The following is a 121,896-nucleotide window of genomic DNA, read 5'->3' as shown; positions in this document are numbered from 1 at the left end:
CACCTCATTTGACATGTTTCATCATTACTCTGAACATTAACATTATATTTTGTTACTTTGTAAAAACTCACTAGAACATGAAAATTCCCACAAAAAATGCAATATTTATTCATCCTATATTTATTTTTTACATTTTTTACATCTTTGACTGGGGCTGTGCTATAGATATGGAAAGGAAACTATTAAGTACAGACACGTTGCTGGTTTTGATTTATTGTTCATAGTAAGAAAACATACAATAGCTAGTCTTGTGCATTAAATAAAGAAGAGAAAATGTATACTAGACATGCAGGGGCTGCAGTGATGAGCCTGACACTCTTTCATTCTGCATACTCATGATGACGGGTTGTGCCTAAAAGCGCACATGTCACATGACTTTACAGAAAGCCCTGTAACATCCCATCAGTCACACAGATTCACAGAGGAATTAAAACCAAACCCACATTACCTGCGGCAGCACCACTGCACTCTGGGGAGGTTGTTAATTACTGGATATATGTGCAAACAATGTCACATGAAATTTGTGGATTTTGAGTTTAATTACCCACAGGTTATGTCCTTCCATGCAATTTCCAAGAACCAGTCATGCACATCACCAGTGGCTCATTACATGATCAGGGTTTCATACTACTGAGGCTCAGAGAATAAATTTAAGTTGTTTGGATAGCGTGTTTATTCTACGTGATTTTAAATAATGTTTTCCCTCAAGCCTTGGACACGTGAGCGTTCAGACTGTAGAACTGTTTTCTATGTTGTCTGCAGCTTCATTTCCAGCCTTTCCCTCCATTTAGGTCTTTGTGCCTCAAATTTCACCACTAAGCATTTGAGAAGCAATCACTGCTTGACATTTAATCACTCCGGTGTTGTGGCCACATCACATTGAGTTAATGTAAGCTAAATTCAGACTTGTCTCCGGTGATTGTGTGGCAAAATTGGATTTTCATCCAACCGTTTAGTGCCCCCCCCACCATTATCAGCCATTTTAAATATATCATAGTACTGTGAATGAGGGTAAGCCGCACAAATAAAGCTATCAAGCTTTCTATCACTCAGTCAGATGTGGTGATAACGCCATGCTAGAGCAGTGTCTGCCAAATGTATTGTGCACTGGATGTGCATTATTCACAGCATGAGAAATCTGAAAGGCTGTGATCCATGAGATAACTGACCTTTCTCTCTTAACTGGATGGCAATGCTTTCTTCCCTGCTGAACGCTGACCTGAAAACATTTACAAGCGCTGAAATATAAGTGCAGAATTTGAAATGGCAATGCTTATCCTTTTAATTAGAGGCTAATGCTTGACATTATAGCACTGTGACTGTTTCTGTGGTTTAATTTATACACTTTGCAAATGCACACAATTTTTCACTTGCAAAAGCATAAATATTAATACATAACAATAATATATGGAAACAGGAGTAATACATATTGAATTAAAAATCATGTGTATGCAGGGTTTTCTCTGAAAAAAATATTAGTGTTTCTATATTTACGTTGCCACAATTTGTAACAAAGCACAATGTTTTCTTTGTAATTTCTAATCCTCTTAATGTTCATCAAACCATAACCATTCAATATGGTGTCCACTGTTCATCCACCACCTGCAGGTATTACATAGGTGCTTTTATTTGTATTCGCTGAATATTTAATCACTCACAGAGCAGATGTAAACACACAACTCGCACTGTGAGGCTTCAAAGCTGGACAATGCACCAGAAGTGTCCGACTGAGACAAGGCTGACTGAGCAGATACAATGAAGGCTTGTCCTGCATTACATGACAGACTTGGAGATAGGCAAAGCGGTGCTAACATGGTGTAAATTCAAATGACCTGAGTGGCTGGTGGGAGAGCAAAGGGGGAGGGTTAAGAAGAATCTCTGTTAATTCAGATATTGCCAAAATGCTCATTTGTTCCTAAGTGAGATGAATGAGGCTCGTGGTTCAGTGGTTGGCTGATTGAACGGAGTAGATATGTGAGGAAATTGAGTTGCTTGACCCACCACTGGCCCGACAGGATGGGGCAGTGCACAGCAAGAAAAAAGCGTGGGTGTAACACCTGCCCTCTAGAAAGGACAGTGTGAATTGACAAAGCTTTAAACAAAGCAATCTCACAACGTGATCCATTCTGAAGGTGTTTCTGGCAAGAGCAGGCCCCACAATGCTTTTCTATAGGGGTGACAAGCTGAGATCACCACATATTTTGTGGTGGTACCAAAGGCTTATCATTTTACTCAAAGGAGTATAAAGACAATGACAATGTGTCTGCATGGCAACAACAGTAATAGAGCAATGGTTCTGCAAAAAACCTCTGTGGGAAAAATACAAGTAACTGGATGTAACTTTTGTAAGTTTGATGAGTTTAATCCCTCCAGCAGCACTTTATTCTGAGTGGTGGCCATATTTAGTCTTTTGTGGCACTAGCCACCCCTGGCCACCACTTAGCATTGCCTCATGTGTCCTGGAACTTTTACTCATACTAAATGGTTTCGGCCCTGTTCTCTGGAACTGTAGGTGATCGCTTGCAATGACCAATTTGCTCAAGTCTTCAGAAAAAAGCAACATTGAAAATGTACACATAATAATTAGTTTCTTCATATTTTTCTATCAAAGTAGAAAATATGTACAATGGTGTTGTGTGAAACATATGCAAACATAAATGGAAACATACCATATAGCATGACCACAACATAGCCTGAACTCTCTGAGGCAAGCCATCTTGTAATTTCTTTAAGTAGCCTTCAGGAATAGTTCTCCAGGCTACTTGTAGGACATGTAAAGCTCCTCTTTGGATGTTGGCTCCCTTTTGTTCCATTCATTATCAACATGATCCCACACTGCTTCAATAATGTTGACATTTGGGCTCTGGGGAGGCCAGTCTATGATGGATGGTGTTCCATTGTATCTTGATGCATGTTCAATCATCCAGGTAAGGAAATCCCAGAAAGTTGATTCTGCTCACAATAGATATGCCAAGTTGTCAGCTCTTTGGGCATTACCTTTTGGAGATTCAGTTAAAGAAACAGGAACATATTATATGTCGCGCTGACCTAGTAGGTGTGGCTATTATCCTTCTCTTCATCCTCCTGCCCACTACCTGCTCTGTGCTGCTGCTGATTAGACCTTGTGTGCAATCTACAACTAAGCGCGGCCTGGTGCGCGCCGGTCCGCCAGGTGAGCTGAATTAGAGCAATCAAGGGCTGGCGTGCCTAGTAGACCTTAAAATGCATGCAGCAGTCGTTTGACCCGTGTGCGACATACTGAGAGGACAGCAAACAAAGCACAATCCACTTTCCACTGTGAGGAAGATTTTGAGCTAGACGGGCTATCGGTAAGCTCTTGGACTCATATTTTCTGCTTGTATGTTTGGGAACTATGGAAACTCAATTGTGGAAATGTATTTATGCTTAACAAAAACAAACAAATCATATTGATATTAAAATGAATGTATATAGTGTTTCCCACATTTATGTTAATTAATACTAAAAACAGCTACCCCAAATCCTTGGTTAAAGTTTCTATTAAGATATTTGCAAACTTTAGAATGTATACTTTAAAAATGTAATTGTTTATAAAAGGTATAAAATGCAAGGTAGGCTTTACTGAAGTGTATATATTTTTATTTTATTTGTATTCTGTATAATGCATTTAATTTATCTGAATGATTAATGGAATGGCCTTTATTTTCTGTGTTTAAAGGTTTTTCACCTATCTAGCAAACGGCTATCTAACTGGCTAACTACCTGACTGACTGAATGAACCTGAAACTGGTCAAAGAAAATAGAGTGAAATTCAAAGTCTGGTCTTTTTCAAGTGTGGGCACCTCGCAGACAGAGAACACTTGACATTATGTGTTTTGTGACCGGCTGCTTGAAATAACGCAGCTAAAGATACTATTTAAAATGGTTTCTGTAATGAGTAGACCCAACACTTCATCCTTTGGGTTAGGTGCTTCTTATATGCTGGATTAATTAACAGGTCAGTGTTAAGTGGCTTAACAACCAAACAAAAGCATTCTTCTAAGAATGGTCACGTGCAAGGAATGGGTTAAAAATGAGCGAAAAAGCAACCAATGTCCAAAAGAAACTGGAGAACGATTGCTAAAGATCAGTTAAAAAAATTAAAACACACTCAGACTCCATGGAAGCAAAACATAAAGAGGTTGAATGGCCCAAAACTGTACTTTTTTTTGGGGGGGGGGGGAGCTGAAACATGTAATGTTGAATTAAAATCCTCTGTCACACTTGGATTTTTTTTTTTTTTTTTTTTTTTTCTGTGGCACAAACTCATAAAGCTTTATCAATGTGGAGACATCATTTTTATTTACACAGGTCTGTAGATAAGGATTTCAAAGCTTCAATAACAGATTATTAGAAAGAGAAAACGCACAGAGCAAGTATGTTCCGTGTCTTTGCACCTAGAGGTTGTGGGTGGCCAAGTTCATGATACGATATTTCAGGGGTGGATTACCGTGGTATGTTGATCTTATATATTGTCCCTCTCAAATGACAAGCGTTGGCAGGCAATCTCTCACATCCACAGTGCGACAATAACAACCAGGCTGCCAGTGGAGAGCTTGAAGGTTGTATAGTAAGTCATTTGCCAGCGCTAAAAGAATCTTTTACGCGGTTCAACACGTTTTAATTCTCGAGTCATCGACAGGCAACGTGTCGAAGATGGATCTTAGTTTGGATGCCTGAGTTTACTCGCAATAATGAATGTTGTGATTTTTATTTTTCATCTAGTCACCCTAACAGGTAAGAAATTGTTGTAAACTAAAGAAAGTGTGTGCTTGATCACTTTTGACATAGTGTACTTGCCTTTGAAGCATTTAATTAATGTAAAAAAAAAAACATCAGTACATAAATAAAATACAAATAAACTCTTAATTATATTTACAGAAACTTCTCTGAGGTCAGTGTAATCTGATCCAATTCACAGAACAGAACTAATGAGCAAATTTAAGCTTTGTACAAACTGGCTCTCTTGCAAGGCCAAGTACAGTGAGGCTTTTTCTTCTGGGTCTCAACCCTTCATCTGCCTGTCACCACATGAAGTCATCTGCATAATTATAGACAGGCAATTCCTTAGTTTACTGTGTTGAATGTCCCGAGAATCATTCAAGCATTCAAACCACATGTTGCTGTAAAATGGCCTTCATTTCAAGGTCAAGGGAAATGAAAGGAGGTCCTGCTTTGGCTTGTGACAGATGCGTAGTGGAAAATGGGAAAAATAATATCTCTGTTAACAACCCACACAGTGGAGCCATCGCATGTTTCAATGAAGTGTTGCCAAAATTAAACTCTCTGCACATACACTGTTTGTTGTGTTTACACTACAGGCAGTCCCTATGTCTCCAGGACACACATATATTGACAAAAACTAAGCCAAAATGCAGAAGCAGTGCGTAAAAAAATTAAGTAATATCCAAGATTCAGTGCCCGAGGTGTCCAGAGCCTGTCCTCACCTCCACACCACTCCACCATTGTATTTAACAGTTGGAGGATGTTTGTGCTGATATGCTGTGTTTAGTTTTCGCTCAGTGTGATGCCGTGCATTACTGCCAAACATCTCCACACTAGTCTTCTATGTTGTCCCAGAGGTCTTGTAGTTTGTTCAGATGCAACTCTGCAAACCTAGGCTCTGCTGTCATGTTCCTTTTTTTTCCCTCCTGGCAAACCTTCCAGACAAGCAACTGTTAATTTGTACTGTTGTGAACTTGAAAATGAAATTGAACGTGCACAGGCCAGTAGAGCTCTCTGTGCATTGCAAAGTCTAACTTGTGGATGAATTTGCTGGGACATCAACTCATGGGAAGATTGGTTTTCCACTTGTAAACAATCTTTCTCACTATTAAATGGTGGATGATTGTTTGGTAAAGGGCCTTATAACCTCTCCCAGATTGATGGGCAGCAACAATTCCTTCGCAATTCCTTAATCCACTGCTGATTTTTGCTCCTTAACATTCTATTAAAACACACTTGAATATCCCAGAACAGCAAAGTGCCCAAACTTCTGCTTTTATAAAGGTGCTCACACTTGCTGATGATTAGTTAACCAACTGCATTTCACTAGCAGCACCCGGCTGCTACCTACCCTCTTAATTCCTATGAAGCCAGTCACAGTATAATTAGTTTTTTTACTCACAAATTTTGCATTTTTACTCAATTTTTGTTATCTAAATATTACCTCAGATGTTATTTATTTAACTTTAAGACCTGCTAAGGAAAAAAAAATAATGTCCAGATACAAAAACCCTCAGAACTAAAAGGTATACTTTCTTTTTACAGTCAATGTATATATTTTATTTATATATCAAGTAAAAGTCTATTTTACATTGTAAAATTTTATGTCAGCACTTCAAGAGTTTGGCAGCACACATATTATAGACACTACACACCATGGAAACGAGTTTATTTTCACACTGCCGTGTACTAATTTTACAAACATGTTGCACCTACATTATCACGTCTGTTTTCCAGTCACCCTAAGTGTCAGGTGTTCTTAAAAAGCATCTGATTTTCCAGCACTCAAGGAGAGCTACCAAGAGTGGAGTCACTGTTTAAATGACTCCAAACATAACTCATCACAAAGCAACTATGTTGTCTGTTTCAGGCACGGCCTGGGGCTCCTTGGAAGAAACACTTCTATTTAAAACCCTTTTCACTGGTTACAATAAGGTTGTCCGTCCTGTCAGTCATTTCAAGGACAAAGTGAACGTTACTGTGGGTCTTCAGCTCATTCAGCTCATCAGTGTGGTGAGGTCTTACTTGGCAGTATATCACCTGTCATAAGATTCACTGTTGTCACACAATGCTAATCTCTGTATGAGTAACACAACACATTTTTTGGATCCACAGGATGAGGTTAACCAGATTGTCACCAGCAATGTGCGACTGAAACAGGTTTGTTAATTTTTTGTCGTGTTATCGTGTATGAAGGAGAAGGAAGGTATTCCTCTATAGTCACTTCTGCCATTGACAAAAATGCCAAACTGAGTCAAATATTAGGCTGCACTGACTTTGTTTTGATAAAAAGTCTTCCTTTAATTCATTGGTAGGTGATTTTTTGCCAAATAAACCCAGGATTTTATACTATTTTATATTTTATACTATTACTTCCACTAGTATTGTTCAAAAAAGACAGATTAACCAAAAAAATCTGAAAAAGACATGAGGTAAATAATTAATCAATACTTGCTAACCACGGGTTAAAGTTGGGGGGTCCAAACAGCTGCTGTAGCAGTGTGGAAGAGGAGGAAAAAAGAGACACGAATCTATTTAAAAAAATATTGTGACCTTTTAATTTTCTGAGGCTTATTGTTCTTTGTGGATTTAACTGAATGACAGTTCAGCTTAAACTGATGTCTATTACACTCAATGTAACCTTACAATAATTGACCATGAACACCACAGTCTTCTCTGTACCAGCTCAACATAGCATGATGGTAAACTTAACCACAATACTGCAAACTAAGCAGTTTTTTCATGCACTAAATTGCATTAGTATTTTCATGCAATCTGAATTTGAATTATTATATGCTGTCAGCTAGAACAAACAAACAATATTTTGACAGTATTACTCATTAACTGCCTATCAGACGTACTTACTTAGAATTACTCATTAACTGAAGATACCAGAACACCATTCAGGATGGTCCGGGTTCACTTTAGCTCATAGCTCCTGATGCAGGACCTTATCGAGATATCTCTTGATCATACTCAAGAGTTACTTGAGAGTTGCAACCATATCTGTTATTTTTATGTCTTCATTTTCTGTGTTAAGCACATTGAGTTTTCATGCAATGAAATGTGCTATATAATTGACATTGTTATTGTTATTGTCATATTGGGCAAGATACAATAACCACTTGTTAGGAAAAATTGTGGTTAGCAGTGGTTTCTTGAGGTTGCTGGCTGGGTGAAATTAGTTGCGAAGAAGGTACTACATTAAAAGCCTCTTCATGATAGAGTTGGCTGTAAGCAAATTGTCAGGGTTGCCTGTTGATTTTAACATTTGTCTGTAAATAATTGCAAACTATTAGCTAAACTATTAAAACTTTAAAGCATGTGTCACAAACTGGAAATAGAAAAGGTTCACCTTCATAATAAAAGTCGAACCCTTTGAAACATGTTGGCTTTTCACACTTTCACTACATCTCACAGAGTAGCTGGTACTCCTCTACAACACTGCAAATTTTGGTATCAATCTGACTCTTTTGAAGAGCTGGACTATAAATGTGCCTGTCTCTAAAACCCTTTGGGTCAGTTTCTGTTGTTTAAATTATAGTACTTGTTTGGGATACATTATATTTTTTGTTTCCAAAAAATAATTAATTAACCCAGTACAATGGGCTACATACTGACCTTAAAAGATAGGATCAATAATTTGTTTCTATCACACTAGTATCGATGCAACACCATAACCAGCATTGATATTAATACTATGGATATTTTGATAGACCCATCTACCTCTAGTAGCTGGAAAGGGTTAGGGCAAATCCATCACTTCCTTTCAAACCAGGGCTACAGCTATATTTTAGCAACCAAAGCAAATACAAGGAGGTTTTTCCCAGCTGGCTGGGATTTTTCCCTACCGACACATGGTCGCCACAGGGACACCGATGGCCTGTAGGCCTGCTGACCACTAACAACTGATTGGGGAATACAAATTTTTCCCTCAGGACAGGTTCCCTATAGCCTCACTGACCAGCCTATAGGCCTGTGCGACTAGAGCTTTATTCACCTGATCCTACAATGTTTGATTGTCACACATCCGAAAAGACTGGTTAACATCATATGGTTAGTGATCACATGTCTGCAAAACCTCAAAAGTAGACAGCAATCATTCCCACAAGAACTGCCTGAGAAATAACAAATCATCATCATGTTTGGTCTATAATTAACTCCCACTTTTCTAAGTAGTTTATGATAAACTATGATCCAAACACCAAAAATCACAGAACAGTAACTATTGATTCATTACTGATTACTTCAAGATAGTTTGTTGTCCTCCAAGCATTGTGCAAAATACTTTGTCCCTCATTACTTCAGGCTTGCTTCACCATCATCGTGTCCTCTTTCAGCATCATGATTATAATTTTGACTCATTAACAGCTTTTGTGATGTTTTCTGTTTTTCCACTAAATGAACCATTTATACTGGCTGCTATTTGTGAAGTATAAACTGCGGGTACAGACCTGACTGTCCCTCTCTGTGTTTCAGAAATGGAAAGATGTGAACTTGCAGTGGAACCCAGAGGATTATGGTGGCATCAAAAAGATCAGAGTACCTTCCAGGGACATTTGGCGTCCTGATCTCGTTCTTTACAACAAGTATGTATTCAAGCTATAACTGACCAATGCCATATATATATATATATCTATGCTTGACCTGAAAATTCTGACTGCAAGAAAACAATCAGCACACTCGTCAGTGATATTTTGGATCACACGTTTCTATACTGCAGCATGTAGTACGTGATAGCTCGGATTTCATTGTGCTAAATTTGGCCTCTGTATAGCAGACCCCCCCACCCCCGTGCCATATGCTGCATTGACACACTGCTGTTTTTTTCCCTTGACAACCAGCTCTGCTGCCACAACAACTTGTGCCAACCGCACCCTGTCCTCAGGCGCTGATGTCCCCCTGCGTGAACATTTAACTTATTATCTCCCGTGTTGATGCCGCCTGTGCTTGTCTGTGCCCGCAGTGCCGACGGTGACTTTGCCATCGTTCATGAGAGCAAAGTGCTGCTGGAGTACACTGGGATGATCACATGGAACCCACCCGCCATCTTCAAAAGCTACTGTGAAATTATTGTGTTGCATTTCCCCTTCGACCTCCAGAACTGCAGCATGAAGCTGGGTACCTGGACCTACGATGGAAACTTGGTCGTCATCAATCCCGTAATACATATTAACCCAGTCACAGTCTGTTTCTTACTTAAAGTTAATTGAGGAGATTTATGCCACTCTCAACTAGTCTGCCTAAGTCCCCCCCAAAAAGTGTACACAAAACTTACAAAATAATGACAAATGACAGCTTCTGTTTTGTATAAATTAAAGACAAAATTATTAATTGACACAAGAACTCAAGCTGTTATTTGTACATACACAAATGCGATGTTGCAACATGTAAATAATTTAGTTTCCTTTATTTACACTGGCAAGGGCTAGGCAAGAAGTTCCCCTTCTAGTCTTTCTGATAAGCTTGTAAACAACTACAATTTTAACCAACTAAATTTTAGGAAAAGTCATGAATTGCATGTAAAGGATCGACAGAGTGACTATGACATCAGCCATTCATTTATTAACTGCTGTTTTAAAGTCTCAGTTTCTGACTTTAACCATACTTTGCTTAAGAAACCAGATGTACTACTTGGACAAGAGTGTGGAGTTAATCAGCTAGCAATAGCTAACTAGCTTGGTTAGCAAAGTGCACATGATACAAATACAAGCTTAAATTAAAATGAACAAACTGAAACAATCAATCTGTTAGTTTTTTACTACAACAAAATACAGGCTAAAATGCAACAGACTGAGAAGGTGCTTACTCCGAATGCCCACATTATAGCCACTTGTCAATCACAGCCATGCCTTAAAATACGCTCTGTTAGCTATATCTAGCACCCATATTTTACAAATTCAATTGGAAATGGGTCGATATTTATATAATGCTTTTCTAGGCTTTATCAGCTTCTACTGACCCCTCAAAGCAATCAGTTAAATGTACTTAATCATGCATTCATAGGGTTCTTTATTTAACACCTCCCTAAAGAACCTCTTTTCCATGCCTAATTTAGAATCTCTGATTAACCAAGCATGCTTGTCATTGGATGGAGAACCTGGAAATAACCCATTCAGGTACAAGAAGAGCATGCAAACTCCACAGAGAGAGCACAAGTGAGAGTCTGAACCAGGAATTTTCTTGCTGTGAGGCAGCAGGGCTAACCACATCACTACCATTGAAAAAGACTTAAACCCAGCGAGCAGGATGATAAATTAATGAGATTATTTATCAAGTCAAACGCAGGATTATTTTCTCAAAAACACTGATACAATCTCACTTTCTTTGCAACCGGATGAAAAGAATGAAAGCAGATTTAAAGCTTACTGATTTTACTTTTTTTATAACTTTCTTTACATTTCTCTAGAAAATTTACATAATAAGAATATTTATCATCATATTCATATTTCCTGACAGGACAGTGACCGCCCAGATTTGAGCCACTTTATGGAAAGCGGAGAATGGGTGATGAAGGATTTCCGTGGCTGGAAGCACTGGGTGTACTACGCCTGCTGCCAAGACACCCCCTACCTGGACATCACCTACCATTTCCTCATGCTGCGGCTTCCTCTGTACTTCATTGTTAATGTCATCATCCCGTGCATGCTCTTTTCCTTCCTCACTGGCCTTGTCTTTTATCTTCCCACGGATTCTGGTATGTTTACACTGAAAAAAGTAAACCAAACAATAAAACATCTATCATAGATCATAATATACAGAAAGTTTTAAACACACCCTCTCACTAAAAAGGATATAAACCATAATTCTTATAAGTAATTAGATATACTAATATATATTAATATACTGGAGGAAGTTTCTCACAGTCTTGACAAATATAGTACTAGATTTATCTCGAGCTTTGCTTTTGTTGTATGCTTTTCAAATATTTTCAAAGGGAATCATTACCTGCAAGCCAATACTTCAGCCTCTTTGGAAAAATGGTATGTTGTTTCCTTTCAAGAGGTTGACAGAAAGATTTATGGCACTTTCATGTCTGGAAGGAACAGCCAGTTAGCTAGCTTAGAATAAAGTCTACAAGTGGGAGGAAGAGGCTAAGCTATTTATAACATGTCCAAAGGTAACAAACTCCATCTACTAGTACTTGTAAAACCTCAGTAACCTTAAAACCTTAAAATTGCATAGACATTTGCAATTTTCATCTAAAAAAATCTGTTTAGAAAAGGAAACATTTAACATGTTATTTAATCAAGTTTTACAAATCTGTTTAAGTACATTTGCTTGAGCTTCAGACAAAGACAGCTGTTTTACTGTTTCCTGTGTATGTGTACATATATGCAAATTATAAGGAACATGCAAACGATGCAAATTGTCAAAATTAGACTGTAGCCACTATTCGGCTTTCCTATTATGATATCAACTGACACCGTGTTGGAAAAATCCTTAAATGCTGCCTGTCAGTCCAAAGTGTCTCTACACTGGCTGTTTCAGGAACTGCACAGCTTATGTGCACATCTGGCCATGTTCCCAGTGTGTCGGTCTGCTTCATTACCCAGAGTCCCTCTGTGCTGTCATGTCTGAAAGCAGGCCTTTGCTTTAATGTATAATACATCACTTGATCCCTGTTTCTGATATGGCTGCTGACAGGAGAGTGTGCAGGAGATGCTAGTGCCAAAAAAGATGCCCTCCCTGGGATAAATGCTCTTACTGAGCAACAACAAAAACAACCCCCCAAAAAAGAACATGTCTCACATTTTACTCATGTGAAATGGTGTCAAAATCTCTTTATACTCCTGGCTTTATGAAAGAGGAAAAAAGTTGCCTATCACTGTTTGGATTTGATTTGCTTATTCGGGTGACCAGTGCAAATGTGCTGCTGTATAAATTCAAATTAAAGTTAGTTGATGGGATTCAGGAAACAGCCCTCCCTTGTGGCAGTTTAATAAGATTGCACGTTCATGCAGTTTAATCTGCACGACATTTGCACCTATACTTTCATATTTTTCAGGTCAAGTTATGGTCTAAACATGTTATCAGCCCTTCAGTGTATCGGGGATAAGTTACAGCATAAACATGGTGTCCCTACCTAAGAATGTAACTACATTATTTTCTTTCTTTTTTCTTTTTATTTGAATTATTTTTAGACTACTGAAGAGGTCAAGAATAGTAAACAAGAGAAAAAAAAGATCTGATGAACATCTACCTATCATGTGCTGATCAAAACTGCATACTACTATATGGAATTTGAACTGAAATAATTTAATAGGCAATTTTGTGTTCTTTGATTAATTAGTCCCTTTTGTCACATGACCAGAAATATTTACACAACAGCTGACTGTGTTTGAAATTCTATACCTCGTGCTGATTTCTATCCAAACTAAGAAAGAGTGAATGGTTATAATGGTGTCTTCCAGGTGAGAAGATGACCCTCAGCATCTCTGTCCTGTTGTCTCTGACCGTGTTCCTGCTGGTCATTGTGGAACTGATCCCGTCTACCTCTAGCGCTGTACCACTCATTGGGAAGTACATGCTCTTCACCATGGTGTTTGTCATTGCATCCATCATCATCACTGTCATTGTTATCAACACCCACCACCGTTCCCCGAGCACTCACACAATGCCAGACTGGGTTCGCAAGGTGAGCACAAGAAAGCAAAAGACTACATTTTGATAGTGAAGCTGAATAACTAAAGGAGTAGATTTGCTCAAGCGAGGCAAGCTTGAGTTTTTCTCCTGCATTATATTGCCATCTAGTGGTAACAGACTTAAAAAAAATTTTTGTTCTTTATCCATCTTTTCTGGTATTGTACACTCACTGACACATTTGTCGTCTCCTTCATGATAGGTTTTTATCGAAACCATTCCCAACATCATGTTCTTCTCAACAATGAAACGCCCGGGAAAGGAAAAGCAGATAAAAACCATCTATGGTGCTGATTTTGATATCTCAGATATCTCTGGAAACCAGGCCTCTGCTGTTCCCTACTACTCACCCATCACAAAGAATCCTGATGTGCGCAGTGCCATTGATGGGGTCAAATACATCGCAGAAACCATGAAATCAGATGAGGAATCCAGCAGTGTAACCATCCTTATAATAAAATATTTTGCTATCATGTTGCTAAAATCCAATCTAGAGTCCTGCAATTGATACATTTTCTCTATTGTTTTTTTTTTCCAGGCTGCTGAAGAGTGGAAGTTTGTGGCCATGGTGTTGGATCACATTCTGCTTTGTGTCTTTATGGCTGTGTGTCTAATTGGCACATTAGCGGTGTTCGCAGGCCGCCTCATTGAGCTGAGTATGCTTTAAAGACCCATCCTTTATGTTCTGCCAGCTACACTTCTCAGGTGATCACGTTCACCTTTGTTTTTTGAAGCTCCTGTACAGGCCTGACAGCATTTACAGCTTGATCTTCCTTTCTCTTGTTGTTTGTTTTTGGAGTGTGAACAATTGTATCCTGTAAGAACATGTAATTTGCAGTATTTTCATATTTGTATTCAACATATTTTAACAGAGTTACTTTTTCCGTTGTGTGTATGGACAGGAACATGTGTGCAACTGGACATAAATCTAATGTTGTGTAATATTGTGCAGCTTTGCTTGACATGTTTATACTGTACAGCTGAATAAAATTGTTTTGTCCTGTTACAAGGTGAGATATGACTGAAGGGTAGACTTTATAGCGCAATAAGAGGAAAACCAGATGAAAATTGATAGCCTCCATCCTGTAGCTCCTTGCTTTTTTCTGTTCTATTCTCCTGATACAAGAGCACTGGCACGTGCTTCATACCACTAAAAATATGAAAATTCTGACTTACACCTTCCCAGGTAAACATAGAGATTAGGAAAAAAGAATCCAGTTCTGGCTAATGTACGTAGCAGCACACAGCACACGGCAGACTGACAACTTCTGGAGCACATTTTAATGTCTTTAATATCAAATGGTACATGTTAGAATCATATAAGCTATAATCTAATTGTAGCTGGTAATTGTGTCAATTGTGCCTAAGTTTAAAGCACGAGGGTCTGATTGATAATCGTGTCACTATTATCAATCAGACCTATTTTTCTGAAGCACTCCTGCCTTTTGTTTCCCACAACACTGTGTACACTGTGCACCTTATGCAGGCTCTCTATTTGAAATTCAAATATTAATGCAGATTCTGTACCTGCCCACTTTTGCTTGTAATGTGCTTACTTAGCTCTTGGCTCCTCAGTTCACAGCAGTTATTTGACAGGTGCATGTGGCACAGCCATCAGCTAACTTTTTTACTTAACTCTGTGGGCACACAGGAGACTAAATTCATGGTATTTCTGGGTTTTATAGGTTGTATAAAATGTGCATTCCACAGTTAAGATACTTGGGAGAGTATATCAACATTTTAATTTCCCTGATATACTCCCACATCCCAGATAAATGATACTGCCATGCTTTGTGCTCATTTGAATGTTGTTCTCCCCTGTTCCTTGCTTTACAATTTGCTAGTACTGGGTCCACAGCAAGGTGCTGGAAACAATCCTAAGTGATTTTGGTTCATGTTGACATGACGGCATCACATAGTTGCTGCAGATTTTTCACCTGCACATTCATCATGTGAATCTCCCATTTCATTACATTCCAAAGGTACTGTGTTGGATTTAGATGTGGTCACTGTGGAGGCCATTTGAGTACAGCTAACTCAGTTTGAGATTATTTGAGCTTTGGCTAGAGGGACTGATGGCGCGATATGGCAGCCTCGCTTCTGTCAGCCTGCCCCAGGGCAGCTGTGGCTACAACTGTAGCTTGCCTCCACCAGTGTATGAATGTAAGCGCTTTGGGTGCCTTGAAAAGCGCTATATAAATCCACCAGACTGAACTGTTGATATAAGGAAGGATGGATCCATATTTTTAAGATGTTTACACACAATTCTGACTCTACCATCGAAGTACAGCAGAAGCTGATATTCAGTGGGCCAGACAATGTTTTTCAGTGTTGTAGCTGACAGGAATGGCTCTCATCTGCTTCAGTGTTCAATGTGTTGTGCATTCACAATGTGTTGTGCATTCACAGACGCTTTTCTACATACCTTGGTTGTTACAAGGAATAGTTTTAGTTATATCTGCCTTCCTGACAGCTTGAACCACACTCATCATTCTGACTAACATGCAACTGCAACAACAGTCTACATGGCTCTTGACTAAGAATAACAAAAAACACAGAAAGATTTATGATCACAGAAGACAGAACATTTCATGCAAAAGATAACTCGCACAGTTAAGTATATCTTGTATTAAAAGATTATATGGAGACAAAACAGGATCCTTCCATTCAGCACGTGAGAAGGGCTGACTGATAACATTTTCCATCACTGTCATCATTTTTATGATAACTGTGGTTCTCGTCATTTTTAGATTAAAGCCTTTTTAAAACTATAATTTGGCATAATATGGAGATACACCCTTTTCAAAAAACTTTTGCTTAATTGAAAATTAGCATTTTAAATGCTTTTCAGTCATTTACGACAGTCTTCAGTCTTTCGTAGCCATGATTGGTCATGTGACTAGTAGATTATACCATACTTGGCTGTTGTGAGGTGGTGGTTGAATTTCCCCGTACAGGGGCTTTCCAGACTTTAAATTTGTAACGCAGTTTAAATTTAGGTAGGCTTCTGGTAAACTAAACTTTTACTAAGTTTAGGTTTGGGTTAAAATGCACCCTTCAAGCCTGTCTGTCAACACTGCGGAAATAAGTGGTCATACTTATTATGCCATCTTTCTATACCGTCTCTGATACGTATTTACGTTGTTTTCGCAAAGGATAGAAAGTAGTTGCTAGGCCACGCCTCTTTTCACTATCTTGAAAAGTGATTGGTTGAGATGTGTTGACAAATCATGGCTAATGAAACTTGTGGGTTGGATATTGAGCAACGCGGTCATGTAATAGTAAGAAGAGCGCTAGTTCCAAGTTATTTTTAAGAAGTTAGTAAAGGTGGGAGGCGAAATTTGGATCTGTAAGAAGCTCTGATTAGTATCTCTGTCCCCAGCTTCACGTTAGCTCGCTGGCTAACTCTGACGGCTACCTAAATATGACTAGCGCATGGGGGCTCAACCGCTGTCAGACAGGTGAGACTGCATTATTAAAAAGATATATATAAGTTATATCGGTTGCAGTTCTTTTTAACTATGTGATAACAACTTTAAAACCTCTCTAAAAGCAGTCGTGTTAATTATACGATATTATTTCGGTTAACTGACGTAGTTAGCTCTACGTGTGTAATCAGATTACAGCTGAACCGGTGATTTTAAAGGTTATAAGTGAAAGTTTTCCTCGGTCTCCCTAGTGACTGACAGTGCCGACCGGTGAGGAGGAGGAGGGGATTAACGTTACCGCAAACCAGACATGACAGCTGGCGGCAGAGGGAGGGTCAACATAATGATGGAGGCACCGGAAAAAAGCCTCAGCTTCAACTTTTCATCTGAGGAGCTGGACTCCTCTGCCCTCTCCTCCGCCATGTCCATCGACAGGCTCTTCCCGGCTCTCCTGGAGTGCTTTGGGATAATTTTGTGCGGGTACGTCGCAGGGAGGGCAAACATTATCACCTCCACCCAGGCCAAAGGATTGGGGAGTTTTGTTTCCAAGTTTGCTCTCCCAGCACTGCTGTTCAAGAACATGGTGCTGCTGGACTTTGGTAATGTCATCTGGCCATTTCTCTGGAGCATCCTCATCGCCAAAGTGTGCGTGTTCTTCCTCGTCTGCATCCTCACATTGATAGTAGCCAGCCCCGTCAGTCGCTACTGTAAGGCTGGGCTCTTCTCAATTTTTGCTACCCAAAGCAATGATTTTGCTTTGGGATATCCTATAGGTAAGTAATTTCTAATCCTAGCAAACACAAAGCTTGTCATTCAGAGCTGTGATGTGTAAACATGCTGTCCTATTGTTCGCCCATCCATCATACTCAGAGTTCAGTTCCCCAGGATTTTATTATTTGTTAGCAAACAGATTTTGATATCACTGCTTGTGCGGCTTTTCTTTTATTCACATTAAGCTCATCCGTGAATAAATAAATAGAGTGGTAGATATAATGTGTACCAAAACTTCACCCAGTTGAAAAAGTCAATTAAAGTTCAAATTAACTGACTACCATTAACTATATATCTTTAATATTTAAGTATATAATGTTTACGTGGCCAGAGGTGCTTTTTGTTTTCTACTCACTTCACCAGTTAATGTTTCACTTCCATCCACTGTCTTCCTTCTGGGATGTTTCAGATTAAACCCGATCTTCTGCTTCTGCTCAGAAATAGAATCAAGCTATTGCAGTCATAGGAGTTATGATCACCTGTTCATGATGCAGGCACACTCACATTTCTTTATTTTACTACAAACTACTCTATAACATTTTGTAGGTATCCAGCTTGGTTTTGTTTTAAACCTTTTACACATTTCTTCATCATTTTTTTTTTTTTTTTTTTGCTTTATCTTCATCCACAGTTGAAGCCCTGTACCAGAGTACATATCCAGAGTACCTCCAGTATATCTACCTGGTGGCCCCTGTGTCCCTGATGTTTCTAAATCCCATCGGCTTTGCCCTCTGTGAGATCCAGAAGTGGAAGGATCAGGGGAACCATCAACAGAGCAAAGTAGTGATTGTGGGAGTTGTAGTTTTACAGGTCATAAAGAACCCCATAGTATTTATGGTTGTAATCGGCATCATCGCCCACTTTGTGCTGCACCAAACCGTTCCTGTCTTCATGGCTCAGTTTGTGGATGGCTTGGCTAACTCTTTTGGGGGAGCAGCTCTGTTCTACCTGGGCCTGTCCATGGTGGGCCAGTTGGGGAAATTAACCAAATCTACAGTGGTGACACTGATATTACTTACTACAGCAAAACTGTGAGTGGAAGCCATTTAGATTTTTATTGCACTTGATTTTCTAGAAGAGGGCGATATTAGTGTTATCAGACAACCTTGTCTTATTTATATGAGGTGTGCTATGGAAGTTTAGAGAGAGTCAGCATGTTCAGGCTTTTCAAAGTGCTCCCACCATGTTGTTTTGTGCTCATGCTTTAGATGAGTCAGACCTTTCTCTGACCAAAAGCTGTTATCAAATAGATGACATATTAAGTAGTCTCAGGCACAGCATGCTAGCCATTGCATGTAAAGTTTGTATAGTTACACTGCATTTCACATCAGTGTTAAATAAAGCCTCAGGTAATGGTACATGACTTGATTTGACTTTCAGGTTACTAATGCCCCTGATTTGTAAGGACATGGTGGATCTGTTGGACAAACGCAACACCAGCGATTTGAACCACTCCAGCCTCTCTGATTACGCCTTTCTTTATGGAGTGTTTCCCACTGCACCGAGTGTGGCCATCTATGCCGTTTATTATAACGCAGAGCTAGAAGTTGTGAGTTCTTTACAGCTACCTGCCAACATACCATCTACCTTATGCTTTCTCTCTGTAACTCACTGTCCATGCTTTCTTTGTTCTGATTCCTGACAGGTAACTGCTGGGATGGTGATCAGCACTTTCCTCTCAGCTCCAATAATGTATGTTTCTGCCTGGTTACTCACGATCCGTTGGACGGATCCTCAGCGTTTAATGAATTCACTGCAGAACGTCAGTTTCAACATAAGCATCGTGAGCTTAGTTGTACTGGTGAGTCACAGCTAGTTGACTAATCATCTGCTTTATCAGCTGATCACTGTTTAATTTATCTCAGTGGATGGGAACTAAGGTCATAGAGTTGCCTCCACTTAATAACTCACAGGGTGCTCACTGACTTTATTTTCTTTGTCAAGGTCAGCTTTATGTTTATCTGCTCTGATGTTCTACCATTCAGGACAAGTAAATTAGAGATGCAGGCAGTCTTTGTAGATGTTTAAACCATATTGTCAAACTAACCTTAAAAGTCTCTGCCACTAACAGGATATGCAAGTAGACAGATGTTTTACTGACTTGCAGACTTGCTTCCTCATTCTTTGCCTGTTGATATATCTTTTAAGGAACTTGAAACTTTTTGCCGCAATTATCTTTTTGCAATGATTAAACAACATTGTTTTTCTTTTTTATTGTTTCCCTTCAATGTTTCCTTTTTTTTAAACATCAACCAAGGAGATTACATTTTTGGAAGTGTTGTAGGAGTGTAGAGTGGGGTCACATGGTCAAAGTGTGCCACATTTGTGTGGAACAATCATTTGAAGATTTGAAAGTTTTTCGTGTAACCCATATACTCATCTCTGATCCTTAACCCCTATATGCCAATATGTTGTACTGACTACATATTGGCATATGGGGATTCTAAATACCATGTTATCTTGGACCTCTGATCACTTATCCAAGGTCAAATAAGGTCAAACTTTCAAAAAATGCCCTTTATCTTTAAAAGTATGCCTAAAAATCAGGAAATGATACTGGTATACGGGAATTCTGAATGTCACATTATAGTTTGCATTCAAATGTCACATTAGACCTCTGACCTCACTTTTTACGTGGGATCTGCCTTTTTTTCATAATGAAAGAAAAGTTTTAAAGATAAAACCTTTGTTGTATCTTTAAAGAAAAGAGAGTGCACTGCCTATTAAGTTAGAAATCTACTCTTGTATAATGTTATATAATAAGCTCAAGTTATTAATTACCTACTACCTAGTATCTATTACTTACTCTCACAAAAATGTTTTTATTCAGGATATAATACTATCTGCTTAAAAGTAGATACTGCCCAGAGAATAAACTGTCTTGACGGAAGTTTTCTCCCTCAGAGTGCTTGTTGTTTAGTCATGCGTTTCATACTTCTCAGTAATTTTCCGTTTACTTTCTTCAGAAAATGAACAACCAGTCACTACTAGTGTACTATTTCTGGTAAAGTCTTTGTTTTTGCAGTAATAGATAATTTACAATCCATGTTTTCTCTTACAGGTGTGGACTATTGCCGTCATGTTTTTAAGTAAAAAATTCAAAAGGCTGCCTCACTTGTTTACAGTTAACCTTTTCTTTGCACAGGTAAGCATGGTATTGCATTCATGAAAAACTAATAGCACCATTAATGTTGAATATGTCTAATGATTAAGTAAATTATATCTATATGAAGGAACTCACCTTTAGGCATTCAATGACTAAGTGCCTGTATTTGTTATGTTGTGCTCTGTAGATTCTGACTTGCATTGGGATGATCTTGTGGAACTTTGTAGTGAAGGAAAGTAACTTCATTGGTCAGGTCCTGACTTTCACCTTATTATGTACCTCACTCTACAGCACTTTTATATGGCCAGGTACGCACACTACCATCTACCCACAGTAAACCTACATTGAACTAATTCATATTGGTTCATACTGGTGAGATATATCTGTAGTGGGACTACAAATTTTGAAATTGATGCTTTGCTGTTTTAAGGTTTGATAGCACTCTCACTTGTGCTCTTGAAGTCTGAGGATCTGAAAGTTTCACCGGCCATGTTGGTCATTGCGGGCTGGGGGTAAGAGGAATGTGCACAGACTGGAAAACATGTCACTTTGGTTTAGACTGACATTCATGATGCGATCAACAATGTAAATGAATTAATATAGCATAATATAATGTGATTTAGCATGATACAACCTCACTTAAGATTAAATAGTCAAAAAATGTATATCTGCAACCAAGTGTCATGCACGTTGTTCAGGGTAATCCCATTGACCTGGTTTTTATATTTTAATACTGTGATTGAATTTGTTGTATCTATGGTTGCAGGATTCCAGCTTTAGTAACTGCAGTTTTGCTCATTTGTGGGGAAAAAATGTTTGGAGTCATTGATGCAGCTTTCTTCTATGGCAGAGCACAGGTAATAATACCAGGGGAAGTAATTTTCCTGTTTTCTGCCATGAAATTACAGATAATGAAATAAAACCTGTATACTATTTGGATGTTTTCTTTCAGATAATCTGCACCACATTCGTAGTTGCCTTCAGCATATTCCTGGGAGGAGGCTCTCTTGTGTGTCTCAGCAGAGGAAGCTGGGCCCAAAATGTCCAAACTGAAGAGGTGAACTCATTTGACTCTCCAGAAGATCCTTTGATTGAAAATGAACCAGAAAACCAGACCCTGTTTGAGACTGCCCCCCCACCAAGAGATCAAGGTGCGTTCTGTCAGGATTTGATCTGATTTTGATTTTGCCAGATGTCTGAGGCCAGATGTTATAATTTAAATCTCCTGATCAAGACTTGAGCGTGCATATAGAGACGTCAGTTGTTTACAGCCAAGTTGGACTGGAAATCCAAAGTTCAAATGAACCCTTATCTACTAGTTTTCTACAGTAAACTGCTGCACAGTGCAACCCCTTCTTCTCAGATAAGGTTTCAGTTAATCACGTAGAAAAAGTCTCTGCAGTTACCAAAAGACAAAGTACACGCAAAAAAAAAAATCATTTTCCCCAAGGACACATGATGGTTCCATACTGAAGACACAATTGTCCACAGCAAGGAAGCTGGTTAACGCTGAGAAAGGAGTGTCAGAAAGGAACAAGTTAGATGCAGTGCTTTTGTTTCGCTACATGCCACAACTGATTCATGGTCATAGTTCCAGTGTAAGCAAGACGCATTATTGCAAACTTGCAAACCAGTTCTTCAAGTAATGAAGAGAAACTGTTTGAATGATTCAGTAAAAGAGTTTGTTATGTTGTGTTGTAAGTACTTGTGTTGTATCAGCAAAAATATTTGTCACTAATATTTTTGGGGGGCTGTATTTTCATATGCATTATTCATAGTCAGTGAAAGTACTTTACTTATTTTCCTGGAACCTTGTATTTTATTGAATATCTGCATCCTGTGTAAAATGAGATAAGCTGAGAATTGATCCAAATATTTCTTTTTACTTTATCAGCATGCCTCATATGTGACTGTGCACCAACCCAACCCCTGCCTGACATGATCATCAGTGCAGATATGAGCAGCACACCAACCACACAAGCAGGTACTGCACTGATAAGAAACTGACATTAGTTTTTTTTTTTTTTTATTGTGAGACTTCAAAAAGCAGTAGGATTTAGTGCATTTTAGAGTATATGAGCATCAAACTGAATATTCTTGTAATTTATCAGGTTTTATTATTTCCTTATTTGTTTTGCTGCCCCCCCTCAGGTCAGTGTGAGAACAGGTGCGAGTCCACAGACTGCCTCCTTGTCCAAGTGGAGGAGCTCCAACAGGTTGCAGACAGACAAGTGGCCCGTCATGTGCTCATGTGTCTGCTTCTGATTGTCAGCCTGCTTGCTGTGAGTAAACAACCACCTTTCAGTTCTACAGTGACATGAAGTCAGCCTTCATCCGCCTGCATTATTATATTTAGTGCATCTCAAACCAAATCAGATACAAATGGCTGAGCTGTGTAATTTCCAACTCCTGTCACTGGAAGACTTTAAGAAACACTTTCAGAGACCCCATTAGAAGAGTCATGTGTCTGGCTCTATATTTACTGTTGCATTCAATGTTATGTATTTTTATTACTGTACGAAGAAATCTTAAAATAGTGTATTAGGGGCATCTAGATTTAAAAACTGAAAGTACAAGAAAAAGATACTAGGTATTGCTGGTAGATGCTTTGGTATACTTTCATGTGTCAGCTGCGATGTAGTTCCTTTTCGTATATTCTGATAAATTACTGATTCTGGGCTTAAATTAAAAGCCTTTCCTTATTGCTAAAGCCAGTTTTAAAATATATAATTTGATCTCACTTATTCACTGCAGGCATACAAGGGAGGGACTGTTTTTCTTTTAATGAATGCCCACTCAGCTGGTTCTACAAGCTGGTTCATTGAACATCATTAGCTACCATTTCTCGTTCAAAGGTCTTCTTACATCCTGTTTTCACAGAATTTGTCCAGCTGCGTGTGGCTGCTCTTTAACCACAATCCTGGTAGACTCTACTTGGAGCTGCTGTTCTTTTGTGCTGTGGTCAACTATGGACAGGTTTGTGTTAGAAATATCCTGTCACATATACAAGAGTGTACACTCACACCCACAGCACTAAAGTCATGCTTATCTTTTCCTGTTGACAGGGGCTTCTCTCCTTTGCTCTTTTTGGGCTGGACAAACATTTGATTTTACTGCCGTTTAAGAAGAGGTAAATGGCTTTTATATGAAACTGCACATTCAGACACTTTTAGACACTTACTTGCCACTTCATTAGGTACACCTTACTAGTAAAAGTTGGACTTCTTTTTTTCCTTCAGAACTGCTTTCATTCTTATGCAGGTAAATTAAATTTCCCTGCTGGTTTATATGCTTACTGGCCACTTTATTAGTTACACCTTACTAGCCTTGGGTTGGATTCACTTTTGTCCTCAGAACTGCCTTAATTTTTCATAGCATAGATTCAACAAGGTGGAAAAATTCCTCAGAGATATGATCCATACTGATATAATAGCATCACACAGTTGTTGCAGATTTGTTGCTGCGCGTCCATGATGCAAATCTCTCATTCCACCAGGTTCAGTGATGTTTTTAAACAATGCTCAGTTGGTAGTAAGGAGCCCAAAGACAAAAAATATCCCCCACACTATTATTCCAGCACGACCTTTGATACAAGGTGGGATTGATTCATACTTTCATGGTGGTTATGTCTAATTCTGACTCATCTGAATGTGGCAGCAAAAATTTTGACCCATCAGGCAACATTTTTCTAATCTGCAATTGTCCAATTTTGGTGAGTTTGTGTTTATTGTAGCCTCAGTTTCCTGTTCTTAGTTGACAAGATTGGTGCCTGTCTGCTTCAGGGTTCAGTGTGTTGGGCATTCAGTGATGCTTTTTCACAAATCTTGGTTGTTTTGAGTGGTTATTTGAGTAACTTTTGCCTTCCTATCAGCTTGAATCAGTCTAGCCATTCTCCTCTGACCTCTGACATCAGCAAGATGCCGCTTACTGGATATTTTTTCAGACTATTCTGACCTTAAAGATGATTGTGAAGGTAATCCCTGTAGGTCAGCAGTTTCTGAAATACTCTGACCAGTCTGTCAGACACCAACAAACATGCCACGTTCAAATTCACTTAAATCCCCTTTCTTTCCCCATCTTGATGTTCAGTTTGAACTTCAGCTTGTTGTCTTGACCATGTCTACATGCCTAAATGCACTAGGCTACAGCCATGTGATTGGCTGATTAGACATTTGTGTTAGTGAGCAGCTGAACAGGTGTACCTAACAAAGCAGCCAGTGAGTGTACAATGAATATAGCAAATGTACAATAGACTATGTTTACATTATATTACGGTGTCCGCTGATTTAATTTTGTTCTGTGTTTAGATTATACAGTCTGTGGTATGGAAAACAAGAAGAGCAGCCACAGAGTGATTTACCTGAGGAGATCAGGATGACCTGCACCCAGTTCACCAAATACCACAAGCAGCAGTGTTTTCATGACATTGTTAAAAAGAGAAGGTGAGAGCACATTGTCTTACTGACCGCTGCTCTGGTTAAAGACTGATGACAAGTACGTTTCCCAGTAATGTCTAGGCAAACCTTTGCTGATGCTCGGTGACTCACAAACCACAATATCATCAAAACAAAATAATTTCTCATTCTGTAATTTTTCTGTGTGTGGGGTCTGTCTGCTCCTCTGTTTCTTGTGGCTTCTTATACAGACAACTATCCTTTGGGTGATTTCTTCTTTTGACTTTCAGGTGTGGAAAGAAGACTATGGTGGACTGTTTTCTTGGCTGTGAACTTGTTGAGTGGCTTCTGCAGGTTGGTTTAGCTCAGGACCGTGGCGAGGCAGTACTCTACGGGACGCGATTACAACAGGGTGGCGTGCTCCAGCACATCAAGCAGGAATACAGCTTCCAAGATAGTCCGCTATATTATCGCTTCATGGCATAACATGCTTGCGTCAAAGAGAGCTTTTTTTTTTTTTTTGCCTAAAAGCAAGTTTCAGTGGAAACAGGAAATTCCTGTAAAGCAAAAGACTCGATGTACTGTTTCCTTTAATGCAAAAAAAAAAAATGGCAGCTGTGTGTAGTTTGTCTCAAAGGGAAGGAGAAGTGTATAATAACCACCTCAGTCTTTATATCCAATATTTCAAGTTTATTTCTGAGGTCTGGAGTCACAGCTACATTGCGAAAACTTGAACATGAGCCATACATAAATTCCTATTTATCCAAATCTATTGTTTGGAGGCGAAATCAAAAGGAGATACACCTTAAAAGCAGCTGAATAATTCCTGACTATGTGAAAAAGCTGTGACTCGCCTACTGTTTAATACAACACATTTCAGGAAAATCAGGTCAGGCTTCAGATTGTGATGGATGTTTACAGAGATGAGGTATTCTTTAAGGTGTGTTGGTGTATACTGTATGTGTCACACTGGAACTTCACTGGGATTGTGATTCAAGGGAAGAAGCTTTCAAAAGTAGATTTTTTTTTTTTTTTTTTTTTTTTTAGTCTTGTTTTGGAGTGCGGGACACTTTATTTGTGTGTTTTATGCCATTCTGTGAGTGATGAAGCACAAAGGGGTGTTCTCATTTTTTTTTAAAAAAGGGCGTGTGAGGGGAAAAAAAGTCTCCTCTGCTTAATCCAGTCATTGATCTACTAGGACACCTTTGTTTTTCCTCACTCTTATCAAAAATCACTTGCCAAATAAATAAAGGGAAAGGAGTCATATTTCACCAGTTAATTATTAATTTCGCATGAAGCAAAGGTATCGTTGCTTTAGAAACCTGTACTTGAAAAGGTCTTGACAGTGATGCTCACCATTATACAGCTTTAACAAACGGCAACCGCCCAGTTCGATCAACATTTTTACTTGCTTTTGTTTGTCCATTTAAGTAACCGCATAAAAAAAGTAAACATTAGCATGAAAATCTAAGTCTTCACTTGAAAATGGGTTTTGTTTAAAAATTTGATGCTGCAGTTATTTTTTTCCCTCTCTCAGGTAAACAAGCAAATTATTTAATTTTCTAACTCTGATGTTAATAGAATGTATGTAAATATCTACTTACTGTAATATAATGTGTATCATCACACATTGGCTAATAAAATAAAAGGTTTATTACCAAAGCTTGACTCATGTATTCATGAATTTGCTATTGAACAATTGAGCGAAAACTTAAACCTGCGTTTTATAATGTGGCATTTATGAATTGTTCACTCTGATCAATTATATGAACAACGGTTTTGAATATTATTCAGTTGTTTCATACTAGTTCATTGTACAAGAAGGTTTTGGGTGGTTTATTTTGTTTGTTTGTTTTTTAAATGCCTGATTTAAAAATTGGTCTAGAGTCAAACTGTGGAATTGTTTTGTGGTTGCATGTAGATGTGGGCCTCTGTTTTTACAGTAAACAGACATCTCCTTCTGAAAAGAACTTAAAAACAAGTTCACCAGAAAATCTGGATTGACGACGCCACGTAGAAGTTGTTTTTCCATGTTTCATAAGCTACCTTATACCTTTTGTGATCCAGATGCACACTTTCAGCAACTAGTGACCACAAAGGCCAAGTTACATATTTTGGTAAATTGTGGAAATTCATTGTGCAGTGGAAATGCTCCCAAAATTTTCGGATTGTGTTATGAAAAATAAGACTTTGAGCACTCATATACTTCAAAAGTTTTTACTGTGATTCTATTAGAAACATGGTTTGTCAGAAATGTCTGCGAAGTATAGTCATTGTTTTACATTAAGTTTATTACAAGGGGCACATCCATTAAAAGCACCACACCAAGTATTTAATTTAGTAAATTAGTAAAAGTGGATGTCTTGCCAAATCTAAAATAAAACTTGCTATAAAAGTGAGAAAGTTTTAGCCAAGTTATGCTTTTTCATTTTGGCAATTCTAAAAAAACACCAACTTAAATAGCCCCATTAATTTAAACCTTTTGAGCTTTCGTCATTTCCTTTCACAGGCTCACAACCACTGGAGATGAACAGTTTAAATACAGACCTGGAATACAAAGAAGAACCAAGCAGATCCCTGCTGGTAGCTGGAGTCAAAGAGTGCTTCAAGTGCTAGGATTGAGCTCAAGTTTACTGCATCTCTCAGTTAGATCGAAGTTGTGTGAGCACCACAGATGGCACACTTCCTGTGGTCATGAACAGGCCCTGATGCCATATCTGCATCCCTCCGGATATTAGTCATTGTCTCTGCAGTGATATGACCTTCTGTAAATAAAATCATAACATGCATAAACAGTGGCGGTGACCATAAAACCATTGTCCTGTTATCTTAGTTTCCCCTCGGTGCAGCTATTCATTAACCAGCACCCTTTTCCTCTCCCAGCTCCTGCAACCGTCCATTCTGGCTGCAGGTGAGAAGATGAAATGGGTCTTTGCATCCCACCAGCTCTTACTTCATGCATAGGCCCTCATTTTTGGATGTTCCCATCTTAATTGTGATGCCATACTGCTTTGAGATGTTGCGATATCCACCTATAGAAGAGGAAAATGTGAATAGCCATCAACCAAGTAGCACAGTGTCTTTGTTATAAAACTCATGATGATACACTGTGTTCATGGGATTCTCATTTAGTTCTGCACCACTTCAGCTACATTGAATAAATGAATGAGTTTATTGCCATTATATGTACAATGTAATTACAATGTCTCTCCTTTAAGAACCGCAAACAACCACATATACATTTGCATATTTACACGATTTAGACACTGAGAGTAAGGTTGTACTGAAGGCATTAACTTAACCAAAAAGGTTTAATAAACTCAGAAGAACAAATAAATACACTTTTAAAAAGAACCATCCCTTACATGTACTGTAAGCTGGACAGCCGGCGCTCTCTTGTGGCCAAAATGCCTAAGTGCTATATGACATGTTTCATTTATTCTTTGTCCAATTACTTTTGATCTTTCACACTGCAAAATGGCTACATATTGCGCAAAAACTCTGTCAGTCTTTGAATTTCCTTTGCTTATTCGGGTGAACAGTCCAGCTATTGTGTTGCAATACCAGCTGAATTCCTGGTGAGCTGATGGAATTTAGAAACAAGGTCTATGGAAATAGTTTTCCTTTGTGACAGTTTATCGACATTACATGTTGGTGCAGCTAATCTGCTCTGAATTTGCATTTCTGGTTTCAGGTTTCAGTCTTTCTGTGCTTGAATAACGCAGGATATGCTTTTTCATAGTGAGGTTTTTGTTATAGTAAAAAAAAAAGGATGTACCTCTACACTATCTTAGTCTGTACACATTTAATCAACTCAAGTTTTTTGAACACATTGTAAGTTGTGGTAAAAAGATATATGGCAACCTAACATTTATAAAGTATTTGATCGTTAACTGTTTTTCTTTTTTCATTTGACGGCTTTTAGAGTCTGTAAGAGGTCAAGAATAGTAAAAAATACAATTATTGATGGAGGATTGAATTATTTAAACTTCTTTTGTAATCTGTTGATTATATCATATAAGCAAAGCTCTTCTACTCTGTGCTACTTTGAATTGACTTTAAATTGAAATAGTTCATTATCAGTACTTTTGTGTCATCTCACAGCTTTTCAGGTTTTTATCATCCTTTAAACTGGTCTCTAACTTCTCCACTGGGAACTAACATTCTGTCGTATCATCACACATATTTACACAAAAGCTGCCTGTGTTTGAGTTTCTGTACCTTATGGTGAGTTTTATTCAAAACTAAGAGAGAAGGAGCAGGTATGGTGTCTTCCAGGTGAGAAGGATCTCTGTCTTGCTGGTCATTGTAGAGTTGATCTGTACCACTAATTGGGATTGGCACCATAGGGAATAAACCTGGTGCAAACCTAGTTATTTTTACAGTTTAGACACATGCAAGAAATCTAGATATGTTTTTTTTTTAAGTGGGTAAAGTGAGAGAGTGCAGTCACACAGATCTAAAACACCACAAATGACATTCATGTCCTGTCAGGTTTTTTTTCTTCTACTTATTCTTTCAGATATACATTTATGAGCCTATACAATAGTGAAAAGGAAGGGGAATATGTAAACTGTGTATATAAATTTGCCACTGTGGTATAATAGAAGTATTGCATGTGATCGATGCACTCAGCTACTTAAGCAAAAAGCAAAATAGCCTCTGAAAGTGAAAGTTCTCAGCTTTCTTTCTTGGTGTTTGACAATGACGAAGACTACACTAACTTCACTGCAAGTTAGACATGACAGCTGGCGGCAGAGGGAGGGTCAACATAATGATGGAGGCACCGGAAAGAAGCCTCAGCTTCAACTTTTCATCTGAGGAGCTGGACTCCTCTGTCCTCTCCTCCACCATGTCCATCGACAGGCTCTTCCCGGCTCTCCTGGAGTGCTTTGGGATAATTTTGTGCGGATACATCGCAGGGAGGGCAAACATTATCACCTCCACCCAGGCCAAAGGATTGGGGAGTTTTGTTTCCAAGTTTGCTCTCCCAGCACTGCTGTTCAAGAACATGGTGCTGCTGGACTTTGGTAATGTCATCTGGCCATTTCTCTGGAGCATCCTCATCGCCAAAGTGTGCGTGTTCTTCCTCGTCTGCATCCTCACATTGATAGTAGCCAGCCCCGTCAGTCGCTACAGTAAGGCTGGGCTCTTCTCAACTTTTGCTACCCAAAGCAATGATTTTGCTTTGGGTAGCACATTTTAATCCTAGCAAACACAAAGCTTGTCATTCAGAGCTGTGAGTGTAAACATGCTGTCCCATTATTTATGCAGAGATAGAATTATCCATAATTTTATTATTTGTTAGCAAATTTGATATAACCACTTCTGAGCCCTATATCCTTTAGAAATACTAAGAGCAGAGAAACGAGTTGGAGAAGCGGTGAAGGGTGAAGGCAACACTGGTGCCTGTGATAACCACACAAGGACACACAAGCATTTCAGATTAAACCCGATCTTCTGCTTCTGCTCAGAAATAGAATCAAGCTATTGCAGTCATAGGAGTTATGATCACCTGTTCATGATGCAGGCACACTCACATTTCTTTATTTTACTACAAACTACTCTATAACATTTTGTAGGTATCCAGCTTGGTTTTGTTTTAAACCTTTTACACATTTCTTCATCTTTTTTTTTCTTTTTTTTTTTTGCTTTATCTTCATCCACAGTTGAAGCCCTGTACCAGAGTACATATCCAGAGTACCTCCAGTATATCTACCTGGTGGCCCCTGTGTCCCTGATGTTTCTAAATCCCATCGGCTTTGCCCTCTGTGAGTGTTAGGATGCCTGGGTCGTTGACCCAGGGTTTTTGGGTTTATTATATTATTCATAATTTCTAGTTTTTGGTTTCTTTGAGTTCTGTTTTATGGTTTGTCTCTGTCTTCTTTAGTTGCTCTGTCTCCCCTGTCAGCTGTATCCCCTTGTCTAGTTCGCGTCTCTGTGTATCCTTTGTTGCTATATCCCCGTGTCCAGTCAGTGTCTGTGTCTGCCCTGGTCCCATGTCTCTGTTCCCTCTGTAGTGCCTGTAGGTGAGTCTGTGTCTTTAGTTCAGCCTGTGTATGTTTTCTGTTTTACTTTGAAAGTCCATGTCTCATGTTAGTGTATCTGGTTTTGCTCTTCCTGTCTCGTTAGTCCTGATTTGCCCCAGTTGTGTTTCCCTCCTGTTGCCCATTCCCTGATTGCTCCCTCTGTGTATTAAGCCCTGTGTTTTCCTGTGCTCTCTGTCGCGTCGTCCCTCATGCTGTGTGTATCTCCCTGTGGCTCCCTGTGTGTGTTTTGTTAGATTCTTTTCAGTTTAGGTTTTGTAGATATCCTTTGTTCAGCAATAAAGCTGTTTTGAGTTCATGACTGTCTCCGGAGTCTGCACCTTGGGTCCTATTCCTGTCTGCACACAGCCGTAACATGACAGAGAGATCCAGAAGTGGAAGGATCAGGGGAACCATCAACAGAGCAAAGTAGTGATTGTGGGAGTTGTAGTTTTACAGGTCATAAAGAACCCCATAGTATTTATGGTTGTAATCGGCATCATCGCCCACTTTGTGCTGCACCAAACCGTTCCCGTCTTCATGGCTCAGTTTGTGGATGGCTTGGCTAACTCTTTTGGGGGAGCAGCTCTGTTCTACCTGGGCCTGTCCATGGTGGGCCAGTTGGGGAAATTAACCAAATCTACCGTGGTGACACTGATATTACTTACTACAGCAAAACTGTGAGTGGAAAAAAAAGGTGACTTTCATTTGATTTTTGATTGATGATTTTTTTTTTTAGATGAGTCAGACCTTTCTCTGACCAAAAGCTGTTATCAAATAGATGACATATTAAGTAGTCTCAGGCACAGCATGCTAGTCAGTGCATGTAAAGTTTGTATAGTTACACTGCATTTCACATCAGTGTTAAATAAAGCCTCAGGTACATGGTACATGACTTGATTTGGCTTTCAGGTTACTAATGCCCCTGATTTGTAAGGACATGGTGGATCTGTTGGACAAACGCAACACCAGCGATTTGAACCACTCCAGCCTCTCTGATTACGCCTTTCTCTATGGAGTGTTTCCCACTGCACTGAGTGTGGCCATCTATGCCGTTTATTATAACGCAGAGCTAGAAGTTGTGAGTTCTTTACAGCTACCTGCCAACATACCATCTACCTTATGCTTTCTCTCTGTAACTCACTGTGCATGCTTTCTTTGTTCTGATTCCTGACAGGTAACTGCTGGGATGGTGATCAGCACTTTCCTCTCAGCTCCAATAATGTATGTTTCTGCCTGGTTACTCACGATCCGTTGGATGGATCCTCAGCGTTTAATGAATTCACTGCAGAACGTCAGTTTCAACATGAGCATCTTTGTCTATTAGTAAACCTTTAAAAGAACTTGAAACTCATTTCTGCACTGACATAATATTTGCAGTGATGAAACATAACTTTTTTTCTTTGCTTTAACTGTTCACCTACAGTGTTTACTTTTTTGAGTCATGTGTTTCATAGTTCTAAATAATTTCCCATTTACATTCCTCAGGAAAGGAAAAACAACCAGCTAACATGCTAAAGTCTTTGTGGTTAAAATAGTGCATTGTTTGCAAACCATGTTTTCTCTCACAGGTGTGGACTATTGCCGTCATGTTTAAGTAAGAAATTCAAAAGGCTGCCTCACTTGTTTACAGTTAACCTTTTCTTTGCACAGGTAAGCATGGTATTGCATTCATGAAAAACTAATAGCACCATTAATGTTGAATATGTCTAATGATTAAGTAAATTATATCTATATGAAGGAACTCACCTTTAGGCATTCAATGACTAAGTGCCTGCATTTGTTATGTTGTGCTCTGTAGATTCTGACTTGCATTGGGATGATCTTGTGGAACTTTGTAGTGAAGGAAAGTAACTTCATTGGTCAGGTCCTGACTTTCACCTTATTATGTACCTCACTCTACAGCACTTTTATATGGCCAGGTACGCACACTACCATCTACCCACAGTAAACCTACATTGAACTAATTCATGTTGGTTCATACTGGTGAGATATATCTGTAGTGGGACTACAAATTTTGAAATTGATGCTTTGCTGTTTTAAGGTTTGATAGCACTCTCACTTGTGCTCTTGAAGTCTGAGGATCTGAAAGTTTTACCGGGCATGTTGGTCATTGCGGGCTGGGGGTAAGAGGAATGTGTGTAACACGCAGACACTAAAGCAGTTACGCCAGAATGTAATGCTAAAAAAAAAAAAGAATGGTTCTTTTAAATACAAGGGGGAGCAAGCGAGTCAGATACCAAGGGCACAAAGATGAAGCCGGTCTGATCAGAAACGAGTTTATTCCCAGGCCAGCGAGCACCAATAAAACAATGCTTAAAAGACATCCACAATAAAATGTTATCTATATTCTAAAATCCCCATGGAGACTAAATAAAAACCAATTCTAAAACCCATAAAATTACAATTTTATACATGCACTAAAATCCCCTGATGCAATGTCCCACAACCCTGGATGCATGTTCATGATGGGTCCACCAGCAGGCCAGAAATCCCTTCACACCAGTGGGGTCCGGCCAGCCCCGTCTTAGGCCGGCGAGGAGGAGCCTCCTATCCCCCTCTTGTCCCCTCACTGGGCCCACCACATCCCAGCCTATCTTCCATTCCGGACCTGAATCCTCCATGCGATGCCACCATGGCTCCCCTCACATCAGGACCCTGCAAATACACGAATAGGGGCCAGAAAACTCGTACCGGAAGAGACCCTGGCTTATAGCCATGGCAACCCTTTCCCAACACGGCTGTATGAAATAAATGAAATAAAACCTGTATACTATTTGGATGTTTTCTTTCAGATAATCTGCACCACATTCGTAGTGGCCTTCTGCATATTCCTGGGAGGAGGCTCTCTTGTGTGTCTCAGCAGAGGAAGCTGGGCCCAAAATGTCCAAACTGAAGAGGTGAACTCATTTGACTCTCCAGAAGATCCTTTGATTGAAAATGAACCTGAAAACCAGACCCTGTTTGAGACTGCCCCCCACATGCTCAATGTGATAGTCATGGTCATAGTTCCACTATAAACAAGAAACGCTAGTATATGTAAACCAGTTCTGCAAGTAATGAGGAGAAACTGTTTGAACCGCTCAATAAAAGACTCCATTATTTGATTGAAACACAAGCATTCTAAATAAAGCACTTTCATTATTTTACAAAGAGTTGTTTATTTTATTGCCTCTTGAATTATAAACTAAGATAAAGGATGCTAACCACTTCCACATGCCTTCTCTTTATCAGCATTCCTTCTATGTCACTGTACATCACCACAGCTGCTACCTGACATGATCATCAGTGGAAATATGAGCGACACACCTCCCACACATGCAGGTATTACACTGATAAGAAACTCACATTAGATTTTATGTCATGAGACTGTTAAATGCATTAAATTCCACTAATTAAATACCAGACTTAAATTAGAGTACTGTATCATGTATCCCTCTGCTTTTTGGATTAAAATACTGTGCAAAAATGTTGAGACTTGAGGGAAATAATATACATGATAAGACAGTATATAAGGTATAGACAGCGACTGCACCGTTTCAACAAGGTTGCAAGCCAATATTTGGTATGACTCCCTTTATTCTTCAACACAGCTTGAACTCTCTTAGGAAAGCTTTCTCTTAATTTCTTTAAGCAATCCTCAGGAATAGTTCTCCAGACTTCTTGAAGCACATTCAAAGCTCTTCTTTGGATGTTGGCTGCTTTTTGTTCCTTTCTTTGTCAAGATGATCCCACACTGCTTCAATAATGTCGAAGTCCAAGCTCTGGGGAGGCCAATCCATGACTGACTGTGTCCCGTTTTTCTATCCAGTTGGGCTTTTGCTGTATTTTAGGATCATTGTCACTGGCAATGGCTTCAAAAATGAAGCTGTTGCCAATCAGATGCTATGCAGATTTTAATATATGGTGGATCAAAATCTGACTGTACTTTTCCACATTCGTAATTCAGTCAGTTTTTACAAGATCTCTCGTACCACTGACTGAAATGCAGCTCCAAACCCCATACCTCCAACATGTTTTACACATGGTTGTAGACTGTCACAGTCAGTGTTGGGACTAACGCGTTATTAAGTAACGCGTTACAGTAACTACGTTATTATTGTGGTAACGAGCACGGTAACTAGTTATTATGCCAAAACCAGGAACGCGTTACTCGTTACTGGGATTTAGATAGGCTCGTTACTCGTTACTTCGTGTGGTGGATATCGCGGAGCTTCCACAGATTCAATAACATTAGCAAGTGGTGGAGGCCAGCAGGTGGATGAAGGAAAAGGAGGCAAGAGGAGAGACCAAGCGGCCGCCGGTCCGAGTGTCAGGTGAACTGAACTTCAGGTAAGAAGTTATGACCTGCAGTCTATCGGAGTCAGATATAAACCAAGTTTAGGTGGAGTTTATTTTCGGTATGCTGACATTTTCGTACTGCGTGCTAGCTAGCATGACGGAGTTTCTATACAGCTGGGTGGGTGCTATGTTACTGATGTTGAACTTTATTTTGTTCATACGGTTAATTATTAGAGTTGCCAACCGTCCCCTAAAAAACAGAATCGTCTCTTATTCAGAGAAAATATTACGCGTTTCGTACTGAGGTGAAAAGGAACAGTTTGTCCCGGACTTCAGCTACAATGAAAAAGACACAAAGCTGAAGCTGCACAGCTGCCTCTTCTTCTCTCATTCTCTCCCGTTTCTACTTCAATCACGAAACTGATCAATGATCAGTTGATCGGCTTTTCTCTCTTGTTTATTTATCGCCCACTTTGTGCCAGAAAGAGGAAACCAGCGGATGTCGCGTTAAACAACAGCAGCACGTTTAAGCTTGATCAGCTGTTGTTAGAATTTATTTAATATTAATTTCTAGTATCAGCTGATGTTTGCTGGAGCCACAGCTGTAAAGCTGCTGGTCATGATGTCGGTTTGGTTATCTGGTGAGAGAGGAAACATGCAGATGAAACCAGGAGATGTCCTTACTGAATCATCAGCGCTGAACAGGTGATGGAGAAACAGGTTTACCTTTTAGGTGACATGAATGAGTTGAAGGAAGTTATGAACTGTTTCTGAGAGACAAATAACACCAGGATCCTTTTTCACGTAGCTGACAGCTGGTAACTGTGCAGGGGCGGATCTAGCAAAGTGTTGCCAGGGGGCAGGTAGGGCATTAACAGGAAAGGGGGGACAAGGAAATACTTTTCTTTATTATTCTCATTTAAAATGTCTCGCTTTTAAAAAATAATTATCTGAGTCTTACAACAAACAATTGATAGATTGATACATATATACCATCAGAACAGTGTACATCACTGTCACAACAGTGTTTGTTTTCATTCAAAGGCTTTATGATTTTTCCTATAATGGTGGGCGGTCTCTAGTCAAAATGCCGGGATGATTTTTTTTGTCCCAGTCCAGCTCTGTATGCAGCTCATCTGCAGTCTGGTGTTACCTACATCTTCCTATTCAGAAGGCAGAATTTCCAAGTTCTGAGTACAATCAAAACCACCACGACTGCAGTTTTTGTGTTGGATGTAAAAAGCAGGCTAGAATCATGGCGGCGGTCAACGACGGTCCAGGCGTGGGATTTTCTCGTGGAAATGTGCACATTATTTTTCCTTTCTGTTGGTAGGTGGCACAGTGCACTTGTGGCAAGTAAGCAAGCTAGAAGACTGGCAGTCTTGCTGGGTATCCAGTTACGGAAGCAACACATTAACAAGAGAATTCTGAGTAAAACCAAAGTTACTTTCCCTAGTAACTAGTTACTTTGAAAGTAACGAGTAACTTGAAGTAACTGAGTTACTTTTTTAGAGAAGTAACTAGTAATGTAACTAAGTTACTAATTTAAAGTAACTTACCCAACACTGGTCACAGTTGTACCCCTCTATCTGTTGCATAATTTGACATACCTCAGCCTTTTCTCTGTGTTTCACTTCCTTCAGAATTACTACTTTGCCAAGTTGTCTTTTAAGCATAGACACAACTCTGGGTCATTCCTTCCATTTGGTGCCTTTTTTGTGTTTGACCGATTCATAGTAGAGTGTTAGGTCACAAAACATTTCTCTGAAAATGGCCAGGTACAGGGACTAAAAAATGAGTGGAAAAAGCAACTGATGTCCAAAGAAAAACTTTGAAAGACCTTCTGAAAGCTTGAAAAAAAGAGGCTTGAGACATTTTCACAGTAAAAGTCATAGTATATGTATAATATTGTATAGTATATACTATCACTGACCGGCATGCTTTTGTATTTTTCAAGGGTTTGTATTTTCTATTTGTGTTCTGCTGCTGCCCCCCTCAGGTCAGTGTGAGAGCAGGTGCGAGTCCACAGACTGCCTCCTTGTCCAAGTGGAGGAGCTCCAACAGGTTGCAGACAGACAAGTGGCCCGTCATGTGCTCATGTGTCTGCTTCTGACTGTCAGCCTGCTTGCTGTGAGTAAACAACCACCTTTCAGTTCTACAGTGACATGAAGTCAGCCTTCATCCGCCTGCATTATTATATTTAGTGCATCTCAAACCAAATCAGATACAAATGGCTGAGCTGTGTAATTTCCAACTCCTGTCACTGGAAGACTTTAAGAAACACATTCAGAGACCCCATTAGAAATGTCATGTGTCTGGATCTGAATTTTATATATTTTTATTACTGTACAAAGAAATTTTAAAATAGTGTATTAGGAGCATGCAGATTTTTTTCAAAAAGATCTTACAAGAAAAAGATACTTGGAATTCCCCCAAATGAAAAAGATGAATTTATGAAAAAAAAAAAAAAAATTCACATTTGTATAGAAAACACTTAAAAATGTCTTTTTCTTTTAATGAATGCCCACTCAGCTGGTTCTACAAGCTGGTTCAGTGAACAGCGTTAGCTACCATTTCTCGTTCAAAGGTCTTCTTACATCCTGTTTTCACAGAATTTGTCCAGCTGCGTGTGGCTGCTCTTTAACCACAATCCTGGTAGACTCTACTTGGAGCTGCTGTTCTTTTGTGCTGTGGTCAACTATGGACAGGTTTGTGTTAGAAATATCCTGTCACATATACAAGAGTGTACACTCACACCCACAGCACTAAAGTCATGCTTATCTTTTCCTGTTGACAGGGGCTTCTCTCCTTTGCTCTTTTTGGGCTGGACAAACATTTGATTTTACTGCCATTTAAGAAGAGGTAAATGGCTTTTATATGAAACTGCCAAATTATAAAGCACGCTGTTCTGCATATCTTGGTTGTTTCCTTGGTTGTTCCCTTTCTATCACCTTGAAGCAGTCTGTCCATTCTCCTCTGAAACTCTGAGGAGGAGTTTTTACACAGTGTTTTTACATTATATTACGGTGTCCACTGATTTAACTTTGTTCTGTGTTTAGATTATACAGTCTGTGGTATGGAAGACAAGAAGAGCGGCCACAGAGTGATTTACCTGAGGAGATCAGGATGACCTGCACCCAGTTCACCAAATACCACAAGCAGCAGTGTTTTCATGACATCATTAAAAAGAAAAGGTGAGAGCACATTGTCTTACTGACCACTGCTCTGGTTAAAGACTGATGATAAACATGGTATTTATAGTGTCTTTCTGTTCTAATGGACACTCAAAGCACACAAAAAGCCACATTCACCCAATTATACAAGTGCTTGTTAAAAATTCCTAAGCACTTTGTGATGCACACACAGTGGGTTCAGGGTCTTGCCCAAGGGTACCTTTACGCGCAGGGATTGAATCACCGCTCTTTCAATTGGTGATCAGCTTGTGCTACCTCCTGTTAATGTCTAGGCAAAGCTTTGCTGATGCTCGGTGACTCACAAACCACAATATCACCAAAACAAAATTATTCCTGATTCAGTAATTTTTCTGTGTGTGGGGTCTGTCTGCTCCTCTGTTTCTTGTGGCTTCTTTTACAGACAACTATCCTTTGGCTGATTTCTTCTTTTGACTTTCAGGTGTGGAAAGAAGACTATGGTGGACTGTTTTCTTGGCTGTGAACTTGTTGAGTGGCTTCTGCAGGTTGGTTTAGCTCAGGACCGTGGCGAGGCAGTACTCTACGGGACGCGATTACAACAGGGTGGCGTGCTCCAGCACATCAAGCAGGAATACAGCTTCCAAGATAGTCCGCTATACTATCGCTTCATGGCATAAGATGCTTGTGTCACAGAAAAAGGTTTCTTTTAGCCTAAAAGAAAATCAAATCAGTTCGAACAGGAAATTCCTGTACAGCAAGAGACTCAATGTACTGTTATTAAATTCACCATCATGGCACAGTGATAGAAACGAGGAAAAATGTTCAAAGTGCTGCACACTCTCATTCAAAAATGTTTGTTGTCTTTACATCCAACATTTCAAGTTTATTTCTGAGACACTGAGTCATGGCTATAATGCTAAAACTTGAACACGAGCCATAAATAAATTCTTTTAATTTAAATCCCAAAAAGTTAATTCTCATCATCAAAAAACTGACCTCACAGCCATGTTTGTCACGTTTGCCAGTGATGCTAGTGCTAGCTTCAGTCATTATGCAAATGTACCGTTTATGTTGGGGAAACCTGCAGTCAGCAGAGACTGAAGAAGTCATTTGTATGAGTGACGAAACGTTTCTCCCACTGAAAACACTAAGTCCAGATGAACAGAATCTCCTTACCACGCATGCATCAAGTCATTTAACCTAAAGCAAATCCCTGTTATTGTAAGGTAAGGTGGGCACACCCTGAAATGGATGGATGTTTATAACAGAGACTTGGAAGTCAAAGTGTGTCAGTGTATACTATATGTGTCACACTGGATAAAAGGGGAATTCTAAATTTCAAGGAATGAACCTTTCAAAAGTTGAATGTTTTTGTTTTTACACCATAGATTTGATTTGACTTTATGTTTCATGCCATTCTGTGAGTGATGACGCACAGAGGTGTATGTCCAAAAAGTCACTTCCTCTCAAGGTAACAAAAATATATAAGGCACATTTTCTGTGGCAACATTTTGTTTTATTAAACCAAATTTTAATAAAATGCATGCAATTAATTTTTAAAAACAAAAAAAATGCATCATCATCATCACACTTTGGCTGTATATTTATAACGTGCTTAAAATCAAAAGTTTATTACAAAAGATTTCATTCTTGCATTATGTAATGCATTTGTTATGGAAGAGCCAAAACTTTAATGTCATCGGATTTAAGAACGTTACACTCTCTTCAACTTTCTAAGCAATAGTTTTGAACAGTATCCTGTTGTTTTACAGGTTTATTGTACAAGCCTTTTTGTACTTGATTCAAACGTAAAAGCAGAATGCCCTCTGCTAGTGTCAAAATGTGGAACTACGTTGTGGTTCTGGCCTCATTTTTGGCTGTAAACAGACAGCTCCCTCTGAATAGAACTTGAAAACAAGTTCACCAGAAAATCGGGGCTCTCAACACCATGTAAAAGATGTTCCTCCATCTCTTTTATCATCTCCTTCTCCAGCTGCCTCATACCTTCTGTGATCTTCTTTCCTCTGTCCTACAGAGAAAGGAAAAAAACCCAAGTTGCAAACGTTCAGAAAAAAGGGCCATAAAAGACAAAATAATAACAATAATTTTACATAAATCGCAGGCTTGAATTGAATTAAACTGTAAAACCTTGTGGGACTCAATGATGGCAGCCACCAGTTCATGTTTGACAAACAACTCGTGCTTGCGGTCAGGCTTGCTCTGGAAGCGGGGTTTCTTCTTCACAGGGTCATCTGGGCCGTAACTCGGGGAAGACGTCTCCTTTAACGGATGAAGATTTTTCACGAAAATGAACGGTTTGAATACAGACCTGTTGTTACAAAAGAAGAACCCAGCAGATCATCAGTAAAAATGCACTGAAAGAGTGCTTTAAGTGCTAAAATAAGATTAAGTACTATACCTTTCAGGATCTGGAGTTGCTGTAAAATAGTGAACCCCTGGCAGATCAGGGTCCGTGGGTATCACAGACACCATACTTCCTGTGGTCATAAACATGCCCTCCATGTTGATGCCACTATCTTTATCCCTCAGGATATCCATCATTGCCTCCGCCGTGATATGACCTTCAGTAAATAAAATCACACCAGTGGTGCAGATTATGTAACCTTTGTCCTCCTGTGACCTCAATTTTCCTGAGTGTGTTCATTGACTAACCGTTGCTCTTTTCCAGCAACTTCTTCCCCTCACAGTATCGGGTCCCAGAGGCTTCTATTCTGGCTGTAGTCATAAAGGAGTAGACCGTGGCAAAGTTGAACTCGGTCTTCCCATCCCACCAGCCCTTACTTTGGGCATACGCCCTCATTTCAGGATGCTCCTTGTCTATCTTAGTGGTGATGCCATACTGGTTTGAGATGTTGCGATATCCACCTGTAGAAGAGGAAAACATGAGCAGCCACTAAAATTAAACCATACACATTTTAACACAATCCAAACAGCATAGTTTTTTATTAGAGCAATATCTAATAGCATTTATTCTCATTTAGTAAATCTATTTTACACTAACTTCCCTTTACTGAGGTTAAAAAAAAAAAAAAAAAAAAACATCCTTTAAATGTTAGAAAGTATTCTGAATAGGACAGCCAGCGCTCTCTGGTGGTCAAAAGGTGTAAGTACATCTAGGTTTTGGTCTTGTTAAATCTCAAAACACACCTCTTTCTTTTCAGACATACTGAAATTAAAAGCTGAAACTTTGCCCTTTAATGTAGCAACCACTATTTTATTCCATGTAAATAAAATGTGTGTAATTTTTGTATTTTTTCAAATGCCACATATAGACTAATATATCTAACCTACTTAAATTATTTTCAATTCAATTCAATTCAATTCAATTTTATTTATATAGCGCCAAATCACAACAAAAGTCGCCTCAAGGCGCTTTATATTGTACAGTAGATAGCACAATAATAAATACAGAGAAAAACCCAACAATCATATGACCCCCTATGAGCAAGCACTTTGGCGACAGTGGGAAGGAAAAACTCCCTTTTAACAGGAAGAAACCTCCGGCAGAACCAGGCTCAGGGAGGGGCGGCCATCTGCTGCGACCGGTTGGGGTGAAAGAAATTATCAGTGTAAGTATTCAACTAATGTGGATTTTGTTATGAGGCTCACCTCTTGAGGCCTGTAAAATTTGCAGACTGCAGTGTAGTGAGCGATTCAGTCCTTTTGTGCTTTTTATAACTTTTAATACCCATAAGTGTGCACACACTGAGCATATTTCATCTTCTCTTCTGAATTTAACAGCTCCCATCCATTATTCTTTTTACTACTACTTATCACAAACATTATATAAAAGTCACTGGTCTATTTAGGATGTCTACTTTCCCAGAGTATTCCCTGAATTGGCCAAAGAAGTGTTATGTACAGGGTGAACCTTTTCTTTCCAATTACCTTCGACTCTTTCTGCTGCCCAGTACTTTCCTGACGTTTCCAGGAGCCATGCTTCCTTCCTGTCTGAGATGAGGAAGCTGTTGTGGTAGGTGAAGCTACATTCATCCTCCATGCACGATCCTCCCTGACTGTACTTCTCCAGCAGCTGGGTGATAACGGTCACTGCTTTCTCAGCTGTATCAGCTCTCTCAAGTCCAAGCCTGTGAAATTGACAAACAAAATTTTAAATGGAGACCATGCCATTAAATTTTCTTTTGCACATCAGGATACATTAAGCTAAGTATATAGACGGAGCTTTAAAAAGCAGACAATTTCTATACAGGCGGGTTTACCTGACGAGATCCATGCCGAGGAGAGCCTCCTCGCCATCTGCGCTCTGCCGGCCCCACACTGCTTCATTTCCAATGCACACTTGATGCTCATTTGCACCCATCTCTGCCCCCCACAGCCATGCTGGTCTGCTCAATACAACTGCATAAGTGTGGGCAACCTGCTCAATCTCTATATATGTGCACTTTTCACAAAAGGAAGAACACACAAGGGCAAAAGGTATTAATGGTTATCAGCTGGGACGCTCAGCAAGGAGTAGCACTGTGGTAGACTGAAGGTTGGAGGGCAATGGTATGGTCTCTTTATTACCTACCTCAACCTTCTCCCCTGCAGCATAGTCTGTGGCAGGAAAATACACAACCTCCTGGACTTCATCGCAAGGCCTGTCAGAGTTTTTCCCAAAAATGATGCGCTGTCCCTCGGTGGATGGGGGCAGAGCCACAAAGGTGTCACACGAAGATGGGCGCATATTAATCCCAAACTATCTAAAAGAAAGGTGTTAGTTATCCAAAACAGCTTTCACTGGTGCTCAGATTTAGCAGATGTAGTAAACCGTAAACACACAAAGTCACTTGTAAGCCCTGTAATGTTAATATACTGATGGCGTATATCGCTGAATAGCACATAAGCAGACTTACCCAGCGGTGTTACCATCAGTTTCTATTCTCGTGCGTTTCTTTCGTCTGTCAAAGTTCACAATCGCGGAAACAGTGCAGTCACGTGACCGAGATGAAGTCAGTTTCGTTTTCGTAGTTAAAAGAATTCCGCATAACTGTTGTCAGTTTTATTCTTATGTACGTTTCACTTCACTTTATCAAAAGAGATAAAAACATAAGAAACTAGTTTTCCAGTTTCTCAAGGGGATTAAAAAAGTTAACGCACACACAGAGTTATTGTGTTTAGGCCTTTGAGAATAAAAAGGTTTTAAGTTTTCTTTTGAATTCAGACACTTTTCTTATTGAACTCAGGTCAGCAGGCACATGTTCCAAAAATCAGGACCACAGATCTGCACCTGATGACCCGAGAAGTCTACTTGGATTATAAGCACTGAACTAGTCATTGGTCCTAATGTACTGGGTGGCCAAACCATTGAGAGTTTTATGAACCTACAAAAGGTTTTTTTTTAATTAATTATTAATTAATCATTAATTAGTAGTTAGTAATTTGAATAGTATTTTCACATTCCGGTGTAAGGACTATGACTGCTGCTTTCTGAGCAAGATGAAATCATTCTTCTAATGATCCTACAAAAAACCACAACAACAAAAACAACATTGTAGTAATGTAACTTGCTTGATATGAACGCATGGACCAAAGGCAGTTTCAGATAACAATGTAACTTTTGATGTATTTTTCTAGCGACAGAAATAAGTTCTAGTGACCTTACTAATATGATTAGCAAATTTGAGGTCACTGACAAATACGTCCAATTTCAAAGAATAGTACGAAACCCATAATGTATTTTTTATTTGTGTTTTTATACACATAAAGCTGCACACGCACAACTGCAGAGCTGCCTTTATTTCAGTCTCCATCTTTACAACTGACGGTGATTTACATTTTCCAAATACTGTGGCTGCAGTTTAGTCAACACTCTGTCACGTGATTTTTGCCAGCCCACAGACCAATCAAGCTGTGTGCCTGAATACGTCACGTGACACCAATACAAAACCATCTTCGTAACAGCGGTCTTGTTTACATGCCGAGGAAGCTACGCTACTACCTGCGTTAGCAAAACGTTTTTCACTCAGCAAACGCTATTGGCTCGCCACCATGGGGAAGTCGTTTGCTAATTTTATGTGTAAGAAGGATTTTCATCCTGCATCGAAGTCAAATATCAAAAAGGTAACTGCTTGATAACTGTTGACGCTGCTGAAACTACTGAACGCAAGCTTAGCTTCCTAGCTACTGCTACTAGCCTAGCTCGCTACGTCTCAAAAGCTTACACTATGCCGACTGCCTTATGAGCTGACTGCTAATTGTTGGCTTCAGTGAGTAATTTTATTTAGTCTGTTTTATGTGAACCATAAGGTTGGATAAACCAACAAAGTTAGCTGGTAGAGATGTTTTATAAAACTAGGAAGAGTGAGTGCTTTAGCTTCCCTGCGATCTTTAGCGACAGAGTGAACATTAATACTCTGAACTTTTTAATATAGCTTACAGTCACATGGTGCTCATTTGAAGTCTGGCCAGATGTGACCATTTATTTATTTTTATGTTGTTTCTTTTCATATTTGCTTACTGTTGGATGTACTTTTGATTACTTGATTCAATGTGAGTGTTTGAAATTTATAGTGTTGGCATCCATAGTGTATAGGGTGGGTTTGATTGTGCACCTCTGATGCAGTAGTTTAACAGCCAAAATGGTTACTTTGAGATACTAAAGATACTATCACAGAGGGCAGATTGGTATTTAGTGTTTATTCTTTTTTTAAGTCCTTAAAGCAATCAAAATTGTTGCTGATCCAACTTCTTTAAGCTAACTAACCATTTCGTGATATTAAAAAAATCGTCTTTAGTTTAATATGGATTGAAGGGTTGGTAGTAGGTATATGTATATGATTTGCTTTTAAAACTATCAATTTCCCCACAAAGAGGGGAAAGTAAATCAGGATCTGTATTTTGAGATAGATACATCAAAAACATCTGATATTTGGCTACTTAAAATTTAAAAAAACAAATAAATAAAGCAGTCCTGTAATGTATCAAATTTGAGTACATACAAAAACAGTGATTCACATTGCAAAGGACAGCTGGTGATGAGTTTTAAATGGTATATAGTTGTATTTCACAATAATAAAAAAAATAAAACAAATATAATACTTTTTTAAATGAAAGTCTTTGTCACAAAAATTAAGAAGACATGAGAAAAAATGTGACAAGTTGTACCACTAAATAAAAATATCAGCAAATAGTCTAATCCAAATAGAACAGCATTCTGGAGTTTCCAGATCGCCCACAATGACTTTTCTCTTTCTTTCTTTCTTTTGTAGGTATGGATAGCAGAACAGAAGCTGACCTTCGAGAAGAAGAAGCAAGAAGACCTAATGCAGGCATATCTGAAAGAGCAAGACACTTACAACAACAGGTTAGATACCCAGGAAGATACCTGAAAGAACACGTACAACGCGCGTTTTTGTACACTTATAATTGAATATTGAATATTTTACTCAGTAAATTGAAAACTTTTCTTTTGCAAGAACAAAATCTACAGTAGACATTGTCTTGCAACATCCTCCAACGTCTTATTTGTAAATGTTGATAAATGCTGTTTAAATAATAATTGCTTTTTTACCTAAAGGTTGTTGATGGGTGATGATCGTGTTAAAAATGGCCTTAATTTCATGTATGAGGCTCCACCCGGAGCATCCAAAGGTAGGTGGTATTTTATAAAACAACTGTAATGTGTAATAAAGATCTCAATTCTGAAAATGTGGTTCTTAAGAACAAAACATTCCCTGTGATTTAAATGCTTGTTCCTTTTTATTTTCTCCTCATAACTGTCTTCTGTCCTGAAGAGGAGAAGAAAGAGGTAAAGTAAAATTTTACTGTAATCATTGTTTCAGACCAGGTGTGGTGAAATTTAAGTGAACACAAATGTGTTGTGGTCTGTAACTCACAGACCTAAATTAGAAATAATTATTTAAAAAACCTCATAGTTAAACATCATAAACTGTGTTTTCAGGGGAAAAGACATCTTATAAATGCATTGCAAACTATATGTTCCTGGTGACCCTAAAAACTACAAATATAAACTAATTCTTTTACCTTTATATTCAGTTACTTGTATGTGCATGATGGTTTGACAGCAAACAGCTTATGTAGGTTCTGCATTTTAACCTTATTTCTTCATTGGAGTTTTCGTACATTGGTTTATATTCATTTATAATAAGAAAAGTTACTAAAATTTGTAATGAAAGACTTCTGACTTTCAGGAGGGGGAGGAAGAGTACAAATTTGAGTGGCAGAAAGGAGCTCCTAGAGAGAAGTAAGTGGTTGATTTTCATACACAATGAAGTTTTCTGCAGTGCTGCCAGAATTTGCATTACTTTTTAAATTGTATCTTTTTAGGTATGCAAAGGATGACATGAATATTAGAGATCAGCCCTTTGGAATCCAGGTGGGTAATGAGTTCTGTGTATTTAAATTTATATTGCATAAATAATCCCCCAGCCTGGCAGTTAATGTGTAAAGCTGCTTTCACACATAAACTTGGGAGAATTTCAGGAGCGTCAGGTCGGATGTTTTCCACCAGTTGCCCTTTCTCACATGTAGCGCACAGCGGGAAATGGTCTACTTTAGACACGTTTGCACTACTGGAAATAAACCATGTGGTTTAGGTGAAGAAGCTGCATGGGTAGAGCGTGCAGGAGGTAGGACATAGGACAACCACTTTTCACATGTGCCTGTGTCGGATAAGTCCTTGAAAAGTTCAGGGCTGCAGTTTATGTGTGGAAAATGGCTTAAGAGTCATGTTAAGCAAATGACAAAAGAAACCGTTAATGTTCCCTCTCTGTAGGTTATGACTAGAGAGTCAGCTGTAGACGGTTAATTGTTTTTGTTTTTTTAGAGGATCAGAAGCTAAAGAGAAAATGGCAAACACCGTCTTATGTAATGCTCTGTGAATTATAGTGTATTTTTCTTTTAATTAAAGGGTTGCGTGTGCCTCCAGTGTTCGGTCAATTCTAATTTCTGTTATTGCTACCTTTCCAAGGTGCGCAACGTGAGATGCATCAAATGTCACAAATGGGGCCACGTGAACACAGACAGAGAGTGTCCTCTGTTCGGACTGTCGGGTATCAATGCCAGCTCTATGGCCTCAGAGGATGGCGCAGGTAAATACGTTTTGGGGTTTTTTTTATTTTTATTTTTTTTTTTAACATTTTAAATGAGAAATGTTGTGTTAACGCTGCTTTGACATCTATATAAAGACACCACTATCATTGTTGGGTACAGATTTTTATTTTATGACAGAATCATCAGTAATGAGTTTAGCTGTAGTGCACATACACAGAATCTTTTTGCAGTGGAAAAACTAGAATAATTGTTACTACAAAAGAATAAAGCGCCAGAAAATATGCGAGCACTGGGAAGCTTTGTCTGTCACACGTTTCGCAGCAGGTACACCTACTGTATCGTCCCTCTCTGGCTTCTGCTGGAGCTCCCGGCCTTGAGCTGATTCTGACTTGTGCAATCAGCCAGTTGAGTAGTAAAGTAATAATGTTTACCCTGGGAGAGTCCAGTCACTGGTGTTGATGGTGGAGTGCTGTAATGGTCCCCCTCCTGTGCCGGGAGAAAAAATGTAATTATTGTGTATTCTGATTCCCTTAACTGCTGCTTTGGCAGAGAATGATATTGTATGATTTGCTCAGCCGGAAGTGGAGTGAGTTGATTTGATGTCCCATTCTGTTAACAAAGCCGCCTCTGAAATTCCCACTGTGGAGATAGTGGATGGTATGGCTCTGACATCAATGGGACTCTGAGGCTGTGATTTGTGCCAACAGGTCCGTCGATGCACCCCTCGGAGTTAATGGCGGAGATGCGAAACAGTGGGTTTGCTCTGAAAAAATCTGTCCTTGGTAGGAATTCAACTGTTTGCGATCCATTGCAGGTAATTGTGTCTCACACTGTCATCTCCGTGCACACAGGACAATATACGAACACACACGTACTGTAAACTATACCCTTGAACGGGAGAGAGAATAACTAACTACAGATGCGGTTTGTCTTTTTACCGAATAGATTTGTAGAAAAGTGTAAAATAAAAAGTCAGATAAGTAGATTCAATAAAGAAGTGTTGTCACTGTCAAAGCTGATCAATATAGATTTGTTGTCAGGGCTTATATTTATTAGTAAATTGTAATGTTATGTGTGCTTTGTGATATTCCAGGATTATGTGGCCAGTGAGGAAGAGGAAGACCCCGAAGTGGAATTCCTGAAGTCTTTAACAACCAAGCAAAAACAGAAACTCCTCAGGTGAAAACCCTGCACACATGATCGCTTTTATTTCATTAACATTTAAATGAAATGTGAATATTAAGACAAAATTTAAAGCATGGTCTGATATGTTGTGGTGTCTATAGCTATTGTATTGTCCAGTTTTCTTATTATGTTTATATTACATTTATTTCTTTTGTGTCTTGTGTCTTTATGCATTGTATTTTTTATTTTTTTTTTCAATAATGCAATCACTACATTTTCCATTTCGGGTGAAGTGTTTAACTTCCAATCTCTGCAAACTTTGTGGCTAATCAGAATTTATTATGCACAGATTAAATGTCCGCTGTGTCGCTGAAGAATTTTAATTGAATGCTTGTTTTCCTTTATTTTTTGTTTTGCAGAAAACTGGATCGGCTAGAAAAGCAGAAGGCAAAGAAAAAGAAGAGCAAAAAACAGAAGAAGAAGAGCAAAAGAAAACACAAGAAAAAGCATGAAAGCAGCGACAGCTCGAGTGACTCCTCCAGTGGCAGCAGCAGTGATGATAGTGGCTCAGATTCAGACAGTCATAGCAAGTCCAAGAGCCAGAAGAGAAAGAAGAACAAGAAAAAAGATTCCTGTCGGGATAACAGCTCTGAGAGCGAGCGACAAGTCAAGAGTCAGAGAAAGGCCTCTTCTCACAGGAGCAGGTCACCGAGCCCTCGCACTGGACAGAAGCAGACTAAAGAGGAGTCTGGAGATTATAGACAAACAAGGATAGAGAGGGGAAGGAGCAGGAGTCAGAATCGCAGCCCCAAGAACGCGATCACGCTGGAAGGAGGTCAAGAGAGAAAGAGGTACAACAGCAGGGACAGGCAGAGACCTGGCAGCTCCAAGTCTGGCTTGGACAGAAGTAGAAGCCACGAGAGAGGCAGGGAGGACGAAGGTAAAGACAGACGTCACAGCAGAGATGGTGAGAGGAACAGAAGTAGCACAGAAGGAAGGAAAGGCAGAACAGCAGATGGGAGGAGCAGAAGCAGAGAAAGGAGAAGAGAAAGGGAGGGCAGAGGAAGAAGCCGGAGTAAGAGTAGGGAGAGAAGAGACAGAAGTGGGGACAGAGCGAATAGAAGACACTGACCTCCTTTTTTTTTTTTTTTTTTTTAAGCTTGTTTTTCCTGCATATAGAACCAGAGGAAAAAGGAAAATCTCATGCATGTCTCTTGCACTATCTGTTAAGTAGTGATTTTTGTTATGCATGTAGAGTCCCTTTATTTAAATAGAAGAAATTGTGCGTGGATCTCAGTTTCTTCCAGCAGAGGGAAGCAGTCAACAGAAAATATCTAGATGCATGTCAGTGCACACTGATGCTGTTTTGTACTGTATGAAAGGGTCTAAATGAATTGGTTACCATTGAAAGTAATTTGCATCTGATCCATTGATGGGAAAATGCTGGACTCCTTTTCAGGTCACTACCAAAAAAAATAATAAAAAAATTAATCTGATGCAATTTTTAAATCTTACTTTTATGATTGTGTTTGTGAAAATGTTTAGATTTTTTTTTTTTTTTGTTAAAAGCAGGACTGTTAATTTTTTGATTAAATCTTTAAATCTATGAGTTCATGGAGTTATTTATCGCGATGTTTCAGTTTAATGTCAAATTTCATGAAAGTGAAGACGTGGACTGATGAGCCGTCAGTGTTTATACCCGTGTGTTTTCTTTATGCTCTGGACACCTCATAGAGATTTCATACACTTTTTTTTAATCCACAAATTATTATTATTATTATTTTATTTTATTTTTTAGTAATGGGCACAAAAATTTAAGACCAGTTTCCCCGAATTTTAATGGCCTTTAAAGTGCGTTATCCCTGAATCTCTGTAAAACGCTCGATGGGCTTTTTCCGGGCGTTAAATAAAAATAGACAAAGAATAATTTATGTACAAATAGCCAGCGAGCATAGTAACACCCCGTTATAAGGCATGCAGTAGATGTGTATTAATTTGATTGTAATGTATTAAGGCAGTTACAATTACAGTTATTTCATTGGCTACTTTTACGTGAGACATTTACATTTACATTAAATATAACCTGTAGAGTTTTAATGAATTTTTGTAGCGATTTTTCTTTGACATTTAGACTTAAAAATTGCAGATTTTGCAAATTGTTTTGATGTCGATAAAAAAAAAAAATCACACATTTTGCCTCCCCCCCCAAAAAAATAATAATAATATTGTGGAGAAAAAAAAAACAGTTGCTGAACGTGTCGACAAAATATTAAATTTCAGCGTTATTATTTAGGCTGTTTATATATATTTTTGATTAAATTCAGATTGGAAATGTAGTAATTTGATAGTTTTCACTTTCTGCCTGTTTCCTTGAAGCCGCTGCTACACAAAAGGAAATGAAAATAATTTCCCTCCTATTGCCTTCTGGTCAATTTAACATCCTCTTTAAAAAGAAAAGGGGAAAAAAAAGAGGGTGTCTGGATGAGATGCTTTTCCGTGACGTATTCCTAGTCCTGGATTCATGCTGTAATTATTCCCCGGCCTTTTCTTTGAGAGTCGGACGCTGCACTGGGTAAGCACAAAGAAGTCAGAGAGCATCCTTGAACCCTTTCAGTGCGGGGCCACTGATATTCAAATAACATGCAGCCACCGTTTGACTGCGCCGTGCAAAGAGCATTTTAAAATTCAACATTTGCATGTGACTCTTTGCCCCCCGTCTTTTTCTGAAGTTTAAAAAACTGTTCCCATAACGTGTTTCTGGCAAAGAGAAAGAAGCCACATCCTTATTCTCGGTCCATCGATTGGTATGCAAATGAAAGCAGTTAATTTGGACAATTAGAATAAATATTCGGGGACCTTTGTCAGCGAACCCCCTTGGAAACCCCTCGATAAAGTGAAACCGAACAAAAGATGTCTCGGAGATTAATTAGATATTTGATAAGACACGAATCCCTAATCGCAAATACAAGACACATGGGGCTGCGATGTGCTCCAAGTCATAATTAATACCATTTAACAAGATTTTCATTTGGGCATGAAATGTCTTTTCCGGGGCATTAAACATTGATTTATTCCATAGAGGAAATAGTTAAAGTCGACGTATTGTAGGTGATTTTAAGAAGAAAAAAAGCCTGTGATGAGCTGTCACACTTTATAAAATTAAAAAATTTAAAAATTATATTTTTAGATTTAAACCTAATAAATAAACAAAAAAAATATATAAACTCTACATCACACACTTACAGCCTTTTTTAAGATGTTTTAATTACGATAAAATGAAAGCCTTATACGTGTGACTTTATACAGGTAAACATTTATATATAGATAAATTTTTTTAGCAAAGAAATAAAATGGTTAACCAAAGTTTAAAAAGCCGTTTACATACATATCCACAAAGTGCGTCGAAAGTAAACTCCCTGATTTCCAGGATACCAACACGAATAAAACAATCATAGCCTAACATTTACATGAAAATAACACATAGTTTAGTCGTCAATATACAAGGTGTAACTCACATTGTCCAACCAAAGTTCAACAGGTTTCGCGCATTAGCAAACATCCATTTCATTTTCAAGCTGTCTCCCTCAAATTTTCCGAAGGCCTACAGTAAATCACTCTTTTTTTTTTCCTTTCTTTTTTTTAAAGATGAATTTACGAATGAAATACTCGTCACGCCTGTGGAGAATATATATTTTTTTAGATTTTGCTATCGCTTCTGGAAACATTTTCCCCTTTATTGTCCGTCAGATAAGACCCGTTTTCATTGCTGTGCAGTTTTTTATTATTATTATTATTTGTGTGTTTTTGTTTTTTGTTTTAATCTGGATTGATTTTTGGGAAATGCCTCAGGGCTCGTCGTGAGGAGACGGATCCTTAACAGTAATTCTGGGGTTCACCCCTTCCAAAATAAGTTCTGGGGACTCGGACCTCGGGGTCTCCAGGTTACTGGTGTCGGTGTCACTGTCGCTCCCCTTTTTGCCTCCTCCACCTGCCGTGTGAGTTTTGATGTGCTTGCTCAAATGGTCACTCCGCATAAAGCGCTTGTTACAAACCGGGCAAGCAAACCTTTTCTCGCCGGTGTGGGTGCGCAGATGTCTCTGGAGCTCGTCGGACCGAGTGAACCTTTTGCCACAGAAAAGCCAGTTGCAGACAAAAGGCCGCTCGCCGGTGTGCCATCTCAAATGCGCTTTGAGGTGAGACGTCTTTCCGTACACTTTACCGCAGCCGGGAATGTGGCAGCTGTGGAGTCCCTTTCTCCGCAGGCTGGCCCCGGCGGGTCCAAGCCGCTCAGCCTCCTGGCAGTTCGGGCAGTCGCATGTTGCTCTGCCAGAGTACCTCCTGGACGACCTCGAGGAGCTACTTATTCCTGAACTGCCCCCTGAAATCATGGCGTTGGCGGCAGAAGCGTCTGTGTAAGAGGGGATGACTGTTTTGAAACCGTCCTGCGTTAACAGGTGCTGGCTGGTGGACAGTAGGTGAGACGCTGAGGGGCTGATTCCAGTGGAGCTAAACGCCGAGTGGGTCAGCGAGGAGAAGTCCGGGTTGTAGCCACTGAGCTGGGAGTGGATAGCCTGCGGGGTGCCGGAGTGCAGAGAGGTCTGAAGGGTGCTCGCGGGGTTCTGGACATCGAGCCACGACCCGGGATTTGTGTGAACGTCCCACCACGAGGACGCACCATTGGTAACGTCACCGGAGATGGTTGAGTGGAACCCCGACTTGTACCACGACTCATAGGGGTGCGCCATCCCCACGCGCGGGTACAGAGTCTCTGCTGATGTGTGGACTTTGGAGATAAAAGCTGACTGTCCAGATTCCTGGGTCGTGACGCTGGCGGAGTTGGAAAACAGACCGCTGTACTCTGTGGAAAACGCAGACGAGGTCGGGGAGGTGGAGGCTAAGCAAAAGGCGCTGTTGCTCGTGCCACTGGTCTGTGTTAGTCCTGTCGAAGCGCGGCTCGTCGCTACCGTGAAACCGGGCAGACTGGATCCTAAGTTGCAGCTGGAGGAGGATCTTTTCCACGGGTGAAATCCACCTTTCGAGAAAGCGCTGGAGTCAGGTAAAGTTGTAAGAGGACTGGTGTTGCCAATTTTGTTACAAGTTGCAGCCAGCATCGCTAGAGGTGTAGTTCCAAACCGTGGTTCTTCCTGGGTGGAAAAAAAGAAACACACAAACACACACGCACACACAGACACACACACACACACACATGGGCTTAGAACAGAGAATAACAAACGAGAAAATGAGGAAAAATCATTTCGCTTGGCTTGGAGAGCACTCAGCATACATGACTAAAATTAACTAAATACGACAAAATTTCATAACTTTACTCAAACGTCTTTGGAAGCGAATAAACCCGAGATTTTTTTCTTAAACGTGTGTCTGTGTACAGAGTGTGTAACATGTAAGCCAAGCAAGGTAAGAAATAAAAGTGTTCATCGAGTTTCTAAACATATTAAGAAAATCTTTAAACGACTGCAAAGTTTCATCTCCATGTTTTATACGTTTTGTCCAAGATTAAAAGTTTTAATTGTAGTAGTAATAATTAAAAAAGCAACCGAGAAAATGATCAATTCTAGCCGTGGAAAACACGCGTGTTTTGAAAAGCAACAAACACATCCTGCCGCACAGCAAAGTAAGCGGCGACAACTTTACGCGCAACTTCTGTGCTTGGACACAAAGTCAGACTCACCCCAAGTATAGACGTAGCCATATCCAGGGTCTGTGCTGTGATGAGAGGGTTCGCGATTTCAGTGCTGTATGGCTCCAATTTGTGTCAGATTTACCGTGTTGACTCAGGTCACACGGTTTCTCTCTTGGCTCGCAGCTCCCAACACTACCTAGTTGTAGCGAGCGTGTTCTTTGAAGTACAGCTGGCGAAGACGCGCAGCCAATCTGATAGCTGCATTCATGGCCGGGGTTTCAAGTCGGCCAATGAGAGAGCCGACCACAGACAGAAACACCAAAAACCCCGCCGTCAATCATCTGTTTGTGCAGCCTCCGGCCAGACTGTCATACAAGACACGATTTGGTGTTTTTTCTTTTTTTAAATGCATACAGTTATTTTTATGTATTCTCACACGAAGGCTCAATGTCTCCTTTCATTGCAGAATTGAGTTTTTTAACACGTCAGTTCTCCAAGAGGTAAGCGTTTCACTAATTCTCTAAGGCGTTTGTAGATTGCGGCTTCTAAGGTGCAGCTCCAGGTTTTCCCTTCTGATTTTTTTAAATATTCAGATCATGCGCAACACGTCATTGAGAAATTGTTGATTTAAGCGCAGACTGTATGCTTGTGAAAGATAACTCGGGGATGGTTTTATCAGAGCGGTCTGCATCAAGTGCAAGCGCAAGTGCAAGCTACTGCGTGTTAGGCACGGTGGGAAACGACTGGGGTTTTAAAGTGGTCGTGTTTATATTGGGAAATCAGAGACGGATTAAAGTTTAGCCAAGAAGTCCAGAAACAGGCCTGACAGCGCAGACCTCCACTTCTCCGAGCGCAGTTAGATTATTTATGAGCCTGCTGCATTCGAGTGACTTTATAGGTGAAGGAAAGCAGATTCATCCAAGACTCGCAATTAATCAATTAACTTACTTTTTTTCCAGCCAAAATCTCCACTTACTTGTGCCTATGCTCGCGTTTGCGTGCGCCAGTGGCACACGCGTACCTCCCTGCCCACTTGTTGGGGGGTGGAGGGACGCAGGTGAGGGGTTAATTAAAAATGACAGCTCACCTGATAAGTGAAAGCAGTAGATCTGTTTTAAAAGACAAGTATTTTATAGTCGAGGAGGGGGGAGAGAAGTTTCAGTATCCAGGAGATTCCTGCTGTAAGGCCGCCAGTCATCTCCATTAAACCGATTTATTAACGCGATGTCTTCATTGTAGCTGAGAAATTTTTTTTTTTAACACCAGCGCAATCCCACATTTAATTAAATTGCGGACAATGAAGAGGATGCCGCGTTTCGCCAGTTTCTTCTTCTTCTTTTTATTGTTATTATTCTCCTTTCTCTAAACTCGAGACTTTTATTTTTCTCCCTTTGAATATAACAATTCAATAAAGCCGCATATTTCATAGCTTGTTAAAAACGCTCAGGGATAATGGCATAATGTAAAATTGACCTGCTCTGATGTGAATCATCATCCTTTTAAAAGTTAAAGCAATTTTCCAGAGAAAGGCTTGACCGAAAGATGTGCATTACAGTATTCAAAACGCGCAAATAATGCTCTATTATAGAGTGTGAATGCTGCCAGTAAACACAGGCGCAATTTGTTCAAATACTCTTTTTTTTTTTTTTTCTTTTTGCTTTAAAGCCCCACCTTTAGAAGGGTGAATAAAAATCAGTCTCATCAAACAGGCTACTTGGCGCTGCCAAGAAAATGGAATCATTTTTTGCAATCATGACAATTTGGCAGAGTGCTGTTAACAGTATTAAGCGTTTATTCTACATAAGCACAGTTTATTATTGCTAAAGAAGTTAAATGAATCCTAGGATTAAATGAAATTTAATGTAAGCGTTTATTATTTTTTTTCCTGCATGAAAATCTTCACCCTGCAATTAATTTCAGATTACCATTATTTCTTAGTTTTGTTTACTATAATGTTTGTAATGAATAATATAGTTAAAATGAAATCTGCTTTTATTGTTCTTATATTAATATTTCTTCTTCATAATAATAATGTATTACTATTCTAATTATTATGATGAGCAGTGTGACCGTTCACATTGCTCCTAACAAAGAAACGTGTGTAGGAATCACAAGACCCTTGTGCACTGATAAATGTTACCCACCTATATTTTTTATTTAAATTCACTAGTACAGAAATGTTTGTGTTAGTTCCATTAACCCAGGCTGATAAAATATGGGTGATTTTTTCAGAGCATGTTTATTTGGGACAAGAGGGGAGAACATGATCTTTCCTTGTCATTCAAAGGAAAATTCTGAGTTGAATCTGTAATTCTGGACTCCATTCGTGAGCACTTCTCTGTGGCAATTAGGAGCCTATTACAAGCCATTAGATTGATCAATGTACCTTAAACAATGGGAATGATTTATTTGGTCGAACAAAACGCTCTGCATCTATTGTGATGAGTCTAAGTGGGGGTGCATCCATCAACAAAAGATAAATGATTAATTCAGACCTATTCATTTAAATTCTTTCTACAAAGCCGGCCTCACTTGCCTCAAATCCAGATTATTAGAGCCTCATTTTCTGCATGTTAAACTAGACAGGCTGCTGGATGGGGCAATGGTTTTTGGTTGTGCCCCTGTGTGCTTTAATTTGTATTTCTGCAGCGGGAAGTTTATTTGAGGATGTTTAACTAATTGTTGTAATTTCGTGTGCTCATGTGGCTACACCTGTTTCTCTCAAAAGGGGGTTGGAGTGTAAACTGTGAGTGAAAAGGATGTTATACTTTATTTCTGTGGTGCTGAAGCTGTACATTTTTTTTTTTATCTGGCAAGTCCACTTGGATCACAATATCAGAGGAAGCCCAGTGAATAGAAAATAAATGGGTACAAATATGTTAATTTTATCTTTTTTTGTTACTTTGTGGCTTTTTTGTAAAATAAATGTATAGATAACGTGTTATATATGTTGCATGGATTTCAGTTGTGTGTTTTCCATGAATTCTTATTGTTATACTGGTGACAGCTAAAGAGAGACCGCAGTCAGAAAATAGACGACATAAACTGAAGTGCATTGGGAAATTAACCACTTGACAATCAGCTTTTATTTCCATGGGAAGGTAACAAGCTATAAAACAAGGGAACAAGGCAAATTTGCACAAACCTTTGAGCACTGAGACCCAACTTGTGGAAGCCCCAAGTTAGACGAGCACCAAGACTGGCGATGGAAATGTTCATGAGAAAAAAAAAATATCAGACAATACAGTCAAGCCTCTGAGAAGGAAAAACTCTGCTTTTAGTAGCCACTTTTCTTCAGCACTGTAGTGCTGATCTTATAGGAGCTCATCAACCTGCATCAATATTATCGACAGCTAAATTTGGAGGTGCAGGTCAGCTCGCCAGCTTACAGTGTCAACTTTCATTTCCAGGGGCTGCGGGTTCTATTTTGAGCGCAGGGAGCGATCTGCTCAAAGTGCAGTCGACTAGTTGCATTTGAGGACTTAGCTTAGCCCATTTTCCTTCAATGAATGAGCTTTTCTTATAGCTGTAGTGGAATTCAGCAGAATCTTACAGTGTGAGAAATGGCTCCAAAAAAGGTGTGTTTTGTTGAGGAACAGATTTATTTAAAAAAAAGAAAAAAAATGATAGCATACACTGTAGATTATGCAATGACAAGTGCTTTTCTGACTGCGTGCATTTCCACATTGTCTTGATTAGGGCAAGGGAGCTGATGCACTAAAGCCACCACCATTGATTGGAAGGTTTGGCACCTCGCTGAAAATAGGGATTGTTGGCCTGCCCAATGTTGGGTGAGTAAAACCTTATTTATACGGACAGAATGGGCTTCTCACTACATTTCATGTGCCCCATGTCTACTTTGGAACTGCACCCACCTGCTGTATGTAAGCCAAGATGTAAGCTGCTGCATGACAAATGCAGACAACTTCTACCTTTACTTCATTGTTCGGTGAGAGTTTCTCCATGTCACACCTTTTGCATGCCTTGCTACATGCTGATAAAAATAAATAAATAAATAAATGGCACGATTTTAAATCTGCGTGCCAGAAAGAGCTGCTCCTTGGATAACTGTGGGAAACGTTTCTGTGTTCCTTAATAACCACAACAATGTTTGAAAAGCTCTTAAATTCCTGGAGCCACATGTGTCCCTACTAGCAGGGCTCAAACTCCGCAAGAGGTTTTCAAACCAGGTCTTTCCTTGCATGCATCTTAACCCTCTCTCTGAGCTACCCATCCTTTCACAAAGGCTTCAGATGTTACCGTTGTTTCCTTTTTTGAATGTTACAGCAGAAAAGTGTTATACGGGTAGACCTGGGGCATCAAGCATCTGCAGCTCATAAAAACCCACAATGTTAAAAAACAAGAAAAAGGTTAAAGTTTTGCATGCCTTTTGTTTCCTCAATGTCTGGATTTATGAATGCTGAATATTACTATTAAACCAGTGGAAAAAGTGGAAAAAATAAAAGTGCAAGATCTTACATGTGGGAGCGTGCTGCATTTGAACTGAATGACAGCATGCAAAATAAACCTGCATTCCTCTTACTGTCTACTATTGTTTCTGTCCTTTTAATGAATGAGGGAGTAGGGTTCTTGATTGGTTTTGAAAGCTCACTTATCGCTCTGCAAAGCCCATTGCTGGTCAAAGCTCAGTGTATGTCTCAGGCAGTCTGTGAGTCAAAAGGCTGACATCACGTTTCCATGTCACACCTGGTCAGACAAATCTTTTTTGTCAGCATCTACTACATCTAAGACCTTCAGCAACATCCGTGACATAGTATAATAACAGTGCAGACCCCACCATGACTTCCCTGTAGGCCCCTTTGAGTTACAGGAAGGGCTACGGTGATACATCATGTTCTTTTTCAGCTGTCATGTTCTCATCACTTTGCCCCTCCGTGAAACTTTTTTTTCAGTAATTTTCAACAGAACAGTTGTTTTTTCGAGCAGTTTGGAAAGTTTTGGAAAACCAATGGCTTTTGGAAGGACATAAAGGCGTGATGTGGAAACATTGTCCATGCTCTGTATTGTAATTAGTCAAATGAAAGTTAGTCTTATTGTTTTAGTTAAACTGTGGAAAAGCTGGATTTCTTCTTCTTTTCTTTTTTTTTTTAGCAGACACTTATTACCAGAAGGAGGAGATATTTATACAGAGCCAGTTTTCTGCAGCCATTTGTTCACATGTGGTGTGTATTGGTAGCTGTTTTGAAGATTATTGCACACCATCTCATCATCTCTCTAGTGCCCAATGTTTTCGTTTCTTACCCCAGCAAAACCACAATGTCTTCCTGGGTTAAGAAGTAGAACTCACTGAGGTTGCGGCCTGCCATACCACGTTTATGTCAAAGTACAACTTGTCAACCCTCCTATGGTTTCTTCCTGAATGAACTATGTTCAGATGCCAGCCAGCTGTTAGTTGGGCGTAACTGACCACTCTTCACACATGGGAAACTCGAGAGTGTGATTCAGCCAGCCTTTCAGCTATTCCTACACTTAGACCACAGCACATGCTCACTGTGTTTACTGCCATTCTCCTGCTCATAGGCTGGAAAAAAGTTTATTCTTGTCTGTTAAGGCTTAGAGAAACACACTATATAGTCTGCATAAAATCTCCTCCACTTCTCTTATGCTATCAATACACAGTATCTGCCTTTTGCCTTATTCGGCAGCTCCGTTTGACTTAGAAGGCAATGTAAAAACAAGACAATAACTGAGTAATAAGCTCAGATTTGTATGCCTTATATAAGCTATGCATTTCCTAGCTGTTTATATATAGTGAGTGGAGCAATTTGTCCAACAGTGTCATTATGACAATGAATAAGACCGTTTGCATGATGCTAGCCAAGATTATCAAGATTAAAAAGGAATTCAGACAGAAGAACAGGCTACTAGACTATCACGAGAGTCCTAACTTCTGATATGACTTGTTAAAACAAGCATCCATTGCTCAAAGCATGTATATTATGCAGAGATATAAATCCTTGATATACACCAAGTTACACGTTTGCTCCAATCAAGGTGGAACCTCACCGCAAAAGAAAAAAAAGAGTTAGTATGTCACCAGAGTGTGCATGTGCTTTTGTCTCGCCTTCTGGCAGTGAAGAAATTACAGAAACACTTTTGGTGCATGCTTGTCATGTTAGTCATATTTCTTTCAAATTTGAATCCTTCTTCCATCAGAAACCTTTCCTGGATACTTGCTAGATTTTCCCCCCACAGTCCTAGTTAGTGTAGCCTACCTTATCTCCATTGCTCCATGTCCACCACTTGTTGGTTGGCTCGAAGTGCAAGTAGAAACTAGAGCTGCAATCAGCACCAGCGATGTCTAGGAAACAGTTTATTTAAAGGAAAACAGAAGTGTATGAAACATCTTTTTATGTTATATAAACACTGAACCTATGGCGCCTGATGCACCGCCTTTTGACACTTCTGACACCACCTGCCAAGCGAGAGAAAACATACCTCAAAGCCCATCGCACTACAGTTGGCATCACTTCAAGGAAACATACCATTCAACCTGGAAAATGAGCTCCAGATTTAAAACTCTAATATACTGTGAAATACCAGGATCCTTACCTTGCACTGATGGGCTTCACCAGCATTGTTGGATTAAAATTGAATTTGAATGAAAATTAGATGTGAAAGTTGCAAACTGTAGCTTTGACCTTGTATTTACCAGATGATAAACATCCCTTAATATCCTTGTTCAAGTTCACATTTGGGCATTTTTTAATTTGAACACCAGTGACACGTGCTATCTTTATTAAAAGATGTCTCATAATAACAATCCGGCGAGCAGCGAGAATCCTAGCTTATGCTAGCTAGTCATGACATGTTTACCTTTAGCTCAGTAGCAGAGCTGTTTAACCCATTTGGTTGAGTTACTGCACTTTAAATGTAAGTGTTAGTCTTTCATTAAAAAACACGATTTCATAGCTACAAATCTTGACTTCCTAGTTTCCATAACCCACCAGCTGAAAAAACACCCAAACCCTGGCTGCAAACTACAAATCTTCTCTTCTTTTTTTACTTACTGTCATATCGCCCTCAGATTTGCACTGCAGCAAGTGTGTGCATTGCTGTGCTGTTCTCTATATTAAGCATTAAAGTCTACACCTGAGAGATGTTTTAGTGTTACTGTGAATTACTTTTCTTTTTTACCCAAGGTGACCCGGGAAAAGCTTCAAGTATGTTAGAAAATCAATCTAGCTTTATATAAGGAATTAATACATGCACTTTGGCAGTCTCAAGCAATTTCATGCGTATAGGACTTAACAAACAATAATTTCAATGTGAAGCACTGAGTGAGGGGATAAAGATGGAAAGTCCTGGATTATAGGTAACTGCCATGCCATCATTACTCTTAGACACTCACCATTGTCTGTAGATTTTGAAGTACACTCGAGCTGCTTGTGCCATAGAAAATAAATCTCTCTGTGATCACAACATGAGGCTGCATTTTGTGAGTCCTGTTCAACAGCCAGTCGAATCCATTTACAACAGATCTATTATGGGATTATCTAACCTTGTAATTGACGCAGGATTTTACATTCAAGAGCTCAAATATTCAGCCTGTTAGCATAACCTTTTCTGCCTCGTGTGCAGATTAAAAAACAACAACTTCATTTTGCATAAATAACTGACATGTTTTAGGATCATGCTATTGAACCGCCAGACCCTACACAGCAGCACTTTTAGATGTCTTGACCTCACTGCTGTTTTTATTTTCAGTAAGTCAACCTTTTTCAACGTGCTGACAAAGAGTCAGGCTGCGGCTGAAAATTTCCCCTTCTGCACCATTGACCCAAATGAAAGCAGAGTGCCCATTCCAGATGAACGCTATGATTTCCTCTGCCAATTCCATAAACCTGCCAGGTATGAGGTCTCATCGTTCCCGTATTATTCACACTTCAGATCTGTAGTCTCTGACAGTCCCCTTGCTATAGGTATGAGAAAACATATACCAATGTTGTTGACATGTAGCTGTGAGCTTTTAGATTGCTTCTCTGCTTCTTTCAAAGAAGAGCCAAAGCATCTTTCATCACCTGGTTATCATACATACTCATGGAAACTGCTTAAGCAGGTTCCATTGAGATTTCCTGCGCTATGTTGTATATCAGATATACCATAGCCAAATGCATAGATGACACTTTTTATTACTAATTATCCCTCTAACCACACAATTAAACCTCCCCACCTCTCACAAGGTCACGCAGATGATATTTTGCACGTTTCTTATATAAAGAATATAATTTAAAAACAACCATAAGCATGTTGAATTGATTCTGAAAATTATTACCTGTGCATCTAAAAGCCTGATATATGTTATTCTTAAGTGCCATAGACCTGCAGTGTTGTTCAGATAATAACAAACACATCAGCGAGCCATTGTGCTGTCATAACCTTCCAATCAACCAAATACCATTTATTAATTATGTCTTATATTTGGTCTTGTCTGAGTACTACTTTAAGTGTCTATTGGCAGTGAACTTTGGACTCCCATACCTTTAATAAGCTGTCATTAATACACGTGTGTGATCCTTAAAATTAATCTGTTCTCACTTTTATATTAATGTCATTTACAGTACTGTGCAAAGGTCTTGGGCCATCCCTCATTTCTTGATCTTTTGTTATAAAAATGAGAAATAGGTGAAAATGCAGCATATAAGATAAAAACAGAGTTTACACTACTCTAATAAGTTTGAAAGTCAATATTTGGTATGGCCAGCTTTATTCTTCTACACAGCTTTCTTGTAATTTCTTTAAGTACTGTTCCAGGCTTCTTGAAGGACATTCAAATCTCCTCTTTGGATGTTGGCTACGTTTTGCTCTGTTTTCACACACTGCTTCAATAATGTTGAGGTCCATGGTCTGGGGAGGCCAATCTATGACGGTGTGTTTTTCTATCATGGCAGAGCCTCCACCGTGTTTTGTACTGCTGGATATGTACCTCAACAATTTCTCCCTTTCTTATAAGTGGCTTCTTGATAGCCTTTCCTCTGAAACCATTTCTGATGAGGCTTCTTTGGACATTAGATAGATTAACTAAAGGGTCAGAAACTTTCAGTCCTGTAGTTCTTAGTGATTTTTTTTGTGTGTGTCAGCGCTTGGATTTTTCCTACTTTTTAAGGACCTGACTTTCAGATACTGTTATTCTGCTGTAGAATTTTAGGCCTTCCACTTCTCCTTCTTTCCTCCACTAGTTCCGTTTCCTCAATTTTTTTAAGGACACACTGCACACCATGCTGAGCTATACCAAGTTTCCCGCCAATATCTCTTTAAGAACCACCTTATTAGTACAAAAAAATAGTATTTTATGCATGTAAAACTTTGTTCTCTTTGGAATAATTTTTAGAATTTGGAACAAATTGCTTGTTTGGGGGAGTTTTCAAGTAACAAAATGCCTAAAGATCCCATTTAAAGCTGGTTATTTGCTAAGCTGTCTGTTATCAATGAGCACAACACTGCTTCCTCCCTTGAGTCAGATGCCTTTTTATGCTTGAATGAATAATAGTGTTAGGTGGCTTTATAAACAAAAAATCATTCCTCTGAAAAGGGTCAGATATACAGTCTGGACTGAAAATGAGTGAAAAGCAGCCAAAAACCTTTAGAAAGTGAAGAACTATGACTCGAGTCAACTTTAAAAAATAGAAGAAAGTCTGGCTCATTTGAGGCAACACATGAAGAAATCAGGGGTGGCTCAAGACTTTAGCACAGTACTGTAGTTTTTGAAATAAAAAATAAATAAATAAAAATATAGCAAAATAGTTTACCCTTACTCAGAAATGTGGGTAGATCCTGCTTCTTTTAGTAGAATGACTGGAATAAAATTGTTATTATAACATTATTATAATCTCTGATACTTTGTCTGCCTCGTACTACACCATCGGCTTTCAAATTTCACAGCACTTTATATTATATTGTAGTAGAAAACAGCAACACATCAACCAGGAAACCCACCCATGAGTTCACTGTGATCTATTAACCTGAGCATACTTCATATTGAATTGTATTGGACTGAAGCACAAAAATATGTTTCCATTTTCATCTGAATTATCTGACTGTTTCCTTTTTTTCTTTTTTTCCCTTTTTGTTGCAGCAAAATCCCAGCTTTTCTTAATGTTGTTGACATTGCTGGTCTGGTGAAAGGTGCTCATGCTGGCCAAGGCCTGGGAAATTCCTTCCTGTCCCACATCAATGCCTGTGATGGCATCTTCCACATGACACGTGAGTATATATGCATAAATACATTTGGGATTTCATCATTAGGAAATCATGAAATGCTTAATATATAATATTTCATACTAGTGCTAAAACAGTTGCACAGGCAACATTTGATAATACCAGGACTCCAAAACCAGACATCTGAAAGCAGCAGCCACAGTTTTAGTGGAGCTTTGCTAGCAGGGCATCTTGTGTGGTCGGTGCCAAGATGAACATACCAGTCAGAATTAATGAAGTCAGGCCAAACCTCACATTCCTACTGGGAGGCTCCCTCAATGAGAATCACAGTAGTGGGGAGTGCCTGGTTTCGACTTCACACAATCAGTAGCATATTCTGAGGGCTGGAAACATCACAGGACTGTTGAGAAGGAGCGCTGCTTATTATTGTAACATGATCCCTAATGCCACTTTTGATTAGGTTTGGGTACAGAAGAGGTAAGTAAGTTATTGATAAATAAAATCTATGAAATTTTGTCCTTTTTTTGTTTGTTTTTAAAAAAAAAACAATAAATCTATTCTAATCTATTGTCACCTATATCTAATGTTACTAATAATGTTGTTTATTTGCTATGATTCTAAATGCTGCCTGCTGTTACTGTGAGAGTGCAGATGTAATTATCTCATCAAATTATTCCCAGTCTGGCCCTCAGCGAGACAGCCTTCAAACCACTTTCTAAGTCTTCCCCTGCCTCCAGTTCTTCTGTGTCTCTGACATGGTCTTTGTCTTAGACAATTAAAGTGTTACACGCTAGAATAATTCAAATTACAGCAACTGAAATGAATGCAGAGGCCCCATTTAAAAATAGCTGAATTTGTTTGCTGATTGTATGCTGTTATTGACTTTCCCACTGTGTGAAAGGAGCTCTGATTAAAGTCGGCTGTGACAGACGGACAGAAAGGGTTAAGATTAAGGCCATTTTTCTATATTGTTCCTAGTTGTCTCTGTGTATCACTGACAAACATATTACTTCTGTTTCAGTGCAGTTTTCAAATAGCCTTTCTGCATGGTGACTCTGTAGTATGTGAGACGTGGAGCTAGAAGACCACCTGCTGTAACTTAGTAATGATTTACAGAATGGATGAGACGTGTCAGGTGAGGTTAACTTTTGTCAGCTCAGTTTTTATGGACTTTTTCTGGAATCACAGGCAAATAATCCTTTTTTTTTTTTTGCTCTTACAATAAATCTGTTGGTCTGCTACTGATGTACTCACCCTTTGGTTTCTTCTATATATATATATATATATATATATACTATATATATTTTTGTTTTAATTTTTAGCAAATAAAAGGAAAAAGACAGAGAATTAATTCTACTCCCAAGGACTCTTTTGGATATTCCTCCATGCCAATTACTGCAGCTGCTGTCCAAGAGACACATCACTGAACCACACCATTGTACTCGTGAACATATCACTTTATTATGCAAAAAAATCCATACTAGTCTATTTACAAACAACCTTATGCACTGATATAAAGATAATATAGATAATAGATAATCACTTTTATCTTAGAGAGTAGTTCGTTCCACATGTGTGTATATTCAGTTCTGTTTACACCTCTTCACAGGTTGTTGGAGTTCTCACCACAACTTGCTGATTTTGGACTGAATTTCTTTGAAGTAACTGCAGCTTGTTCAGTACAGTGAATATTAAAACATTACTAACTCCCAAAATGAAAGTATCAGATGTACAAGGTATTGAAAAGAAAAGATACAGACAGCACTGAAAGAGATACTGACAGAGATGACAGTAATCAACAGATGATAATGCTATCCAATCATCTGATATCGAGGCACTGAGCACCACAAACAGAACTACAAGAGGCCTGAGGGTTCAGCTGCAGTCAGTGCTCTGCAGTGCCAACTGAGGCAAAGTGTAGATGAAGCAGTGGATGTTTTGGAGCCAATGCTGCAGGAGCTAAAAGTCTGGGAAGGCTAAAGTGCCCTGCGTATGTTATAGCTACTACAGTTTTCCAATATAGCCGAGGGCTAGATTGTTGAACACTTTCCTTGGTGTTAAAAACATAAACTGGCAGCAGAACTGAGGATGCAGCTAATGTTTACGGTGCAAGCTGCTGTGTGTCCATGAGCATGCTAAGTGGCCACAGGCAAATAAGCTAAAATAGGGTTTTTCATTGTTTCATTTTTAATAAACAATATGGCATATCCTGGCAAAACTGTAGTTCTTAGCAAATGTTACACAAACAAGTTTAAATAGTGCTTTTATTGGAGATTGCTTTCGTGTCCGTTCAGGAGTCATTTACCCTTTATTTATTCATGTAGTGTTTAGCAGAGCTAAAGTGGTGTCACTCAATGCATAGCTGTGACTCATAGGTTAAATTAGACACTCTGCTATCTACACTCACTGACCGCTTTGTTCAACCGCTCGTTAATGGCAATATCTAATCATCCAATGACATGGCAGCAGCGCAATGCATTTAGGCATGTAGACATGTTCAAGATGACCCACTGAAGTTCAAACTGAGCATCAGAATGGGAAAGAAAGGTGGTTTAAGTGAATTTGGTTGTGGCATGGTTGTTGTTACATAGTGTCTGAGCATAGGGAAAAGAATCACAGCTCACAGTAATTTCTAATATGAGCTTCAGTAGATTATCTTAGTCTACATGCTGTGATCAGCTGACCTGCTGCTCTTTGTGGATTTACACAACTGAATTCAACAAGATGTCAGCAGCTTCACCAGCTATCCTGGCTGATTTCTATCTCATACACAGACACTGACACTATACTTTTTATATTATCTTTATAGACAGTATATAGTTGGTATAAAGTTGGAATTCAGTGAATTATTATAAGTAATATCATCTTAAATGCAGATTATTCTCTGCTACACTTGATGTAACCTAACTGTGACCATAAGCACCACAGCCACTGTGTGCCAGTCCAACACTATACTAACACAAAGTTAGTATAGTGTGGTTTGTTTTGCAGAAAAAAAGACATCATATACAGATCCAATCTTACATCTTTCTTTATCTCTGAGTGAAGTTATCTCACATTCTTTGCTTTGGAGACCTGAAAGGACACTGGGTGAAAAAAAACACGCAGAAGCAACTTGGGATTTTTTCTCCAATGTCCCTTGTGGGTCTCCGTACTTTTCACTTCCTGTGAAATATAGCAGTTGGACCTTTAGCTATCAACACACTGTGCAACAAACTGCACACAAACAGTTTGTGTGTTTGCTGATGTTTGTTGAGCTGATAGAAACACTGAACATTTGAAATTACCTCCCACTTAAAAAAGTCACTCCCTTCGTGCTTCCTCCTTCCTGTATTAGTGATTAAGGCTAGTGGTGGTTTTATAGTATATGGGATATTTGGGCCCCTCAGTGTCAACTGAGCATTGCTTAAATGTCACAGCCTACCTGAGTATTCCTGTCGATTATGTCCATCTTGTTATGACCACAGAGTACCCATTCTCTGATCGCTGCCTCCAGCAGGATAGCGTGCCATGTCACAAAGCTCAGATCATTTTAAACTGGTTTCTTGAACATGAAAAGAAATTCACAGCACTCAGATGACCTCCGCAGACACCAGATCTCAATCCAATAAAGACCCCTTTAAGCACTTTGAGTGCTCAGGGAGAGTAGAAAAGCGCTATATAAGAATCAGTCCATTTACCTTTGGGATGTGGTAGAACAGGAGCCTCTCATTATGTATGTGCAGCCAACAAGTCTGCAAAACTGTGTGATGCTGTCATGTCAACATGGACCAAAATCTCTGATGAATGTTTCCAGCACCTTGATGAATCTATGCCCTGAAGACTTAAGGAAGTTCTGAAGCCAAAAGGGGTTCAACATGATGATAGTAAGGCAGTGCTCATCCCACACACCAACCTGGTTTAGGGTTTGACCAATGCAGAAAATAGTTTTTTTATATATATATATATATATATATATATATATGTATATGATAGATCATAAATCTGAAGAGCTTGAAAAAGAAAGCAACTGGACTTTAAAGAAGTTCTGTTGCTTTCTTTTTTCAAGCTCTTAAGACTACTATTACCTGGATGAGTGTGAACCTACACAGAGGTATATCACTTTAAAAGCAACAACAAAAAAACATGTATTTTGCATCTTATTTTAAACAGCGTGACCAGATTGTTGTCATTTTTGTGAGCTGTATATTAGTAATACTTTCATAGGTTATATGTGGTTAAAACGACCCAAAGTTGGACCAAATGTAAAAACTAGATCCTCACCCAAAACCATCTCTTTTGTTTCTAGTCGCACAAAGAAGACAAACATTCCTGACAATCGGAAATAGAAATCGAAAGCTTCTGTGTGTGTGTGTGTGTGTGTGTGTGTGTGTGTGTGTGTGTGTGTGTGTGTGTGTGTGTGTGTGTCTTCAACTATCTGTTCTGGCATACCATTGTTTCCCACTCTTGTGAAGTCCCTGGAAACAATGTGGTTTGTTTCACAAGTTAACCATTAAACATACCCGCTTTTGTTTTGTAATTATATCTATGTGGTGTTAAGCAGTCTGCAATGCTGAAGCCACTGCTTTTATATAGCTTGATTATATGGTTGTGGGGAATTGCACTTTTTTGTGCCTGGAGTGGTATGTTTTGTTATTTTTTTGGAATTAGCACAAGAGTTTATATAGACACTATAGAGAGAGATTAATCAGGAAAAAAGGTCAGTGCAGTTGGATGATTGTTAGTGCAAACGGAGCACACAAACGACGGCCTGAACCCGATGAAACTTTAAATATCAGAACGATTTTCCCCCCAGCCTGTCTGGTCTTATTTTGCCACATTTCCTTGTCTGTTAAGGGCTATAACTGTAACTTTTTCCAGGCTGTAGTAAAAACGTATTTTCCTTTGATTTTGGGTCTGCACATTATGAATATTTTTCATCCCCTAATACCTTTGAAAAGGCTGTTTAAACAGAGGATTTGCTTTCAACAATGCCTTCCGAAATCTATTAGAGCACACGGTGACATCCTAAAAGCCGATTCTGCTGAATGCACGGCGTTTCCTGGTCTCCCAACAAAATACTTTGCAGTCTAACTGTTCCCAGCCCTTTTGCACTGACTGGAAAGTGTTTGGATCGTTACTGTCTGTGACAAGACACAGACATGTTCTACTTCATCTACTCCTCTGTTCCCCGCTATAACTCTGCCAGCCCACCTGGCCTTATTCCCAGATGTTTGGTTTCCAGCAATTAGATGTTTGAATGCTCACACAGTGCCCCACATCACTGCAGGAAACCTCTAGTTCACTTCTAATGAAGACTTATTTATGGTTGCACGGCACTCAGGAAGAATCTAGCCTAAAGATACCGGGTGCATTTAATCTTCAGGGACTTTCTGTGGTTGTGGGCAGTAGACTGGAAAGTAGCTGTTATTTTTGGCATAGACTTTCAGCACCTGAATTCCTGGTTAAGTTGAGGTTCTCCTACTGCCTGAAGGTTCAGTTTAAACATTTAGAAAACTAAAGTCGATCAATCAAATGAGATCTTAGTTATGATAGCAGTGTAGATGTTACATAGCTGTGCCCTTTGTGGAGCTGATGTTGTCTATTAATTTGTAAGTTATCGTTTGATGCCATCCTAGTAGTAATTAGTTAGCAACTGCAGAGTGTTGCGGGCAAATCAAAACATACAATAACATCAGCGTGTATGTTGGGAAGTTGTGAAGAACAGTTTTAGCAGTTCTATTCATAGCTGTTTTTTTCTGTGGTGTTACAAACCTAAAATTGTATTCATTAAAAAATAAACATGAATGTTTTGAAAAACATCTTCAAAGTATTGAAGAAAACTGGAAAGCTCACAAAACATATGATAAAGAAAATCCTTCTTTTTCCACAGGCATTTGGGTTTTTGACCTTAAAACATGAACATGATCATTACTGCCCTTCTCCAGTTAAGACTGCCAGCCATTTATAAGTCAGCACATATAAATGGGTTAAAAAATGATTATATGACACTTCTAGATGTTCCAGATGCTACTGGAAAAAGGAAATTCTAAGGTTTGTGATGGTTAGAAAGATCTCTTTTTACTGTTCAATTTCCTCCTTAACATTTGCTAAGGAGGAAATTGAACAGTAACAAATGTTAAAGAGGAAAACTTACATTACAGACCAGTGTGCATCATGTAATGAATGAAGAAATTGCAGTTTGGCCATTATGCTAAAGGAACAGCACTTCCTGGCTCTGAGCTATCCTCTTCTGGTTGTTTTTCAACCTCAAAGTTAGAACCAGACTCCCCGGCCAAAAAATAATCCAACACTAACGTCCCTGAATTTCATGTTTTTGATTTGATTAAAAACACAAGATGCCATTTTTTCAGTCGTAGGATTTAGTTGAGCAGGTAAAGTAGATTTTGGTTCCTTTTGGCAGAGCCAGGTAATGGCTTTTCCTTGCTCCCAGTCTGTATGCTACGCTACTTTATATTTACACAGTTGGTGCTGTTTGAGACATGTACAGATCTTTGCATCTACTGCAAACTAGAAAAAAGTTGCTAAAGTCTGTACACATTGCAAACTAGATGCACAGTTAATGCACTGTGAATCAGAGCTTAGTTGGATACCAATAACCGATGAACTTCTTTAATTCTGAGGATAAGTCATGTACTTAGTTTGAAGTCTTAGACACCTGGAAAACATAATTTATACTGCTGTTGTATAATCTGCAACTCACCGAGTGCAATATTACAAAGACACTGGGTGGACTCCAAACTAGCTTGCATAATTTTTGTTAAGTCTTTTAAAAATGGAATATACATGATGTACGACTAAATTCCTTAATTTCCTTTGTTTTGTAGACTTTGAAGGTGCAAGTCAAATCATCGTTTATTGGGCTATAATGTAAAGTGCAAGTATATTCATATATAGAAGACAAAGATGATATTGCAAGTTTGAATTTTAAGCAGGAGCAGGTTGGAGTATTCCAACCTATTGTAAGTGCAGGTAAAACGTAAAGACAAATGAAGGGCAAGTTAGTTAAATGAATCAAGAATTCGTCAAAAACTTTGGGAGTGCTTTTATCTATTTCAGTTGTGGGTGGTGGAGGTTCTGGGATTCAAATCAAAATACCTTAAAAGTGACAACATCTACAAAAAGTTGATGATTTAAAGACATTCTTTGTCTTCACGGACTTCCACATGAGTCACCCTTATCTGATGACTACATGAAGGCAGGAGATGGCAGGTTAGTTAGTGAGACCTTTGTGTTTGTTTATTGCATCGTTCAGACGTCATCCCACACTTTGCTTAATGCTCGCAGTGAAAAAAATCAAACCGATTGTTTAGCTACAGGCACTACAAGCAAACTGGATCAGCTATTCAGACAGAGATGATTTATGGCTGACTTGCCTCCCCACTGACGCCAGTAATGGCTGTTCTCCAAGAATTCAGCCCTATCACTCACCAGCTCACAAATTCTTAAACTTGACTAACGTCCAATAGACGTCACCTAGCGCAGCGTGCTCACCGTGTATGAAGTTGTCAGCCGCTCAGTTGCAAAATCTTCTGTTGAACTTTCAAAAGCTGTGGTTGCTTTTCTAAAAGCAATTTTAATTTTGTTAGCAGCCTTTTGTTAATAAAATAATGAAAAACAAACAGTGAAAAAATGTACACATCATTCAACATTACAGCACAAATACACTACAATAACTGTTGTGTTTAAATGTCCTCATTAATGTCTTACATGTGGTCTCTTGTCCAAAAAATAACTAAAAGTACACAAACTAGGGTATGTAATTGAGTTTATTTAGCTAATAGTAAACATATGCAGTAAAACTGTTTTGTTTTTAGAGTAATATCTTTTATTTTCTTTCATGTCAAGGTGTATTTTTCCCCCCTTATCGGAACAAGTAAAGCAACAATATGTGAGTCAGCTTTAATATTGAAAGCATTTGTGAATTAATACTTCCAGACTTGCCTTTCCCATGGAAAATTTAAAAAAACATATAAATTCATTATGAAACATCGAGTCCTGATTAACGATTAAACAGCAGGGGGCTGTAGTTTTTAGCAAACATTACATAAACATAAGCATACGGCATTTTGGTGGGAATTTTTAATTCGGGTGGCTGTAGCTCAGGTGGCAGAGCAGGTCAGCCACTAACCAGAAGGTCAGTGGTTCGATCCCAGGCTGCTCCAGGCTGCATGCCAAATATCCTTGGGCAAGATACTAACCCCATGTTTGCCTACTGGTGGTGGTCAGAGGGCCCGGTGGCGCCAGTGTCCGGCAGCCTTGCCTCTGTCAGTGCGCCCCAGGGCAGCTGTGGCTACAATGTAGCTTGCCATCACCAGTGTGTGTGAATGACTGAATGTAGTGTAAAGCGCTATACAAATGCAGACCATTTATAGCAGTAGCATCATGAACATTTGGAACTCTGTTAACAGTGTGTGGGCCAACTTAGGTGAATGCAGAGGAAGTAATACAAAGATAAACATTAAAAGAAAATATATGTTTTTGTCTTTTTCAATGATTTTTTCCCCCTTTTTCCTATAAGCTATGCTAAACAGTAAAATGAGCTTAATATACCGGAGTAATGAGTCCAGTCATGTTCTCATTAGTTTAGAAAGTGTCAAATCATCAATGGCACATAACATAAACAGACTAAGAGAATCTAAAGCAATCTCAGTGTGCTAACACTCAGTATTGAGAAGCATGAAACTAGATAATATTCTTTATTGGAAATCATTGCACAGGCTCGAGAATGCTTGTGGAAATTACTGTAAGTGAGCATGAGCTCCAGAAATGCTGTGGCCATCTCTGAGCCTGATCTCATTTAAGACAATGCAATTGGCAAACTGTCCTGTTATCTGATAAATCACCTCCTTGCTAAAGAGGGAAGGAACATCAGATGGTATGGGGGGTATGTTAGTGCACATGGGTAACATCTGTGAAGGCACCATTAATGCTGAATGATAGATCGTTCAAACAGCAACATGGTAAATGGACTGATACTTATTCAGTGCTTTTATACTCTAATGGAGCCTTCAAAGTGCTTTTGCCCATTCACACCTCATACTCCAATAAGTGTAACTTGGGGCTTCGTATTTTGCCCATGGATACTTCAGTGTGGAGACTGGACAAGACGGGTATCGAACCACTGACCTCCTGATTAGTAGATGACCTGCTCTACACTTGTCATATGCGTTATTTATAGAATAATGCATATGACAAGTATTCCCAAACTGCTGAATAGCTTAAAAAAGATCAAAATCAAGAAGGAAGGGTGAAAACACTATGCTGTTAAAACAAGTAATAATAAATGTTATTATTATTAGTAGTAGCAGTAGTAGCAATATTTAACAAATGATAACAAATAATACAATTTATATAATACATTATATTATGTTATTATAACAATTTTATATAACATTATGAAAAACAAAAACAGGCAAACAAAACAAAACAAATTAACAAAAAAATTTTTTAAGGATAAATCATTGTAAAACTTAGGGGACGGCCACAAAGGAACCATTGTTTTGTAGTTGAAAGTTGGTTGCTGAGGAAAATTTCAACCTCCAGTTGCCTAGGCAACCCTGTATTTACAATCTTGTCATATGTTGATCCAGGTTATCCTTCACTATCACTGTCACTTTATTGGTTTCCCTCAGAGTTGACAAAAGTCTAACCGGGGACCTGGCCATAAGTTGCCAAAAGTCATCGACTTTCTGTGTTCTCTGGTCACCACATCGCTGTGAATTGATTCCAGTGTGGAGGCCCCTTCACGCCTGAATTATTTTCCTATAGTAAATCTATGCAGAGCCTATGGCAACAGCCTGTACAAGTGGTAGAAGCCTTTGACAGCATTTATACCTGTAAGGGCCTCTTTAGATTTCTAGGTAAGTGCAGTGTAGGCAGTGCAGATAATAAATAATGCAACTTAAAGCTGAAAACTACACAGTAAAAACAAATCAGATGTAATTTTGGCACATTAAAGCAAGTTGTGTATAGGATTAAAATCAAAGTGTAAACAGTGTTGTTTTCAGATTATATAGTTTACAAGGAGAAAGTGATCTACTTTCCTCGCCATACTTTTACAATGATTCACCTTGTACGACTGCCTTGCTGGGTCCTGCCACCTGCCTTTCTTTCTATTCATTGGTAAAAAGTAATAATTGTTCATTTAAACTGCTGATAAAAAAAAAATCTTTCCTGACATGTATGCGAATCTTTGCTTTTCTAAACTGTTGTTTTAACCAATACTCAAACTTTAAAATCTCCACCATTTAGTTGCCGTGGGATCGTCCTCCTTTTGTGTGTTTTCAGGCTGTGTCGAGGTGCTGTCACAGCATTTAAATGAGCATTTTGCTTCAGCGAGAATGAAGAGTTTTTGTCAGCCTCCACTCATCATGGATGATTAGAGAAAAATGTCTACCCATCTTGACTGGAGATCGCCACAGCTCCAGATAACATGCTCAGTGATTGAAGGTCGCAATATTTTGAATTCTAATGGGCCTGCAAGATGAATTGCCTGAAATAGACTGTAGAATCTTCCTGCTTCCTCCCCATGCCCCCCTTGCCTGTCCGCTGTGAAAAGAACCACTGGGAATGGCAAGGCCCGATGATCATAGAATTATTGGATGGTGATTCTAAACCCTTCAAAAGGGAGTTGCTATGGAGATCTCGTTCCAAACTGTGAAATGATTCACCTTTGAAAGGCTGGAGGGCCTGAAAGCTGAACACATCATTGTTCAGGTGGCGGTTGGTTAGGAAATTGCTGGTGTCTGTGCAATCAGCGGCACTATAGTAGTTAGGGATCTAAAAAGGTTTGTTCTCTGAATGATGTGGGACAACAGTGGTCTGCATATGACAGTTCCTTTCAATCAAGGCACTCTCACGCTCAGCGGTTTAACAAAATGAATGAAATGACAGAGGTTAAGCTAATGATAAGTGAATTAATACCGTTGTTTCTATCTGTAGTCAGTTTGGGAGAACAGACTACCCACAACATTCAGTTTTCAGCTGCACACGGATCAGACATGTCTGAACGACTTTTCCCTACACATATATGATATGAAACCTGGTGGAAAGATGGACTTTTAAAACTCAGTTTACCATTAGATTTTTCAACTGTCAGTAGATTACATAGGAACTGGAGGCACTCTGTGAGGTACTGATATTCATACTATTGAGCACTATGATCTATTTTTAGAATCATGTAGAAAACATGAGTATATCTCTAAAGGGCTACAACCCAGTATTTTCAGGAATCAAACTGCTTTTTAGCAGCCAGTGTATTTGCTGTAATTGATATAGGCAGAGAAACAAGGCTGCATCTTCCACAAACTCTGTTACTGAAGCCATGTGCTACAGATATGGCTGTCAGTTTCATGTATCCTAAAATGAATGTCAAGAAGATATCTCCTGAATGAACATAAATACCTGTATGTGTATTGCCTGTGTTTTTATGTCGGGAAGACATCTATAATGTGCTTTTCCTGACAGACTCATAAAATAGCTTTTACTGCTCTGAATACCAGGAGAATTGCAGCACTGAGTTTGCATGAACATTTTAAGAGCAGCATGAGGAATGCAAGTTCTTCAGATGTGCTCTTACCCATCTTGCATGTGAAAACATGCACAGGAAGTTAGAAGTCAATGAATACTGTAATTTGACTGAATTATGTTGACCACATATCCTCCCAGGTAGCAACATCAGAGGAAGCAGCTCAATCAGTATTGATCTTGACTTGACTCAGATGACTTCCTTGTCTGTGTACCTGGCAGAAAAGTATTGGTGTTGTGTTAAACTTGTGATTTGTGAATTTTGTTGATGTGAAGTTTTGCACGGTGTGGAAGACAAAAAAAGGTTTCTTCTGGTTTTTTTGGTTTTGTCTTCTTAAATACTTTTCATTTATAAATATCACTTTGAGTTCTATCTTCTCAGGCTACACCTGCCTGCAGTGCTGCTGTAATTTTACAGAGCTTAGCCTGATCCCTAATCAAGCCATTGAACACTGCACAACCTCTAGAGACTAATCCTTTTGTTCTGTCAATAAAGGAGCACCTGTTAATGGTCTCTTCATAATGTACACCATTTAAAAAGAAGCAGTAAAACTGAACTGTGAGACAAACCTGACTCCTGAAAGTTGGCCTTTCCAACCTCTTCTTTCTTTTTTTGTGTGTTTTTACTGTCTTGCATGTGGTTTTGTGTGGCGCCACAGTTTCATAAGGGCTGTCTTCACCGAGCCCTGCCCCGACCCATTTTTTTAAAGGCTAATTGTGGAGATTGCCCCAGCAGATTTCCCTCCTTTCTTTCACTTTGTGCATTTGTTGCTGGGCTCTAAGCCTTGAATGGGAAGGCAGTAGAGTAGATGCAAATGTTAAATTAGGCGAGATTAATTAAAGCAAATTATTTTGGAATATGCGGTAGTCAGCAGAGAGTGGCAGTTGATGACTAAATAGTGAATGATCAGCTGCTCTTCTTCCTTGAAAGCTTGTTTGAATTTACTTTTTTATTAACATATATAACAATAGTTTAAAAATTGTTAATTACTTAAGAAATTTTTTATAAAAATAAATGGCCTTACTTTAGGCATATAGGAACATACATGCATTTTAATGCTTTAATTAAAACTTAGACCAGCCAAGACTGGATGTATCTTTTTAAACCTCTATGCTCTAATTAATATGTGCAAAATTAAAGAACAGTTTCCCTCTGCAACACAGTGCACTAAAACTGTACATCATGATTGTTTATAATGTATGTATATTCTTGCAGCTAACAAAATGATTACATTGCATTATATTTTCTGAGTTCATGCAGACACAATAGCAAATTTTCATTCAATCAGTGCTGAACAGGGAGCTGGTAAATTGGAGCAGCAAAACAATAATTCCACTGATTAGCCCCTTTCTGTGTGGCGTAAGTGAACTGTTTATACTGTGGAGTACCTCTGCAAGAGGAGAGGAACCAAAACAGCCTGATTAGGCAAAGAGTAATTGAATAAGTTCATTTCACCATGAGGACAACGCACAGGATGACAGCTTGCACAAAAGTCTACAGCTTCTGTTGACTTGCATGGCTAATAAGATGTAGCTTTTTTTGTGGTTGTCTATCATTTTCTTGTAGAGCTTGATTGCAAAAGTTTGCTTTTATGGAAAACCAAGGATTTATGGCTCCTTAACACAGTGAAAGATATATTACTCTGCATGTACAGATGTCTTCATTGGTACAAGTCAGTATAAAATATGAAAAAGCTCATTGCTAGTATCAGAGGAACTGGTTATTATCTGTTAAGTTTATAAAGCAGCGTTGTGAGGCTGTACTCTGACATAATGTTGCTCTAAGCTAACAATCGTAACAGTTGTAATGCTAGTTTGGATGCTTTACAGGTATGATGTTTACAGTGTAGCCTTCTACTTGTAACAATGTAACCTGTAGGGCAGGAGAGAAGGAATCAATTGCCAGCTGTCATTTGCTCTCTTAAAATGTCATTGGAGCTTGAAACCTATCCTAAAACCTTCCAATATAAATACTTAATTTGCATATAACTGATAAGCGGAAGCGAATGGATGGATGGATGGATGCATATAACTTAATTTTACCACATCATGTGGGTGCACGGGTGCTTAAAGGATTTTTAAAAAAATGTAAGAACAAGGCAGATGGAACCATGGGAAATCAGAATATTTCATCAAAAATAAAATAAAATAATTTTTATATTTAATTTATATAATTTATTTCCTTTAAAATTTTATAAAATTTTAAAGGAAATTGTTGTACCAGGTACTTTTTTTGGTACCTGCTGGACCGGGATCCCAAGTGATCCAAGCAGGTGTTATACTAATTACATTAATATCCGAGTCGATCCGTGGTGAGTCATTCCAAATGAAAAAGGGGGTTTTCAGGATCATGTTTGGCCCTATTACCTATTCTGACTTATAACATAAAAAGTGGCCGCACAAGAGTATTAACTCTTAATTGTTTATCAAATATTAGAAAAAAAGTATTTAGAGTGTTGGTGCCACCCCGCACCCTTCCTCTGGACACGCCCATGCGTGGGTGGCAATAACAGAAATAATGCGTCTGTTTACTTGGTGTACTTAACAAAGACGTCAATTTGTTTTCATTTTAAAGTTCAAACTAAACAAACTTCTCTTTAGGAGCCTCTCAAGTGATCTACATGCGTCACATATGGTGATAGTTCATTGTAAAGATAGACCTGAAAGTCAGGTATGCTGTTGCTCATCACGTCAGTGGTGCATAGCTATGAATCATCCATATTTCCCGTATATGTGACTGTTAGAACTTGTTGAGATTTTATCTCAAAGGGCCCTTCCTGTCGACAGTTCTCCACACCTTCAGGTGTCAAGATATGACTATTGATTGTTGATAAAGTTTAGTAAATATACACATTCCAAACATGATGCCCCTCAACACATAACGCTAAGTCATCACTCACCTGACAGCCACTTCCTTGTTGAATGAGATGGGATTCCTATTATGCTTCAGTGAAACTTGCTGTTGTTGACTGATTTATGACAATGTGTGCAGCTATATTTCAAATCTAACTATACAGTGTTTACAAAAATGTCTCATAAAGACGCTCCATCCGTTTGGGTACAATTATTCAAGTAGCCTACAATTTTGAAGCACTTTTCATGTAAGGGTGGCTGTAAAAATACTGAACATATTCATATAATGTCATAACTGATAATTGATTTATTGTTGAATAATGCAAATATGGATTGCTTGGAGTAAAAAGGAAAACAAAAGAAAGTTGTTTCTGCATGTTGTGGATATTTGACATGGTTTCCATTGTTTGTGTGTCCAAGCACAGCTATAAAGAATTCCAGTAATTATCAGTGAATGGTTGTTAAGTCACACACAAGCCTAGAGAGTGGAGCCTTTGTGACTTCCTGACAATCACCAGTAGAAAAAAAAAATATTTGCTTTCAAATTGTTTAATTATTTTGTTGTTGTTTTTTTTATAGTTTGCTGTTTTTTGCCTGCAAGAGTAAAATTCTACTTTCACCATTCATGATAATCTAGCAAGAGCTATATATAAATATGATATGTAATACTATTATATATACGTGGACGTTTTTTTTGGTTTTTTGTAGAATTGTGACTATTTAATGCAGGGGTGCCCAATCCTAGTCCTCGAGAGCTACCGTCCTGCAGCTTTTAGATTCATCCTTGTTCCAACACACCTGAATCAAATGAATGTCTTGTTATCAGGCCTTTGCCAAACTTGATGACATGCTGAAGAGGTCATCAAACCATTTGATTCAGCTGCGTTGGAGTAGGGATGCATCTAAAAGCTGCAGGACAGTAGCTCTCGAGGACTAGGATTGGGCACCCCTGATTTAATGTCTTACTTTAGAACACAACACTTTTAGTTAAGTAAAATATTAACAGCAGAATTTTCGCTTGGAACTGAGTCTGTTTTCACGCTGCAGTGTTCCCAGTGCTGTAGAATGATTAATACACCAGTGCTCTTTCTTTTCCCCCAAACATGCCATGTTGTCAAACAAGCTCTGCACAAACTGTTCTTTGTAAACTGAAGAAAATATTTGCAAGACATTTGGGAGAATTGTCCACTACAGTTGCCAGTGTTAATGTTAAAGGCTTGTCACGCTCATGTGCCAGATGTACCCCCACCCACCCACCACCACCCCCCTTCCAAACCCTGAGCACTGCTGAAGAATCAGAAGGAGTCCTAAGAGCCGCTGGTGGCTAAATGGTCTGCTTCACAGTCTCATTACCTAATCACCAGCATAGCCACAGCTAAGATGCAAATGATTAGAAGACGGCTGTCCTCTTTCATATAAGAATGCTGACATTTTCTCCTAAATCATGCTTAGTTTTCTGCATTTTTTGTTGGTTTTTATGTTTTTTTCACTAAATGGCTAATAGTTTTAAAACGGAGAAGTAGGAAATGCAAGGCCAGATGCTCTCCACTTCATGCAGAATGACAGACAGGCCTGTTTTAGTTGCACTTAAAGCCAATTTTAGTGGAACTTGGCTTGACACTGTGAGCTGGTTTCTAACTGTTCTGACACACTGAAAATAAAGATTAAATATATTCCTGAATATTGCATTTGTTATGAATTTTTCTATGACTGACATTGTGCTTTTTTATGTGGATGCCTTTTTTTCATATTCTCTGCAAAAACTAATGATTTTCCTGGGCTGAATCTAATCACTGTTTCGCATTTGATTTCCAAAAAGTCAATGTCATTGATTCTGTTACCCTAATTTGCTGTTTGGATTATACGTGTTCATCTAAAGCAGTGCTGTTGTTATTTCTAAGAAGAAGAAAAAAAACCTTTATACTGATGCTCTCCCTGTGTGTTTGTATCTTATCCCTGCAGGTGCTTTTGATGATGAGGATATCATCCATGTGGAGGGGACAGTGGAGCCAGTGAGGGACATGGAGATCATCCACGAGGAGCTGAGGCTGAAGGATGAGGAGATGATCAGCCCTATTATTGACAAGCTAGAGAAGACAGCCATTAGAGGCGGTGACAAGAAACTCAAACCAGAATATGTGAGTCAATGTCCCAGCAGGCCCTTTGCTCCCCCTCACAGCAAGGCACAAATAATAACCCACCCACACATGGCCAAGGGAAAAAAAAGTATGTTTTTTTAATCTCCCTCCAATAGGTCTCACCCCTCCCCCTGGCCCATTTTTCCCTTTCTGAGATTGAAAGTGATCAGGGGTCAGGGGTTTTCTGCTGTAGAAATCATTAATAGAGAGTTACTTATTCAGCTACTGACCCTGGGTCGCAGCACTGGGCTAATGAAAGTGTTTCCACACAGCTCTTTTCATCTAAAGTAATACTCAAATCATGGCACAGCTCTGGCTCATGCTTATACACCTACAGCAGCTCGGGAAATTGTGCGAGGCCATACAGTGGGTGACACATATGCCTATACCTTGCTATCAATACAGTAAATGTTTAGAATATGCTTTGACAGAAGATTCTCAGTTCTCGGTGGTGCAGGGCAAAATGCAAGGCAAGATGAGAAAAGAATCCACATCTTGGATGCTAGATCAAAATATATATGGATGCTCGCACACACTCAGGTGGTTATATTGTTCCGGTAATGAGGCTGAGCAGCTAACTTTAGCAATGATTTGGTTGCAAATGTCACACGATGCCCTTCCATCATTGGAGCAGGTTAGGATGGGCCAGCAAGCAAGGGGGATCTGGCCTTTCACTTGGAGCAGCATGCCCAATTTCAGGCCCCAACACACCAAGGCTCTGACCACTCATTACACTAACGAGAGGGGCTATTTCACCTGCTGCAGAGGCCCCCGTGACTGGTTGGTTTCCCTCAGACGAAACCCCCCCACCCACCCCCTTACAGCCAGCAGCACTTCCCCACACCCCTGTAGCCCCGCAGACAGGAGCCATTCAGGCTAGGCAGGTGGCCGCTTACGCACATAATTGCTAACAATTTTAGGCAATGAATAAAAATGATCTACATTACTTGTCAAAGGTTGTGCACGCGTCGGCAAGTGAGAATCTATAGAAGACCTCTTTAGATGGCAAAGAATGGTGCTTATCAAAGGCTGCACTAAGCTTTTAGATGGGAGGGATTGTGTGATTGTCTCACAGGCTGAGCCTAGCGTGTGACATGCTCAGCTGTGTGTAGGCACACGTACGCACGTCTAATTCAGCATCTATATGCAGAACATCGAGACTATGTCTAAAAATGTACAGTTTAGTAGAAACAATGGTGCTGGTTCTTTCTTTTGCAGTGCCACGAAATAATATGAAATAAAAAGGATATTGTGTGCAGCCTTTTAAAAGGTGATTGCTTGAAAGACCTTTCAAATGGGATTTAATTTCCTTTGTCGCGCTCATTTGTCTATAGACTCTACAGGTCTGCGTGTGGCGTGAAAATTCATGAATAAAAACATATTTTATCCTGTTCCTAAGAGATTTAAAGAATTCATTTAATGGGATTGAAATGTGAGAGTGTCTTATTGTACTCTTTAAGTCTGTGGTGATTATCACAGTGGTAAATATGACATAATTCAGGATGATACACCCTGTTCCTTGAAGAAGTTAAAACATGGCCTAAAAATTCAAAAATCAGAGGAGGTTTTTTTGCACGAAAAGCAGCAGTGTATTTTAAATAAAATCAAGCATCTCAAAGCGCACAAGTCGCTGTGTTACAAAACTGAAAATATGCTTAATTTTTAAAAAAAAGAAGAAGGTCAGCATTGAGTTCATGTGAATTTGCTTCTGTTTGCACTCATCAAGTGCTGAATTGAAAGGGCAAAGTGTTGTCTTGCAGAAAAATGCAGACCTTTACCCTGTTATATAGAAACACAATGCCAGCATAGTGTATTACTCTGAAAGAAAACTACTGTGCAAAGCAGCATATAATTAAGAAGTATGCAGTTTTATCGAAACTGTTAAAAAACAACTGCTACACAGATGATGTTATACTATTCAGGAAAAATAAAGACATATATGGAAATCACTGTAAGGTTCAAATTCCTAAAAGTTCTAATATTTTGTTGTGCTAAATTTATGTGCACGCACCACTACAAGGCTCAAATTTATGCGTTGTTAAAAAATGTAAACATATTTTGCTGGTGCTGTGTTTACAAGAACAATGTTTCATTGCTTTTGTCCAAGTGAATCCTCAAATTCCCTCTCCCTGCAAAACAATAATAAGAAACCGGCCCACCAGCGGCGCTTCATGGTGGCAAGCGTATGTGTTTGACCCCTGTGGGACCTATATGCCTTTTATTAACACCTGCCTGTTAGAGGAGCTCTGCACGGCGGCTGCGAGCTGATGAGGGAAACCTGGAGCGGGTTCAGCCTGTGTCACTGGCCGTTTGCTGTTTCCATTTCACAGATGATTAATCTCTCTGTGAAGACTTGGGCCGGCGCGGGCGGAGTGTATGCAGCTCTTCCTGCGCTCTCTCCCGCTGGCTGCACTCTGGCTGCCTGACTAAAAGGCCTTTAGAATTCCTGTGGAGAGAGATGTGCAGAGAGTGAATGCAGCTGGCTGGGGGTCAGTGTGTGGAGCTTTTTCTGCCATTGTGTAATTGAGGCTCTGGCAGGATTTTTTCCTCAGTTCTTTCAAAAGGGAGTATGATTGTGAAGTGCTGCAAGGGTTTGGGGAGGGAAAAGGAGGTAGGGGGAGTGTTGCAGGGGGTGGGGGAGTTTTTATATGAAGGGGGAGGTCAAGTTGACAGGAACAAAAAGAATGTGTTCCGCTAATTTCTGTGGGGCTGGATCAACAATAATAGGCTCAATTTCTTTATTACAAATTTTATAACTACCTCCCTCCCATTTTCCCACCCTTTTCCGCTTCCAGATCCTGTCAAGACCCAGTCTTGCCTGTGGTCTCAACCCACAAGTACCTCAGTAATGAATGTGGCATACATAGCTGGAAATGCTCAATATTTTCTCCAGAAGAAACACTGAATAATTAGCCCTGTACCTCACTAGTCCTTATTCAGTAGGACTACATTCCGCAAAGTGCCTGAGGAGGGACCAATAATTTACACCTTACTAACCAACTTCCAATTAGTTCCCCGCTCTTTCCAATTTCGTCTCCTCTCTCTATCCTTTTCATTAAACAGTCCCGATGGAATATTGATGTATAAAGCTGAGACTCTGAGAGAGACACCCCAGAAGGCATTTTGTCATGATTTAAAGGAGGGAAGGGGGTCTTGTGCATGCCATCCCTGTCAAAGATAGGCCACTCCTGCTTGAATGCGAGCAAAGGCCATTGTTCATTTTGGCATCAGGATGCCATGCATTTAGGAAATAATTACCCCATACCCTGCTGGGTTTATATTCTTTTTCATCTCCTTTAATGGCTCCTTGTTCATTCTATTTTAACCCCATACAGGACATTATGTGCAAAATCAAGAGCTGGGTAGTGGATGAAAAGAAACACATCCGCTACTATCACGACTGGAACGACAAGGAGGTAAGCCTTTGATGTTGCTGTCACATTTATTGGCGCGATTTATCATGCTAATCTTTTCATCTGACCTAAAAGTACAACTGCTGTTTCCTCTTCTTTTGTTTTTTTGTGTTTTGTTTTTCAAGCAACATGTCTTTTGTGCAAATCGCAAGTTAATATTATGCACAGTTATATTTTGACATTGCTTTTGTACAAGCTAATGACATCTGGCCATGCTGATCTTGATTTAGAGGCTTCCTAGTTGCGCCCCACAGAGCCTATACACCAGACTCTAATTTGATTTGGCTTCGCTTGTCTCTGTGTTGTCCTCAAAGGCTACTTTGGAAAGTTGTGGATTCTCAGTACTTGCCTTGTCTGTCTTTTTCTACAGATCGAAGTGCTGAACAAATACTTGTTTTTGACATCCAAACCAATGATCTACCTCGTTAATCTCTCTGAGAAAGACTACATAAGAAGAAAGAACAAATGGTGAGTACTTCGAAGAAGGGCGGGAGCAGATTCATCGCTCTCACTAATCATCACTAAAGAGCTTTCCTTCTACTTACGTAAGGAATAGCATTCATTTCTACTAAGTTTAATCTAAACGTGTGCGCATTTGCCGTTGTGTGAGACTTACTGTGGTCTCCTGCTGACAACAACAGTCATATCTCTGCGAGAGAATCTGCCTGGAGGTGGCACTAAGTAAGCTCTAACACAACACCCAGCCCCAGACTCTGCACTTCATTAAGCACATACGAGCATATGGTCTCCATTTCCAGCAAAATTTCTCATTTCCATATGATATCAAAGAGAGTGAAGGCTTTAAATGACAAAACAAAACAAGCGTATGTACGTTTTGAAGCCAAACAGCTGATTAAAATCATCTGGGCCAATAAATCATAGGGGCAAGACTCCTTAAAGATTATCTGAAATTGTTTTGCAAATATTTGGTTTTGTCTTCACATGTTGTTGCTCTTGCTTTACAAGCATCTCTTCACAGCCATGAAATTCCCACAGTTCAGAACGACAGCCGAGGCTTCCTAGATGTGCTTTGCTGACTGTTTTCCATAATAATGCACATGTACAGGGAATTGTGTGACTCATGCTTTCAGGTACAACACTGGTCACGATGTCAAAGGGCTAAAGATGACCTTGAAGGCACTAATATAAACTTCCAGCTCTGTGATCCTCACAAGCACTTTTTTGTAGTAATGTTGTCATGTGGCCTCAGTGAGAGCTGATCCAGAAGGCTGGTGTTTGACATCCATTATGTCTGAAAGGGCTACTTTTCCCACACTGCAGCCATTTTGTCAATAATACCAACTTGTGGATTGTTATCACACTTTTCCAATTGCCCTCCAGGCTTGTGGTGTCACTTCTTAGAAAATTTGTTTTTGGCGCTTTACTTGGCAGCATTGTATTACAAGTGAAGTTGTTTACCTATGACTGTTTGTTAAAATGTTCCTGACACGAAAGTATGACTGTCAGACGGAGGGAGGAGGAAGAGAACTCATAAATCAAATGATTCATGGCAAGTGGAACATCCGTCATCAGTAGGAATAGAGTCCCCCCCCCCCCGCCTTTTTTTTTCATGTTGTGTTTGTGCGTGCGTGTTTCTAACTGTGTGAAATGCAATAAATCTCGGAGTGTTTTAAACAGGCAAACAGTAGTGCTCAGGTGTCCCGAGGGCTCCGCGATGAACAATGCCGACATCAAAGTGTTGATGTTTGACAAGTGATGAGTCACTTCCCTTGTCCAGAGAGGAGCTCACACCTGTATGGAGATGATTACAGGTAGATCTAGCTGTCCCTAATTGTACAATAAATGCTGCTCTCAGCCCTAATGGCAGCTAGTCTGCTGCAGAGACGCCAGACTGCCATTTGGCTGTCGCCATGCTCCCGTGTTTTTCCACCAGCACAGTTGAGATGATGATACGGTTAAGGACTATTCAAAGCAAACAGCAAGACAAATTGCAATCCCAGGTTTAATGTGTTCAGGAAAAGAAGGCGAATCGTAGAATGAGGCAAATAAGCCAATTTTATCTGTGTCTCTCAGGACACCCATTCAGGCCTTTTCACAGATTCAGTTCCCTGCTTCTTTTTATTTTTTTTTAAGCTCTTTTATATTTAAGGTGTTTTGCTGAGATGCTGCCAAGCAAGATTTAGGTTCATGTTATTTAATCTCAGTTACACACTCCTGATATTTTTAATGTATGCATATTATGTGAGGATTTTTTTTATTACAGCTATTTAATAGCAGTTTCTCGAAATAGTTATGGCAATTGCACCATCGTTTGCAATTGTTTTATTTAGCATTGTAAGTCTCCAAAAACATTCTGTTGTTAACCAGGATCATCCTGTTTGGAGTATGGGAACCACATACCAAGCTGGCCTTGTTTAGACAAGAATACAGAGTATTAGCTTTAGCAAGCCATCATTAATGGAGGGATCAGACAAGGAGCAAGGCCTCCTTTCATCCCCAGGTTCTCTGCTGGAGACAGTACATCATTTACTGTTGAGAGGAGCACATGGCTCCAATCCTATACAGTGTATGTGTATGAGAATGCGTACATGTGCATGTTTGAAGTCTGTTTCAGAGGCGACTCCATGCTCATTTGGATGCTGGTGTAATTGCGGTGTGGAGATCAAAGGCACGCTGGCCGAGTGATGTTCCAGAGGAGACTTTACCACACAGCCCTCTCCTCTGTGCAGAGGGGGCCGCCTGCTGCTCACCGCTCCCCTCTCCCCTCTAGCCATGCACTGCCCCCTGCACATCCCCGCTCGTAAAAAATGATTAAGGCTGCATTTGTCATGTGTTTATGACTGAGAGGCATTGCGTGATAGGGAATGGCATCTACAAGAGTCTATCAAGAGGCTTTCTCCTCTTTCCCCGGCGTCAGTGAGCTGCCTGGAAGACTATTCAACAGAGCCCAGTGCATGTGTGTGCGCGTGTGTGTGTCTGTGAGAGCGCTGTTGATAATGTGGTGGCTGCAGTCTGCCCAATGTTGGCATCTTTACTTGTCATCTAAGATGTTGTGTATTTTACGAGCACGTGGCCTCGCCAATTTTAGGACTCTTTATTTCTTTTAATAGATTTGATATCAGATATTTATTTAATCTTCTTTTTAATCTTTGAAGAGTATTCATATTTTGTAATGACAGAAGACACAATTAGAGGACACTTCAGCTATACTGTGATGTTTTTTCCTTCCTTGTCATTTCTTTTTCTGCCTTTTTCTTCTCCTTCTTTTGGACAATGTGCATTAAAGTAAATTGGTGCCTCTTAAGTAGATGAGTTGACCTTTAAGGAAACCGGCAAGCGTGACCTGTCTGTGAGTGCCTCTGCCGTGTGGGCTCTCCTGGTGAGTGTAAGAACTGCAGGGTACCACTGCTTGCAGCTTTTATTAACTCTGTGCGTGTGTGTGTGCGTGTGTCTGCGTGCATGTGTGTGTGCATGTGTGTGCGTGTATGTTAGTCTGGGTCTGTTTGTCTGCCTGTATACAAGTGGGCATAGGTCTGAGGATGTGTACTTTTCTCTTTAATCTCCAAAGACTTTTTTTTTGTTGTTGTTGTACTCTTCCAAACTTATTTGTACTTTATCTCTTTTAAGCATTGTTTGCCTCCAGTGCGTGTTACATTTGGTACCTCTCTCATTATTCTTTATGCCGGGAAGCGCCAACTTTAACATGCCACAGCTGCTCTTTCTGTCGGTCTCTACCTAATTGTGTTTTCCTACCACAAATGCATCCATATCTATAATCGACTTGCTAATGTAATTCAGAAAATCTTCTGCCATCCTGATCCCCCTCGTTAGCCATCTCAGACAACAGTGATGCTTCAGAAGACCTTTATTTAAGAAGTCATCAGTCTGATTTCAGCACAAGGCCTTGTTTTATGCTGGTGTGTTCAAAGATAAGAAAGCAATATTTTCAGTATCTCTTATTTCACTAATTCCAAAGTAATAATAAGACCAAAACCAAGAACACAAATCCTATTAATGTTTTTTGTTTTTTCAAGAGCAGTAAAAAAATATATACATGGCCCACAATGTTGAAATGTGACATAAATTAAATACAATAAATAGAAACAGTGAAAAATTGTGGAAGGTGTCCTTATATAAAATTCTGTTTTCAAAAAATAAAAAATACCCCATGTATATATTTTAAATAGACTAAAAATGAACCCTAAAATACACCATTATAGTTATTTGACTAAAAAGTACAGTGCCTTTCTGTGGTGGAAAATTATATTAAAGCTTACATATGGATATGTATTTGTTTCCAGATTTATCTTTTTTTGAGTAGGAGCAAATTGGTCTTGGGCTGACAGAGCAGGAGGATGAGAAAATACTGAGAGAAGGAGTCGGTGCACCAGTTTAAATCTCAGCATTAGATTTGTTGACAATGAGAAGAATGTAGATTCGTCCCCGGCGTAACCTTTGTGGCAAATGCGGTGTAAACATGAGGTAATATCTCCGAGTAGGTTGAGGAAATCCAGCCACAGAGGTTGTTATTTCCCCAGAGTCTGATACTCCAGTCTGCCTGTAGGAGGAGCTTTCACAATTAAAGTAAAGGAAGCCCCGAGAGGAGCTGCAGCATTATGCCGCTCTGTCTCAAAACACAGCAGACAACTCGGGGTGGAGAAGGGGGGGATACTATGTCTGCTCAGCTTAAGTGTTGACTTGTATTTTGTTACCTCCACTTTTTGGTCCTGAGGAATCTCAGTAACAACTTTATCATGCATTATTTTTTTGTTGTCTTATAATCTTGACAAACACTCGTTTCAGGAACCACACCAACATTTAAAGACTGAAAAAAAAGTAAAACCCACAGACAAAGCCAGTCCATGAAAGAAGTCACTGCTACCCACTTCAGCTACTCCAAACCATAATTCACACAAACACAAGTGAAACTTTATTGAGTGCAAAACCACTGGCTCCATCCAAGGTTTTTTAGGAACTACTATCTAGGGAGTTAGAGTTCACTTTTCAAAACCATGTGGGAGATATACGATCACATACTCCTGTTTGATTTGTCCACTCTGTCCTTGTTCAGTGTGGGATCCCGAGAAACACTTTCCCATGGTAGGATGTATACCCTACTGCCCGCAGTCGGCCCTAATGGATGCCGTCAGCTAGCTTTCAATGAGTGAAAACAACAGGAGAGGCAGTACAGTAAAACTGAAACAGATGTAAAGTCCTGTCGACTCTGTTAGCCCAGTTATTGACTGTCCCCTGTCCAGGTAATGAAAGGGCACTGTTGTCGTGTACCACATGACCCCATTGTCTTTGATGTGTTTCGTGATGAATACCTTGTGGTTAAATTTAGACTAAAAGTTTTTCATTTTTCTTTTTATATTCTTCAGTTTGGTCTCCGAAACTCAGTATAGATTTCTCCCTCATTCCTCAGCCCCAAATCTGATAAATGCTGAGTCAGTCTCCCCCCACAGTTCATAATCCATTTACACACGTCTGCATCAGTACAACAGGCATTTTGCTGACATAGAAATAAATGCCTACGACTTTCGCGTCTGTGAAAACGATAGATTTGATAGTTGAGGCTTGTTGAGATGAGCTTTGCGTTATCTTTGTGATAAGCTTAAGCCCAGGAACACATGCTGCAGTGAGTGGCCTACACCCTCGACAAGTTTAATGAGACAAATAAATGAATTTTACTGTTGCCACATACAGCTCCTGAGCGCTTATTATCAGGATTATTGTTGAAACTGTTATGAATGGACGAGGGGAGAAAAAAAAAAAGATGTCGGATTGTAAGCGGGGTTGGAGAGGGGGGGCATGATTGGCTGATGTTACATATGTCCTTGATTACCTTCCTTCTGCTTTTATTCTAATAAGTGGCATTCTTTGTACTCCCTAGGACAGCTAGACAGTCTGACACACGATGAGAATAAATATTGCATGTGGTAGACATTAAGCTGTCATCCTGGAAAAAAAGAAGAGATGGAGAAATCCGTGTGGTGTTCTTCGGCGCTACACTTTGCCTGCTCTTGTCACAATTGTCACATCTTGATGACTCCCCCCTATCTACCCCAGCCCCCTTATTTTCTCTCGCCCAGTCAGCTGCCATGAATGACAGCATGGATACCCCATATAGAGAATTATTTTGGGTGATGTAGAATGTACTCCTCTGGGTTACTGTTTGAATTTCTCATGTTTGCCTGTTTTTTGTTTTTTTTTTTTGCACCCCCACCCCTCAGAAATATCTTTAATGAGTTATGGCTTTGATATTGTGTCCTTAACGACCATCTTAAAGACAAATCTATGGCGGATGGGGTTGTTAAGGTTTCATCTATCATGTGCAAACGTTTAAAGTCACAATATTTAATGGGTGTAGTTATCAAAGAAAGGAAAGTTGTTTTAAAAAGCTTGTTACCAGCACACCCTCAAGGTTTGTTTGAGATACGATGTGAGATGATGCTCTTAATTAAAGCTGCTCCCATTGTGCGTGCGCCATGTTCTGTTTCCTCCAGCCCATGATTGCTTTGAAGATTGAAAGAAGTTGGTAATATTGCCGATAGTGTGTCTGTGTGTGTGCGCGCGCATGTGTGTGTATGTGTCAGATCTCCTCCCTTTCTTAAAGACGCGATGTGTAATGCGTTTCCATCCGGCTATGGCCACAGGGAGCAGAGAGCGTCTGCACTCTTGTCGCTCAGGAGCTCACCACTGGGAGGATGAAAAGCTTCCCACAGAGCCCCCGACTTCCCAGCCTCAAAAGCCACCATGAGCTCATACCTCTCATTTCTCTCTCCCTCCACAGAGGAAGGGAAGAGGAGGGGGTAGTATATGCTGTGTGCCGCAGCATCTTGGCCACCTAGGTTGCTCATCCTTGTAACCTGGGACCAGACAAACAGAGGGGACCCTGGGTTTATTACTTGATGAGTCTGTGCCTGGCATCTAAGCCAGTAGCTGTCAGGACATGCGAAGGGAGTGAGTAACACATTCAGCTGAGCTACCCAGACTCAGGTGCTGGGAGCTCACCTGTGGGTGTGTTAGTGATCGAGCTGTGGAGGATGTAGGTAGTAGAGATGGCACGATACCACTTTTTTATGTCCGATACCGATACCGATATCATAAATTTGGATATCTGCCGATACCGATATTAATCCGATATAGTGTTTTTTTAATCAATAAAACTGTTTTTTTAATATCTTGCTGCATTTTGTATAAGTTCATACTCAAGTTTAAATAAACAACAACACTAAAGCTATTCTGTTATACCTGTATGTAAAAAATACACTGCACCCAAAATATTTCATAGTTCAGCAACACTGATCAATCTAATAAACTTAAACCTACTCCATCCTCCCTATTCTGGTATTTTAAAGAGTACTTAGCAGAAATATTAAGCAACCTAACTAATAGGGTTGTAAACTCCCAGCAAAAAAAAGGGAACCACCCCCCACCCTCCACCTGATAATGCTTAATCAACGTAATCAACTTTAATTTGATGCAGTGTGAAAAAAAATGCACAGAATTAAATTATTTTTCAAGAATAATTAAATAGATTCAACATCTTTCTTCAACAGAATTGCAGACTGCACAGACGGTACCTTCCCAAAGGAAAAAGTACTATAGCTTACTAGGGTATATTAGACTTAACAGTTACTATATACAGTAATGGACTTCTATACATTTTACATCAGATTAAAACTTTGGGTGTAAGATTCAGATAATTATTTATTAAAAGCTAGACATTTTAAATGAGAATAAGAAAGAAAAGTATGTCTTTGTGCCCCCTTTTCCCTGTTCATGCCCTATCGGCCCCCCTGGCTACACTTTGCTAGATCCGCCCCTGCACAGTTACCAGCCGTCAGCTACGTAGAAAAGGATCCTGGTGTAGAAAGTAATATTAAATAAATTCTAACAACAGCTTGTGAAGCTTAAACGTGCTGCTGTTGTTCAGCCGCTGGTTTCCTCTTTCTGGTGCAAAGTGGGCCAAAAACAAACAAGAGAGACGGACTCGCGACAGAAAAGCCGATCAGCTGATCATTAAGCAGTTTCACGATTGAAGTAGCGGCAGGAGAGAGAGAGAGAGAGGCAGTCGCTCCATATATCGGTTGTTAAGCTTAACGTGGGAACGCTTTACAAACATTCAGAGATGAACTTACACACTTGCTTTACTTCTCTCTGGGATCACTTCCTCGGAGATGAAATGCTGGATTGCTAGCGAGGCTACAAATACACACAGCAGCTCTATGACGTGAGCGCACTGCTCCAACGTGCTACGGTTATGAGCCGAGTTACGCTGTGTGGCAAGTTTTGTGAGGTGCTTTTTTGATATTTAATGGATCGGATTACATTTTTTATTTCTCACCGATATCCGATCCAGCAATTTACGTCAGTATCGGACCGATACCGATACCTAATATCGGATCGGTCCATCTCTAGTAGGTAGCGGATTACTCTTCAGGTCTGTCAGCATTCAATTGCATCGGGACTGAGCACTCAAACCGGAGGTGGTGGCCGACCTTTTACAGGCTTAACTGGCTCTGCACTCGTGATGAAGCCAACCTGTTTGAGTGTATGTCAGACACAGGCCCAGGTCATTGTCTCAGGTAGCTGCCCCTGTTCTTTAGATGTTCCTATTGTTTGAGCCATTTAAGCAGATCAAAGCTCTGACAAAGCCCAGGGAAGCCCCCAGGCATTCAGAAACACAGGAATTATCCCCCTTTAGGATTCTCACACAAAAAGACAAATAGGCAAGCTCCGGGGGGTGGCCCCACCTGGGGAACATCTCTATTCAGAGCCAGTCTGTTGCAAAAGGTCCAATTGTGGGTTTTTTTCTTCTTGTAATTGTAGAATATATTGTGTTTTAAATTACGTGTACTTTAAATACAATAAGCATTTGATCCAAAGCTTGCAACAAATGGTGTGATGCCTATTATTTTTTCTAGACGTAAGATAAACAGGTGTCACATGGTCTTGGTTTCATGTTGACTGTTTTTTACCATTAAAAAAAATACTAATAATGCATACATGTTTGAGTTTTGCTGAAGTTTTTCTGGTAACAAAACTATATTTTTCTATTTGATCTGAGAGCACAAACACAGCTTGTTCCTTGGACTTGTTTGAGCCTTCAAGCCGGTGAATGATTAGCAGAAATAATGTCCCTGTCACCCTTAATCACATTAAAACGTGGTTAACATTTAATTTTTCCCACTTGATATGCAAAAATTTCCACTTGATTTGCAGCAGAAGCCATTGGAATTCCATTATAAAAAGAATAAAAATTTCAGGCATCATTTGTTCAGAGAGGGATATCAAGAGCAGAAAGTGCTGAATCTTTCTATTAACCGAGCAGTGAGAGATGGTACTCAGTTCTGGGACATAATAGAGACTGACAAGACACATGCACTCGCACACGCTCTCTCTCACACACGCACACACACACACATCTTTCTCACTTGTGTTAGTTTAGAGTACGAGGTTGATGAAGAGGACCTACAGGGAAAATATTTTACTTACGTCTTATTACTGATTTTAAGAAAACTGCATATCTTTTCACTTGCTTATTTTTAATCAGGCAGTAAACCTTCCTCTAAAACAAAAGTCAGGCCTGTTTCTTGTGTTAAATAGTTATTTCACACTGTGACTAGGCCTCCACGAACAAGAACACCCCTTTATTCTTTAGTATGACTGAGAGACATAAAGACACAAAGAAATCTGCAGCATGTTTTACATAAACATTTTTCCAAATTTACACATCCACATAAAATTTCACACAAATAATTGGAAGGGACATAAATACAAATTGCAAAGTGGCACGGGTAGACAGCGGTGAAGTTGACAGAATTGGTTTTGGGAGTCATGTTGACGGCACTTCAAAGCTCTTAATTGACAGCGCTTTGTTTCTGGAGTTGTGGGAAGGGGGTGTTTCATGTTCCTGTGGCAAGGTGTTTGTCTGGTCCTGTGTCACTCAGTGCAAGGACCCGGAGACCCCCGTGCTCATTTGCAGCTCACGTTCTCCGTCTCTGCTTCACATTATTAAAATCATCCCTCAGCCTTCTACCAAGAGCCTCTTTGTTACTTGGCTGGCTTGGCTCAGCTCTGTCAAGTCTTCACCAATTACAGTCTCAGGTACAATGGTCTATTCAAAGGATCACAGCCCTTGACTGGTGTGGAGAGAGTGATTTGTGAATCATTATTCAGCCGCCTGTAGAGAACGCAATACCTGAGGAATGCAAATAACGTGCCACCAAATAGACAGCTGTGCTGCTAAAAGTGACAAACTACAGCTGTTATTATCTCAGATTGGATTTTTCCCCTCTTGGAGCGCCCTCCATCTCCTATGTTTTCAGGTTTTCTGCTTTGGCTAAATGTGTTTTATTTTTCTGTCCTTTATTGGCGAGACGTTGGTTGCCACCTTATTGTGTGTTATTGTGGTGGCAGTCAAGCGTCAGATCTGCATACATGGTGTGAACAGTAAGGGAAATATTAGGTTATTCCTCTTAATAGATGTGCATCTGAAAAGGCAGACAGACGACCTGGCATATGAGGCATTTCAGATTTACTGCACCGGCCTGTGGTGTTATTTTAACTTGTTGAGAAAAACATTCAATCAAAGCAAAACTGTGCTCTTCTTTTTGCCCGTTACCTTGTCATATATTGTATATTGATAATCATTAGGTAGGAGCAGCGATAGGGTGCTGCAGGTGATAAAGCGGTGACATTGTTATTGGAATAGATGTGGTATTGAGGTGGTGTGGTTCCTCCCAGTCTTTGATTCTTATGGGCTTTAAACAGGAAACTAGGATTACAGATAATGACAGGGACCCCTTAGAATCAATCCAGCCCAGGAGCCGCCGTGTGAAAATGGATTTGTGTGATGCTGCTCTTTGAGATCCGTCCAATCCCAGCCTCGGAGCTTGTGGGGCTAATCTCATAATTGCTCTAACCCCCTTGTATTGTTCTGACTGAGGGTTACCATTAACTGTGAGGATATCTTTGTCCTGCAATGTCAGGTGTCCTGCTGGACAAGAACACGTAAAGGAAAAAAAAGATCACGCAGTTAAGAAAGTGCCAAAGATAACAGTAGGTGGTTAGTTGCAGTGCTTTCTCTTTGCTTGAATGTTAATGTTTATCTAACATTCAAAAAAAACACTCGGCTGGTGGAAGATTTCTTTTTTCATAGTTTAAAAAAATATATCGTGAATTTCACTTCCACATTTCAGAGAGAAATGTGTGACTTTTTGCTTGAGCCATTTCAAAATGCACTTATTAAGAACAGTCTTGTTGTCAAACTAATTATTTTAATGTGTATTTAAATCATTTATTTATTATCTGCAGGAGCAAAGGTGCCACATTTATTCGAGAAGTGCAAAAAGGGAAGTCGCAGCTATTGATTACATATAAAAAAAATGTGACCACAGTGGAATCATCTGTTTGTTTTCTGAACTCTTTTGAAAAGAAACCATGAGGTGAAATGCTGGCCTAAGCCACTTTTCCACCTAAAAGTGGCTTAGGTCAGTACAAGCTGTCTTTCTGTGCAATTAATTTAAGAATACCTCAAATTACAACATAGACAAAACAGCGTGAAATGACATACAAATGTCTTTAAAAGTCTGAATTAGGTTAATGACACAAAACACAACATCTAACACCATAAAGAAGGTGCTGAAAACAAAAAGAATCAGGTAACATATTTAACAATAAAATAAAATGAATGAAAACCCAAACTTAAGCAAAATTAAATATTCTTGACACTTTTTATTGCTTTATATCTTAAAGTGGAAATGAATGCCCTCCTACTTTTGGCATCATTTTAGGATCACTGAAAATATTAGCACCTGTTTTATACATATATATATATAAATCCAGTTTTTGTATTTTTATTATGTTTCTTTCTCTTTGCTAAAGGACGTGTAGTCAAGTCAGATTTTTAGTTGAGAACTTGAACGGAAAGAAAGTCAAACTCTGAAAGGAAATGCCACCTTTAGAGTGCAGTCTCCCACAAACACTCATATTTTCAGCTGCTCTCATGAATATGCATGCATGCAACGAATAACAAATACGTTCATGTTAATCAAGTCCTCCAACGAGTTTTGCGACTGCTGTTTTTCTTTTTTCTTTTTCTTTTTTTAATCAGGTTGGTGAAAATCAAGGAGTGGGTGGACAGTCATGACCCCGGAGCCTTGGTCATCCCCTTTAGTGGCGGCCTAGAGAGCCTGCTGCAGGACAAGAGTGAAGAGGAGAGGCAGAAGTACTGCACAGAGCACAAGACGCAGAGGTTAATTAGCATTCAGTCTCCCCACACTTTATTATCAGCTGTGTCCTCCATGCACTCCTTTAATTGCATGTGCTGATAGAATAATAAATGGCAGAGTAATTACCATTATAAAGCAAAGGATCCCTCTTCTTACTGAACAACTCAGTCAAAGGGTTTTCCTCTAAATTAAGTTTTTAACTGTCATCTGTCATCTGTAGGTATAATTATAACTTGGGCATTTTGGGTTTATTGTTCTTGTGTGAAAACCTCTATGGAGAGAAAAATTGTGACAGCAGATTTTTTCCCCCCTCTCTCTCTCAGCAAAGAACGAGGCATTGGGTTGAATTCTTAAAAATGTTAAATGAGTCTACAAGCCTCCTAATTAATCAAAGAAACCATTGGAGAGTTGAATGTCTTATGCGAAACGAAGTGACCCATCTTATTCACTTAATGAGTTTATATTGGAATGAATGGGGCCTTGCCACTGAGGTGAACTTTGTCTAGGCATCAGCAGCGATAAAGAATACTTAAACAGTTCAGACCCCTCGATTCAAGCTGAAATCTCTCCCCACCAGTGCCCTGAGCAAGATCATCAAGGCAGGCTACGCAGCCCTGCAGCTGGAGTACTTCTTCACTGCTGGACCAGATGAGGTCCGCGCATGGACCATTCGGGTAAGTGCCGGCCGCCTGCTGTGCGCATACGTACATGTGAGCGTGTGTATCTGACTCACACACACACACGAATACACACAGTATCCCATGTTCCACCCTGCTGGCACCTTCACTGATATCGCACACTTTCAACTTTGTCATGGTTGTGCTTTAGCTAGTCATTACAGACCGAGGATAACTTCAATTACTGGTGAGCTGCTGAACAGTGAAAGTGGGGGCTACATTGATTGAGGAGGGCAACAATTGATTTTGCCCATTACGTCCATGAGAATGTTTCCATCCTGTGCAGATCTGCCTGCCCTCCTCCTGCCGCTGGAGATAAGGAGCCCGTGCATTGTGCCTGCCTAATCTGTGTGACGGAGGTTGTCTGTGCCAAAATTGATGTCGCTTTTCATTCGACTGTTTGTGGGCCTTGCTGGGGGCTCCTCCTCCCCGTGTGTCTCAGTTTACTGAGCCCAGCCCGCCAAGAGCTTTGTGCAATGGGATCACAGCATATACATCAATACAGATGTTTGCTTTGCATGTTGGTATTGTGTGCACTTATTTTTTTTTTCCTTGAGCAGATAGAAGTATTGAGTGCAGAAATAATAAGCCATTTTGTCTGAGTAACATTTATAAGTTCATATCGGTGCTTTAAAAATACAACAAAGTAACTTTTGAGAAACTTTAACAACTAAAGATTTGGGTTGTATTCAGTCATACAAATTCATATCCATTCTTTCATCCCATCAGATATTTCAAAGGATTGTAATTTGAAATATATTTTTTTTTACGATACAGAATGCTTTCAATCTCATAAACATAACTTGTCCGTTTGAAAAAAGGAGTCCCATTTTCAAAAAAGCATTGCAATTTTCCACAATGGCATCTATTCAAAGAACTTGTCACCAAGCAGATCATTATGGTTTTGTTCCCCGAGTGTGAGACCGTTCACTGTTCACATTTTGTTGTTCAATTTGTTCAAAATCTTGAAATAGCCCACTATAGATGGTGGAGGCAATAATGGTAGAAAAAGTCTCATGTGTGGGCGGGTTACAGATTTGACCACTGATGGAAATACTGCTTAAATTTTTATCTTGCCCAAAGATGGCATTACTTGTCCACTTACAAAACACACATAAATAGGGGTGTTTGTTCTGCGTATGATGCAGCTTTACCAAGATCATTTTCCCCTGACTTTGAATAAGCTCATATTGGCTTCAGCCTATTTTCAGACATCTACATTTCAGTGCATGGGTGGATTATTTTGCATAAGATTTATGAGTGCACTGTTCTTCACGAAAAGATGAATAGATTTTTCACACAAACAAAACACTAATTTAAAATGTTATCTCGTGCTTCATTATTATTAGTATTATTGTTGTTATTATTTTTATTATTAGATAGAGATGTGGCTTCAGACAGTTACATTATGAGTAATACACAGGTTTCCAAATATCCCCTAGAGGACTCCAGTATTGCTCAGAATAGTTCACAACATGCATTTGTAATATCTGCTATAGCAAATTACAGTGATAAATGTTTCTGTTTCTTTTTTAACTAATGAGCACAAGATTTTTCATTTCTCTCCAATTAAATATATATTAAATATATTTATATAAATATATAATAAAATTGCATGTTTCTTTTAAGGTCCATAATGTTCACTTGATTTTTTTGCATGAGAAAACTGACACATACATTTTTTTTAATGGGATCTATATGAATTTCTGCACTCCACTAGACACAGTCTCTCTTTTTTTCTTTTATATTGTGGTTGAAACAAAATTTAGCCACCTTCAAATGACTCACCAAAATCATATTTCGAATGAATGTTAAATGTTTTGTTGTAGATTATATGACACCCATCCACACATCAAGCTTCATCCTTTATTTTCCTTTTCTAAGCATTTTTAAACTAAGCACAACCCAGAGGGGGAAGATGAGGTCACTCGCTCTTCTTCCTCACAAGACACGTTACATTTTAGTCAGATGACATCACCGTGTTTAGACGCACACTCGTCTCAGCGTGACTGATGTCCTCGCTATTTACAGCAAAGTCCCAAAACACTTCAAAGGCATCCTCGAAAACACGCTTGTCCTCCTCGGCATAACTGATTACAGCCAGCCTTGATTGTGTGTGAGGGGCATTTAGTCAGGTAAGCATCAGTGAGTAACTATATTAAGCCAATACATCTTGCATTGTAAAAACTACACTCAGTAATGTCGTGTTCCTAAGTCCTTTAACATGCTTTATTAGGCAGCCTCGAGGTGACCATTATCTATCAGCCTGCTCTGCATAGCTCTTAACTAGGACAATGTGGATCTCTTGTAATGCGCCATATGAAAAAAATCCCTCCCTTAATCTATTTTTCTCCAGATAGACAAACCTTGATGCTGATTAATGGTAGTTAAACTCACAAGCACTCCGTCAATGAGATTGCAAGTAGATGGTAATGTATTAGAGTCATTAAATACGCATCATTCTTTTGGCATGAAATATGTTGACCCCAACCTGATTATATACATAATTAAAACTGCTCAACAGTTTCTGAGCACGGAGCTGCAGAGCAGAGAGGGAGCGAGCAGGTCGACAGGCAGGAGTCATAATGATGCACAGCAGCCACGTCACTTATTTGGGTCATTTGTCATTTCCACCCAGCATTATTTCAACGCATATAAATTGCACATTTTGTCAGTCACCAGTTTTGTCTTGGAGTGTTAGAGAGGGCTCAAGGTGTAATATATAAAATATATATACATATTTTATACATCTATTAAACTGTTACATGTAAATTGAAATCTCAAACAGCTCCAGTTAATATAAAATCTCTGCTGTGTAAATGTAAAAACTTTATAATACTCCAAAACTCACAGCAGTTCACAGGAGTACATTCAACATAGTGAAATATCACTGAAGGGTTGAGCTGAATTTGAATTACCAAACTCTCACAATAGTAAAGGCCTGATGCAGTGGGGTCTATACCACGCTGGCCTCTCACTGCAACGCTGGGTCTTCTTGCTGTCATGACCAGAGAGCCGAGCAGCGACCCACAATGAGGCAAGATTGCTTGGACAGAAATCAATACCACCACGGAATGGGAATCAGGAGGCATTGATAGCAGTGCTGGGTCCTTATCGGTGTCCAGGCTACCCTAGCAGGTCACAACTGAGTGGAAAGCTATCCAGAAATCAGGACTGAGGCAAGAATACCCCCGACTGAAAATCGCCCCCAGAGTGATCACAACGCTATCACCCCATCAAACACCGTGTCGCTCGCATGCTGTAATCCATCTTCTCCAAAACAATTCATTTGTCCTCTCTTTTCCTTCCTTGTGACAGAAAGGAACTAAGGCTCCACAGGCTGCGGGGAAGATCCACACAGACTTTGAGAGGGGCTTCATTATGGCGGAAGTAATGAAATTCCAGGATTTTAAAGAGGAAGGCAGCGAGAGTGCTGTCAAGGTGAGCAGTCAGGGTGCCAGAGGAGATGAGGGGAAGTCTCCTGTGATCAGTGGAGCTGACAGTCACCACACAGCTCCTACTGAAAACTGCTCTTCACCTTTACTCAGGGGAAGAAATTACTGAACACACTCCAGCACCACTCCTGACAAGCCAGCTGATTCTGGCTCTAAACACTGCCATTCTGCTCCAGCTGTGCATATCTTTATCACAATGTGTCTTAACTGGCTGATGGTAGTTCTTGCTCGTGGCTCAGCGCAGTCGCTCCAAGGAAGCACTTCTTCACCTCACCAGGCATTTATCAGATCTACAGAGTGCGCTGTTAGCTTAGAGCTCTCTGTTACCAAATCCCCAAGCCACTGTAGGCATGTGACAGTGATATAAAGCGGCAAGTTAAATAAAGTGTGAAATTCCTTAAATAAGAACCGTTTTATGGTTTGTAGCACAGAAATGTGACTTGCATGTCTTACTTCTGTTTTTATGGGCAGTGTTTGTTTTGACCTTTTTAACTGCGCCGTGTGGCGCAGTGGCCTATCAAGTGTATTAAGTCATTTCACTGCTAAAGGCAACACAATGCTTTTCTTTCCTGCTCCAAGTTGTACTTTGACATTGAAAATTTGTTTAAAATCTGCAAACTGCAATCGACTTATCGAATGAACACGGTTAATAATGAGTTCATCAACACTGTAGGATGCCTTTTAAATTAAAGGTGCACTTTTTTTCAATCATTTATTTTCTTTAACTAGAAAAAAATCTACTTTTAAATCTCAGTTAATTAAAGCAAAAGTGACTCTGATTTTATGTGCAACACTTGTGCGAAGCAGCTGTAAGCCATGCTGTCGCAATCCCCCTATCACCACCATCAACTCCATGTGCCCACTTACAGACTCAACTAATGTAATTATGGTGGCACAAAGGGCCCACGGGGACCAGTGTGGAAAGGAAGCACTAAAAAAAAAAAAAACATTTAAATCTCCTTACTATTCAAGTCCTTTTTAATAAATATTTGATATTTAATGCATCGGCAGTGTATTGTCCACACCCTCCATAAGCTGCAAAAAGAGAGCGAAATATGTAAGTCTCTGGGGGGTTTCGCCATTGTTATCAGAGGTTGAGATCTCAGTGTCAGGTCCTTACTGCATGCTCTCTTACTAATCCCTTTTTGAGCCTCAGAAGAACATGGAGCGTTTCTGACTGTGGCATTAAGGTCCATGCTATTTAATGCCAGTTGTGGGAATAGGCTGTCTGAATAGGGCCAGTGTACAGGGATATCACATTATTAGTAATCATATCTGCTTAAGCCAAGCTTGCTGCTCCAGATGGCTGCTTTCAAGTGCAAATGAACCAGTTAGACGTGTCTGGTTTAATACATACTCAGGAATCACAAATAGCCATTGATTTTTTTTTTTCCTGTCTCCCTCTCCATCCAGTGTTTCTGGTGGTATTGAGCTTGGATTAAATGGTCTCCTGAGCCTTTAAAGGGACATTGATTCTTCTAATTAATTGTGCACTGTGCAGAACCAGAATGCATAAACCTGTCCGTATTAGCACTTCAAGTCAATTATTTTGAGTTTGCCGGGAAGGAGAACAAACACTTACTGTACACAAAAGAAATGTTAGAACTTATTTTGTTTCCTTGAGAAGTTTTATAGTGCTGTAATCAAAGACTTATTAACATTTTGTGCTTGTACACATGAAACTGAAATGGGCAGAAGAGAGGATTATCACTCAGTGGGAATTCAGGCACCCCTCAAACAAAACATGCGTGCTATTGTGTGTGCGTGCGTGCACCTGTGCAGGCGTGTGTGTGTATGCATGTGTAGATGAACATTTGCAAGTGTAATTTTAGTTCAAGTTAACTCTTTTCTAATATTATTTAAATTATAAAGAGTTTTTAATCTGTTCGAGTTTATCCACATGACAGACTAGCTATTTCTTAGCATACAGCATACAATCTTTTATATTATTTTAATGATTCTTTTTATTTTTTAACCCCACAGGCAGCTGGTAAATACAGACAGCAGGGAAGAAACTACATCGTCGAGGACGGAGACATCATCTTTTTTAAATTCAACGCGCCGAACGCACCAAAGAAAAAGTGACGCAAGAACAATGCGTTTGTTTACACAACTGACTGTATTGTTGCCTTATATCTGGCCGCTTTTACACTTTTTGTTTTCCATGCTGTATGACTGAATCCCCCACTCGTGTGCCAAGGCACAGGTTCAGTAAACTCTGACAGCTTTGCTATTTAAGATCAGGATCGGCCCCCACTCCAAATTGTAGCAGCATTTGAAGGAGCATATTACTCTCCAGATACTTCATTAATCTCCATCACGGGTGCCAGCACTGACACAGCTGACAGCGGGGACAATGCCACCTGCTCCTCTCCCCCTTCTGCAGATAATGCATGTTTTACAGTAGCCCAGATGTCTACACTCAATAAAACATTTGACAAAACCAGTCTGTGTGTGTTTTGGGATGTCTGTATTGAGTGGGAAGCTGCATGGGGATAGTGATAGCGGTCCTGCCGACCACTGATTAGAGAATTAAAAGACACAGCTGACACCGACTGTAGCATAGAGGGGACAATTATAATTAAATCTGTTAACTGAGGCTGATTTTGGAAGGGCACATGCTGGATGCAGGTGTCTTGGCCAAAAGAAGTGGTCACTTTAAATGATTATTTGCAAAGAGACTGAGTTAACCTTTCATTTATAATTTTTATGACATTATTGTATGATATTATACATGTCCTCTCTTTCACTATGCCATCAGCTTTTGGACTCTGTCCCTAAAAACAAAAAACAAAAAAACCCCACAATAAAATAAGAATAGCACATTTTTTATGTTTAAAGTTTCCTACTCCCATCCTTGAACAACAAATACACATCTGCACACACACACAAAAAAAATCCAAGAAATATTCATACAAGCCATATTTTTACAAAAAAAGAAAAACTCCAGCTTTTAGTATATTCTGTATGGTATGAAAATAGAAGTTGATACAATCCACAAGCACAACCAGAAAACGATTCCTGTTGTCTGAAGTAGTGTTTTTCTCACCCCCTATACTTTGTGTGTAAGTGTTTGTGAAGCGTTTATGCTGATGGAATTGTATGGCTGCAGCCGCAGTGCTCCAAAGTAAGATTGTATTCTCCGTGGGAGTCCGAACAAAGAGCTGCAGATCAGCAGTGCTTTGCTGAATATCTTGTAACCATTAAGACTGCGGAGAAAAAAATGGCTTTTTGATGGGAACAAAAAGATTGAATAAAAATGGTCATTTTTCAGAAAGAGTATTGCATATCCAAGTTTTTTGGATGGGATGTTTTATGGAGTGGAGCCTGTGCTCGCACTACAAAGCATAGTGTTTGTCATGGAAATAAGGTGGATTATAGTTTTCAGAGTTTGAGATCAGTGGCAAAATATAGGATAGTGTTTATTGTGGTTACTTAGAAAGAATGACGGATGACAACATGTGTATCAAATAACATTAAGCTTATTTTTCTTGGTAGCTTTACCATTAACCAGTGGTTTTAATCACTGAAATTTCTTGCAGCAGACCAAGAATGTTATTGCTACCAACACTTAGAGCTCTCGCGTACAGTATATGCTTTTACGACGGACTGCTTTGAGTTGACTGGTTTCTAAGTGAAACCATACAAATCCTCTGGAGAGCACAATGGGGGCTTGAGACTAAACTGTTTTTGCATTCTTCTCGGGGTGGTATTGGTGTTGGCCAACCTAAACCCAACACAGAAGATTATTCATCTGCTGCAGTTTTGAGGCTCGGGGATTGATGAGTTGTTCCCAGCGGTCTGGGTCATGGAGTATTTTGTTTTTCATAAAGTGACAATAAATCCTTTCAGGGCAAGTAATAAAGCTATTTAGAATCATGCAGATGCAGTATAGGAACAAAACACCAGACCGAAAAAGTCCTCAACATGCTGTTTCAGGATTTGATACCAATAATTTTGCTGTCACAGAAGAAGCAAGGATTCATGAATTATAAACTCATTGGGTGTCCTGACATCATGGAACACATTATAAAATATTTATATATGCGCAACCACACAGTTAATAGCAAAAACAAACGCGTGTTAAAGTATCCATAAACATTACCGGGTGACATAGGTAGGACAGTAAAAACTGCCCAGCAGGGCTCAAGAAACGAGCCCAGAAATCTGACAGAATCTCTGCTGGTACAAATGTGCCGTCAGCACCATCAATCAAGTGGTGCCACTCTGCCCCGAGGCAAACCACAGTGGCATCAAACCAAGAAGGACACAGAGTGGAAAGCTCACTTTAAAACACACACCCAACAAAACAGACTGCGGCCTGCTGCTGTAAATCACACGGACACCAAAGAGCTTTGAAGATTTTTTTTGTTTTTTTTTTAAACGGAATGTGTGAGTTATAACAAATAAACATATAAATAACTATGGCATTTTTCAGAGCAGTAACTACACGCGAGGGATTGTGTTGGGAAATTCAATGGTTATTATAAACATGCTGTATCATATTATTACAGTGAGGAAATTATCTCTATTTTGGATAACAACAAAAATGTTGCCATGTTGTAATTGCTGTTATTGTATGACTTCTCTTTATGCCAAATGCTGTACGCTGAATGGAGGTAATACGGAAAGAGGATTGGACTTTAAGGGGGGAAAAAAAGTTTACATTCACATATGATACTTGATGCAAACATTTCCTCTCAGTCTTGTTGAACTACCATGCTTTGATTTATTGCTCCCACAGTCAGGGTGATAAAACACTGTCCACGCAGTGCTGAGTGAAAAGAATGCCATAAACAGCTGAGAGGAAGCTTAGAAAAGAGTGTTTAAATCATGACCTCTGGAATTCAGTTTCTCTTTTTCTTCATTGTTGCCACATCAAAAATCTCCTTTCTGTGCCATTATGGTCGCAGTCTTAATAACAAGTGTTTAAACTATCAAACAAAATGCAGCAAACCATCATTTAAACAATAAATGGCTACATCGTCTATGTAATGTCCAAGAAATGACTCCTGTGTAATACATGTGCATATTCCCACCTTTACCTTTACGTGCTGGTCTAACTGCTGTGCATATATACAAAAACTGGCCTCCTAATTACACACACCTGCAAAATCTATTGCAATTCAGAGCACCAGCTCTGAAACTATAATTAATAATAGTTTAAAATGCGTAATCATAATCATAATCTTATAGTTGATATATGAAGGTGACATGTAAAGGTGTTGCACTGGACTAGTTGTTTTGTGTCCTCTATTTTGTTATTACTGAACATAATGCCAGGCATTATTTACTATGCAAAAATGTGGAACTGCGTTACATTTAATTGTATAGCTGTAACTGTTTAAGTGGCCACCGAGTTTAACCTCCTGAGACGCTGTGTCCTCATATGGAAACACTGCATTTTGGCTTTTCTGCTACTTATACTTCACTCTTCTCAATAAAATGTTTTTACTCTGTTAAACAATGGTGACTTTTTGGGTTATGCTGTCAGGTAGAATCTACTCCACAATGACACATAATGTGTATCTGAGAAACTTATACCACGTTGTTGAACTCTTCGCTGCACCCTTGCTCCACTGTTTACCGCACTGTTGGTTGTCTAGCTGCTGTTTATGTTTGTAAATGTATGTCTTTTCATACTTTCCACCTTTGTGCCTGCTTGTCTTTGTTTAACCTTTGCTTTTGTGCCATGCAATCGGCTATAAAAGAATCGTCCATCCTTATATGTTTAAACAAAATTCATAGGTTCGATTGTGATCCCAAATGGGAAATGCATCCACACATCCTCTGTGTTGACAGGATGTTGAACTTCCACAATAAGAATATCATAAAAAGTTTTCTAGTAGCTACGTTTGACCTCAGCCCTCATTGTATAAAGCGCCTCTGACAAAGAACGGTATGATTGTTCCTGTCTCAGGTGCTTCATAGTTGTGTCTGACACACATTTGATATTCCATCCACACTTCTTCATGCTGCACCAGTTTCAATTTTCTCTCTCTGGACCCATTTACACTGCCTCCAGTAGGGCAGTTTCTCTCCGTGGGGTCACTCTCTCTTGGACTGGCCTTCATGAAAACAACTGTCAATATGTTAATACGAAACACTCAGAGCCATTGTGGACTCACTCAGTTATCTTTCGCATTTCTACTATGTGCCACAAAAGCAATGTCCACTCCTAGAAGCTGCTGCAGAGAAGCTTTTGCATTGCAACAGACTGCTTTGCTTTTATAGACTTTCAACTATAATTTCATACAGTTTGTTAATAAAACATTGCATTTGCATAGTATTTTAAAGGTCCTCACTCATGTAGTTAAAAGGTCATTTATGCCCATGCAACACTGAACTTTTACAGACATACTGAAATGTCAACTTGGTAACTGCTCTGCAGATTTCAGATTCATCTCATGAGGTGCATACAAGATCTGTCAATACAATCTGATTTCCTTTGTTTGTAGCTATGGCTCTAGAGAACACTCACAGGTTTAAGGACAAACACAAGAGCAGTAACCCACCTCTTGTAGGCCACTGCGTCCACCAGAGTGTTGCATTTGTGTTGCTTTTAGGATATTTGACTCTTCCCTTTAACTTGGAGGTCTTTGTAGAAATTGTTGATACGTTTCCAAGGACTCCTGGAGTAAGACAGACGTAGCTGCAAGGTTTTTCTAAAGCTGTTTCCATTGGCCTGTGTTTACCTGACATTTGGATTGACAGCAGAGTGATTGGAAATATCCACCATTCACTGCCGTGAGCTCCTGAGTGCACGGAAAGTGCTTTTGTAGTCTGGCTGTAATGGGCCAAGTTTGAATTGAAGGTTGGGAGAAATAGCCTCACTGCGGTCGCGCACTGTGAGGAACTGACACACCACAAATAATACTGAGAAGTGGGGTCCTGATAGCATCACAGCCACAGAGCAGATACAATAGCATGCAGACTCTCATTTCAATGCACTTTCACAATGTTGTAATACGCACAATCAGACGGAAGGGAAGAAATCCAGTCAAATACAACCTCGGATTCTGTCTCAAATGTGTTTTATCCCCAAGTACATGACACAAAAACTTCCTATTTCCATATGCATCGTGGGAGAATTCAGAATCGGAATTTCACATATCATCGTCTTAAAGAGTAGAGTAAATCTCTTCCCTAAATTTTAAAATAGGTATAAACTAATCTAGTATTCTGACTCAGTATAAACCATCAGTTATATTAGTTCAGTCCCAGCAGGCCACTAACTGAGTTTTTAGTCAAAGTCCTGCCTTTTGTTACTTTGCATGATGAGAAATTAAAAACCTTGTACACACAAAAAAAGAAAAGCATTAATGGAGTCAGTCTTATATTTCTAAGTTATGAAACAAGCAAAGATAATAGTGGTTTGGTCGACTAAATTAGAGTCACTTTTTGAGTGATTAACATTTTGATACTTGTGTTGTTCATCTTTTATTTCCATGGGTCCTTATATGTGTGTATGTGCATAAATGTGTGAGCAGGGAAATATTTGTCTGTGTGCTTTGCTGACTGATTTTAACTGCATCTTACAGTTTTTTATCTGCCCGGAAACTGCAGATGGAAATTAGCTGGTAGCTAAATCGGATACAAACCATGCGATTCATGTATTTTGTACATGGTCGCTGAAACTAATGAAAAGAAACCCAAACACCTGATATTTGCATTAGCTCGATTGCTTCTAAATATGTGACTTCACAGCAGCCATCTCTAATGTTTTCTTGCAAAATGGTAGGCTGATCTGCAGGACCTGTGGTCCCGTGATCTGTGACAAATGATAGAACATTAGCCACATTGGGACGTAACAAAGTGCTGAAATAAAGTGCAAATTCAAGGTACTGTACATATACATGGTTTTAGTACACCCTTTTTAAGCAACTTTATAAAATCTTCCTTCTTTAACAGGGAGAGGAATATTGCAAGTTTCACTTCACTACATTTGTCAAACAGTTGTAGTTACTTTTCAGATTACAGTTTGTAATATTTTATCTGTGTCCCATTTCTTTTTGATAAGAGGTGAACTTGCTGGTGTGTTTCAGGTCATTGTCCTGTTGCATAACCCAAGTGTATTGTACTTCATGGCACAAACTGATGGTCGGACATTCTCCTTCAGGATTTTCTGGTAGAGAGCAAAATTCATGGTTCCATCAATTACGACAAGTGTTCCAGGTCCTGAAACTGCAAAGCAGCCCCAGACCATCATATTAACACCACCATGTGTGACTGCTTTTTACGGAAGACTAGAGCTGCCACCCAGGCAAAAGAAAAATACAGCTATATCACATTATAACTTGAAAACTTTATTGTCTAACAATATACTTTTCATGTTAGTACAATATACTTTTCACATTTGAACAACATAATATCACGTATTACAATACACATAATTATCACGTTATAACAAAAAAACCTTTCACGTTCTTACAATATAAATATTATATTGTATGAATGTGATAATTATGTAAATTGTAATAACGTGATTTTATGTTGTTCAAACATGAAAAGTATATGGTTAGAACAATAAACTTTTCACGTTATAACGTGATATAGCTCTATTTTTCTTTTGCCTGAGTGGCAGCTCTACGCTTCCGTAGCTTTTTATGAAATGCTATGTTAGATTTACGCCATGTGTAACAGGACACAAACCTTCCAAAAATTTCAACTTTTGTAACGTCAGTCCTTAGAATATGTTCCCAAAATTGCCCTGAGGAGCATCAAGATGTTTTTTGGCAAATGTGAAACAAGTCTTCGTGGTTTTCTCCTTGAAACTTTCAGATGAATACCATTTTTGCCCAGTCTCCCTCTTATTGTTGAACACTGAAGTTAACCTGACTCAGGCAAGTCAGGTTTGCTGTCCTTCAGATGTTGTTCTAGATTCTTTTGTGACCTCCTGTATGAGTCACCAATGCGATTTTAGAGTAATTTCCTGGAAAGGTTCACCACTGTTCCAAGGTTTCTGAGTTTGTGGATAGTGGTTGTAACCGTGGTTCTCTAGAGTTGCAAAGTCTTAGGCTTCCCATAGATGTCAATTACTTTGTTTCTCAGCTTTTTCTTTAGATTGCGGCATGATGTGTTGCTTTTTTTGAGATCTTTTTGCCTATTACTCAAAGTACTTAAAGTAAAGGATATGAATACTCACTACTGACCACTGATGAACAGGTGATCTGGTGGAGAACAGCTGTAGGTGGCAGACAGAGCTCTTGAACTATAGTTAGGATCAAACAGAGAGGGTGACTGCCATGCTTTGGACTAAAACAGGGTTCTTTCACTGTTAACAACAATGTAAATACAACCCTCAGTGCCACCAACACAGTCCAGCTGAAAATGCATACCAAACAGGAAAAGAAGCCAACAAAGGATGACTGACGTGTCGGCTGACAAATAATAACAAGGTAAAACAAACCAGCAGCCAATCATTTTATGTGGAACGGCGGGATTTCCTGTGTGTGACGCAAATGCTCCCAGTCAACAGCGGAGGCCCCACCCTTTGTGTTACCTACCGCCCGTCAATCAAAATAGAAAAAAATCAGACACTTATCACTAATTTCCACGCGTATACAATCAGTGTAATCTGTTGATCATGTCCGGTGGCTTGTGACTATCAGGACTCTCCGTTTTAGGACAAGTCACGCAATGACTGGTACGTAATATCCATTATTTTTCACCCACGTATGCTAACGAGCTATCTCGGGCATCCTCTGGCTAAATTAGCTCGCTAGCAGGCTAGCGGGGATTCTCGATGGTGATAGTGCTAATCATCGCCGGCTAAGTTAGCAGCAGCGGCTAACGCAGGGCTCGATAGCTTAGCTGACTAGATTAGCTTGTGTAGGACACATCACTGTTTAGCCTTCATTTAACTAATCAGTGCTACAGCCCCGTTTAATGGAGGTTTGTGATATTAGTAAAAGCGGATGTAGTTAACGGTTTATTGGCTAACTGTACTTTAGCGTGGGTGTGAGTCACAGGTTTGTTTAGCTAACGTTAGCTTCGGCTGTTCCCACACTAAATGTTTTTCACTTCACAGCCCCAGAACAGCCAATGAAAGCGGATGATATGGCTGCCTTAGACGTGGACAGCAGTAAGAGCGACTTTATGCAGCAGGAGGAAGGCAGGGGCAATCAGGTAAGATTTTTCTACTGTATCGTGATTCTCGTCATAGGTCTTGGCTGCGGTTTTAGTAACAAGAGAGCTTGCATTACATATTTGAAACTTGGTGGGGGTTATTATTGTACCCTGATTTGAACTTCTCGGGCAACACTTCCTCCCAGGCTGCTTACAAATCCCGCCTCCTTTGCTAGATTTGATGGGACAGACTCCATTCAGACCCAGGCCTTATTTTTAGGTGGTATCCACGGTTTTGTCTGAGGGGCACTGAACAAGACAGCCATTTAACCTGTACATTCACTTCTTAGCATCAGTCACATTTTCTGTGCGGTCCAGACTAATGTCCACACACTTTATTCCTTTTAAACTTGCCCCTTTTGAGTCGGAGACTCGGTCATCACCCCTCAACCTGCTAGCAATGACCTGCACTGAGGTTGGGTCACTATATTCAGAGGTGGACAGAGGTACTGTCTGATGTAGTGGGCCAGCAGCTCTGCTATATCTGATTCTATTTTAGCAGAAGGAAAGGTTTCAGTCACACCTGAGAAAAACTGTTGGTTGGACAGTAAATAAGCAGGTTCAGGTTACTTCATTTGTCCTCTTAGGTAGATTTGGTCTGTAGTAGTCAGTTACCCATCCCATATTTTCAATACAGACAACAGATAATCGTACAAAAGATTAGGGGGAAAAAAGCATTTTGTATCAAAGCAATGATTTGTTTATGTGACTAATAGCTGCTGGAACAAAGCTGCTCTTTAGGCCCGAAACCTTCGTCTAGAAGGAAGAAACTGAAACTCGATATGCAAAGGGTGCAAGTTGTTGAGTAAAACTGAACCAACCAACCAGCGTAACCATTGTGTGTACTGGGATGTTGGGTTCAGCTGTGGCTCACCAATCAGGCTGTTAGACCATTTAACAATTTGACTGAGTTCTTTACAACTCAATAGCCAAACCATGCCATCAAGGTAGAGGCTAAAACAGAGCCAATAAAATCACAATAAAATTATGGTTTTATCGTTGTGGAAATGAGCAAGCCATCTCAAACATGACAGGCTCTGGTGCCCTTTTTTACAAACAGCTCCACCATTTGCTTCAAAGTTCAGCTTTGAATCAATAAACAGACATTTGTTTGACGTATTTGTAGTTATAAACTGAATTAAGTAAACTAAACAACAGTCAACAGAACTACTTTTTGTTGCTCCCTAATTCACAATGGGTCACGCCACACGTTTTATTTGACAGGGATTTGTTTTGGTTTTTTGGTTTGGTTTAGGCCTATGCCCTTCCTGATTCCTGAAAAGGATTTGTACCCATTTTACCCATGGCTCACAGATATATTATTGCAGGTTCATAGTATGTAGTATAATGTTGCAATGTACACAGTCAGACAGAGGAATCTGATACCAATTCTGTGTCAAATGTCTTTTATTCACAAAGGTAATGATACAAAAACATCTTATTCCCATATTCATCATGGGAGAATTCAACATCAGGATTTTACTTATCATTTCCTTGATGAACAGAGTCAATCTCTTTTGCCTTCAAGTATTCTAGCTTCATGTAAGCCATCAGTTATAGTAATGCTAACTCAGTTTTTATTTCAATCCATACCTTTTGTTATTTCCCAAGCTGAAAAATAAATTTCAGGATTCCTGGGTTTTGATATAAGAACTGGTACTGGGGAAGAAGATATTGGTTTGGTGTATTAAATTGCAAAATAATTATCTGCTTGATAATTTTAAACATAAGATACACTGGCAACATCTGCACATTTATTAAAGCAATTGATCAACATGACAAATAAGAAAAAAAGGGACATGAGACATATTTAGCTAGATAGTATTTTTAATTCATAAATGAGCTCGAGCAGTGGTTGTCAGTATGACAACCAACCGAGTGGGCAGATTATCTAATGTGCCATTTTAATAGCTCTCCTGTTACAGTAGCCTAATGTAAGGGTAGTTGGATCACATTTAGCATGATGGTTGTCTTTTCGTAAGTCATTACAAATTCACCTTCACAGCCCGAGGTCAAGTTCAAGTGTTTAGGAAACAAGGTGTGTCTGTGAAGTAAGTCTGCAGTTTTTGGTTTTCATACTTTCATAAGAGAAAGTTGTTTCGCTATGTTCGGTTTCTGTTTCTAGCTGGTCCAAGGTTATTGATGTATTATGCATAGTATTGCTCAATATTTCTTTTATTAAAAACAAATGTGACCAAAACACTGCTGAGAATCAGCCATGTCTGCATGAAGCAAGGCATGCACCAATTCCAGGCGTTCACTTTAAAAACAAATCCAGCAGAGATAATTTATTATAAATACAAACTCAGCTCATTACAGCTCGGGTAGCTAGGCACAGTAGAGTGAGAAAACTTCATGTAAGAGCTGTTTGATACAGTCAACACAAACAGCGACATGCCCATTCGCTCAATTGAACTGTAGTGGAAAAACCTGGTGTGGATCAAAAAACGAATTAAGACAATCAAGTACAGTTAGGTGTGTTGTCCATATAGCATTGATGTAGGACGCGGCTAACATTGGATAGACTGACTAGCGCTTGCATCTTGAAGGTTTGTGGTTCGTCTCTCCTAGTCAGCTGTGGAGTTCGCGTGTTCTCCCTGAGCCTGTGTGGGTTTCCTCCACATGTGTCGGCTTCAGTCTTGTTAGGTAATCGGTGATGCTAAATTGGCGGTGGATGTGAGGGAAATAAAGCGCTTGAAGTGTTGTATGAATGTAAAGAGCTTTGAGTGATCAGTAAGACTAGAAAAGCATTAGTTAGATGCCAGTATATCATCTGTTATTGGAGTCAGGCAGACAGACCTCTAAATTTCAGCCAAACAAAAGAATTTTGGTCATTTAGCAAATGCAGGTTTTTATTTTCATATAATCGTCTCTGTACCTTAAAAGATGAATATAACTAGAGTTCTGAATCTGTTTTTTAAATTTATTTTATTTTATGTCATTTGTTTTCTTTCTCAGACCTCAGATCCATCTACGCAGCTTACTGGGACAGAGAAATGGGAGGTGTTAACCCCCACAACAGCAGCAAAAGATGAGTCTGGAATAGTACAGATCCAAAGTCAAGGGATATTAACGTCAAATGGGCAGTATGTTCTTCCTATCCAGAACTTACAGGGTCAGCCAATCTTTGTGACGTCAGGAACAGACGACTCCTCTGCCAATTCAGTGCCTAACATTCAGTACCAAGTAATTCCTCAGATTCAGACAGCAGATGGACAGCTGAGCTTCTCCACGGCCAGTGTGGAAGGACCAACCCTGACTCAGGATGCTACGGGACAGATTCAGATCTTGCCTGATGGTAGCCAGAGTCTCAGTGTGACATCAACTGCAAGCATCCTTAACAACAACCAGAACCTCATTTCACAGACTGCTAACATCCAGCAGATCCAGGGGGTTTCTATTGGCAGCTCCACCTTCAACAACCAGGGCCAGGTTGTTACTAATGTGCCTGTGGGTTTGCCCGGGAACATTACCTTTGTTCCTGTTAACAGCGTAGACTTGGACTCCCTTGGCTTGTCTGGTGCTCAAACTATAGCAACAGGGGTCACTGCTGATGGCCAGCTAATTATGGCAAGTCAGCCTGTGGATGGCTCTGAGAGTCTGGCTAAGACAGATGACCATCTCTCACAGACACTACCAGTAAATGACTCAAATGCAAATCCTGAGATATTTGTGCCAACGTCTTCCTCTCTACATGTTACAGCAAGTGAAGCAGGTCTGCTAACCCAGAATACTTCATTACCATCGGTGGCTACGGGGCAAGCCAACTCAAGTTCTGGTCTCCAGGAAGGCTTCGCCCAGCAAAATCAGGAGCTAAATGTCCACGCGTCTTCAGCTCAGCCGATCATCCAGCTGCAGCAGGTTCCTGTTCAGACCACCAACGGACAAGTGGTGCAGTCAGTGGCGGCAGGTGGGCAGAGTCTGCAAAATGTGCAACTGATCAACCCGGGAACCTTCATCATCCAAGCTCAGACAGTTACGCCATCAGGTCAGATACAGTGGCAGACCTTTCAAGTGCAAGGAGTGCAGAACCTCCAGAATCTCCAGCTGCCCACCACACCTCCCCAGCAGATTACTCTTGCTCCAGTCCAGACCCTGTCCTTGGGTAACATCAGCACAGGACAGATCCCCAACCTGCAGACAGTCACAGTCAACTCAGTGGCCCAGCAGGAAGGAGACACCGATCCCCCTGCAGGTATAGTAGCTCTTCATATTGTCACAATACACTCGGGAGAAGAAAAATTTTGACCAATTTGTCCTTTTGTGGCATCTGTACGTGTACCTTATTGGCATTTATCTCCTTTTTATGTTAGCTTAGATGCATCTTTTCAGAGTGGGACAAATTAGACCTTTGCTGTTGTTATTAGTGCGTGAACTTTTTTGCTCTCTGACAATTTTTAATGTAGCCGAACCCACCTACGAGTAAAGGTCTAATCAGCAATGGAACTTAAAACACATGTTAGACTGTCCAGGGCACTTTTTAAAGGTTTTAAAGTCAAAATGGTCTTACATTATTTTACATCCCATAATTATATTCTAATTCTCTTTAAGTTTCTTGCATATTTACTTTTAAATCTAGCCAGTTTAGCGGCTTCCAGAAAGGTCTTCCATGAGCAAATTACTTGTAAATTGCTATAATGTATTCAATTACTAATTATACTAATGCAATGAAGGTCAGTGGAATTTGTTCTTGGTGCTCGAAGTAGACAATCCAGTGACATCTTTGTATTTGTTTTACTTATTTATTCATAATATATTTATATAATAATCCATGTAACTTTTCCATTATGCGTTGTTGCTTAAAAGCACACAAGGAAATATCAACGTTGGTAATGACTGAATTCCATTTAGATGCTTTTGTTTCAAGATCGTAAAGTTGTGCACGTGAAACGTTGTGTTTATGGAGACACAGGAAAAACGTTAAACAATTACACCAGTGCTTTTCCTCCAGTGACCGCTATGGTCCATATTGACATGATAGCATCCCACAGTTTTGGCGGATTTCACATCATAATGTGAATTTTCCAGTCCCAGAGGTGCTGTATTGGGCTGAGATCTGGTGATTTGTGTAGGACATTTGAGTACCAAGAGCTCATTGTCATGTTCAAGAAACCGGTTTGAGATTAGCAAATTATCCTGGACACAGTCAGCAACAATCCTCCTGTAGGGTGTGTCGTTTAAACAATCCTCAGTTGGTACTACGTGGCCCAAAGTGTGCCAAGAAAATATGGCCCACACCATTACACCACCACCGGCAGCCTGAACTTTTAATACAAGGCGGTCTGCATGCCTAAATGCACTGATATGCCCCCATGTGTTTCCATTAAGGAGCAGTTAAACAGGTGTACCTAATAAAGTGGCCACTGAACGTAGTCTGCTTAGTCTCATCAACACTCATTGTTTACGTCCTCAAAACGTCTTTGTGTTTCAACTTTATATGTAATTATTGCTGTCATAACATTGTGATGAAATTTCTGATTGTAGCAAAGTCCATCCACCCATTTTCTGTCACTCATGTGGGCCAAAAAGTCCACAGGGTACGCTTAATTAGTCATCAGAATTCTCACTGATACATTAAGTCTGCTGCCTTGCTGTCAATCACACACAGTTACAAAGCAGCTCTCACTGTTCAGGCTTTTTGGCCAGTTATAACTGAAGACTGTTAATATTAATTTTTAGATATTCAGATCAAGGAAGAGCCAGACTCTGGAGAATGGCAGCTTAGCACTGATTCTACCCTGAACACGAGCGATCTGTCCCACCTCCGAGTCAGACTGGTGGATGAGGAGGATCAGCTTGGCCAAGAGGGCAAGAGGCTGCGCAGAGTGGCATGTACCTGCCCTAATTGCAGAGAGTCGGGTGGCAGGTGAGCAATCTTGACCTTTGTTTCGTTTGTTTCTCCCATCTATATATCAGTATCTTTAATGTCAGTGCCTGTGTTTCGCAGAGGATCTAGCATGGGGAAGAAGAAGCAGCACATCTGCCACATCGCGGGCTGTGGGAAAGTATACGGAAAGACATCGCACCTGCGAGCACACCTGCGCTGGCATTCAGGGGAGCGACCTTTTGTTTGCAGCTGGATGTTCTGTGGGAAGAGGTTCACACGCAGCGATGAGCTGCAGAGGCACAGGAGAACACACACAGGTGCCCTTTTTTTTGCTCCCTCGATGTTTGCACATCAGGAAAACATCCATAAAATCAGTAAAATGTGTTAATTTGTGCCCTGCAAAGCGTGAGTCACCTAAGAAATAACAGCGTTTGTCCCCCTCTGGATTTAAAATGTCAGGTTAGGATTGAAGACCATTGTGAGAAAAATACACATGGCTAGATTCACAGGCTTGGAGGGAATTTTTAATCTTAAAATGTGCTTTAAACAATTTGTCCTGCAGTCGAATTTGAAGGATCTGTTAGTGAAACTTCACAACAGTAGTGAGCTGAATGTTTATTGTTTTTATTTTTAGTCATGATTCATGAAATGCAGGAAGTATGAGTGTATGTATGAGAATTCCAGATAAATCTACTGCCACAACGTTAATGGCAGGACAGACCTTTGATAGTGATATCACCACTTGGTCATACTCTTATCTTTGCATATCGCTGGCAGTGCGAGGCCTCTGACAAGACGGGCTAAAGTAGCCTTTTATTACGCTGTCAGCTGCAGGATATGAACAGTTAGCATTCACAGTTAACTTTTCAAGAGGATGTTCGATGATTGTAGGCTTCTAATTGGTAATAATTGTAATCAGCTGTATAGCGTCAATTTGTCATTTCTGTCAGTGACAGACTGGCTTTAGGAAACTAATTCAGATTAAACATTGGACCCAGGTCATACAGCGTTCAGTAACAGCACACAATAAAACTATTAAGAATGTGCATGTCGCTGGCAGTTCTGCCTTTTGTTATTTTTGTGTGTTCCATCTATTCATGGATCAATCAATTTGAACTTTGCTTGCCACTTTTTTTTTTAACTTCTTGTGATCTGGTGATAGACGACATGCTTAACCCTCTCCAAATGTATTCAGCATCAAACTATCTTTGAAACTGTGTTTCCTCTCTCTCTCTCTCTCTCTCTCTCACTGGCAGGAGAGAAGAAGTTTGTCTGCCCAGAATGTTCCAAGCGCTTCATGCGGAGCGACCACCTGGCGAAGCACATTAAAACTCATCAGAACAAAAAAGGCGTGAACTCTGGCAGCGCCGTGGTGGCCTCGATGGAATCCGCAGGGTCCTCAGACAGTATCATCACCACGGCAGGCGCCACCCTCATCCTCACCAACATCCAGCAGGGCTCCAGCAACGCCCAGGACATCCTAGCCAACGCAGAGATCCCACTCCAGCTCGTCACCACAGTAGCGGCCAGCGAAGTCATGGAGTGATTTACACTCCGCTTATGAACTTCTGCGACCTCCCTCATACTGTATACTCCTACCTGCATTTTTATTCAAGTTTTGAAGGAAAAAACTAAAATTATAAATATATAAATATATATATTTTAACACAGAAATAGTCAGTCCGTGTCCATCCTCAGTGCATACTGAGAGAAAACAAGCAAAGGTGGAAAAAGACATTGCAGTAAACACACAAGGAAATGCCTTATTTTGTACAATACTGTGTAGTTGAAAAATGTAGGATTCCACTTTCTTTTAAATTTACTTATTTGTTAATAATGTGATTTTCATGAAAACAATTGGTAAGTTGAGCAGTTTTTTTCTCCTCGCCTTTTGTTGATGGTGTATTTTGATGATGTCCTTCATAATAGCCAAGACCCCCCCCCCCCCCCCCAATATTCCTATGTGCAAAGACTAAATCTCACAGCAGAGCTAATTTTATCCAGCTGAAACAAAGCTATTGTTTATGCCCATGCAAATTTTAATTTTTTTTTAATTATTATTGTTATTATTATGCATTCTTGTTTCCTTGCAGTCTGCTTGGAAAGCCCTCCTTCCTCCCTTTTTAATGAGTTTGCTCAAGCCTACTACATTTTGCAGGTGAAAATGGAAAAACAATCAATTTTTTTGTATTTTAATTCCTCTTAAACATTTACTGTTAATATGATACACATTATTTGCATATGAAATATTTTGACTGAAGAGCCATTTATATCGGGCTTTACATAAACGACGCGTTTGCGGCATTGAAGGTTTAGAACATTTCAAATGGCTCCATTATATGTAATTCATGTGTTTTGGGGGGTTTTTTGTAAAAAAAAGAAAAAAAAATCCTTTTTGGAGGATTTCCAAATGAAAATATGTTGTAATATTAAGAAAAAAAGCCATTTTTCTGGAGGTAATTGCCAAATTGAAAACCAAACTCAGGGTGACTCGTGACTGTGTGATGTAAGTAAAGCTAAATTACCCCTGTAGCTTCTCGGGCCATAGCGGGATGTTGTGGGAAAATTTGTTTTTTTTGATGGATGGAAAAGCTGAGGCGAATGAAGCTGTCATCATGTTACCTATGCTCATTTGATCTTATCATGTCAGCTGTCCTTTATATTATAAGTTTTCTTTTAAATAGGACCCACCTGTTCATGTTAGGAAGAAGTTTTCACCAGGATCTGGCTCTGTCGGTCCTATCGCGCACTTGAAAAATGTCTGTATTGCTAAAAAGTGGTACTCTTTTAAACGTCACTGCTCTCAACACTTTAATCTTGTTCAGATTTTGTATAAAAATGTTTTGTATGTTTCCCAGCAAACTGTCTGTTATACCCACTGTCAGTAAATGTGCATTGCTTTTTTTTTTTCTTTTTCTTCTCGTGTTGTATTTCTTTATCTGCATGTTACATTCCCCTGTAGTGGGTTATCCATTTATGTCTCTTATTTCTTTCTTCTACTGCCACCTTCCAAACTGCTTAACTATTAAATTGAATACACATACACACTGAACAGTAAATTTACTTGTGGCATATTTATTCCTTAGTTTTTTTCCCCTATTTTGAGACAATGAAAAATATATAATGTGATCAGTTTTACTCCCATGGCCACTTGTTCCTCTTCAAGAGATATTAAAATGCCATCTGAGACAAATAGCAAGAAACGCATGAAGAAGAATCTTCATATTCTGTGCTAAACACTGAAGGTTTATCCTCACTCCAGTCTTCTGTATAAATATGTCAATATAGCATCAATATAAATGTTTCTGTTATACTTGAATGCTCTTTATTTTTTGATTTCTTCATTTTTTTTAATGTATCTTGGTTGTACCATGTCTGCTGTCTGAGGGCAGTTTGATATTTCATACTAAAACGACTAAACGTGAGACCAGTTTGATTTTTTTTCTTTTCTTTCTTTTTCCCAAAGGCGCATCAGCTCTTTGCAAAGCGCACACTGTGGGTTAGTAGTCCAGTAGATGTCACTACAGCCAAGGGATGAGGACGGGAGGTACGTTTGACCCCTTGACCTTCCCCGTGTAGCTGCAGCTAAGATGAAGACAGAAGTCACCGAGGCCAATGAGAAGTGCAGACCCCACAATTAACCGCAAGTTAATGTCACACAGAAATGTCAGGAACATATTCTGCTGCTGGAGAGCGAACTGCTGTCTCGTGACTTTGAACAAACCCTGCAGAGAGGAACGAGACGTAACAGCTGCTCTGCCTCCGACTTCAAAATGTGCACGCCATTTCCTGACGCTAATTTATTAATATTTTGATTAACCTCGGATCTGACACATGCTGCATCACTATCTTTAACTCGTCCACTAAATAGGACATTTTGCTAATTAGGTAGTGTTTCTATTTTTTCTATAACATTAGACTCAAGTCTGCAGAGTCAGGGAGTTGGTTACGTATTATAGCCTACCTGGTTTTAGTGCCTGTGAACATAATTAAAGTGGTAGTCTATGAAAAGCTTTATCTGGTAAATCTGAGTGGAAAGCACATGCTTTTTGACTCTTAGTCAATTTGAGTTTGAAAATGTGGTCCATAATGTTCAAAAGGACTCGTTCATTTTGTCATTCCTTTCATTTGCATAATTTAATGAATCCAATTCATTGTAATGCAATACCAAGTGCACCAGGAACATAGAATGACAGTTTGAGTTAATGAAATGTGTTAACGGTATCATCATTTACTTGTATGTTAATTAGTCCAATTAATTTCCCCTGCTCGGTAATCTGAATATTGTAATAATCTTTGCTCCCCTGCAGGAATGAAATCTGTGATGCACAGACCTCAGGGACGATCAGCGCGGAGAATCGTGGTTTTTCCAGTTGTGAATTGTTGCAGATTTGAGAAAAATTCAGGTGCTTTAAGGTATTTTATTTTATTTTATTTTTTAGGTCTGTGCAGCCTAATATTGCTTACCACTGGTTTTGTGTCATCTGCTTTAAGCTTTTATGATGCAAATCATACTCCTAGACCAGTATCAGACCTCAGGATAACTTTGTCTCGCTTGACAAAGTGCCACTGCCTCGTAACAGGAAGAGCCGCGGTTCTTCTGGCCGTGGCAGATAAAAGGTGCCATCAGTGGGCGATCCTCCGTGGCAGCTCGGCAGGTTAAAGGGAGGAAAGAGAGATCGGGTGGCTGCTGAGCGTGACACTATCCACACTCACTTTTCAACTAGCCACCTAGATTTGAGGCGAACTTTGTTCAAGCTCCTCTTTTTGTGTTCTGAGACGCTTATGTCAACATCACCCCGCAGTATATAATAACGACAAGAGCTTTCGGCAGTCCAGTTAATGAATTTTGAGATACATCTTACATTAAAAGAAAAGAAAAGAGGCTCAGCTACATGCAAGGCTTAGATTTGATCAGGTGATGTCTTCGCAGCACGCACTTAGTTGCAAATTGTAACTGATGCCGTTTGAAGACTACGTGGAGCACATTTTCGCAGAACAACAACGAATCAGAATTCAACCTGTGTCCTGCTTTGGAGAGCAGAAGCAAAGAGTTTTCCATCATATGACTTCTGTGTTGTGTTTTTGTGATAGATAGGTATCATTTCAAGCAGCGCTCGCACTACAAGTTGCTTGTATGCCTCCATTGTA

At 39.5% G+C, this 121,896-nt stretch overlaps 8 protein-coding genes across 12 annotated transcripts; 6 read left to right on the top strand and 2 right to left on the bottom strand.

Annotated features, from left to right (window-relative positions):
• Positions 1-4,443: 4,443 nt before the first annotated feature.
• Positions 4,444-14,457, top strand: LOC116322894 (acetylcholine receptor subunit alpha). The gene is made up of 9 exons (XM_031743106.2): positions 4,444-4,755; positions 6,614-6,756; positions 6,859-6,903; positions 9,223-9,332; positions 9,710-9,905; positions 11,203-11,440; positions 13,158-13,381; positions 13,589-13,825; positions 13,925-14,457. The coding sequence occupies exons 1-9, from the start codon at positions 4,713-4,715 to the stop codon at positions 14,051-14,053; spliced, it is 1,365 nt and encodes a 454-aa protein (XP_031598966.2). The 5' UTR covers positions 4,444-4,712; the 3' UTR covers positions 14,054-14,457.
• Positions 14,458-16,606: 2,149 nt separating this feature from the next.
• Positions 16,607-26,532, top strand: gpr155a (G protein-coupled receptor 155a). Its single transcript, XM_039600305.1, has 16 exons — positions 16,607-16,847; positions 17,066-17,587; positions 18,217-18,616; positions 18,966-19,134; positions 19,231-19,386; positions 20,647-20,730; positions 20,879-20,999; positions 21,122-21,203; positions 21,458-21,548; positions 21,644-21,842; positions 22,586-22,675; positions 22,843-22,973; positions 23,572-23,667; positions 23,757-23,821; positions 24,999-25,133; positions 25,376-26,532. The coding sequence occupies exons 2-16, from the start codon at positions 17,125-17,127 to the stop codon at positions 25,569-25,571; spliced, it is 2,478 nt and encodes an 825-aa protein (XP_039456239.1). The 5' UTR covers positions 16,607-16,847; positions 17,066-17,124; the 3' UTR covers positions 25,572-26,532.
• Positions 26,533-29,826: 3,294 nt separating this feature from the next.
• LOC116322896 (integral membrane protein GPR155-like) lies at positions 29,827-39,547 on the top strand. Its single transcript, XM_039600360.1, has 12 exons — positions 29,827-30,223; positions 30,755-30,856; positions 31,106-31,114; positions 31,488-31,791; positions 32,024-32,192; positions 32,289-32,429; positions 32,913-33,033; positions 37,392-37,522; positions 38,005-38,100; positions 38,190-38,254; positions 38,452-38,586; positions 39,026-39,547. Exons 1-12 carry the CDS (start codon positions 29,827-29,829, stop codon positions 39,219-39,221), a joined length of 1,866 nt encoding a protein of 621 aa, XP_039456294.1. The 3' UTR covers positions 39,222-39,547.
• A 505-nt stretch (positions 39,548-40,052) lies between these two features.
• Positions 40,053-43,497, bottom strand: scrn3 (secernin 3). Of its 2 annotated transcripts, none has more exons than XM_031743182.2 (8): positions 43,422-43,497; positions 43,097-43,268; positions 42,786-42,967; positions 42,454-42,653; positions 41,218-41,430; positions 40,964-41,126; positions 40,693-40,873; positions 40,053-40,573 (listed from the first exon to the last, which is right to left on the bottom strand). In XM_031743182.2, the coding sequence occupies exons 2-8, from the start codon at positions 43,250-43,252 to the stop codon at positions 40,412-40,414; spliced, it is 1,257 nt and encodes a 418-aa protein (XP_031599042.1). In that variant the 5' UTR covers positions 43,253-43,268; positions 43,422-43,497; the 3' UTR covers positions 40,053-40,411. The 2 variants fall into 2 exon arrangements, with proteins under 2 accessions (XP_031599042.1, XP_031599041.1); XM_031743181.2 differs by having other exon boundaries at positions 43,097-43,264; positions 43,422-43,496.
• Positions 43,498-44,454: 957 nt separating this feature from the next.
• cir1 (corepressor interacting with RBPJ, CIR1) lies at positions 44,455-50,311 on the top strand. The gene is made up of 10 exons (XM_031743263.2): positions 44,455-44,628; positions 45,777-45,871; positions 46,085-46,158; positions 46,302-46,315; positions 46,719-46,771; positions 46,855-46,903; positions 47,498-47,618; positions 48,288-48,394; positions 48,674-48,759; positions 49,125-50,311. The coding sequence occupies exons 1-10, from the start codon at positions 44,557-44,559 to the stop codon at positions 49,834-49,836; spliced, it is 1,383 nt and encodes a 460-aa protein (XP_031599123.1). The 5' UTR covers positions 44,455-44,556; the 3' UTR covers positions 49,837-50,311.
• Positions 50,312-51,955: 1,644 nt separating this feature from the next.
• sp9 (sp9 transcription factor) lies at positions 51,956-54,522 on the bottom strand. The gene is made up of 2 exons (XM_031743309.2): positions 54,395-54,522; positions 51,956-53,849 (listed from the first exon to the last, which is right to left on the bottom strand). Exons 1-2 carry the CDS (start codon positions 54,413-54,415, stop codon positions 52,551-52,553), a joined length of 1,320 nt encoding a protein of 439 aa, XP_031599169.1. The 5' UTR covers positions 54,416-54,522; the 3' UTR covers positions 51,956-52,550.
• A 3,267-nt stretch (positions 54,523-57,789) lies between these two features.
• On the top strand, positions 57,790-103,236 carry LOC116323030 (obg-like ATPase 1). Of its 4 annotated transcripts, XM_031743291.2 has the most exons (11): positions 57,790-57,924; positions 58,046-58,137; positions 62,075-62,218; positions 64,443-64,570; positions 80,870-81,045; positions 84,381-84,461; positions 84,829-84,926; positions 96,541-96,681; positions 97,236-97,332; positions 100,654-100,776; positions 102,774-103,236. In XM_031743291.2, exons 1-11 carry the CDS (start codon positions 57,910-57,912, stop codon positions 102,873-102,875), a joined length of 1,197 nt encoding a protein of 398 aa, XP_031599151.1. In that variant the 5' UTR covers positions 57,790-57,909; the 3' UTR covers positions 102,876-103,236. The 4 variants fall into 4 exon arrangements, with proteins under 4 accessions (XP_031599151.1, XP_039456112.1, XP_039456113.1 ...); XM_039600178.1 differs by lacking the exon at positions 62,075-62,218; XM_039600180.1 differs by lacking the exons at positions 57,790-57,924; positions 58,046-58,137; positions 62,075-62,218; positions 64,443-64,570 and adding exons at positions 64,925-65,002; positions 65,547-65,660.
• Positions 103,237-110,252: 7,016 nt separating this feature from the next.
• sp3a (sp3a transcription factor) lies at positions 110,253-120,170 on the top strand. The gene is made up of 6 exons (XM_031743311.2): positions 110,253-110,436; positions 110,821-110,918; positions 113,877-115,113; positions 116,598-116,784; positions 116,866-117,062; positions 118,002-120,170. The coding sequence occupies exons 1-6, from the start codon at positions 110,430-110,432 to the stop codon at positions 118,289-118,291; spliced, it is 2,016 nt and encodes a 671-aa protein (XP_031599171.1). The 5' UTR covers positions 110,253-110,429; the 3' UTR covers positions 118,292-120,170.
• The last annotated feature ends 1,726 nt before the right edge of the window (positions 120,171-121,896 follow it).

Source organism: Oreochromis aureus, linkage group 16, assembly GCF_013358895.1.
Source record: "Oreochromis aureus strain Israel breed Guangdong linkage group 16, ZZ_aureus, whole genome shotgun sequence".
NCBI classification, from domain to species: Eukaryota; Metazoa; Chordata; class Actinopteri; order Cichliformes; family Cichlidae; genus Oreochromis; species Oreochromis aureus.
The sequence above is the reverse complement of the archived record's forward strand: the minus strand, read 5'-3'. Positions and strand labels throughout refer to the sequence as shown.

Coding starts and splice junctions, on each gene's coding strand:
- LOC116322894 (XM_031743106.2), top strand. CDS start 4,713: ATGAATGTTGTGATTTTTATTTTTCATCTAGTCACCCTAACAG. Junction 9,333..9,709: donor GATCTCGTTCTTTACAACAA/GTATGTATTCAA, acceptor CTGTGCCCGCAG/TGCCGACGGTGACTTTGCCA. Junction 13,382..13,588: donor TGCCAGACTGGGTTCGCAAG/GTGAGCACAAGA, acceptor CCTTCATGATAG/GTTTTTATCGAAACCATTCC.
- gpr155a (XM_039600305.1), top strand. CDS start 17,125: ATGACAGCTGGCGGCAGAGGGAGGGTCAACATAATGATGGAGGCACCG. Junction 21,549..21,643: donor TCTTCTATGGCAGAGCACAG/GTAATAATACCA, acceptor GTTTTCTTTCAG/ATAATCTGCACCACATTCGT. Junction 22,974..23,571: donor TGATTGTCAGCCTGCTTGCT/GTGAGTAAACAA, acceptor CTGTTTTCACAG/AATTTGTCCAGCTGCGTGTG.
- LOC116322896 (XM_039600360.1), top strand. CDS start 29,827: ATGACAGCTGGCGGCAGAGGGAGGGTCAACATAATGATGGAGGCACCG. Junction 32,193..32,288: donor ATAACGCAGAGCTAGAAGTT/GTGAGTTCTTTA, acceptor GATTCCTGACAG/GTAACTGCTGGGATGGTGAT. Junction 38,587..39,025: donor GACATCATTAAAAAGAAAAG/GTGAGAGCACAT, acceptor TTTGACTTTCAG/GTGTGGAAAGAAGACTATGG.
- scrn3 (XM_031743182.2), bottom strand. CDS start 43,252: ATGCGCCCATCTTCGTGTGACACCTTTGTGGCTCTGCCCCCATCCACC. Junction 42,968..43,096: donor CTGCAGGGGAGAAGGTTGAG/GTAGGTAATAAA, acceptor TTTTGTGAAAAG/TGCACATATATAGAGATTGA. Junction 41,431..42,453: donor GGCAGCAGAAAGAGTCGAAG/GTAATTGGAAAG, acceptor CCTCTTCTACAG/GTGGATATCGCAACATCTCA.
- cir1 (XM_031743263.2), top strand. CDS start 44,557: ATGGGGAAGTCGTTTGCTAATTTTATGTGTAAGAAGGATTTTCATCCT. Junction 45,872..46,084: donor CAAGACACTTACAACAACAG/GTTAGATACCCA, acceptor TTTTACCTAAAG/GTTGTTGATGGGTGATGATC. Junction 47,619..48,287: donor GGCCTCAGAGGATGGCGCAG/GTAAATACGTTT, acceptor TTGTGCCAACAG/GTCCGTCGATGCACCCCTCG.
- sp9 (XM_031743309.2), bottom strand. CDS start 54,415: ATGGCTACGTCTATACTTGGG. Junction 53,850..54,394: donor TGGCTACGTCTATACTTGGG/GTGAGTCTGACT, acceptor TTTTCCACCCAG/GAAGAACCACGGTTTGGAAC.
- LOC116323030 (XM_031743291.2), top strand. Junction 64,571..80,869: donor TGGCATCTTCCACATGACAC/GTGAGTATATAT, acceptor TTATCCCTGCAG/GTGCTTTTGATGATGAGGAT. Junction 81,046..84,380: donor AGAAACTCAAACCAGAATAT/GTGAGTCAATGT, acceptor AACCCCATACAG/GACATTATGTGCAAAATCAA.
- sp3a (XM_031743311.2), top strand. Junction 115,114..116,597: donor AGACACCGATCCCCCTGCAG/GTATAGTAGCTC, acceptor ATTAATTTTTAG/ATATTCAGATCAAGGAAGAG. Junction 116,785..116,865: donor TGCAGAGAGTCGGGTGGCAG/GTGAGCAATCTT, acceptor TGTGTTTCGCAG/AGGATCTAGCATGGGGAAGA.